Below are 117865 nucleotides of genomic sequence, written 5' to 3' on the forward strand. Positions count from 1 at the left end.
CGATGCACTTACCGGTAGTATTTTTCAAGTTTTATAAAAGAACTTTTTTAAAACTTTTATAGTGTAAGGCCGGGATTACACTACAAAAGTCTCATGAAAGTTCATGTACGAAACGAAAAATGCGTCCAATAAGCGTATCAGTTACATTCTAAAAAATGCAACCAATGTTCTTATTTTGATTGCATTTTTCAAGTTTTATAAAAGATTTTATCAAAATTTTATCAGGTAAGGCTGGGATTACAATACAAAAGTTCTATAAAAATTGTTTTATAAAACTTGACAAATGCAACCTATAAGATCATTGGTTGCATTTGCTCGAATGTAACTGATACGCTTATATGGATGCATTTTCCAAGTTTATAAATGAACTTTTGTAAAACTTTTAGTGTAATCTCGGCCTAACACTGTAAAAGTTTTAAAACTCTTTTTATAAAACTTGTAAAATGCAGCCAATAAGCGTATCGGTTAAATTCCAACCAGAGGCGCCGACTTGAAGAAAACATTGCGGGTGCTGAATGTTGCTAGTCGTCCCGTATATACGGGACTCAAGCGCGTACGCAGGAGAGATAAAATGCATTGCATTGTTTTTCAGAAATTATTTAGGGGGGCGCAGCCCCTATACAAAATTTATTGGGAGAGGGTGCTCAAATGGCCTCAACCCCTAGGTTTCGGCGCCTATGATTCCAACGAATGTAACCAATTGGTTGTTTTTCCGAGTTTAAAACATCTCTTTTACGGACACCGGTGGGACAAAAAAATTCATCTGTAAAAGAGAGGTATGACCTCCCCTTGTATTATACTAGGGGAAATTATTATTTGGCCTTAAAAGAGGGGTGACTGCATCTGAGGAGTGTCCGGATTTTTTTGAAACTAGCCAGTCATCGTGTATAAAAAGAATTGCGTGATTTGGTCACGAATTGCAAGAGTGGTCAAAAATGGGAGGGAGGAAGTATAACGAGGCGACGTTTATTAAGAACTTGACCGTTCTTGGGTGTGGACAGAGCCGCCCTTAGGGGTGCGGTCGAACCGGGTCCCGCACTCACGCTTAATTATTGGAAGCTTTAACCAATTCTGAAATCATTTCTTGTATTGATTCTGCATCTCCACCGATTCTGAAACATTTTCTTGCATTAATTCTACATCGTCACCGATTCTGAAATCATTTCTTGCATTGATTCTGCATCTCCGCCGACTCTGAAATCATTTCTTGCGTTGATTCTGCATCTCCACCGATTCTGAAACCACGTCTTGCATTAATTTTGCATCGCCACCGATTCTGAAACCATTTCTTGCATCAGTTTCGAATCTCCACCGATTCTGAAATAATTTCTTACATCAATTCTAAATTTTCATTGGTGTCATAAATTTTTGTGTTAGTTTACATTTTATATTGTGTGTTTAAATATTCTTTTGTGTGTATATATCTCGGCATTCCTGTACATTCTGAAAAAATAGATGCCGATTTGCCCCCACCCCAAATATACATAAAATCGGGGTAAAGGGGGGTGCTAAACATTTCAGGGGCCCGGCATTAATGAGACGCTGCTCTGGCTCCGCTATTACATACGCGCCGAGCCCCGCGTCTGGTAAGGGCGTAGGCTACAAAATGGGCATTTGTCCCTTGTGAAATACCTTTCAAAGGGTCATTCTTGCATGTTATTATGGTCCCTCACCTTCAGAGACACATTTATGGTTTTGCTGCTTCTAGGCTAATCACAATTTCGCCACCCTTTATGGGGAAACCCCATAATAATCTTAATCTTCTTGACTACTCTTTCCTCGAATTCGCACCCAGTGCTATAATTCGCTTGCCTCCCCCCCCCCCCGAAAGCACAACTGCGTCTCTAAGTCACTCTTTTAGTCATTCACATGCTCGCACACTGTTTTGGTCACTCACATGCCGGGCCGCAACTAGACGCTTGGTGAACCAGGGTAAGCACGCATTTTACCCCCCTCGTAATGTTGTTACCCCCCTCGATTTGCGATGCTCTGCTCCGGCGCTTGGGGCATCAGACTCACCTGCACCCCCCCCCTCCAGTTGTGGCCCTGCTCACAAGCTTGCAAACTGTTTTGGTCACTCACATACTTAAACATTCTCTAGGTCCTTCTTTTGGTCACTCACTGACATGGTTCCGTGATTTATAGGTTCCTCGTTTGATCACTTACATAATATACATGCTCTGTCATTTCTTTGTTCATTCAGGTGCTTGCACAAGCTTTAGGTCACTCACTAACCTTATGCCTCTCACTGTAGGTCACTCTTTTGTTCATTCACATGCTTGTTCACGCTCTCACTTTTTCGCTCACTCACGTGCTTGTTAACTCTCTGGGTCACTCTTTTGGTCGCTCGCTGACCCAGTCCCTTGCTGTCTCGGCAGAGGCGGATTTATTTAAAGTTATACAAATTTTGCTGCCCTTCTCCCGTTCCACTGATTTTTTTGGCCACTCATTAACTAAATCCATCGCCCTGGGCTATAGCCTGCCAAGCCCCCCTGTAAATATTCCACTGCTCGCCCTGTCCATTCCCTGAAGTTTTCTCATCTTCGTTGTCAAAATATGGCTCAAAAGCGTGATGCCATTTGAATTTTTACTATTGAAAAGTTTTGAAAATTTTGGTGCTAAACTGCTGTTTCTAACAAATTGCTGCCCGGGCGAACCACAACCCTTGCACCTTTGCCCCAGTTGGTAGGAGGCCTCGGAACATAACTTGACCCGAGGACCCATGATGCTGTTAAAAGACCCTGCAACTAGGGAAAGGAAAATGCAGGGAGGTTTCGTGAAAAAGGGGGCAAAACACAGAGATGGAGAGGGCTCCGAATTTTTGTAATTTTGCTTATAGTACAGGGCTTCCATAATTAAAAGACCCTACTTTAAAGTAGCCTACAGGCGAAACCAGCTGCCAGAAAATTGTGCAACTTTGTGGAGGACTTCATGAAGTGATGGGAATTTGTTTCGGGGGGGGGGGGGAGAAGGGGGGTTAGTTGCACATGTCGCCACCAGAGGGCGTTTTATTAAGAAATGACACATTTAGGCAAACGTTTACAATTTTAACAGTGATTAAACACTTTTACAATTGTTACTGCAACAAAACATGTTCCACATGATGGCCATCATTTTCAGATACCATGTGAAATCGCAAGATGGAATGTTCCTCAGCTAATCGAAGTGTGTGCGGGGAAATGTTCAGCACGTGGCGTGAAATGCTGCCTTTAAGGTCAGGTAAAGTTCTTGGATTTTCACGACTTACCAGACGTTTCAAATGCCCCCAAAGCCAAAAATCACATGGATTAAGGTCCGGGGATCGGGGAGGCCATAGATTAGGGAAGTGCCGGTTGATGACACGTTCTTCTGTAAAATGTGTTTTAAGAACATTCATTCTTAACGTTCACTGCAGTGTGTGGAGGAACTCCGTCTTGCATAAAGATTATGTCTGCAAGGCAGTGACGTGCTTGCAGAGCCGGAACAATTTCGTTTTGTAACAGCAATGCATATCGCTTCCCGATGATTGAACATGTCACTGGACCTGTAGAACGTAACTCCTCGCAGAAGTAGGGGCCGAGAATAAATGATGCAGTAAATCCACGCCATACCGACACTTATGGTGAATGCAACGGAACCTCTAATATAGCGAACGGATTTTCTGGTTCCCAAATTCGGCAGTTGTGAGTATTGACTGCACCATCCAAGTGATAATGCGCTTCGTCTGTCCAGAGGATATTCAAGTCCATTCTGAATCGACCTCGACGCGAGCTAGAAGCTGCAGTGAGAACCGGAGTTCAGCATCATAATCACGTGGAAGCAACCGCTGCACAAGTGAGAGTTTGTACGGATAATATCGCAGGATATTCCGCACGATCTTATGGAGAATTGAACGTGGCCTATCTAACGCCTGTGCTACACGCCTGACAGTAGTGCTGCTACCACGAGAATTTGAAGCTCTGTCCTCTTCCACCTGATGCGAAACCTCCTGTACTGCCTCTGTAGAAATAGGTCTTCTAGGACGATTTCGTTATCATACTCCGAAGGTTTTTAACATTCATTGGACCTTTTCGAATCCTCTTCCAAGTCCGATATTTCCGTAGAACAGTTACTGCGGAATTGCTGTTTTGGTAAAACAATTTGACCAAGAAAGTGCGATCTCGTAAACTTATCGTCATTATAAGCAGCAAACACATTGAGAAACAAGATCTCCGCGAATGTTTCTAGGTTTTATAGCAGCTGCTGCGTGACATCACATAAATTTACATGTTTACTACAGGTATTCAAAGTGAAACGCCCACTGGCGGTGACGTGTGCAACTAATTTTTTCCCCTGAAACACAAATTCCCATCACTTTATGAAGTCCTCCACAAAATTTCACAATTTTCTGGTAGCTGGTTTAGCCTGTAGGCTACTTTAAAACAGGGTCTTTTAATTATGGATGCCCTGTATTTGATTTGTCGTTCAACTTAACAATGGTGCCAAATTGCATGCTTGCCATCACTGACCAAGTATCCAGTTGGGGTCCACACGCATGTATGGGCACAAACTCCCCCCCCCCCCCCCATCCATCCTTGAATGAGAGCTTTGATTTCTGACAGGTAGATTAATATTTACAGGCGCAGATTCAGGACGATGTGTCGGGAGGGGCGAATTATGCAAGTTCTTTGAATCATCCCGTATTTTACGGGACAGAAAACTTTCCCCGTATTATTCGGCTCTTGGAGGGAAGGACGATCTTTCCTATCCCCCTTACTGGATCCGTGAGGGAGATAGGAAAGATCGCCTAATGCCCTGCCTAGGCCCCATTCAGCTGTGGAAGGGCCTAGGCAGATATCTTCAGCTGCGAACGAAGCGGATCCAGACATCTTCCGCTTCGAAAGCAGCAAAAGCAGGCATCTTTAGCTTCGACTGGAGCAAAGGCAGACATCTTCAGCTGCGGATACAGACATCTTTGTTTTCGAATGGAGAAGTGGTAGACGGAACCAGGGCATAGGCGGAAGTCTGGGGGGGGGCGCGGTCATTATCTCTTGGGGGCACGATGATGATGATGATGTCAATTCATATACGCACATATACATTAGATCAGTCAACTTCATCTTTGACGCTGGAGGGGAGGGGGCACTAACTCCCCCCCCCCCCCCAAGGGTGCCTACCTTTTTGATGGACCCCTTGCCCACCGGAGTTGTTTGAAAGCTTTTCGTGGGCTACAAAATGATTAAATATTGCTCCGAGTTGAAATTTTAAACAACAATTAAAATCATAATCTTCCGTGAAGCCACCCCAAATAAGACTTTCACTTTTAGAGATAACCTAATAAATGTAATTTAATACAGTTTTACGGCCCGTAATATTTTGCTGCCGAATTTTTCACATCGGCGCTGGAGTCAAAGATAAAGGAGGCCTTCAAAAATGTTGGACATCGGGTCCTGAACTCGTTGAGACGGCGCTAAATCTGTCGATCTGTTACTCTTCACCAGATGAATTATTCATAATTTTCATTGATAGATATTCATCATCGCTCTCAGAGGCGCATTTATGGTTTTTGCCGCCCGTTGGCTACACGAATTTCGCCGCCCTTCTCTCAATCTATATAGTCTAATTTTATACTTGACTACTCTTTCCTTGAATTCGCCCCCTGTGATATAACCCTCTAGACTTCCCCCTCCCCACCACTTCTGCAAGTACAACTATGTGTCTAAGTCACTCTTTTGGTCTCTCCCATATTCACACACTATTTTGGTCACTCTCACCCTCACACACTCTCTAAGACACTCTTTTAGTCATTCACATGCTTGCAAATTGTTTTGGTTACTCATATGCTTACACACTGTTTTGGTCACTCCCATGCTCACACACTCTCTAAGTCATCTTACATGCTTGCACACTATTTTGGTTGCTCACATGCTGGCACGCTGTTTTGGTTACCCACATACTTGCACACTATTTTAGTAAAATGGGAGAAAAGTAGAAAAATTGGCGTTCAAACAAAAGCACATAGATTCGCGTCTGCCTAGAGAGTGAGTGACTAAACTAGTGACCTAGAGAGTAAGTGACTAAACTAGTGACCTAGAGAGTTTGCAAGTATGTGAATGACCTAATGCTAACAATGATAAAAAATAATTTGAGAATCAATGACAATAATAATTTCAGAACTAGCAACATGAATGAATGAAACGCCAGAGTCTCTGCCACCGGACTTATCCCGTTGCCGAGATCTCTTCCAGCCCAGCTTCGTGGTAGAGTCTGGAACAAAGTGAGTGTGTACACCTAACAGTCTGAGTGTGTAGCTAGTATTGTGTATGATATTTCAGTGCTGCCATCTATACTTCGAATTGTGAGTGAAGTGTAATGATTGAATATTTGTAACGTTGTAGGCCTGCTGCTCGCTGTGGCGAGACTTTTTAACTGGGAGATCGGCTCGCATTCGCACCTTGAAGTTGGGAACCACAGAAAACCAACTTCAGCCGACCACCACTGTGGGGTTCGAACCCGGATCCTCGCATCGCGAGTCCGTCACTATAACCACTCGACCACCACAGCGGCCAGAACTAGTAACAGAAATAATTCAGAATCAATAAAAGAAATAATTTCAGAAAAATTGAAAAAAATTGAGAAATATATATATATATATATATGGAACGAAACAATTAATCAAAAAAGGATTTCAGAAGTGGTTGAAAGAAATTATTTCAGAATAAATAAAAATCTTCCATTATTTCGGGCCCTTGTGATGATGAGGGCAATACACGGCCCCCAACTCGGGGCTGGGTTTACCAATAAATTAATAATCAAATTAAATCCTTGTTAAAAAATCTGGATCGCTATATTAGAATTCTAAATACCGCGGTATGTGGCCCGCGAGCTTCATTGGAAGTTTGAATTTGTCCCGCAATGTCAGAAAGGTTGAAGACCCCTGCCCCTAGAACGCCACTCTACCCGGGGCCTCATCGTCTCGCGCTGCAGTTTGCCAAAGATCGCTAATATTCAGAAACACGATTAAATTACATTTAAATCAACCGAGATAGGACTTCCAAACCGTCCCGATAAAATTGGTCACCAATTTGGAGGCGTCTGGTTATCATAAATAATTACTTAACTATTATATCTATGTTCTGTATAAAAAAAATTGAGAAATTAACTTCAAATAGATAAGATTAATAATAATTATTTGTGTGATTTTTCTCCTTTAGGGGTCACTTGAGGAGAAGATGGACGTGACGTGATGGTGATGATGGATCAAAGAGGACGTGACTAGGCACCACACATGCCACCTGTGAAGGTCATCCCAAGGTTCCTACGGCCGTGCCCCCTAAGAAAAAAAGGGAAACTAGGTAAAAAAAAATTAGGGATTTCTAGGGGAAATGATACCTAGGCGCACGTCGACTCACCTTTATGTAGTGAAAACACAATAAATACATTCGGAGGCACCGACATGAAGAAAACTTTTAGGGGCTGAAGTTTGCCAGTTGTCCCGTATGCAGAGCCGCATTTATGGTTTTACCACCCGTGGCCAGGGACGGGCTCAAGTATGGTCTGGTCTAGACCATAGGTGGGATGTCTGATTTTTTTTTTCAAGTTTTGGACAATATTTTAAGTTATGGCTTTGTTAAGTCAAAATATAAATGAAGCCATTTTTTAAAGTTAAAATGTAATCTAATCACATTTTCACGCCGTTTCGTGGCCCTTAAAATTTAGCGGTCCGGTGCGGTGGCACCCATCGCACCTGCCAAAGTCCGGCCCTGCCCGTAGGTTACGCGAATTTTTAGCCGCCCTTCTCCCATTGTAGTCTAATTTTCTTGAATACTCTTTCCTTCCAATTCGACGCCCTGTGCCATGGCCCCCACAAGGGGTGGGCTGACAAGCCCCGGGGCCCGGGACAATTTTCACAATTTTTTTGCTTTTTCACGCTATAAATTCATCATAAAGGAGCTCCCGTGAAAGTTGTCGGGGGGCCCGCAAAAGATCCCAGCCTAGGGGCCCTGCTCCAGGATGTGGGGGCCATGCCCTGTGCTATAACCCGTTAGCCTCCCGCCCCCAACTCTTGCAAGTAAACCTGTGTTAAAGTCACTTTTTTAGTCATTCACTTGTTTGCAGACTATTCTGGTCATATTCATATGCTTGCACACTGTTTTGATCACTCACATACTTCACACACTCTAGGTCACTCGCTGCCCTGGTTCCTCGTAGTGTAGGTCACTCGTTTGGTCATTCGCATGCTTGCTCACGCTCTAAGCAAGTGCTTGCAAACTCTGTAGGTCAGGGGTGGCCAATTTCTTTCTGTTCGCGGGCCAACATAATGGTCAGCTATAGCGTAGCGGGCCGCATCAGTGGTGCAACTTCGGTGTATAAGCCGCTCCATTATTAATTCGAATTAATTAGTTAGCTATTAAATTAATTTCGTCACTTTGTTAATCAAGAAATCTGCTGTTGGAACCCCGATAGTTCAAATGATAACAAATTTAATTTTTTCACGGTACTTTTACCTTGTCGCGGGCCGCACAAAATCACTTCGCGGGCCAGCTGTTGGCCGCCCCTGCTCTAGGTCAGACAATGCTCAATCCATGGCCTTCTGACCAATTGTGGCTCTTGGAGTCATCTGATGTAGCCCGTGACCGCAAACCTAATTTTATAAAAATAGCTGCACATTACCAGATCACTTAAGTGACCCGTGGCTCATTTACACATCACTCAAGTGACTTGGGTCACATTTACACATTACTTAAGGGACCTAGGTCATTGTAACAGATCACTCAAGTAGCCCGCAGCACCTCACTTCAATTAAGTGATCCGCGGTGCATTTCACATCACTTTAAGTTGACCGCGGCACAATTTAAAATCCCTTAAGCAGCCCGTGACACATTTACAGGTCACTCAAGTGACAAGCCGCATTGTCGTTTGCTGTCTGGAAATTTGTGGATTTATTAAGGGTTACACAAATTTCGCCGCCCTTCGCTCATTCTATGAATTTTCTCGGCCGCTCATTCCTCAAATTTGCCACCCCTCTTAACTTGCCGCCCTGGGCTCTATAGCCCTAAGCTCCCTTGTAAATACGCCGCTGCCCTGATACAGGACTTGAGCTTATGCAGGAGAGGGAGTGATGCATTGCGTTGTATGCTCATTAATTATTTGTGGGTGGGCTCAGGCAGGGCCCGTCTTAAGAGCATTATGGGCCCCCGGGCCAAATGTTTTTTTTTACGCCCTACCAGGCAAATTGTGGAAAATTTCAACCAGATCTCATTTTTGTGAGCCCCCCCCCCCTCCTGTTGAGGCCTTCGGGTCATGCCCGGGTGTGGCCATTCCTTAAGACGGCACTGTGTTCGGGCCCGTAAATCTGATGTAGTAGAAAGTATATTAATTAATTGAGGATAATTGGTTGACACAAATTGAGAAAAATCATTATGTTGGTGTCCAAATTTACGGCATACACTTTGTGACCAGTGGTCATCTTCCAGTTTAAATGATTGCGCGTGGATTCCGTACAATATAGAATTAACAATTTAATTCGTTTACGATCAACCCCTTGTCCACGGGCCAAATGTGGCCTTCCAGCGACTCACGGTGCACCTCCAGTTCGTTTTAGTGACCCATTTCATTTGCAGATCACTTAAGCGGCCCGCAGCATTTTTTATAGATCACATTTTGTGGCACATTTCCAGATAACTTACTACCTACTGACCACGGAAGATTCCCAAATCAGTTAAATTGCCCGCGGCTCATTTCCAGATAACTCAAGTGGCCCGCAACACATTTATAGTTCACTTAAGTGGCCCCCGCGGCATATTTATAGATTACTTAATTGGCACTTGGCTGATTTTGTTTTTTAAAATTTGTGTCACACACTTGGTGGTCAGTGGTCATCTTCCACTGGAAATAATTGCACGGTATTTGCGGCATCATATAGAATTTAATTTAGCCTATTTTTAATTGTCGATGATGAATTTAAAATTTCAAAGTATAACTTTAATTACTCTTTAGTAATGATATTTGTTGCGAAAAAATTTTTTATCCAAAAATCACATCATTCTTATGTTAGAAAATAAAATTTAAAATGAGTTAAATAAATTACATAGAATTTTTTTCGAAAATAAATTGGTATTTTAGTAGTAGAAAATATATTAATTAATTGAGAATAATTGGTTGATGAATGGAGAAAAATTATTTTGTGCCGAAATTTTCGCCACACACTTGATCACTGGTCATCTTCCACTATGAAAAAATTGCGCAGGGATTTTGTTGAATTTAATGTTAATAATTTAATTTTCGCTGCTTAAATTAAAAATTCAAAACATAATTTAAATTACTTTTCATAATGATATTTCTTGTGAATAATTTTTACCTTACAATCACGCGGTATTATTACAAGGTTCAAAATTATATGACACAATATATAATTTATAATTAAATTAAATTTTACATAGAGATGCCATTGGAAAAAATTGTTTTCGAAAATAATTTGGGTATTTTGATTTATCCTACTCGTTAATCTGATGTAATAAAAGACGTATTAATTAATTAATTAATTAATTCATTCATTCAGGATAATTGGTTGACAAATTGAGAAAAATCATTATGTTGGTGTCCAAATTTACGGCACACACTTTGTGGTCAGTGGTCATCTTCATGTGGAAATAATTGTGCATGGATTGCGTATAACATAGAATTAATTTAATTCATTCATGTGCTCACCCCATGGTCTACGGACCAGATGTTGCCCTGGGAGTTGTCTCGTGTGGCCCGCGACAACTAACCAAATCACTCAAGTGGCCAACGAAAGATTATCAAATCAGTCAAGTAGTCCGTGGTACATTTCAAGCGTACTTGAGTGGCTTGCGGCACATTTCCAGTTAAGCTGGCAACGGCACGTACCCATATCACTTAAGCACCCCCCAAGTACTTTTCCAAATCACTCGAGCGACACACACGGTGGACCTCCAGTTCGTTTAAGTGACTCGGTTCATTTGCAGATCACTTAAGCGGCCCGCAGCAATTTTTATAGATCACGCAAAGTGGCTCTTGGCACGTTTCCAGATAACTTAAATTGTCCGCAGCTCATTTCCAAATAACTCTAGTAGCCCGCGGCACATTTACAGTTCACTTAAGCGGCCCACGGCATATTTATAGATCACTCAATTGACTCTTGGCACATTTTCAGATCATTGACACGATCAAGTGACACGAAGCGCATTTCCAAATCACTTAAATTGCCAGCTGCACATTTCCAGATAACTCCAATGGCCCGTGACAAACTTTCAGATCATCTGAGTGGCTCGAGAACCTTTGCCAGATAATTCAAGTGGCGCGCGACATGTTTCCAAACCAATGAAGTGGCCCGCACTCTCCATAAGGTTGAGCACCCTTGATTTAATTGGTGCTGCTTCATTAAAAATTTCTAAATATAATTTTTTAATTATTCTTTAGAGTGATGGCCCTTGCAAATGATTTTTATCTCAAAATCATATGGTACGCTACTTTACCTCAATGATTATAAAGTTAAAAATTATAAGAAAATTTAAGTGAAAAATTATAAATTACATAGGAATCATTTTCGAAAATAAATTGGGTATTCCAATTTTTCCGCAAATTTGACATGGTAGAAGGCATGTTAATTCATAAACTAAGCAAGGCAATATAATTAAAAAAAAAATTACAAATTATTGTTACTACAATTTTTTTTCAAACAAATTACGTATTTCAGTATCGTAATTAAAAAATATATTTATTAATTAATTAACTCAACGTAATTGAATAATTGATTGACCCAAATGACTATATTTGAGTCGAAACTTACGGTACGGCACTTTGTGGTCAGCGGCAGGGCCGGAACTAGAGGGGGTGAGAAGGAGGGGGCAATTGCCCTCGTCGGCAAAATTTAGGGGCGGCAATTTTAGGTGGGAGCAAAGAATATAAAATATCCGAACATAATTAACTCGTCTTTATAAAATTATCGAATTTTAAAGTAGTGGGGGTGGCAAAATAATGTTAACCCCGGGCGGCAAAAAATCCTAGTTACGGCCCTAGTCAGTGGTCATTATCCTGTTGGAAAAGGTAATTTAAGGATTTTGTTTTGTATTTCTCATTATTAACTTAATTAATGCTTCATTATAAATATCGAAATACTGTAACTTTAATTTTTTTTTTATTGATTTAAGGCATACATGCTCAACCTATGGCCCCCGGCAGTGGCGTTGGAGCCGGGTGTGCTGTGGGTGCTCAAGCACCCATATTAATTTGTGGCATGGATCCGAGCACCCCCAGAATTGATTCAGAAATTAAAATTTCCGATGTAAAACTAATGACGAGCACCCACAGTTCAGAAACACTTCCGACGCCCCTGGCCCCCGGAGTCATCTGATGTGGCCCGCGACAAATAAGTAAACCACTGAAAAGAACCATGAAAGTTTATCCAAATGACAAAGTTGCCCGCGGCACATTTTTCCATATTGTTTCAGTGACTAGCGACACATTTCCATATTTCATTGGGTAGAGGCACATTTCCAGAATATTTCAGTGGCTAGCGGCACATTTCCAGATTATTTCAGTGGTAGAGGCACATTTCCAAATCACCTGAGTGACCCGCAACACACGATACCTCCAGTTCACTTGAGTAATCTGCAAATATACGAGCCACTGCTCGTATTCGCAGATCACTTAAGTGACAGACGGCACATTTCCAGATCTCTCGAGTAGCCTGCATCATGATTCCAGATCACAGAGATAATTTTAGCGGCCCACGGCACATTTTAGCTGCCCGCGGTATTTTTATAGATTGTTTTAGCGGCCTGTGGTATTTTTATATATTATTTTAATGGATCTTGGTACATTTTTCCAGATAATTTAAGTGACTAGAAACACATTTACGGATCCCTTAAATTGTCCGTTGCACATTTCAAAATCATTCGAGACGGCCAACGGCATTCATTCAGATCACCTGTGTGACTCACGGCATATTTCCAAATAACTCAAGCGACCCGCGACACGTTTCCAAACAAAATGAAGTGGCCCCAGTGCCGTCTTAACGCATGGGCCCACCCGGACACGGTCCGGGGGCTTCAAATGCAGAGGGTGCCTCATATAAAAATGAGATCCGATTGAAAATTTCGAGAGTAAGCAAGCAAATTGGTAGGCAATTGGTCGGATAGTGGGGGGGGAGTCCTTATAAAAATTAGTCTCCCGCGGGGGGCCCACGATGTTCTTAAGACGACCCCGACTGGTCCGCACTCCCCAAAAGTTTGAGCACCCTTGATTTAAGGTTCAAAATTGTAAAAAAAAAATCAATTAGAGGTGCTCCTAAAGTTTTTATTTCGAAAAAACAGCGTAAAAATAGATTTTAAATCAGTAGCGAATACCGTATATACATTGTTAATAATGCAGAAGAAATGAAGCCTTTGTGAGAAATGGGGAGTGGTGAGGTTGGGAAGGTTCTGACTTGGCCATTGATTGTCACAATAGCTTGGATTTACCTTAAATCCGCGTTTTTTTTGGCACATACACCAGAACCTGTCACTTGTTGTGTGTCCATTCTCCAAAGTCCCCATCTTCCCCACTTGAAAAGATGTTGAGAGAAAAAAAATCCCTATTTTTTTTCATGCAGTCAATTTTCCCCCCATTTTCTGCCCCGGAATTTTATTGGCCACTAAAATACTGACCCACTTGAGGTCAGGATTTTTTGACCATTCAAGAAGCTTCGAATCTTAAGATTGACAAGTGGCATACGTCTATAAATAACATAGACAATATAGTCCGCTCAATTGCAAGAAATTTATCGCTCGCGTCTCAAGATGTTGCCTTCGACAGCTTTGCTCCGTTTGTTCATCCGATTAACTCTTCTTGTCGAAAAAAGTTCCGAAAAATTTTATCCGTCTCCATCCCGGACATTTAAGCCGCATTATGACTATATTGTCGGTGAGTTTGCATTGCTTTCTCTGATATATATTTTTGGAAATATATTATGTATACTGCTTTGCTCGCAATTTTAATATTATACCCGTTATTACATTCGCTGTATTGGTGAGAATTCATAGAGATTAATTAATTAGTTGAATATAATTAGTTTACTGGGAAGAATTATAATTTTGGCATCGAAATTTACGGCCACGTTCGGTGGACCGTGGTCATTTTCCAGCGTGAAAAGTTACACGTGATACCGAATTAAATATGAATACGAATTTTATTATTGTCATTTTAACTTCAATGATTATATAATTTTCTTAATTATAAGGCAATATAATTTTTTAAAAATTTTAAATCGCGTAGAGATGCTACGGGAATTTATTTCCCGGTGGGAAAAGTTGCTCGAGATTTGATATGATATAGTTGAAATTTTTAACCAATTTAGTTGTCGATGACGAATTTAAAAATTTCAAAATATAATAGAGCTTTTAGAGCGATATTTCTTGTGAATGATTTATACCTTAAAATTACATGGTTCTTATTTTCGAAATTATAAGAAAATAAAATTAAAATAAATTAGAAATTACATATTTATATCAAAACAAGAGATATATATTTCTAGCAAAATAATTTCAATATTTTTAAAACATATCGACTTGCAATGTAAGGTAGTTTAATTGACTGTATTATATTTAAATCGATTTAATTTATGGCAATCAAAACCCTTTCGGTTTTTATGTATACGAAGTCTTATTGCGGAACTACTTCAGGTGTTTTAAACCTCTCGGTAGCATTAAATATTAATTTTTCTCAATTATTCTTAATGTCGGTGATTCTAAAATTAATTTGAACTAATATTTTAAAGCAGCGTTTCTCAACCTATGGTCTGCAGACCAACTCTGGTCCCCGACGGGGACACAGGTGGTCCGCAGGCAAACTTGATAAACTAATTCTTATCTCTATATACGGAACATTTAAACCGTATTATGACTATATTGTCGGTAAAGGTTGCATTATTTTCTGAAATATATGTTTTTGAAAATATATTACAAATACTTACGAATATATTTATAGCAAAATAATTTTTCAATATTTTTAAAACTTATCGACTTGGTGTGTGAGGTAGTTTAATTGGCTGCATAATTTTTAATACCATTTAATTTATCGTAATTACCCTTGATCATTATCGTTTCGCTTTTCATGGGCATGAAGTCTTATGATAGCTGAACTACTGCCGGTGTTTTAACTACTCAGTACAATAAATAATAATTTTTCTTAATTATTCTTAATGCCGGTGATTCTAAAATTAATTTGAATTAATATTTGAAAGGAATATAAAGGTTTATAAAAACTTTTCAGTAAAAAGATTTCAATATCAATTGAAAAACTTTCTTTTCTAAATGATGGACAAATCCAAAATTGGCAGTTTTTCGTGAATGTAGTACAGCATATCGCGATTTACACTATTTTCTTTAAAAAATGCTTTGTTCTAGAATTCAGCGCATTTTGTAATCGTTATGGGATCATAGCTGATATCGAAACACAATACCTTCATTATGATGTTATAATTAAGTAAAAATATAAGGATCTTTTGTCCTTGTCTTGTCCCTTCAATCCGAACACATGTAGCCAATCTGAACATATATTCAATGTGCTAAGAGCAGGACCGTAACTAGGCTGGGGCAAACCGGTGCACTGCCCCAAGTCGAACTGTAGGGCCCCGATAAAAAATAAGTTTATATATATATATACACACACATTGGCGTACGCAAGGGGGGGGGGGGGTTGGGGTTCTAATCCCCAAGCCGAGATTATAGTGTTATTTTGCAGGAAAAACGGAAACCCCCCTTGAGAAGAAAAAAAAATCGAAACCCCCCTTGAGAAAATTCTGCATACTCCTAAGTATATATACATATATATATATTGCATGATAATAACCCTCTCAAGGAGCCCCAAGAAAAGTCTGCCCCTCGGCCCTAAGCAGGCACGTCACGGCCCTGGTTAAAAGTAAAAACCGGGGAAAACTTGAGATGTAAACTTTGCCAAAGATTTTGAAAATAGATTTTGACTTTAAAACCATTATTTGGAAACATTTTCCATTTTTGAAAAGAATGATTTGGTTACCATTACATTGAGTTCAAAATGCTATTTAAAATTTATTGACAATAATACATCCAGTCACCCACCAGCAACTTTTATTAATTTCGACTACACACGACTTTCGTTCGTACATATTCTGGAGCTATTTAAAAATATTGACGAGAATATTTTAATTTCCCGTAGAAAAAATAGCATTTTGATTGAATTTTTTTTTTTCTAAAAGAGTTTTTCAGATAACCTAATTTTTCAGAGTTTTTCAGAAATATTGATTTCAATTAATCACTGTTTAACGTATTGTATGCGAAATTGTACTCACCGACTTCGCTTAATGTCAGTTCCACCTATAGCGTAACTTCGGGGTATTACTGTACCGATAACTATTTGTCTCTTCTCAAAAATCTGTAGCAAGTAATAAGAAATGGTGACTCTGAAAAGTTTTATTCCGGCCGGAATGAATGCGTCCGATTCAATTTTTAGAAAGAGTATAACGCAGGGCCGTAACTAAGATTTCTGCCGCCCGGGGCAAACATTTTGCCACCCCCCTCACCTTTAAAATTACATAATTTTGTAATGGAGTTCTTTTTTCCCCACCTAAAACTTCCGCCCCCCCCCCCTAAATCTTGCCACCCGGGGAAGTTGCGCCCCCACCCCCCCCTCTAATTACGGCCCTGCTTAACGGACATTCCTCAGATGCGGTCACCCCTCTTTTACGACAAAATAATAATTACCCCTTTTAAAATAAAAGCATGCATTTCAAACCCCTCATTAACGGTCACCCCTCTTTTATACGGACGAATTTTTTTGTCCCGCCGGTGTCCGCATAAGAGATTTCACCGTATTTTCATTGCCTCGTGGGTCGTTAAATATCTTGATGGAATTAGTGAAGTCGATGTCTTTTTTAACCCTTTCACAGTACTTTAAAATACCACTAATTTTTTAATTCCCATAACATCCCTTACATTCATTGTTGGGTGTCAGTACTTTAAAATGTAAAGCAGTGTTTCTCAAAGTGGGGGCGATGTAATGGTCTAGAGGGGCGATAGAAGCTTCAAGTATAACACAGGATCTTATGGGTTCGCTTGAGTCTGGGGGCGATGAGAGAAAACAGTTTCTGAAGAAGGGGGCGATGGAACAAAAAGTTTCGAAAACTAGTGTAATGTAAAGACTGTATATGCATAACCACTGTCTACGATTACCAGATGACAGAAAAAATTTGGGACTAGTTATTTAAATATGTTAATTAATAAAATTCAGTTAGGGGTGTTCCGCCCCTGTAAAAATGTTTACTGCATTGTTCACAAAATGTTCCCCAACTAATATAATATTATGGCTTTCTTTGCGGTAAAATAAAGGAATATATTTATTATTAAATTCAACATATTTTGAATTAGTATTTCTTATTTTTATTGCAAACGTACCGTGTTGACGAAACTTTCAAGTACCAAATTGTGTACAGAATATATTTTTTTGTTTTTATTCTAAAATGGCCTTCCAAAAATTTGCGTGATAATTATTTCATTTTTTCCATGTGTGGTAGTGAAAGTATTAAAGGTCTGTAGAGAGCGCTGTCGTAATTCTTCTCTCTTTTCGAAGGTCTATAGCAGTCTAAATGCTTTGCGGTCGTTCAAAGTATTACGTCAGCATCGAGGGGGTTTCGGATTTGCTGACTTTTTGGAGGAGGACAAGGGGGGTGGGGAGGAGGGTTTGAAGGTTGCTTATACGTCATCGACCAAACTTTTTAGAAGATATGTAATATTTTAAGTTGCTGACGGGGGAGTGTTGTGCTGACGTCTGCTGACGAGGGAGGGGAAGAGGGGGGGGGGTCAGTGTTTTGCTGATAAAGGGGAGGGGGTTAAAAATAGCTAAAAATCTGCTGACGTAATACATGAATGGCCCCTTTTACGCAAGATATAAAATTCACCATTCCGTTGTTTTCCCCGCACTAACGATTTTCGTTATGTTTGTAATGTTTATAATTCAAGGTAGTGCTCAACCTTTTTCGGAGAGAGCGGGCCACTTCATTGGTTTGAAAACGTTTCGCGGGCCACTCGAGTTATCTGGAAATGTGTTTGCGAGTCACTCAGGGGATCTGAAAGTGTACCGCAGACCCGTTTCCAGCGACCTGCGAATGTGCTGCGGGAAAGCCCGTTTCCACGCCACCCGAATTGTTAAGTAATCTGGAAATACGCTTCGAGTCACTTATATGATCTAGAAATGTGCTCAGAGCCACTAAATTGATCTATAAAAATGCCGCTTGCCTCTTAAGTGATCTGTAAGTGCGCTGTGAGCCTTTAAGCGTAACGCGGGCCACTCGAATGAAATGGTCCTGAAATGCACCGTGAGCCACTTGAGTGAACTGGAGGCGTGCCGCGAGTCGCCCAAGCACATTTGGGTCACTTAGGTGATCTGGATATGTACCGTTGGCAGTTTAAATGGTCAGGAAATTTACCACGAGCGGAGGCTACGAGGGGGAGGAGGATCGTGCTCCCCAAGCCAACCAAAAATTTGAATTTTTAATATTTCTTTGAAAATATTGAAATATCGAGAGGAAATACCTTATACATAGTATTTTAACCAATTTCTGTTATTGAAATACTGTTTGAAGTGTGGTATCTCTAAATTTCTCAGGAAGAAAATTTTCATACCTCCCCCCCCCCCCAAGCATTTTGTGCCCCCTCCAACGTTGATCCTGCGTACGGCCCCTGGCCGCGAGCCCCTTAAATTATTTGGTAATCTTTTGTGAACCACTTGAGTGGTTTGGTACATCAGATTTCCACATCAGATGACTCTGAGGGCCATGGGTTGAGCATATATGATTTAATTCATGATCTATTTTCGATAGATTGATTTGTTCAATCATATCATGATCATTTCTTCAGGGCCGTCTTAAAAACATCATCGTCCCCCCCGGGCCAAGTGATTTCTCTGAGGCCTCTCTGAAAATTACAAAAAATTCAACTACTTCTCGTTTTTCTGAGACCCCTTCTTCTCTTGAGGTGGGCCCATGCGTTAAGACGGCACTGCATTTCTTGCGTATGATGATATCGACCCGATTGCTAATTATTGATAATTCTATCGTGCCAGTGCCATCTTAAGGTATGGGCCCACCCGGGCACGGCCCGGGGGCCTCACAAAAATGAGATCTGGTTGAAATTTCCAAAAATTTGCCTGGTAGGGACTCAGAAAAATCACTTGGCCTGGGGCCCATGATGCTCATAAGACGGCCCTGTATCGTGCTCGTATTCCGAAACCTCCACCGCGACCAAACCAAAATAACCGAAACCAAAATAATAAATTATTATTTGGTACATGGATCAAAAGCGGTTTAGGACAACCAAACCGGCTCTCCAGGCACTTAAGGGCTCTCATATCTTTTAACATGGTAAAAGAAACTATGCTCTCTGGTTGTAATATCATTAAAAACACTATTTATATATAATCATTGGATTTATTTGAAATTTTTTGCACATATTTTTGATTGATTAATGCTATCCTAGGGCGGTATAAAGTTTTACATACTTAATTTTTTGCAAATTTTCAAAAAAATGCACTAAAACAGTTAAGTTTGCATGCATGATAAAATACTAGGACATCAATGTGTAATTTTGAATAAAAATTGATTCAAAATATATATATATATAAATGATACTGTTCGGTTCATGAAATAAATGAAGCAAAAGATTGAGATTTCATTGACTCGATTTTATTTAAAATTTAATTTTAGTTTTTAAATTTTAATATTTAAAATTTGAAATTTAATTTTACATAAGATTGAGTCGATATGAAATCTCAATTTTTTCTTTCATTTCATGCGAACTGAACAGTTTTCTTTATTTTGAATGAATGTTTATTCAATTACATTGATTTCATGCATGTTTTATCAAGCATGCAAGCTGTTTTTGATGCATTTTTTGAAAATTTGCAAAAAATTAAGTATTGGAGATATGTTAAATTTTGTACCAGCACAGGATATCATATACAATCAAAAATATGTGTAAAAAATTTGAAACAAATCAATGGTTAAATAGTATTTTATAATGATCTTATTACTAGGGCGTAGTTTTTCACCATGTTAAAAGGTATGAGACCCCTTAAGCTGCCTCTGATGCAGTAAAGGGGACGTTTATAAAGACTATTGCGTGGCGAAGTACTGTATTCTGATGTTAGAGAGCGATCCCGAAAATGCAAAGCAAAAAAACTACCTGGTTGTAATTAGAAAAATTGCTCACTTAAATCAAATTAATCGTGAATATCTAAAGTAAACCATTTCGTAAAATTGTTTCGTTGTGAGTGTACGATATTTTATTTTTTCGTTTTATATATAATCAATGAATTATTTAATTAATATTTTATAATTTTGTTCTCCCTCACTAGTCTTCGGATTAAAGGATTTCTTTTTACCATCTGGTTATGGAAATTGAATGCTTAATCAGTAGTTCAATTCTTTTCTAATTAATCATTGATTGTTTATGTATTTATACCGTCTGTTACTAACACTCACATCGATCTATTGAGTTGAGAAGAATTGGTTCATAATTTAAAGATTATTTACTCTGTTAATTTTTGAGCAGTCCAGCAGATTCAGGGGTCCATCCAGACATTTTTTGTAGGCAGGGACGGTCATGGTCCCCACATGGGCGGGGCCGACAGGGATCTAGCCCTGGGGCCCGGGACAATTCTGATCATTTTTTGCCTTTTTCACGCTATAAATTAACTATAGAAGGGCCCGTGGGAAGTCTGACCGGGGGAGACCCGTAAAGGATCCCAGCCTTGGAATCCCATTCATTCAGCCTGGGGACCTGCTTTAGGATGTGGGGGGGCCATAGGGACGGTCTCCGGTTTTTTATGGGCCCGGGGCAGAAACAGCTTTTCGGCCTTCTAAAAGCACGGTTTCTAACCCCTCCCCCATATTGTTTAATGTACGCAAACGGTGGGAGGGGGTTCGGGGCTACCCTCTCCCGATATCATGGTGAGTTTTTGTAGTAAAAAGTAACCCCGCTCCTGAATGGAAAAAATGTGAAACACTGCCCCCCCCCCAAAAAAAATCCTGCATACGATACTTACCCCCCCCCCCCCATTATCCATGAACATCCTGGTGTGCACCGAGCTCACATTGGCACCTGAGAATGACTATCAAATCACTATTACATGGTTGTAAAAAAGACTTAATAAATTTGGACACACAAAAAATTTTCAAGTGTGCCCCCCTGGCACTTAAATATTGGAGGCCTTTTACCCAGGGCCACAACTAGATATTCTTTCTGCCGGACAAGCATGCATTGTGCCTCTTCCGTGTAATTTTGAATAATTTTGAAAGAGTTCCCTCTGGTCCAGCGCCCGGGGCACCAGATTCACTTGCACCCTTCTCTTTACATGAAGGGGAGGGGTTGGTTTCATGAAAACCTTGGCCAGTGGGTTCGATGTCTGAATTTAAGGTGACAAATTTAATGACAAAATTTTAAGCTATTGCTTTGTGAAAAAGTCAGTCAAATGTAATCAAAGTATTATCCCGTTTTTGCGGCCCCTAAAATTTAGCGGCCCGGCCGTGGTTGTACCTTTCGCACCTGTCCCAGCTCTATAGGGACCTGTTTTTGTGAAAATTTCCCTTGGTGAAATGGTCATTAGTTTTGTGAAAAGTGAACAGTCTATTTAGTTTATTATAAAAGAAATGCCAGATTTATGGTTTCATGAATTTGTATTTTGTGAAGGGTCCGTTTCTGAGATCCGAAATTTTGTGAAGGCTCCGGAAAACGGACCCAAATTTCTGCTGGACAAATCTCTGAGATCAGCCTGTTTCATTCAATCACGGAAAGATAAAAATGGAAATGATTGTGACCAAAAGGGATGGAAGATATATTTATTAGTGAGGGACCATTTTGCAAATTCTGCTGTAGTTTCATCCCATTTTCTAATACTGTATTTCTATCTTCTATGTGTACAAATACAAATACAACGCCACAACAGGCAAAATGCCCAACGAGGTGGCTAATAAAAAGATGCCCATAAAAATATGGATGTCATATATTTAAAAAAAAACAGCAACCCAATTAAAAATGCAATTAACACAAATTATAAACAATATATACACATGATAAAATATTATACAACGCCCATAAAGAATACTTATGGTTGTCTTATTCTAAGAATGGATAGCTTCTCGATTTACCCCAACATGTTTATCGTATTTCTTTTTAAACGTGTCAATTGTGTTACAATTTACTACCTCCGGGGGTAAGCTATTCCATTTATTAACAACCCTATTAGAGAAAAATTCCCTGCGACACCATAACCTTGCATTGTCCCTCACCAATCGATACTGGTGTCCCCTTGTAAAAGCAGTCGATTGGCGGTGTACTAAAAGTTCATGGTCCATCCTATCCATCCCATTGAAAATTTTGAACACTTCGATCATATCTCCTCGACACCTGCGTTCATCCTGTGTAAGCATATTCAAAAAATGAAGTCTCTCTTCATAACTCAAGACTTGTGTGCCAATAAGGACACGCGTACATTCATAGCCAAGTACAAAATGCCCATTGATGCTCTCTATCTACTTTCATTCCAACATAATTTCCTGTGCTGTGTGAGATATAATTTCTACACTGCTCTGATAAAATTAACAAGTGTCCATGTTTATTATTAGATTGTGAATTGTTTTTACTATGTAGTACCAAAGCCTCCTAGAGTATACTACATGATAGGCATTGGTAGTACCTTGTGATATTATATAAAAAGCTTTACCTTAAAGTTATTAGTATTAGTGTATTTTCCTATCACTACAGTCCTTCAAAAGATAGGCTTATTTGTGACTAGTTTCACTATAAGAATGCAAAATGTATCCACTGACATTAATTAAATATTTCATTCCAATTAATTAAATATTTCATTCCAATTAATTAAATATTTCATTCCAATTAATTAAATATTTCATTCCAATTAATTAAATATTTCATTCCAATTAATTAAATATTTCATTCCAATTAATTAAATATTTCATTCCAATTAATTAAATATTTCATTCCAATTAATATATACATTTCAATATTAAAATTTATGTCAAAAATAATGACACAACCATACTTTTCCTCATAAGTTGGTGCTGGCTCTGCAGGAGCAGTGGTTGCTGCTCGATTGTCTGAAGACCCTTGTGTTTCTGTGCTTTTACTGGAAGCTGGTGGATCACCAAATCGTCTGACTGAAGTTCCATCACTAGCTTTCTTTTTGCAACATACAGAACTGGATTGGGATTTCAAGACTGTTCCACAAAAAAGAGCAGGAATTGGAATGATAAATAGGGTAAGTAGATATTGGTAGCATCTTGTGCTTTAAAAAATATTACATGATCAATAATAAGTCGCTAAAATTTCAAAATTTAATGGATGGTTTGTAGATGATGATTTTTTTTTTCAATTAAAGCAACTTCCATGGCCACGAGGAAAAGGGGTAGGTGGTACAAGTCTTCTTAATTTCTTCATGTATGTTAGAGGAAATAAGCGAGATTATGATGAATGGGCAAAAAGTGGAGCAACTGGATGGAGCTGGAAGGAAGTCTTTCCTTATTTCTTGAAATCAGAGGATAATACTGATCCTGAGATAGCTGGAAATGGTAGGAATCAAAATTCATTTTGGAAAACATTAGTACCTTTACTCTCAGAAGACATAAAGGCCAGTTATTAAATCAAATTGTAATTAGTCTTGTCTATTGCAGTTTCCAATATGAATTGGATGATATTGATGTTTGGGTTTTTTTTTAATTTCAGGATATCATGGAACTGGTGGTCCTTTAACAGTATCAAGCTGCAGCTACAATAATTCTCTGATGACAGCATTTGCAAATGCCGGAAAGGAAAGAGGTTATAGTTACGGTGATATCAATTCTGGAAGTCAGACAGGTTAGGAAAATTCTATCACTTTTTGGCCCGTAACTAGGTTGGGACAACCAAATGAGGGGCCCCACATAAAACGTACAGTTATTTTGCATAATAAAAATCATTTCAAGGGGCCCCGAGAAGGCACACTACGTTCCTGATCGCCTTATTTAAATGTTCAAAAAATTATAGTATGAAGTTTTGTTTTTCTTATTTGTGTGTGTGTGTGTGAATGTAAAAACTAATGGCAATTTTTTTCTAGGTTTTTTCAAGCTGCAAGGTACATTGAGGAATGGACGACGGTGTAGCACAGCAAAGGCATATTTAGTACCTGCTGAAGACAGACCTAATTTTGATATTGTGATCAATGCACATGTGACAAAAGTATGTTTGTTTTCTAGAACATATTCTTATTTGCTTCTGTTATGATGTTTCTTTCAATTACCTTATCCTAAATTTTTGGGGATTTAACTAATTCCAGTACTACTAAGGGTTGCTAACATGAATTCTTTTACATAATTGCCACATGCAAAATACAGTCGAATCCCGTTTTAACGAATACCGTTATAACGAAAATCTCGTTTTAACGAACACTTTTCTAATCCCCCAGATAAGTTTACATAAGAATAATGCAAATACCTGGAATTCCTTTATAACGAAATTTTGCTATAACGAAGCGATTTCTCCGGTCTCCTGGAGTTTGTCATAACGGCATCCTACTGTATGTATAAATTGGGAGATCTGATGAAATTAAGTTAACTGTTCAACTTAATTATATTTGAAAATGTAAAATATTTGGTAGATTCATTCATTTCTTTCTAACATCATCTTCATCTCCCATGATTGGATGTCTATGTATTCTTTCAAAATGCATTAGTACTTTATTTGGTCTTATATTTCGAACATTGTAGTATATTCTCTCATCAAGTTCAATACATTTATTTTCAGGTTTTGATAAATTCAAAGAAAGAAGCTTATGGTGTTAAATTCCGTATAGGAAACAAAGAATACACTGTGCAGGCTAGAAAAGAAGTGGTGGTTTCAGGAGGCAGTGTTAATTCAGCTCAATTGCTTATGTTGTCTGGTATAGGACCAAAAGAGCACCTTGAAAGTCTTGGAGTAAGTGTTTGTGTTAAGTTTACACATTCAAATTGTGAGGGATAATTCATCCTATTTATCATCATACCTGTCATCTTTGAAACGACTTTTTTCCTTTTCCTACCATTTACAATGAAAACTTTGTATAAAAATATTTATAGATGAAATTTGTTTTGTTATTTCTAGATACCAGTAATTGCTGATCTGCCAGTCGGTGAAAATCTTCAAGACCATGTTGGAACAGCAGGTGTGAATTTTGAAGCAACTGGAGCCAGTCCTCTTCTACTTGGAGAACTGATGAACCCTGAAAATGCAGTAAAATTCATTCGTGATGGAAAAGGTACCTTTTATACCTCTTAGGAATTTATTTAATCAACAGAAAACAACCTTCAAATATATATGTTAGTTTTTCCTTCCAATTTTTACATACCAGGATATACTGTGATATATGCTGGTTAAAATTCTTTTACCAAGTATTAATTTCTCAAACATGCTTGTTTCTTTTAATATTACATTTCAATCTATTTATTTATACAGTGTGAATACAATAATAATTACTGTATTCAATGTTTGGAACAGAATTGCCACTTTTCCCATTGCAGTCTCATTGAGAAATTCGTCTTGGAAATTACCTAAATATGGACCAAAATAAATGATAGCCTAACTTTAGGGGAAAGAGAACTAAAAAATCCTTTGGCAATCAAATCAAACTAAATTATACCAGAGAATGAAGTTCATTTGAATGTTTAAAATTTGATTTAACACTATGTGCAGTTGAAATTGAACATGGTTTCATGCATATCCCTTTAGCTTTGAATGGAACACATACATGGACAATCGTTTAATGTAGATAATGTAATCAAAAGTTTTTCACACCTAGCAAGTTGTACTTATTACTTTTTCTTACATTCATAGGGCCATTGACAAGCTTCTCAGGAATTGAAGGATTAGCCTATATAAACACTAAATATGCAAATGCCAAAGAAGACTGGCCTGATGCTGAGATTCATTTGGCTTCTGGAAGCCAAGCAGCTGATTATGGACAACTATTGAAATCTGCCACGGGAATGAATGATGAAGTTAGTATTTTTCTCAGAATGTTTTATGCATAAAATCCACTTATGAAAAAGAAAAGCTGCTGTTATGTAACTTCTTTTGCATATTTGTAAGATTAATATTCATTTCCATATCACCAAAGCTGTTATTCTCATCAACTGTTCTCTCTAAAATCAGAGATAATTATTTTGCTAGGCTGCACCCAAGTGAACCAAAATCTACATTATTGCAACCCCTTCAATAAAGTGTTTTCTATTTATTGGAAAAGAGTTTATATTGCAAAACAATTTATATATATATATTGAAAATATAAAACTGAAAAAACTGACAAATTTTCAATTAAAATTCAAAATTTAAAATCACTTTGAAATTTATTGGTTCTTTTATGATTGTTGGCTAAGACTTATGAAAGAAAATGAAATATATTTTAAGTGACATTTGTTTTTTTGAAAGAAATTATATGCCCACACATATAAATAATATTTAAGTTATTTCCAGATTTTGTTTTCATCAGCAAAAGTTAGAGATGTGAGATGAGAATATTCTTGGAGAAAACAAGAATTCTGAGAATATTCTCTTTCTAATATAACTATTCTGAGAATATTCTCTTTCTAATATAACTCTATTCTGAGAATATTCTCTTTCTAATATAACTCTATTCTGAGAATATTCTCTTTCTAATATAACTCTATTCTGAGAATATTCTCTTTCTAATATAACTCTATTCTGAGAATATTCTCCTGGATGTAAAAATTAGAGAATAATCAAGAATATTCATTTTTCTTTTAAATTAAATTTTTTTACTAATTTTGTTTATATTATGAAATATAAATCAGTTTTCATCGCCTGAAGCATTTAGAAAAAAGCAATTTTTGGCATAATCACCCCTAATGACAACTTTTAGTTCAAGAATATTTCAGAATATTCTCTTGGTCATGATGAGAGGTTTTAAAAGTTTGGTTATGAAGATTTTAGACACCTTAAGATTAAAACCTTAAGAAAATTATTTTAAAATTAGATAATTTTTCAGAAATGAGTTAAACAAAAAATTAAACCAAAGGTGTTGATAAAGGAAGCTATTCTTACATAATTATCTTCATTCTCTAAGATGTAGAACTGTTGCTTTTTTCAATGTACATGCACTTAAATTCTGTATCACTTATATTTCTTTAAAAGTTGTGCAATTCAGTCATGTTAGTTTAATTTTCTTGCTTTCAAACCTTAATATTGTGGGCTACAAACTCTACTATTTCTGTCTTGGTGGAAAGAGAGACAGGGACAGAGAATATACTTTTGAAGAATTACTATTATAAATTACTAAAGTTGTACAAAAGTTGAATCTCCAATGGACCTCCCCCACTCTGGTTAAGAATCCCTGCTCTAGGTCATCCATTAATCAGTCTTTATGGTTATGTTACTGTGATCATAGCTTATTTTATTTTGTCAATCATTGCACTTGAAGAAAATGATTTGTGTGTAATAGAGATAATTATTTGTATAGTTATAGAGGTATTATAATGTAATTATTTTCAACAGGTATGGAACAAAGTGTATGCCCCATACTCTGGTAAGAAGACGTTCACATTTTTTCCTTGCACTCTAAGACCAAAAAGCAGAGGTACTATTAGATTGCGTTCAAGAGATCCAAGTGTCCACCCGATTATTGATCCCAATCTATTTGATGATCCTTATGATCTTGATGTCTTAGTTGAAGGTAAGAATGATTTAGTTTTTTTGAATTTCATAGTTGTCATGTTCAGTTTTTTAAAAATTAAAATTATTTTTTATGTATCTGAAACACTTCCTCAAATTTCAGTAATATTAAAAACTTTGATATTATACATTTTAATTTTTAAGTATAGTGGTACTGTCGTGGAAACAATTCAAAACAGGAATAAAAAAATATTTATTAAAAATTGAACTGCTTGCAAGCACATATTCATTTAACAAGCATGAACAAGCACAAACATATGAGAAAAAGCTCATTTTAAATATGAAAGTTTCGGTGCTTTGTTTTGCACAAGTTGAAGCCAATAGATAGTCTGTACTGTTATTTTTACAACATAGACTACATTATACTGTACAGGGCTGCAACTAGGAAAAAGGTGGCAAGTTTGGTACCGTGGACACTATATAGACTGGAGGGAAGGGTGCAGGATTTTCATTACTTGTTGTTCTATTAAAAATTATGGGTTAGGGGTGCCTAATGGGATGCTTGCTCCAAATGATAGAACAAATTTTTGTCTCTAGTTGTGGCACTGGTACTGTATAAAGATAATTTCATTTTGGGGGAAGGGTAGAATGAACTCACAGGATTTCCATGCAAAATTTATTTTGCATTTGACTTGTCATTATCTTTGTGTGCAATTTTATTTGGAAGCAAATAAAATCAGAATTTGAAAAAAGTTTGATTTGAGAAAAAAAAGGTTTTCATGATATGTGTAACTTCAAGAGTAAATTCGTCTAATTTATTATTGTATCAGAGTAAAGTAATTGAAGATATATTAAATAGGTTTTGAAATATTTGTATATGCATGAATGCGTCATTAAAAGGAAAATAAACACATGTTCTCATTTAAGAGGATTGGAATAAACCTATAATTTACATTCATTCTACAGGAAACTCATGATTAATTTAGCATTTGAGAAAGAAAGGTGATAGAATTGAATTTTTTATTTCTTTTCCAGTCATGAAAGAATGTGTTTCACTTGTGAATAATACAAGAGCTTTCAAATCGATTGGTGCAAAGATGTTTGAAACCAAGTTTCCTGGTTGTGAGAACCTCAAACTTTATTCACACGAGTACTTGGAATGTGTGGCCCACACCTATGCTTTCAACTTGTATCATCCAGTTGGCACATGCAAAATGGGTCAACCTAAAGACCCAACAGCAGTTGTGGATCCCCAACTTAGGTTAGACATTTCTTTTTTAAAATTAAGTCATTTATAATTCTGATCATATAGCTAGTATTTATAATGCTGTTTAACATAGCATATTTAATACAAGTTAATTTTTTGTCTTCATTAGAGTAATTGGAATCAAAAACTTGAGGGTTGCAGATGGTAGCATCATGCCAACGCTAGTGTCTGGTAATACCAATGCTCCTATCATCATGATAGGTGAAAAAGCAGCAGATATGATCAAAGCTAGTAATCGAGATCGATCAAGGTGTCAGAAGTACTGAAAGAACATGAATAGTTTGGAAAATAACAATTTTTTTTGTTGATAGCTTGTTTATGTGCATTATGTTTTAGTAACATAATCACTTTATTGTTTTATTTATTTATAGTTTAAATATTTTTATGAATTGTATTATGAATTTTTTGTATTAAAATATTTAATTAATATTCAGTTTGTAATTATTCTTGTCAAAAATTTAAAATATTTAGAAGTTCTCATACATCCAAAAATATGCAGACACCTCATACATTCTCAAGGCAGATGTACTGAGATTTAGTAATTCTACAATAAACACTACCTCTTGTTTCACCATGAATCATGGAGAGAAGGTATTCGGGTTAAAAAATTTTATTGGCCTCTACAATGAAGCATTAATTCTTTAAAACTGTTACAGCTTTTCATTTATTAACTTTATCATTCAACATGTTTTTGTGCATCTTGAATTTAAATATTAGTTGAATTAGGGAAGTGTTTATCTATAATTTCCATCAGATTAATTCAAGCAGTTCTTATATCATGTATAACATGATAAATTTTAAAGAAATGTACTTTAACATTATTTAACATATTTTGACATTATTTAACCTAAAAATAGTATTTTCATGCATCATATGGTTTTTTAGGTGCGTTCGTTGATGGCATAACATTAAAATAGACTTAAAATAAAATTTAAAATGACTGTAGTAATAGAAAGTTAGTTTGATATTAAAAGTTACTGATGATTCTCTAATGAGCATGTTGACCACTAGAAATTTTATCAGCTTTAGAGAAACAATTTATTGAAAGTATTCTTTATTTTATTCACTTTCTAGTGAATTAAGTTTATTAAAATTAAATGGCAATGGTCTATTCAAAACTAATATTTTTTGTAAGATCCTAAAGTCAAAAATCAGAACTGATCTTTTGAACAGTATTGGTGAACCTTCCTTTCATAACTCCAGTCATATCACTACTGAAGTAATTTACTGGTGCCATACCTAAGAGGTGCAGAGCAATATTCGACTATGGGAAATCTAACAAAACCTTTAAATGAAATTTTACTGATATTTTTTTGGTAATAAGAATATTTTCAAATGTGAGAAATTTCATGGTCTTGTATTTGGTATTGCATTTAGCAGACATACAGTGAAACCTCTTTGAAAGAACCATCCTCCGATTCTTGAATGAAAAAAATGCCTGTTTGGAGAGGTAGTCAACATAAAGAGGAATTAATTAACAAAAAGGAAAAATTTCTTAACTGGGAGGTAGTTCTTTAGAGAGGTTTAGAGTGTTTGATACAAGATAATTGGTATTTATTTTTATCTACCTCCCTCCAGAGACGTTTTTAAAGGGGAGTTTACTGGGCGACAAATTTGGAGAGGCGGAAAATCTGAGGGATGGGTGTTCAAAGAAGTTAGATATCCAAGTTAAAAGAGTGAAAAAAAGTTTTGTCAACCAAAAAACCGACGCTAGGTAGAGGCGCGCTAAAAACAGGTCCCACACATGATAGGTCACTTGAGCCGCTTATGCCATGGAGCAAATGACTATATCTGTGAGTGACCTAGAGAGTGAGAGACCAGGTTGGTCAAGGACCTAAAGAGCTTGGGACCGGGTCGATGAGTAACAAAGAGTGTGTGTGCAAAGATGTGAATGACTAGGTCAGTGAGCGACCAAAAGACTGACCTAGAAAGCTTGTTAGCATGGTAGTGACTATAAGATTATGTAACTATGAGAATGACGAAAAGGGCACATTCTAGTGAGTGACTAACAGCAGGGTTCCCAACAACCTGGGAAGTCAGGGAATCGGAAAATGGTCAGGGAAAATGTTAAATATTTGTCAAAAGTCAGGGAAAATTTTTAATATTTGGGAAAAGTCAGGAAAAATCTGAAGGGGAAAAATATTAAAAGGGGATGAATTCCCATTACAGTGGTTGGTCTTCATTTTTCCCCATAGAAGATTATCTTTTTCAGATCCTCTGAGAGAGAATAAGGAAGCCTTATCAACAATCTTTATCTGCATTTTCCTCTGGATCCCCTACTGAGAGAGACTTTGGTGTACATGAGAAAAATGTGTTATCAGTTGAAGGGTGAGATTTTACATAACTGAAAACCAATACTGGTCAAGGTCACTGAACCTGGTTTTTCAGTAAATTGATGGGGGGGGGGGGGTTCTAAGGAGGAGACCCTCTTTTCCATTGTTCACTGTTGTAAACAAAGCCAATACCAGCTCTAATTTCTTCTAATGAGAAAATGGTTTATCCTCTTGCTTTTTTTGCTGCCTCTGTATAGGGGGCAAGTCTAATATGTCAAGATGGGTGGGGGTTCTACCTGTGGGCTGTATGGAAAGCAGTTGGATGGGATGAAACAACTTCTCAGTGGTATATATGAGGCCCCCCGGGCCGTGTCCGGGGGGCCTCAAGAGAAGAGGGGCCTCACAAAAATGAGATCCTGTTGAAATTTTCTAGAATTTACTAGGTAAGGCCTCAGAAAAGCCACTTGGCTCGGGGGGGCCTATGATGCTCTTAAGACCACTTACTGTCCTGTTATAAATGCACTTATTGCGTCACTGTTTTCACTAATTTTGAAAAACGAGCAGTTTCCGTGGGTCGCGAAGCTGATCGTGTTGCTGATTTTGAGTCGCGGCTGAAAAAAGTCAAGAACCCCTGAGTTGAAGGGTGAATTCGGCCCCCCCCCCCGCTGGTCCAGCACCGCTTCAACTTAGTTGTGGCCATCTGTGACCGGACTTTCACTCACAAAAAAAAAAATCAACAGGGCCGCCGCAGTGCCGTCTTAACGCATGGGCCTACCCGGACATGGCCCGGGGGCCTCAAGAGAAGACGGGCCTCACAAAAATGAGATCCTGTTGAAATTTTCTAGAATTTACTAGGTAAGGCCTCAAAAAAGCCACTTGGCCCGGGGGGGCCTATGATGCTCTTAAGACGGCCCTGGGCCGCGGGCTTCTAAAGGTTGAGAACCACTGACCTAGAGAGTGTAATGATGGGAGTGGGTGGGGGAGGGGGGATAAGCGGGCTATGTCTCAGGGCAGCAAATTTGAAGTATGAGGAGTCAAGAAAGTTGAATGGGAGAAAAAGGGCGGAAAGATCGATCCATCTGATTAGAAAGAGAGAAAATCAATTTCATAATGTTTATTTACCTTTATCTACTGTAGATGGCGCGCTAATTTCACCAAAACCGTTATTACTGTTTATCCAATTCGTGATACCGTTCCATCATATCATCTAATTATAGTATTTTATAGCAGGGGCGTAACAACCACAAATATCGCTCGAAAATGTGTCGATCCCTCTCAAAGTTTATATTTTAAATGGACTTAATCGATTTAAATCCGTAAATTAGACGAAGGATACTTGTAGAATCCATTTTGGTAAGTTGGTTGCTATGATCTATAATATGTGATCGTTTTTTTTTTGTATTGACTTATCACGTGGCTTGCGCTTTTGTTTTCGGTGGAAAATTTTTGAAAATAAATTTTATTGAATTAAAAACAATTTAATTAATTATTGAAGATTTATCTAATTGTTGGAATCGTGATAAATAAATTTGTAGAAAATAATTCGGCTAGCATCTGACGCCACTCCCATACTTTCCATAATTACCGCCCGAAGCACGTGCTCTAAAAGTCAACAAAACAATATCAATCTTCTTTGCGGCATCAACAAACTTTCAGCGTCGCCCTGGGCCGAAACACAGGGCCCTAATATGGGTGTCCTCGGAAAAAATTAATTTCAATAAGAAAATAAACTATAATTTCACTTAAAAATAACGTAATAAATAATAATAATAATTAAGAAAAAGAAACTAATTTAAATTGCAAAATCGATCTAGAAAATATGGGAGGACCCTACGCAGGGCCGCAACTGGAAACGAAAATTCATTCTGTCGCCCAGGGCTGGTATTGATTTCGGTGCCCCCGTTCCCGTAATTTTGAACGGAAAAAGTATAAATTTAGCGTGCTTCCTGGTCCAGCGCCCGGTGCACCAAACCCCCAGGCGATCGTCAGTTGCGGCCCTAATCCCTTAACAGACGCGGGTTCCCGGTGAGATGATAATTTTAGTGCCCCAGGGCTGTCTTAACAGGAGGGGGCGGGCTCGTGGTGATGAGATTTGGTAGTTTTTTCGGGGATCCGAAAATTCCGCCACCGACACGTTCGTACCCGGTACATTTCGCCTTCAGGGTGGGCGAGTGACTATAAGTGACCGTGTGAGTAAGTGAGTGACCAAGTGACTGATTGATTGTGTGAGTGACCAAGTGACTGGGTGATTGACTGTGTGAGTGACCAAGTGACTGATTGATTGTGTGAGTGACCAAGTGACTGATTGGTTGTGTGAGTGACTGGGTGATTGACGGTGTGAGGGACCAAGTGACTATAACACCAAACATGGCCCCCGCTCTGTCCCTTGCGGGATGACCAAGTGACTGGGTGATTGACTGTGTGAGTGACCAAGACCAAGTGATTGGGTAAGTGAATGGAAGTCAGGGCCGCAACTGGATACTTTGTCACCCGGGGCAAGACGGAATTTTGGCGCCCCTTGCATCTAGAGGAAGCAGTTCAAGGGTGAATTTGGTGCCCCTTCTGGTTCAGCGTCCGGGGCACCAGACCCACCTGCTCCTCTCCTAGTTGCGGCTCTGCTATAAGTGACCGAGTCAGTGTGCGATTGATTTTATGAGTGACCGTATGGCTGACAAAATGAAATACCATATAAGGGATCAAGTTAATGATGTATGAGTGACCCCACTCACTCTTCATACGGTCATTTATACAGTGAAGCATTTGGTCACACATACGTTCATAAACTTGATCAGTGACACGGCCACTGATATGGTACTCACTTGGTCGCTCAGCCACTCACTTGGTCACTCATACAGTCACTTACTTGTTCACGCTCCCACTCCGTCACTCACGGTCAGGGCAGGTGAAATTTCCGAGGCGAAATGTCGGAGAAAAATTTCCATAAACCGTTTTTTGGAGAGTGTAGGTGGGGCTTCCAGCAAAGTAAGGGCTTCAGAATACTACTTTTCCCGAGGCCCATGCATTGCCGTCTTAAGAGCATCATGTGCCCCCGGGCCAAGTGGTTTTTCCGAGGCCCTACCAGGTAAATTCTAGAAAATTTCAACCAAATCTCATTTTTGTGAGGCCCCTCTTCTCTTGAGGCCGGGGCCCGTGCGTTAAGGCGGCACTAGGCCCATGTTGCTATTAAGACGAGCCCTCCACGTGAGGTATTTTTCGCCGGCTCGTTATATTATTGTCAATATAGAAACATTCAAGTTCCAGAGCGATGTATCGGGGTAAGGGTGCATGGATGGGAGTAAAGATCGTTGACCTAATGCCCCGTATTTTACCGGCCCAGATTCGTTACTGCAAAGTCCGGTCGTTTTCAAGCGCTAGTATGGACAACATATGGTGGTCTCGCCACTCTCTGGGCGCTTATGGGTTATCGAACCCAGAGAGAATCACGTCGAAATACACCCGTTCGGAATCAACTGTTACCATTAGGTCTTTTTCAGCCGGATATTTTTTAAAAATCAGGATGCGGGGCGCAATTGAGAAGTGTGGGATCGTGTGGGCAGGGCCGTAACTAGGAAGGTGCATCCGCACATGACCCACTAGGAAGGGGGGCCCAGAATGGGTCTAAATGGGCCAGAAGGGGCCTAAATTCAAATTCTTGAACAGGGCACAGGAATGGTTAGCAACGGCCCTGCGCGTGGTTATCGCGATGGCATCACGTTACGAAAGTTACGACCATTCAATGTTTCAACTTGGTGGTGATCGGTTGTTGATGGTTTCCCAACTTCGTAACGCGGATCCATCTCTCCATAGCGACTAGAGGTCCTAGGATTTTGGCATTCGTAGTTCTCTTGTACTAGCGATCATTTACTTGCGGCCCCCTTTCACTTAGTGATCATTTACTTGTGGCTCCCTTGGAAGAGTGGTCATGCAAAAGTGGCTACCTTAGCCTGGGGATCATTTACCTGCTCTCTGGGTTAAGTGGTCATTTACCAGTGACTCGTTTAGTCTAAAGATCATTTACCTGTAGTTCTCTTGGCCCACAAAGAAAGGGTCCTAAGAAGGTGTTTAAGGTGTTCCAAAAAGTTTTGAAAAAATTAGCACTCATTTAAATATGCACAAAAATATAAAAAAATCCGGCGGAATTATTACGGGTCACTCCCAAAAATATTAATATTAATGTTTTGAACTCCAGTTGAGGCCAAGAATGAATTTAAAGATCCAGTAATATATATATACTGGATCTAGTATCCAGTATATATCCTATATATATCCCTAATATATATATATATATATATAGAACGGAGAATCTGAGATGGAAAGAAAGTGAAAAGAAGTTTTATGTAGATATCGCCAAGAAGCACAAGAGGCGATGAGTAGCCAACCGTTATCATTTTTTTAATAATTTTTAGTGGCATTAATAATTGCATTCCGTCGCTAATTTTAATGTTTTTATGTGTGTTTCAAGGTGAGATGAATATACTGCACTTAAATTTTTTCAGGATGACACCTTGGGGACCTTCCCTTATCAGTTATCATTCACACGCGGCTCCCTCCCAAAAAGTGAAAGTTTCCAGCAAAAAACTTGCGATCATTTACCACTACTCATTTACGTCGGCGATCATTTACTGCTGCTCTCCCTTTGCCCGGTGTTCTGTTACCCATGGTTCCCCCGCATGCTGGTGTTCATTGACATGCGGCCGCCTTGGAATGGTAATCGTATACCAGCGGCTCCCTTATCTTTGCAAACGATCATTTCCCTGCGGATGACTTGGACTAATGATAATTTACTTGTGGTCACCTTCTTAATTTGGAGATCATTCGCTCTCGTTAGCGGGGAGTACTGGTCATTTATCTGTAGCTCCTTGTCATAGCGATCATTCACCTGCGACTGCCTTGTTTTAATCATCATTTTCCTGCGCCACGCTTTGCTCAGTTGTGAATTACCTACGGCTGCTTCATCCTAGTGATCATTTACCAGCGTTTCCTTACCTTAGCGATTGATAATTTACCTGCCTATCTTTTGGCCTAGCGATCATTTACATGCAGTTCTTTCGGTTAGGGATCATTCACCCACGACTTCCTTGAATTAGCAGTCGTTTTTTTGCGGCGTAGCGATCATTCATCGTTATTTACTTTAAGCCAGGTTTTCCTAGGAGCAGGTTTATACAGCGCGCGCAGCGTGAAAACGCTGATTGGTGAAAAAAACCGGAATTTCAGGTTTTAACCAATCAGCTTTTTCACGCTGCACACGGCGCAAACGTTCTACTCCGAGGAAAACCTGGCTTTAGGCGATCATTTTCCTGCGGTTAATTTAGCTTAGAGATCAATTACCCGTGCGTGACGAGTCCGCATTCCATGAGCCAGGGTTCGATCCTGCATAGTACTTCTACTTGTATACACTGTACATGCACCTCGTAAACTGAGAGTGCTCAACCTTTTGGAGAGCGCCAGCTACTTCATTGGTGTGAAAACATGTCGCGGGCCACTTAAGCGATCCCTGAATGTGCCGCGGGCTGCTTGAGCAGAGCTGTCTTAAGACCATGGGTCCCCGTGCAAAGGAATTTTTCTGACCCCCCCCCCCTTTTACCTACCAATCAACATACTACTCTCGAAATTTCGAACCAGATCTCATTCTTACGAGGCCTCTCTGCAGGGCACCTAGGCCCGTGCTCGGGTGGTCCCATACGTGTTTAGACGACACTGCACTTGAGTTCTCTAGGGATGTGCCGCGGACCATTTAATTGAAATGAGAATGTGCCACACGGGACTTAATGATATTTGAATGTGCCACACGGGACTTAATGATATTTGAATGTGCCGCGGATCACTTAAGTGATCTGAGAATATGCTGCGGGTCATTTAACCCCTTAGCTTACAAGCTATTGGCAAGAAATTCGGATGATCTCTATTTGACGAATTGGCGATAAATATGACAACCTTGTCCTATACTAACCGCACGTTAGAAAAAGGACAAGAAGGAGGAGGAAAAGAAAGTAGAAGAAAAGGAATAAAAAAAAAACGAAAGGAAAACAGTATATATAATAGACAAGTAGATAAGCGATTGCGAGAAGTAGATTTCTCTCTTTTCACCCTCACCCTGCCTGTTCTCTTTCGCTCTTATACGTATACAAGGTGTCCTGTGCGGTCATTTTCTCATCAACCGTTCGTCCTAGACGTATGGTTTCAGTTAAAGAAATGCTCAAAATATGTTCAAGAATTACCCTGTACCAGTTTTGAGAGTGAAAATACAGTGTGCCACAAAATGAAAAATTTAAATGTTTATACAGATCCCCCGTACTCTAACTTCCAACTAGAAACTTATTACTCTGTCTATTCTGAGTCCTATGTTTTTAAATTCAATATTCGCTGAGATATTCGAATTCAAATATCGGAGAAAAGTCGGGAAAGGAGCGTTCTCCGTTAATTTTTGCTGTTCTTTCTCAACTTTTCTCAGATTTTTGAATTAAAACATCTCAGTCAATGTTGCAATTAAAAACATGAATTTTTTTTTGTTGAACTCAGAAAAAAGACAGGGCAATAACTTTCTAATTGGAAGTTAGTGGACAAGGAGACAATATAAAAATTTAGATTTTTTTATTTTATGACGCTCTTAAAACTGATACAAGGTCATTTTTGAACGCCTTTTCAATTTTTAAATTTGAATCGTACCTCTACGCCGGACGGTTAATGAGGCCGAAGAGGTGGCCTTCACTGAAGGCCATCTCACCTATAGCCATTGGATAGATATCTTTACCCTTTTCTGTAGTATATCCAATGACTATAAGTAAGATGGCCTCCTTCAGTGACGTCACAAGCTTCGTGCGGAGAGAGACCTTCTTCTATAGCTGGTGTTGGCACATCTCCGTTCTATCGCCATCGGGGAATTTACCACCGTTTCACCCTTTTTCAGGGGTAAGTGTACAGGAAGTATATGTATACCTAACACACAAGTCTACGGGTGTACGGGGTGGGGGGGGGGGGTCATTCAAATACGGGTGAATTTGCTGACTTTGATGACAAGGGGGGGGGAGGTGTGAATGATGCTTACGTCATCAACCACCCTTTATGAAATATTCTTAATGGCACCTTACTCGGTGTGCCAAAAACGAGAAAAACCTTTCCCTAGTTTGTGGGCACTTGAACTGACATTCAAGTGCCCACATTCAAGTGTACTGACATTCTCTACAGTCCTCTACAGAGCCACTTTAGAGATCTCTAATAAATGTTTCGCGGATCCTTCAAGTGATCCGGAAATGTGTCCGGGCCGCTCAAGTGATCCGGAAGTACGCCGCGGATCACTTGAGTAATTTGGGAATGTGCCGCGGGTAACTTGAGCGATGTAGAACTGTACTGGGGGCCGCTTAAGTGCTCTAAAACTGTGCCACATGTCACTAAAGGGATCTCTAAACGTGCCACGGACCGCTCAAATATTCTGGAAATGTGTCGCGGGTCACTTAAGCTATCTGTAAATGTGCCGCTTAGTTCATTTTTACAAAATTAGGTTTGACTTGGCTGTCCACATCAGACAACCCCGAGGGACACATTTGGTCCAAGGGTCATGAGTTCATCATATATAGCTTAGAGGGTGGGTCGCAATGAATCGTTTAAAAAGAAATTTTGAGTTATTAGCCTTCATTGAAATTAACAGAAATTGATTATAATAACACATATAAAGGTATTTTCTTCTGAAAGCAAAGAAATACATTTTTGATCGTCGGGGGGGGGGGGGGGTGGCATGAGCACCCTTATACCCCATCCCCACGTACGTCTCTGGTCCTAATATACGTTTGAAGGTATGGGCAGATTTGACGAAAATTTGCTGAGAAGGGAAGGGGGGGGGGGGTCAAATATAGCTAAAAATCTGACATAATACTTGAACGCCCCCATGCAAAGTTCTACTGTGAAGTTAGTGCTCCCATCTATATCTTGAATTGTAAGTGAACGGTTATGATCTAATATTTGTACCTCTGTAGGGTCTGTTTTGTTTGACATTCGCATCTCGCTGTTGAAAAACCAGCTTCAGCCGACAACCACTGTGCTACCAGTGGGGTTTCAAAACCTGAATTCTTGCGATACTAGTCCATGATGAACACACAGTGGTGATTGAAAAGTGCTGCCATCTGTCTTCCATGTGGGAAGTGGCAGAGGATTGAATTTTTCGTGTTTATGTAATTATCGTGTCGAAGGTTTATCTGACTATAATCCACAGGTGATTGAGTGGTCAGAGTGACGGACTCGCATCGCGAGGACCCGGGTTCGAACCCCGAAATTGGTTTTCTGTGGTTCTTCCGTGGTTTCTTCGGGGTGCAAATGCTTGCCGATCTTCCCGTTAAAATCTCTCGCCACAGAGAGCAACAGACCTACAACGGTACAATATTCAAATATGAAACCCAAAATTTTTAATATAGATAGCAGTACTAAAAATTCACACACAACACTATATACGCACTCAGAGATTGCTAGGTACACAAAAACTCACACTTCCGGCGCAGCTAAATCCGTATTAAATTGCCCATGGCGATGGGCCAGAGAGTTGTGCTCGGTTTGAAAGAAAAGAGAGAAAAGCCGAATCCACACACACACCCGCAGAATTCCGCTGACCGGTTTTGAAGTGTGGCTATAATAGCGGGGGGGGGGGGAGATTTTAATGATCGATTTTACGTAGCCATTTTCCACCCTTAAACCGGTTTTTGTACCGCAGAGTACTAAGGGTGTGTGCTTTTGGAGACACATTTTCGAATGGGTGACCAGGTCGAAACTGGAAAACCACAAAAAAAAACCAATTTCAGCTCCGCTTAGTGCTAGAGTCCTATAGTTGTCGGGGATGCCAGGCGGGAGCGCTTTCTGGTGATTCACTGGCGAGCGCCCCAGCCCGGCACCCCGCCTTCCCCCAGCACGACCCAACCCACACGAGTAAAAGGCTTACATCCCGGAAGGGACAGCGCCTGGGTCGTGTCTGGTCTGACAGAGTACTATTGTTATTTTCTATAGTTTCCAGAAATGGGAATGCGGTCCGCAGAACAAAAGCAACAGCTTTTCTTTGGAGTAAATTGCTCGATGGGTATCGTAGCCTACTTACCACAAAGCTTAATACTAACATATACCACAATTTCATTCTGCTATTTGATGCTAAAATCATTGCGATTCCGACTTACGATCGATAAACTTACGCTTTGTTTCTTTGGCAGTTCAGACGGAGACGTGAAAATGGCTAGCTCGGAAGACGTGCCATCCATTCCAGAAGCATCGTGTCTCTGTACTTTCCAAGGTACTCTACAAGCACAAATACGTCCCGGAATTTGGATACCGGGTATACGTAGCCTGCACGTGTACGAAGAATCTTGGACTGTGTCCTCGAATCCCGTCGTCTGCGCCCAAGATGTCCTCCAGGCGGTGTCCAAACTGAAGACGAGGAACCTTCGTGGCAACGTCTTCACTGTCAATCGCGTCAACGAAGGTGCAGATAGAAGTCAGATTGAAATTTTGGTCTTCTCGAAGAAACGATACGTCTTCGTGATTGACTTGATTTTTGGTTCCCAACCCGCATCGGGTACCGTCGCCAAAGTGAGGTCGTTCTCGACTGGTCTGATGCCGTCTTGGTTCCCGTTGTCGTATTTGTTCAGTTGTTTGTTCTTCTTCTTGCCTTATCCTGATTTTGGTTGGTGCTCGTCGTTGATAAACGTTTTGAAGAACCAAATGACGGTACCGATTGAAGTCACCAAAAGAGGTCGTAAATGTTGATGACGAGGACACAGAATGAATCGTCTGCTCATTCAGCACCTCCTAGTGAAGAGAAGGTTCTCTAGGAGATGCTGGTTCACATTCCAGAAACTGTCGTCTGTAAAAAGAGCCTGAATCAAATTTTACATTGACTTAATGAATCGTAGTTTGCTGTTAGTTAAATTTGTTTTTTAATGAAATTTAAATGAATTTTATAATGAATTTTAAATTTTCCTTGTTTCCGTCTCTCCTGATTTACCCTAATTTCTGCGTTAATTGTCTCTAATTCGCTCGTGCTGAATCGAACAGAAACTTGTTTGGAGGAGGAGCTAAGCCTGGAGTGGAAGATTCTGGTAGTAAACTGCTCGATATTGTGCAAATTCGCAGTTGGATGAATTCGATCTGCCAGCTGCCATAAGAAATTGCTCCAGCTTGAAAAGAATTTGGTTCCTTCGTGCGCTTTCTCTACCTCTGATGCGTACAGAGGTGAAGTACTTACATGAAATAGAATGCCTGTGTGACCAAAAATATCTTGCTCTGTTCTGCACGTTTTTGATTTGTTTACAGTACAACATTGATGCGTGCCCCAAAACGTGTTTGGAGGGGTTATTAAAAAGAAGGGTGATTTTGGCACAGCAAATATTCCCTCTGAACGCGTGCGTGACCGCGCACGGTGAAAATATATATGCGTCTGCCGAAAGCAAAATCTCAAAATTCACCATTGATGTCTATGACGAATTGCTTTGCCGCACACAGAAAAAGCAGGTCCGCCCATGCAAAACAAGGATGATAGGGAGCATTGTCTGGCAGCAAACAGAGCGACATTCAGCAGGTTCCACGGAAAAATCAGTTTTTGAGGTGGAGCTGTGTGTGTGTATGTGTGTGCGCGCGCACAGCGTACTCCATTAGGATGGTGAATAGCGCAACTTTGCGTATCCCCGTACTCGTTGAAGTGTGGTCCACTGGGAGTCAGTACATCAAATTAGCTCATTCGTGTGTGTTATATTTGGACGACGTTTTTTTCCTCTGACGCGCATCGCTGTCTGGTGCGATGATGTTTATTATGATGATGATTATATGTATATACAGTATACTAATACAAACATACTGTTTCTAGTTTTTGTAATTGCCTTTTTATTAGGGTCGCTGTAATTTTGAAGTATATGACATCCATATTTGTTACGGGCAACTTTTTCTCAGCCACCTCGTTGGACATTTTGCCTGTTGTGGTGTTGTATTTGTATAAGATGTTTGCAGTCGAGTATTTTGTTCGATTAGGACCGCGTACCCATAAATCATTTTGCAGTAAACGGTGATGCTTATCATCACGAGAGGATAATGTATGTGATTTGAAAGTGCCCGAACGAAACAATTTCTTTTGACGTACTGAAAGCTGTTAGATCGTGTTCGTCTGAGCGTGAATCTGCTCAATATCGCACTGATTGCTTTTGCGGACACAGGCCTGTTGTTTCTGTGCACGGTAAAGCAATTTGTCTTATACACCAATGGTAAATTTCAAGATTTTGTGTGCACGTCTGCTCATGCACGTATCTCAGAAGGAACATGCGAAAATCCCCTCTTTCTAATTAACCCCTTCGCTTACAAGCGATTGGCAAGCAATTCGGACGCTGTCTATTTGACAAATCGGCGATAAATATGGTAACCTTGTCCTAAGCCAGCCGCACGTTAGAAAAAGAAAAACGAGAAGGGAAAAAAAGTAGAAAGAGAGGGGGAAAAAAACAAATGAAAGAGTGAGACAGTACAATAGATAAGTTGATAAGAATGTAGGTAGAGATTTCTTTTTTTTCTCACCTTCGCCCTACCTGTTCTCTCACTCTTATTAGAAAGATACATCACACATGTGTGGGAAAAAATCACTCTCAGGGTATACAAAAAACCAAGAGTAAAAAAAAATATAGGGTTGCAAGAAAGCTTCGTTATGATGAGGAGAGAGGAAAGATAGCAGTGAGAACTTGTTTGAATTTATGCCACTGGCGTTTGGACGCAATATTATGTCCTTAATCGTAAAGTGGTTAAACAAATGACTCGACCACAAATAACTTGCTCCAACCCGAATGCTTTTTCCTTCTTTGGAGGGGAAAATTTTAAAGCCCGTTCCGCACCAAGCTCAAAAACCGGTCTTGAGATGGGGGGCTAAAGTTATTTTGAAGTCGAAAACCAGTTTTTGCGTGGCGCGGCATCGCGTAGAGTCTGGACCCGGCTTCATCTGCTTGTGACGCGCATCACTGCGCAATGCAGATTAATCTAAGAACACGCATACACATAAGACAAAGTTCGATCGCGCACACACACACGCGTAAACAGCTTGCTTCATTCTGCGCACTTCATTTTTTTTTCGAACATTACCGCACGCCAAACCGAACATAAACCTTTTTTCATCGGCTTTACTGGTGAACCCATAAAAAAAGTAAACACCGATCAAAGATAAGAGCCCTTTCAGCCTCTAGATCAGTGGTTCTCAACCTATTCAAACCCGCGGCCCGGTTTCACTCATTTTTGTGAGTTGAAGGCCCGGTCAAACACGCGACCAACGGAAAATGAATGAGGAAAAATGAAAAGGGCTAATCATTCGCGGCTCGGTATGAATGATATCAGGGCTCAGTACCGGGCCGCGGACCGGCAGTTGAGAAACACTGCTCTAGATCATAGTTCCCAAAAAACTTTTTGTTCCATCGCCCCCTTCTTCAGAATTTTTTTTTCTCATCGCCCCCCGACTCAAGTGAACCCATAGGATCGTACGTTATCCTCGTTGGATCTATCGCCCCCTCGGACCACTTCATCGCCCACCGGGAGCGATATTGCCCACTTTGGAAAACACTGCTCTAGATCATCATGGGGGCCCCTGACAGACCTCAAATATACCACATTATAAAAATCTTATGCGATGCATCAGAATTTTGACTTAATTTTCTTTTCATTTCTTCTCGTTAACGTGAGGCTTGCTAAGAATCCTGCGGCCCCGATTGTAGAACGGAGTATTGCCCACGCACCCCCCCCCCCCATTAAAGCATAAAATTTAATTCCTATCTCGAAAGCGGCGTTCTGGTGTTAGTGATGACAACAAAGAAGTCTTTATCTAACGCCAAACCACTCTGAAACCTCTTTTGATGTGGGGCCCTCAAAACAATGTATATATATATATATGACGGAAGAAACAATACGTGGTTATCTTTAGGGCAATTTGAGTCTGTGACGTAACGATATAAGGCGTGTGTGCGCTCTCTACATAACCACCCGAAAACCACTACATCCTTTGAGAACAAAAATAAAATGCCGCCAAGCCTATTTGGAAAAGCTCGTTTCTAAAGCGGATATGGCCCGCGTGCGGTCAAGAAAATTTCCGGAATTTTTTGGTGTATTTCATAAGAGGTTCCACCATCAATTTTGGACCCCTGCCGATTTTTGGGAACCCCCTAAAACATGCACAACGCTCTGCTTCTGCGATCGAGGAACCACGCCAATATCATCAACCGCTCTAAGGTATGTACATCCTAATTTTTATTTTTTTTACATGGATGGTACTAATAGTGGGCTTAGGCAATTTGCTGCCCGGTGTGAAGAAAATTTTGGGGCCCTCTGCTGACTGTTGTGAGGGGGCCCCCCCGAAAGTGAGTCTTATGTCTCTGGATCGCTTTTTTTGCAATTATTTGGCTGTATTTATTGGAAAATGTATGCATAGACCCCGCTGGGATCATGGGGGTCCGTCAAAGGTCGGAGTGTCATCATGGGGGTCCGTCAAAGGTCGGAGAGTCATCATTGGGGTCCGTCAAAGGTCAGAGTGTCATCATGGGCTCCCATGTAAAAATATGTTCCAGAGCACCGTACCTAGCTTGAAGTTTTAACTTACCTAGACAGTATTTTTTATACGATTATTCTAAAAAATCGTAGCATATCAGAGATGGGTTTCATTCGAGATCCCGGGTGGGCCCCATGTTAAGAAGGGGGGGGGGTTCAAAAACGAACATACTCTGGGGCCCTACTAGACTTGAAATATCAGTCTCATTAATTTAGAATCTATTATGTTTTATTAAATATTTACCCTCACATTTTGGTCACCAGTAATGTGTAGGGCCTGCTGGAGGTCTTGGAGGCCCATCCAGGGATGGAGTTCCACCAGCAGCTTCTGCTCTCGGGCAGAGTTATGTTCCGGGCCCACTACACCTGACGAAAGCACCAGCCTACCTGGACAGAATTTTCATATAATTATTCTACAAAATCGTAGTACTAGAGTTTATTATCATGGACTTCCTGTGTTCTTGAGACCCTGGGTGAGGCCCCCATGCGTCAAAACGGGGTTTCAAGGGAAAACATGCTTTCGGGCCCCTACTAGACCTGAGATATGTCACAATTACTTAGAATCTTGTATGTTTTGTTAGATATTTTTCTTGCATTTCGATCAGCATGGGGTGCTCATGTATGGAGCCCATGTATGGGGCATTTCGGGGGGGGGGGGGGAGCCCATACATTTTAACGACCAAGACAGTTGACATACTCGCAATAACATCGTGGAGGGCCTCACTGGCGGCTAAGTGATGTTTTGGGCCCCTACTTGGCTTGAGGTACAGTCTACAAATTTCTACATAAGAAACTTGTAGTATTATCATGTGGCCCCCTATGTGTAAGGTCCTGACCATGTGTGGGTGGGTCCATGTGTTAATACCGCCCTGGGCTTGGGGGGGGGGTCCTTGTTTGTATGTGCGTAAAACATTTTCAAATTGCATATTGTGTATTATTCATGTTAAGCAGTTTTAACAGTTTAAATAAAAATCCGTAATCGTGTTTTGATCAAGTTTTATGGTCCAGGGCCCCCAAAAAACAAATATCTATGAGGGCTCTCACAAAAAATTTGTAGTACAATATGTATATATATCAAGTCACATATTTACTGTCAACATTTAATTACAAACAATAGCTTGATCAAACATTCATTGGGACCCTTCATATCGATCTTGGCCATCGTGGGATGATCTGAGGTTGTTGGTATGTAAATTATGGCAGGATTTTTGCCAAGTTTGACTCATCAAACAATAACGAAGCCCTTACGACCCAGGGTTTTTAACTTCATGACTGCCTAGGGCTGTCATCTAGGGCCCCTGGACGAAGTTATACTCCGAGGCCTTCTCACGAGATTAATAGTACAAGTTAGCTCATTTCAAACACCTATTATCAATAACAAAGTACAACTAATGTTTGATCAATCAACCGGAGGCCCCTCAACAATGATGGAACCATGATGAGCCTGGGCACCGTTGGGCCCCCTTAAGACACTACTGAAGACGATGCATCAATATTGAGCCTACCACTGATTTTAGATGATTAAATTAAGACTGCCCTCGGGGCGGGCCAGTACTGGAACTGTCCGGGGCCTCCCCCTCAAGCTTACAGTGGGGGCCCCCAGGATAATGATATTTCAGTGATTTTCTTATGTAAGTAGAGTCAGGCTGATATATTAAATCGCAGTAAAGCGATAAACTTGCTTCCGTAAGATTGCGGTTACGGCTAGGTAAGGGCCTTAATTTTTTAATTGTTACAAATTTTGCGACGCGTAACAGAAGCCGTATTTATGCGTCATCCATGAATCCATGATTACAAGGTCTGTTACGCCTACCCGTCACCAAGGCCTTCCGTTTACAATCGAGCCCGACGGCCACTTTCGATTTCATTGTATTTAAATGACAGGGAAAAAAAAATGAAAGTGAATGAATCATGACAAAGCCGCAAACCGCTTGACACGTAGTCAATCATCCAAATCATCGAGCTTAGGGCCAATGAGCAGGGCTTATAATCACACCGGGCTTTAAACCTGAAACGCGTGTTTAGAGTTTCACTGCTTAACGAATTCGTAGCTTGAAATTATATCGATTTGTAGATGATGTCTTTATTAACGGATACAAGCCCATGGGGCTCGCATCCTGCTGCAGGGTCCCAAGGCTGGGATCTTTCGTGGGCCCCGGCCAGATTTTTCACGGGTCCCTTCATAGTCAGTTTACAGTATGAAAAAACACGTGTATATGAAAGAAAAAGACAGGATACGTCCTGGTCCCCAAGACAGGAGCCCCGTTCACCCACCCTTGGGGGCCCCACTTTTGAATGTGGCCTCAATTTTCAACTGGGTCCCCAGACTAAGAATTTCAGCTGACTAATTACAAAGATTACAAAAAAATGATAGCATCGATAATCATGCCCGTATGTTAGATAATAGAGCCCTGTAAGCCTACCCATGGGCTCACGGTGCTGTTAAGACTATGATCTTAACAGCACCGTGTGAGCCCCTGCGGCCCCTATGAGACTGCAAGTGAGTCATCTGTGATGAATTAGATACTTGGGTATGTCAACGAAACCAAAATTCAAACATAAATACCTCTAATAGAGCAGGGTCAAGGGTGAAGACTACCCTTTATACAAATATCCCCCACCAAAACCTGGGACAGGGTTTTTGATGAACCTATGAACCAAAATGTTTTAAGGGCCCTCCCCTATTTGATTTCCAGTAGTTGTGTCGAGCAAAAGCAGCACATCGCGGTACAGCGAACATACGATGTAGGATATTGGGGGGGGGGGGCATGGGGAGATCTCCCCAACCCAAAAGCTTAGAGGAAATAATGGTATGGGAAATGAGATAGTCCTGTCCCGTAAAATACGGGATGTAAGTCATTTTCCCCTTCAGAGACACTCCCTCCTGACAAATCGCTTGGACTAGATCTCTGTGCCATGAGTGAATGGTACACTACTATTGGGAGCCAATGGACCCTCAAGGACAAGAGTATCGGGGGCAAGGGACGAGCGGGTACATGAGTATCAGGGGCAAGGGACGAGCGGGTACATGAGTATCAAGGGCAAGGGACGAGCGGGTACATGAGTATCAGGGCAAGGGACGAGCGGGTACATGAGTATCAAGGGCAAGGGACGAGCGGGTACATGAGTATCAAGGGCAAGGGACGAGCGGGTACATGAGTATCAGGGCAAGGGACGCAAGGGTGCATGACTATCAGTGCAAGGGAACCGCGGGAAAAGGACTTAGGGCAGGTAAGCATGGGTACATGATTATTAGGACCCGCGAGTACATAGCTGTCAGGACAAGGGACCCGCGCATACGTGATTATTAAGGCAGGTAAGCATGGGTACATGATTAGGGCAAGGGACCCTCAAGTACATGACTATCAGGACAAGAGACCCGCGCGTAAATAACTGGAACTAGAAATTCCTCAGGTAAAGTAAACCTTCACAGATCGTTAGATGAAGAGACCCGCGGGTATATGGCAAGGTATACCTGATCTCGGGGGGGGGAGGGGGGCCCAGGGCTAATGCCACTCCTTTCAAATGTGTATATATTTTTTGTATTAGCCCTTCTCCGCTGTTGCCGTACATTATTGCATAAAATATAGATTTCATTTCAAATTTTAATTGACTTTTTTGATCCTCTCTTACGTGGAAAATCGCCAAATAGCTAAAACGTCGCCAAGGATGGCGACATCCTTATTTGCCTTGAATGATCGCATCCTCTGTCGCTCTTGTGGATCAAGTTCCGCGCTGGATTTTTGTTACCTTCTAGCTCTTCTGGGTAAATTATAAACCCCGAGTATGGTGTCGTATGTCGAAACATTAATTCGTTCAATGCCATTTTCCGAAGCGCACACAAAATAGTAATTAAATTGGAATCATTTACGGAGGGTCCCAGGGTCCCAAAAATTTAAGAGCCAATTTTGTATATTTGAGGCAAACTTATGTTTATTGCATTTACGGAAATGCTCAAAAATTTCCGAATTTTGATCAAAAATTAGAGATAATTTCATCAATCCAAGGCATGTCTTAACCACTTGCCTGATGGGTTTTTAATCTTTTTATGCACAGAAAATGTCAGGTTTTTAATTTTTCTATTCTATTCACATATCTATGACCAGAAATTACAGACAATTAAAGAAAATCGTACTTAATTTTTTAATTTAAAAACCTTAAAGTTTTGATTCACTTATTAACTTTTTAATTAATTTTCTTCAAAATCTCGAGTTTGTTTGCGTGGAATATAAATAATCTAGTTTTTTTGTGTCTATATTATTAGATTACAAGAGATTATGTATCTACATATCATTACATTGCTGTTGCGTGAAGATCAGTGCCATCTTAACCCGGGCACCTCAGAAGAAGAGGGGGGCCTCACAAAAATGAGATCCGGTTGAAATTTTCTAGAATTTGCAATGTAAGGACTCAGAAAAACCACTTGACCCGTGGGGGGGGGGGGCATGATGCCCTTAAGACGGCCCTGATGAAGATATAGCGTTTGTGCAGATTTAGTTGAACGTTTACTTTTCGTTAGCTCCCTCTAGCGGCAAAGATTACGATGCCCGTGTGTGACAGTCAAGTGGTTCATATAGGGCAGTGACGGTAACTCGTGGGAAATTTCCCATATTTGTGGGAAAAATTGGTAAAAATCGGTCCCCATGGGAAATTTCGTGGCGTTTGTTGGAAATTTTGAGAGTTCATCGAACAAAAGAATTTTTATCGAAAAAATATATGAATGCAAAACAATGCTTTTCTAGTGTAAAATAGGCATATTTCCACCGATAGATGGCAGGACACAATTTTCGGAATGTGTGGGAAAAATTTAGTCAAGAGAAATTTTCGAGGGAAATTTTGCTTGACGAGGTTACCATCACTGATATAGGCCTTTGACCCCATCCGAAAAGCCACCTAATTCAACACAGCCGAAGTCACAATCCCGGAACTTAAAATTCCACTCCAGTTACCAAAAAATACTGAAATTCATCATTTTTTTTTTTTTTTTTAGCCGAAAAACGAGAATTAAACACTACTTCATTGTTAAGTGCTCATAATTTGGGAGCTTGCCCTTCTGGCGTACACTGTATCGATCCATCACAGACGGTCGTTCCACGTGGGGGAAGACTTCCTCACATGTTACAACTGGGTGGAGACATTTTGAGCTTTTTTTGAACGTGACCGCCAAACAAAAAATCGAGGAAAGAACACGCGTTACGAAACACAACACACACGAGAAAGCCAACTGCTGGTCAATGATCTTTAGCAACAGCCGCCAAAACTCTACATTTTGGCAGTGTCTGTTGTTGCAAGGTCAACCAACCAATCGGCTTTCACTTTCCGACGTCCGTCCGGTCCTGTTGTCTGTTGTACACCTCACTTCCACTTTTGTTATTCCAAGGGAAATGCGTGTTTTCGGAATGTTAAGTCATTCGGAAAACCGCGATATTCTGTGAAATAGTCGTTTTCTTTTTTCACGGACGGAGACTATTTATGGATTGTTGTGATTATGTGATTGTTGTGTTTTAAATGTGCTTTTATTTATGACGTTGATTGAGCCTGTTAATGATAATCGTTGTCCAATTGGTCTTGTCAAACAGCGTGCTAGTTATATCGAAGATGATTTGACTGATGATGAGAGGGAATTTCTTTGGCTTGTACGTGTGTCGGACAATGAAGGTGTCAGGGAATTGCTTCAGGTAAGTGTCATCAATCATAATCACTGATTATAAGTCACGTGACTTATAGGCAGTAAAACTTCTTTTTTTGCGGACACCGGCTGTACAAAAAATTCGTCCGTAAAAGACTGTTGACCATACATCAGGGGCTTGAAATTTATACTTTTACTGTATAAGGGGAAATTATTATTTGGCCGTAAAAGAGGGGTGACCGCATCTGAGGGGTTGTACATTAAGAGGGGTTTTACTGTAATTTTAGGATTTTCTGTATCGAAGTCGAATAATTTCACGAAAATTAGTGATGTTAAACAGGGCCCCAACTAGATGCTTGGTTAGCAGGAGCAAACACTCATTTTGGCGCGCCCTTATAATGATGGAAAGATTAAAGGATGAAATTTGTGCGTTCCCTCTGGTTCGGCGCCCAGAGCACCAGACGCGCCTGCTCCACCCCCCCCCCTTCCCTTAGTTGCGGCCCAGATGTTAACACTTGTATACGTCAAGAAATATACGACACAGATGAGAATTGATGTGTGTGGTGTCTACGGATAAGTCTTATCTAGATAAATCCAATGATGCTCTATTTATATGCTTTCGTTTTCATGTTTGTGTACCAGACCAGCGGTGTTTTACCGTTATGAGAACTTACTTCAGCACTTTGTCTGAATATATTAGAGCGGGTTACATATTACACTGGTGTGTGTGTCGAAAAATGTATAATGTAGGTAAAAATTACTGTTGTTCAAAGATAGGTCATATTCAGACAAATCTATAGGTACCGCATTTGCTGAAACAAGTCTTGAAATTTGTGTACACTGAAACTTATTTGAGCCTTTTGTAAGTTAAAAAATATTAGCGTGGGTTATATGCAGTGGGGTGCTCAGGGAAGCCCGTGCCTGCCCCCCCCCCCCCCGCATGTCAACCAAAAATTAGAAAATGTAACATTTCGGTGAAAAAACTGAAATATCGAAAGAAAATACCTTTCACAATAAGACCCCTCTTAACGGGCACCCCTCAGATGCGGTCACCCCTCTTTTACAGCCAAATAATAATTTCCCCCTGTGTAATAAAAGTATTCATTCCAAACCCCTGATTATCGGTCGGTCACCCCTCTTTTACGGACAATTTTTTTTTTTGTCCCAACGGTGTCGTTTACTGTATTTCATCAATGACGCATCAGGATCACCCACACATCCGTTCGTCAAACCTTGAATGTGTCAGACTTGCTTCAAATAAGTGCAACCAATTGTATTAATCACTGATTGAGTCACTTTCAAAAATTATTCTTATATAATTTATATACATACTGAATTTTCTACTAAATTTGAGAGGAAAGCCACCGAATATGGATACTTTTTTTTCAAAGTTCATTGTTTCTGGAAGTACAGAATTTATAAGCCGAAAATCACTTAATCAACTATTAATTACTCTCAACGGACACCCCTGTTTTACGGCCAAATGATAACTTTCCCGTGCGCAATAAAAGTATGCATTTCAAATCCCAAATTAACGGTCTCGTCCCTCTTTTACGGACAAATGAAATCTCGTGAAATCTAAGATTGATTCTGTATATGTTTGAAAACAGTCAAAATAAAAATGTGATTTAGTCTTTATTAACTCAAAAGAAAAAGGTCTTAACCAATTATCTAGTGATGGTACTTCAGAGCAGTGGTTCTCAACCTTTCGGAAGCCCGCGGCCCGGTTGATTTCTTTTATGTGAATAGAAGGTCCGGTCATACGCACGCCTAATGGGACATAAATGGGTAAAAATGAATCGGTTAACTATTTTCACGGCCCGGTTTGACTGGTGTCAGGGCCCTGACATCATCCAATGCTTGGACTCATTGAAAATGGTACGGGTGCAACCTCTCACCATTCAGCACCCGCCATGTCGTGGATTGTGGCACACCAAGGCTACGGCCCACAGCTCGTGCGCTTGTAGTTGGCTGATCTGCCACCATCTCAAAAATCTCGTCTTCCACACCTACTGTTCTGGCAGTCTTTGTACGACCTGTATCAGACCGGGAAGCAAGAAAGGATCTCGTTTCGCACAGCTGCCGATGCAAGCGCGCAAATGTTTTCAGATTGGGAACCGCCTGTGGGGAAAACGCTTGCCGTACATTTGTGCTGACTCTGTGGTACTTCCGTTTGCAGCTCAAATGAAATGCATGTATACTTTTTCAGTATTACTAAAGTGCTCCATTATCCCGTACGTTACAACTGTTAGAACGGTTGCACGCTGGAATAACTTCACAGGGCTGGCGTTCGCGCCATTTAGTCACTGTGACGCAGATTTGCATACGGTTTCTTTTTCCCCAGGTTACATTTGCTCCCGATAAATTTCAACCGGAATGTCATTTTAACGTTTGCAGAGCGGCCGTTTCGAAACGCGCTAGCGCGTTTGCGTTTCATGTTAGACCATGGGCGGAGATACGGGGGGGGGGCGTGGGGGCATTGCCCCCCCCCCCCCAGCGTCACAGGTGGAGTCGACTGATCTAATGTATATATGTATATATGAGCTGACATCATCGTGCCCCCCCCCCCAGACTTCCAAGTCAATCTGCGCCTATGTGTTAGACCATGCATTCTTTGATGACAATTGTTTGTATTCCCATCTTTTCTTAATCACCCTGTATGTTGAAGGGCTCCGACATTTGTACTAACAAGTGGAGAGGACATTTTCTACATATAAGTGCATATTTTTGAAGGTTTATTGAAGCTCAATCACTTTTTTTCATAATTTTCCAAATTAATATTGCTCATAAAATTTTCGTATCAGTTTGTTTTCCGCAGGTGGTATTTAATGAGTTAATAGAGATTTCCCCCCCAAATATTAACTGTTTCGTTGTAACGCTATTTCTAGAGATAGCGTCAAAATTATCTTGTTACTGAGCACACGGCCACGACTAACTAGGAATTGAAATGCATGAATAAAAATGATGTAGAAGTTGTACATGCACATATGTAAGGATATATATGCATGTGTGGGGATATTTTGTTTTTGTAAATTAATATGCACTAAGAAATAAAATATATGCATTTCAAAAACTTACCTGTTTTTATTTTTTGCATGGTGATATTTTTAAATGCATATTTTCTCGTTTTTGGTGCATATTTTGGAATTTTTAAATTTTCAGGATGTTTTAGTGCTATATTTTGGAATTTTTCGAGTGCATATTTTAGCATTTTCGAGTGCATATTTTAGCATTTTTAAGAGCATATTTGCATATTTCGTCCCACTTTAAATGCATATATTCCGGGTTCTAGCGATGAATGATGCATCATATGGCCGAATGAAATTTTGCCGAGTTTTAGTGGGTACCATACACAAACATGGACACGATCCCATGGACTGGACTCCCCGCCCCCATATCCTTGAATGAGGACATTGGTTTTTGACGGAACCCCAGGTTGTCTTTTACCTGGCTCAAAAATATGTAAGATTGCCCTACCCCAGAAAGAGACCTGTCAGCCTCCTCATTGCAGAGGGGCATGCAGTCAGGGCTGTCTTAACCCTTACAGCAGCAGTCCCGAGATATCTCGTCTTCTTAAAACAGTCTCATTTCGGCAATCACGAGCCCAGCTAGCTCTGTACTGATAGCTTTGTCTGATAATGTTTTCCCTTTCCCCACCACCCGTCCTATTGAATCAACTGCTAGTTGGCGGAGTTAGCTTTTGTTCGAAGTCTAATAATGGAAGAGAAAGGATGTTTTTCCCTTTACCCTTCGAGGTAGTATGCGATAATGCCTATATCACAAATAACAGAAAACGATAGTTTTTTCTCTTGTTTTTATTATTAAATTGTTATTTTGTGCTGGATAGAGAAGCATTTATCAGCTGACGCAATCGGGAAAAAAAAATATTAGTCTTGAAAAAAAATAGGTGGCAATATCTAGAAAGTTTAGTGATTAAGCGTTAAAAGCGATATTATCCCTAAGAAATAAAATTCCCTGTTTCCCCTAAGTATACTGAATACCCAGCCACCCTGATTCCGAATCTTGATGTATTCGGAATCAGGTATAAAAAATTCATTTTTTTATATGCGGTCTGTATGCACGGCAGGCCCGCGCTTTAAGCCGGTACTGCATGCAGGAGCACCACCGGGAACGTTTTTTACGGAACTCGAGCCAAGACTTTTAGCGGGCCCTACATTTTCAGATTTATACAGCAAAAAATGTAGTTCACGACCATGGGGGGCCCCCCCATTAGCGCGGGACTTATAGGACACGGGACAAATTTCATCGTTTTGCTTTTTCACGCTATAAATTAACTGTAGAAGGGCCTGTGAAAAGTCTGACCAGGGAGCCCGCGAAAGATCCCAGTCTAGGATTTGGGGGCCAGTTCACGGCTCTTTGCTGGATCGTTTTCACATTATTCATGGTATGCAAATATGTATTTTAAATGTCACCATTGATGAAGACGTCTGTACCCCAGCTAGAATTTGATCCATGGTTCTCGTTTAACCGAACTGGTTTTCAAAGGAAATACGAATGTCAATCATGTGAGCACATGATTCGTGACTAAACTCAATCATATATCATCCGTAAAAACTGGTTCTGGGATGATCATGGAACTTGAAGGGCGTTCAAACACCAACTTGACCTTAAGAATAGGATGATGTCATGTTGAAATAATGCGTTGGTGTGAAGAAGATTCATGATAACGTTCTGAATGTTTTTAATTAACATGATAATATCTCTGGATTTTCGTGTTTTTAGCCGTATCTAATTTAAATTCCGGTGTGTCGGTAATATCGTGGGTTTCGGGAATTTATGTGACAGTTCAAATTCTTTTGCAAGAATATCGTTATTATTTCGATTTCTCGCTACTTTATATGGTCATGTTTTGAATTTATTAACTTGTGATTTGATATTCAAAGCTTGTTTTGTTATGAAATAGCCATTTCTGATATCCATATGAGAAAATGTTATGCTTCATTTCAGGCCAATCGAGATCTCAATGTGAATTGCACCGATTATCGCGGTCAGCGGGCTCTAGACATCGCAGTGAGCAACCATGACGTTACCATGCTTGAGTTCCTTCTGGACGAGATCCATGTCGATGCTATTCATTACTATTGTGCCGTCTTGACGTCCGTGTTTGAGAATGACGTGCATATTTTGGAGATTCTTCTGGACAGGTTGGTTGAAGGACCATACTTAATTGAGACAAAAACGGGACGTATGTTTATTGACAATGATCAAAGCTCAATCAGTATCGAAGCTGCCGATCCATGTCCAAAAAAAATCAATTGTGTGGTCAGTCTAGGTATAAAATCGCAGCCTTTTATAATTTTTGTCACACCTATGCTGACCATATGACCCTATTTTACAGGCATATTACAACGGAGTTCTTTTGCTGTCCCGTTTTTTCTATAAAGCTTAAGCCAGGATTACACTATGAAAGTTTTATAAAAGAACTCTTTTAAAACTTTTATAGTGTGATCCCGACCTTACTTATTAATTATCTCGTAATCGTAAATGTGATAATTTGCATAGCTTTGCCAACCATAAATCTAAATATTAATTTTTTTATATAAAATTTTGTCAAACTCGATATAGCACGCCTTATTTACCGCCAGCCCTGCTTAAGCCGGGATTACACGATAAAAGTTTCAGAAAAGTTCTTTTATAAAACTTGAAAAATGCAATCAATAGGCGTATTGGTTACATTTGAGCGAATAAAACCAATACGCTTGTTTTTTTCGCAAGTTTTGTAAAAGTTCTTTTACTAATCTCGGCCGTAGTTCCAGAAATTTTAAATGAACAAAACTTCTATATCGCCAGAGTTTTGCAGTTAAATTAGGGTTTGACCATATTTGATTCACAGCATTTATTCCTTTATTTCTTACCCAATTTCTTTACGGTTAACATTTTGACAGTTAAGGGATATGGCGGTTACTTTTGGTAACAATCAGCGATTTCTAGTATTTTTCTCAGTAAAATATAGTCATCCTTAGTTACACCATGTTCCAATTAAAATTAAATTTTTCTTATTTGAAATCGATTATATATTGTAATTTAAAAACAATACGGAAATGGGGTGTTTATTATATATAACAGTATGATACGGAGAAGATTCTGAAAATATGGACGACTGGTAACCCTAGTTTCAAATAATTTTGACGGTAATTGATGGTCATTAACCCTCGCGTATGAAAATTCCACGGAATTATGGGAAAATTTTTCAACAATGGGGCATTAAAACAAGATTTTTTCATAATTTTTACGTTTTGAAGATCACAAATGTCAAGGAATGTCAACTACTGTTAAAAAATGTCCTCGATGTACATGTTTTTAGAAAAATATGAATAGGGTTGCATTTTTTTTATTGCGTTTTATATGGTATATCATGTTGAAGCGGCTACGGTTTTCCACGAATGTATTCCAATGTATAATCGGATTGCGTGAATACTTGGTGGTTGCTGCGTTTTTTTTTTGTTTTTTTTTGACGTAATTTACGATCGTGTATGCGCATGTCAATTATCTCATGTTGAAATGGAAACAAGCACGAAATGTCCCGAATCATGGAATTGTGTTTTCAATTTTCGTGATCTAGAACTTTATTATTCGACTTTTACTTCGAAATAGCCCATTTCTGATGTAATTGACTTGGAAATTTTTCAATCGGAATTGCGTATTCAACTACTGACGCTGATTTTTGTCTTTTCTAGGGCAGAAGAAGACCTCAAGATCCAGAATCAACTGGATGACTTGATGAGTGGAGGACCAGAATGCTCAAAATGCCTGCCAGAAGTTGCCGCGACAAATCTGACACCGACAATGGCCGCGGCTATAAGCGGAAACATTGAAATCACCAGAATTTTGTTGGAGAAAGGTTATTGCATACAGAAACCACATACACCAAAATGTTAGTATTATGTACTTACTATTCAATCTTTTTGTCATAAAATACGTCGTCTTTACGACAGTTCAGTTTGGTTCTCATTTCGCAAAAAATCTGACGCTCTTGTGTTTCGGTCTAAATTTCATTTAAAACCAACTATTGTCATTGAGTAAGCCATACAATTACAGTAATTCAAATACAACGCAATTCCTCTAATGAGAATAACATAATGCAGTATTGTCGCCATAATCACGTATTTAATCGCAAGATCTAGGGTGGATTCACTTCTACAGACACTCACCGTGTCGTGTCAGACACGGCAAACATTCTTTAACATAAAACCAATGAACGTATTCATATTTATCGTATCATGGCTGCGCAGACGCTGACAGACATTTTTATGATGAATGTTTGCCGTGTCTGTAGATGTGAATCCACCCTTACAGTTAAACCTCGACAGAAGGTCGATCTAATAGTTTCGCAAAATAATGGAATTACATCATATTTGATCCCCAACAACATCAGATCATAAATTACACTTTCTATAAGGTCACTATGAGTAGGTGGAAATTACCAGGCGGTATAGCGATGGTGGCCAGTGTTTTGCGAGTTCAAAATTGAGCTCGGATAGTCTGGGAAGGGGTTTTCAGGATGTCAAGATGCAAAGTTTCCTCGGGGACAGGACATGGCACCTTTTGAATTGAGACAATGAAGGTATTTTATGCATACGGGTATATTGCGCCACGGACGCATGCTTGTAGCGGGTTTTTTTTCGTGAATTTCATAGGAATTTGGTCATTCAGTAAAATCGCTATAAATCGAAAACTACGTTTTTTTTAACGGAACGATGAAACCTAATCTATTGTTCCGGAAATGTTTATGCCTGCGTAGTACTATCTATGTAGAAGCGATACAAACAACGTACGCACTTGAAATGACCCGTATTTATACGACACCCGCTCTCAACTGCAAGTGTACTGAATACGTACTTTTACGTGACCCTCACTCAAGTGACAGATTGCAAAAAAAAACGTAAAAGTACGTAACCCGACAACAATGTGTTAATATCGGCTCAACTCGTCTTTTTTAAGAGAAAGATTGATTGCTACTTTCAAACAACGAAAAAAATGTTTTTGTGCAACAATTTCTTGAATGATAAATGGTAGAATATATCGTCCAAATTGTGAGTTATATTTTGGCTCTTTGTTTTTGCCAAGTTTTTATTTGCATTTCCATCTGATTCCATATTAATGAATTCTCCCGATGATGGATAGTTTCCCCAAGTCCCTTTGGCTGACCTTTATTACGAGGTTTGACTATTTTTGATAGTCTAGTAAGATCTTCAGAATCACCGAAATGGACTCTCTTCAGTGGAATGATACTTGAGCTCTTATTACGGATGCAAGATATTTCTTATGGGTCGTGCCGTGGTCAACAGGTCAGGACAACTTTGTGCAACTGCAACAAATGCCAAGAAGGATATAGCGATCAATAAGGATATACCAAGAAGGATATAGCGATCAATAAGGATATACCAAGAAGGATATAGCGATCATCTCAATCTGGAACGAGTGATAGAAAATCTTCATTCCTTTACTCCGATTAATAATCCACTGATGATACTACTGGGTGGTCATAAAATGACTTTGCCGATGTACCAACTCCCTAGCAGCCGCAAAAATCCTGCGCCGACGTTTATGGTGATAAAGATGCCGTTCCAACGCTATTCGTGATTTTTTTTACTGCGCCAATCATTTTGCAATGCGTGAAATTTAGTGTTGCCGTTTTAATTTTTCGAAATTTTGTTGCTGTAACCTTAACCGCGAGAGCTAGGTTTCTGTTTCTTAGCTAATTCTTGAGCGCATACTCTAAAAAAACCTGTATTTCAAATTTCATTAGCATTAGTTGAACTTTGCAGCCGCTAGGGGCTCGTATATCGGCAGAGTTATTTTATGACCACCCTGTATATCCACCGCACTTGCAGATGAAACGCCCTAGTTATGTTCCAATTTTCCAGCCTACAGTATGGAAAACCCAAAGAGAACATCGTGTCAAATTTTCCAGTCTAATTTGTTTTTGTTGTTTAAGGCAGCGATTACACTGTAGAAGATTTATAAAAGTACATTTTATAAAACTTGAAAAATACAACTAACAAGCCGATTGATCTTACATTCGAGCAAATGCAACCGATCAGTTTATTGGTTGTATTTTTAAAGTTTTTATAAAAACACTTTTACAAAACTTTTATAGTGTAATCCCGATCTTACGCCGGTACTACACTATGAAAGTTTGATAAAAGTCCTATTATAAAACTTGAAAAATGCAGCCAATAAGGTCAACGGTTGCATTTTCTAGAATGTAACCTATAACCTCATTGGTTAGATTTTTCAAGTTTTATTTCCTTTATAAAACATGAAAAATGCAACTAATAAGCGTATTCGAATGTAACCAATAGGCTTATTGGATATTTTCAAGTTTTTTAAAATATATTTTATCAAACTTTCATAAGGCCGGGATTACACTATAAAGGTTTGTAAGAAATGAAGAAAAAGCTGTAAGAGAAATAAAGGAATTAAATGCTATGAATCGATAGTCAAATCCTAATTTAACGCCAAAATTGCAAAACTGGAGATATAACGAGTTTGGCGTTTTATTGAATCGCGTTTCAACGCCAACCCCATAGAAATTTATTTCACTGAAAATTTCTGGAACAAAGATCGGGATTAGAAAAAGAAAATTTAGTAACAGATCTTTTACAAAACTTGAAAAAACAGCCAATAAGCCTATTGGTTTAACGCCGGTATTACACTATAAAAGTTTGATAAAATTCCTTTTATAAAAGTTGAAAAATGTAACCAATAAGGTTATTGGTTACATTCTAGAAAATGCAACCGTTGACCTTATTGGCTGTATTTTTCAAGTTTTGCAATAGGATTTTTATCAAACTTTTATAGTGTAATACCGGCCTTATTCGCTCAAATACAAATACATGGCCACAACAGGCAAGATGCCCGTGTAATCGATACTCTTATTGGTTATATTTTTCAAGTTTTATAAAAGAACTTTTATAAATGTTTATAGTATAATGCCGGTTATATATATATATAGGCCGGGATTATATACTATAAAAGTTTTCTAAAAGTTCTTTTTATGAAATTTGGAAAATCCGACCAGTAAGATTATCGTTTGCATTTGCTCGAATGTAACCTGAGCTTTATTGGATGGATTTTTGAAGTTTTATAAAAGGGATTATTATCAAACTTTGATAGTGTAATCCCGGCCTTAAACAAGAATATTGTTATTTGATCTCAGGTAGCTGCCAAGATCACTGTACTAAAAGAGGTGTGAACGGTGAAACGTTAACGGAATCGATATCCAGAATGAACGCATTCAGAGCTTTGGCAAGTCCTTGCTATCTGATCTTGACTTCAGAAGATCCGATTCTGTCAGCGTTTCAGCTCAGTCGAGAACTCAATCACTTGTCGAACGAACTTCCAGAAAATCAAGTAAGTATTTTTGGACACGGAATGGTGTCTTTTGGTTGCCGATTTTTACATTTCCAGATATTATTTTAAATAAATGTTTATTGTGTGTACGACGATCTTCTTCAGAAAGAATACGTTGAGCTGGCGAAGCAATGTTCGACGTTCGCAGCAGATCTCTTGAATGAATGTCGTAACACGGAAGAAGTGCAAGCTGTTCTGGTTCAAAGGAAAGGTTTTCCTGATCCAAGACCTCACAGGTTTAGCAGGTTGCACCTTGCTGTTCAGTGGGGTCAAAAAGAGGTTTGCAGTTATATACATATTATATTTTATTAAAAGATGATGATAATCGAGTAATAATAATCATATCAATTATTATTTTCCGAAATGTCTTCTATTTCACCAGAGAAAGAATTACTTTAAGACAGTGTTTCCCAAAGTGTGGGCAATATCGTCCCCGGGGTCAATGGAATAATGGTCCGGGGCAGTAGAAGCTTTGGGTTTAGTATAGGATCCTATAGGTTGGTGTGGGTTGAGGGAGCGGTAATAAAAATTTTTTGAAGAAGGGGGCGATGGACCCCAAAAAAAGTTTTGGAAACTGCTTTAAGCCAAAGGTTCTCAACATTTTGGATAGTGCGGGGAACTTCATTGGTTTTGAAACTTGTCGCGGGCCACTTCGATGATCTGGAAATGTGCCGTGGGCAATTCAAGTAATATGGAAATGTGCCCAAATATAATAAGTAAATCTGGAAATGCCCCACGAGCCATTAAATTGATCTATAAAAAACGCGGCGGCCATTTAAGTGAACTGTAAATGTGCCGCGGGCCGTTTATAGGGTTCTCAAAACTTTTGGAAGCCCGCGGCCCGGTTTCACTTATTTTTGTAAGTAGAAGGCCCGGTAACTCGACTAACGGCAAATGAACGAGGGGAAAAATTAAACGACCAGTCACTCGCGGCCAGGTATGAATGATGCCAGGGCCCGGCGGTTGAGAAACACTGGCTTAAATGATCCGTAAGTGTACTGAGAGCCACTCAAGTTATCTGGGAGCATGCTGCCAGCCACTTAAATAATCTGCAAATGTACCACGAGCCATTTGAGTGAGCCACTCAAGTGGCTCAAGTGATTTAGAAATGTGCTTCGGATCGTGTAACCACTTCACTTACAAGCTTTTGGCGACGAATTTGGATTATCTCTGACGAATCGGCGATAAATTTGGTAACCTCGTCCTGACCCAACCGCACATAAAAGAAACGTGAAAAGGGAAAAAATATAAAACGAGAAAGCATAATTAGATAAGGTACGTGAGTTTTTACGAAGGATTTAACAACTGGATGTTGCGAAGATATAATTTGGAAAGAGAGAAAATTCAACTGCCCCTGCGGGGAATCGAACCGACGTCCTTTCACTTTCCGGGTGAACGCACTAGACTACAGAGGCACAGAATCTCTCAATCTTTCCTTGGAGCTCGTGTACACTGAAAGGGACCGTACATGGACGGCTGGACCAGACTCAGGCCAAGCTCACAACTGCTGACGCTGCCACCAGATGGCGACTTATGCAAGGATGACGTCACTCTCCGCTACCATACGAAGGATTTAACAACTGGATGTTGCGAAGATATATTTTGGAAAGAGAGAAAGAGAGAGTGTACACGAGCTCCAAGGAAAGATTGAGAGATACTGTGCCTCTGTAGTCTAGTGGTCTAGGGCGTTCACCCGGAAAGTGAAAGGACGTGGGTTCGATTCCCCGCAGGGGCAGTTGAATTTTCTCTCTTTCCAAAATATATCTTCGCAACATCCAGTTGTTAAATCCTTCGTATGGTAGCGGAGAGTGACGTCATCCTTGCACGTGAGTTTTTCTCTTTTTCACCCTCGCCCTATGTTCTCTTTCACTCTTAGGCCGGGATTACACTATAAAAGTTTTGTAAAAGTGATTTTATAAAACTTGCAGAATACAACCAATAAACTGATCGGTTGCATTTGCTCGAATGTAACAAATCAGCTTATTGGTTGTATTTTCAAGTTTTATAAAAGCACTTTTACAAAACTTTTATAGTGTAATCCAGGCCTTACATGCATATAGTAGAAAGATACATTATATGTAACTGACGGGAACCATTAACAGGGGTGTAGAAAGAAAGGGGATAAAAAAGCCATTTCAGTTGATAGGGTTACTATAGAGCTCCGCGATGCTGAAGAGAGGAAAGAAAACAGTACTACTTTGCATTTATTCCACTGACGTTTGGTCGCAATATTACGTCCGTGATCGTAAAGGGGTTAAGTGATCTAGATATGTGCCGTTGGCAGGTCAAATGATCTCGAAACATGTCGCGATTCTTCTAAATATGATAATCTTTTATGGGTCACTTGATTGGTTTGGCAATTTGTCGCGTGCTACATCAGTTGACTCCGAGGGCCACATTTTGTCCACGGGTCATGGGTTGAGCATGTATGCTTTAAGCTTTTAACATTATTGCCGAGACTTTTCTGGAATTTTGATTTTATAAATAGTCATTTTTCATGTTTGAATGTCCGTTTTTTTTCCTTCCAGTTCGTTTGTCATGCCAGCTGTCAGCAGGTTTTACGGTCTATGTGGGTGGAAGGACTTGGTTCGTGGTACAGTTGGTCTTTCAACAAAAGAGCTTGCCATATTGTGAAACACGCGATTTTGACTCCGATCGTATCACTTGCTTTCATCTTCATTCCCAGAGCCGATGTTCTTGGCCCCTTGAGAGTTCCACTCAACAGGTTTATCTACTCGGCAACATCATACGTGTTCTTTCTCTCATTGCTCATGGTCACTCTTCTGAATGACAGGAGGCGAGTGTGGATTATTGATTCCTGATCAATTCTGTGATTGAATAAAAAAAACTTTTTCGGACTGCTTGGCTGTTGTAGATTGGAGCTCATACTGAACGTTGCCCAACTTCAGTGGCTGGCATCACTAGGAGAGTTTTCCGGAATACCGGCCCATATTTATGCATTGGCTTGGATGGAACCGTCCAGCTATATATGATTGGCCCAAGATCAACATTGGCTGAAACTCAATTTTTCACTACAAGATCCGGAAACATCTCCTGATCATGCCACCCTCTGGAGTCCGGAAAATGTCGAGTGTAAACTCCGATCTACGTCGAACGCGTGGCCCAAGAAACTTTTATTCATCAAACAACTGCCGCGAAAACCTGATCAGATACTCAATTTTCTGATTGTTTCTATTGTCTTATATTTGAATCGCATTTTTCTCTTCTACAGGTACGATATACAGTCACCTGTTACATGGACAGAAATGGCAGTATGTTGCTTTGTGATCGGTCATTCATGGCACATAATCATCAATCTTTTTTCAATGGGCTTCAACAGCTATTTCAGAGCTTGGTGGGCGGTGTTTGATCTCATCATGTTTTCACTGTTTCTCGCCACCGAAATACTGTGGTTCAGCGTATTCGTGCTTAACCTTTTGAGTGACGTGCATGATCCGTCCAACAGGATGACCTGGCCCTGGTATCATCCAATTCTGCTCGGTGAAGGAATGTACGCCACAGCTTCTGTTATGGCTTTCAGTAGATTGCTTCTTTGGTGCCACATTAATTCGAAATTGGGACCATTAGGTACATCAGTCAAATATATGTTGGGTAAGTTTGAAGAATTTACAATATCAGTCCATTACTCGATATTTGTTTGCCAGAAATATCAAACGCAACGAACCTATATCGGGATGAATATTTTGTTTATAGTAAAAAATGCTTACTTCGTCTGTTGCAGGTGACGTCACGCGTTTTTTTGTCTTGTTTTTCATCATCATGTTTGCTTTTGCAACTGGCATCAACTCCATTTACAAAAATTATAAGGATTCTTCTCGGCCTGACAGTGAAAATGAACTTTTGGAGCAACCAGAAGCGTTTCTGACGTGAGTGTTGTTCCGAGTTGACACGCAATTGTTTGTGTAGTACAATTGTTAACTTTATTCCAAATACAGTCAAACCTCTCTTTCTCGAAAATACATGTTGGTGTGTTAAATAATCTGTCTCGAAAAATAAAAAAAATCCTTGCATTTACTGCACTAAATCAATGCTTTTCACGTCTGTATCTAGAAGTGATTTTCGAAAACTATCTCGAAGGCCAAGACCAATGATAGTAGAAAAAGAAAACATTGAAATTTTCCTTTTCTTCTCGAAAATTCTTCTCCGGAGGTGAAAGAAACTGATAAGAAAGAATTATTCCTATATTACAGCCCATTGTGTTGATGGATCGTTTCAATCGTAAGCGGATGCTATTATTGACGGGGGGGGGGGGGGGCATGGGGAGGGCTTGTTCAGCATGCCAAAAAGTCAGGCAATTAAAAATTCCTTCAAGAATGCTGCGGGTTTGAAATCGCTCATCGGAGTGATGAAGGATCAGATCTTCATCAGTTCACTTGAATTTCAACGATTCTCAGAACAATACAGTCGCCCCCCCCCCCGTTTTCACGGAGGTTACGTTCCGGAGGTGACCGCGAATACGGAAATCCGTGAAAAACCGAAACCATAGGGGTTTTTTTTTTTTGTATATCTCGTTTATCAATCGTGAGAAAGAGTAGGGTGACGCAGAGGTAGAAGGTAATGTCAAAGACATTCTAAGTCTCGAAGAGATAGAAATCACAATGCTTTTTCAGAAAACACTGTTTGCCGTTTCTTCACATCAAGTATGTTGATAAGGCTTCCTCTACTAATTTTTCTACATGTGAAGAACGCAAAATAGAGGGATCTTTGTTATGAAAATAATCTATTGCTGATTTGAGCTTGCGAAGCCCTTCCACTATATTACTCATGGTGAACTTGTCTTCTACTTCTTTATCTTGATCTTCATCTGGTACCGCTTCAGTTTTAGTACCAGTCAGCTTCATTAATTCCTCCTCAATCGCATGTATTCACTCTCAAGGTACCTCCTGACTTCCGGAACGAAACACCGTTTAAACCAATGCAGGAAAAGTGTTTTCATAGTCCAAGCCTTTTTATTGTTTATCCAAAATACTGGGAGCTTTGTTTTATATTTCCCTTCAATGATCACGGATTCGCAGATTGGAAAATGATGGTGGGCTTTATCATGTATCCATACGCATTTGCGCAAAACAACAACACAGTAAGTCTATCTCTACTTGCCTTAAAACCAGGAGCTCGCTTTTTTCTCTTGTTTAACTCCTTTGCGGTGTTTTCTTCCAAAATAGTGCAGTTTCATCAGCGCTGAACACCTGCTGATGTGTATAACCTTCTTTTCAATAATTTTCTATGAAGTGTGAAAATTTTCGAGCTGCCTTCTGCTCGGCAGAGGCTTGATCGCCAGTGATTTTTACATTGCGTGATCCGACTCGTTTCTTAAACGTGTGAAACAACCTTTACTTGCATTAAATTCTGATGAAATAGACGTTTCACCAGTCATTTCACATATGGAAGAGTAAAAAATTTTCGCCTTTTCTTTTATATTACAATCAATTGGAATACCTTTTTGTATCAGTCTTGTACCCACAAAAAAACGCATTTTCTGTACGAGAAACACGTGGATCCCGTAGGCGCTGCGAAGTTTTTACTGACACGGGTGCAGCTACAGCCACGGCTGAACGAATTTCAGATTCCTTTTTCTTGATGTATCTCACCGTAGATTCGTTGATTCCGTAATGGCGGACCACACTAGGTATTGACTAACTTTCACCAAGCAGTTTTCGTCAATATATCCAATTTTTCTTGTCAAGTTTTCACTTTAATTAGTCTTTTCAAAGCATTATCAGTAGCATTAGAAGAATGAGTTGTGCTGAACAAGCACAACTCAAATTTTGTAAACAACTCGTGAATGACGATTGCTGAGTGTTGTCAAAAAAAAAAAAATTTCCAATAAAGGGGAGAAACCGCGAATACGGGGCGCCGACTGTACTGAAGATGCAATTGCATAAATTAGGGCATTTTTAAAAAAGCATTTGAGGCTAGAAATTTCATTTCCTGATTTTGTGGAAATGAACAGTTGATTATAAACCATCAGCATCTTGATTGATACCGAAATCATTGCTGAATGTATGGCCGATTCAGTCGAGACGAAAATACAGCAGAAGATGCTCCAGAGGAATTGGGGGAAAAAAAGTAGCAGTGAAAAAATGCACGCATGCTGTAAAAACGCTGCAACATTTTCTGGAGCAAACTGAGAAAATTGGGCCCAAAATATTTGCAGCTCTTGCTAATATACATGAAATTGTAGAGGCTCTCAAAGAGCAAAAAATATTCATCAATCTAAACTTATGGATTATTTTAAGTTATGTAAATAAGATTGAACTGAACCATTGGTACCCACCGTACGCAAAGAGGGGGGGGGGGTTGGGGTTCTAACCCCCCGAGCCGAGATTATAGTGTTATTTTGCAGGAAAAAACGTAAACTCCTCAGAAGGGGAAAAAAAAAAATCTGAACACCCCCCCCCCTCGAGAAAATTCTGCTTACGCCTATGAATTGAACAAAAAAATTCGAACGTATTTTAATGTATTTACATACACTGAGATTGAACATTGTGTACGCGGTACCTAATAATTTCAGTAGTATGTAGTAAAATATAGTACGGTTTTTTTTAGTTTTAATCAATGGAATTTTTCCCCATTTTTTATGTGTTTTTCTTTCTTACTAAAAAAACTATTTCTCGAAAACTCTATCTCGAAATTTTCTTCCGTCTTGTCAGTTTCGAGATAGATAGGTTTGACTGTAAATGCTTTATTATGTGTTTGTATACATGTTTTAATTACAAAATAGGCAACAGTGATTCTACAAAGTAACCAAAAATGTTCTTGCCGTTTTTGACATATAACCGGAATAAATGATCACTGATATTAAGATAGAAGGTGCATCACTAGATATGAGAAAAGTGATCGAGGATACTTGTTTACTCGCAGTGGTCATAGCTCTGACGGGGGATGTCGAACCAGTTTCGAAGTTGTCTGCTCTAACGTGGGCTTGTTCGCAGTCGAATCAAGTCACAAGGTTTTAGGGTAATCATGTGAATAAATGATGCATCAACACGCAATAGCTCCCAGAAGATCAAATCGGGAATTCTATCCATCTAGATGAGCCTTGGAGTGGACGATACTGGACAACGAATCGTTAAAGGTATTCGTAGAAGAGGACAGCAGTCAAACTTGCTGTCAGCTTGCTGAACACATTCAGATTTCCGATGGAACAGACCTCATCTACATTGCAGAGAAAAAGCATTGAAGTAAACCAAACGGGTACCTCGCACACTGTCGGAAGCCAAAAAGCAATGAATGACCACTTTTTGTTTTCTTGGCATTACGACTATATTCGATTGAATGCTTAGCAGTGACGACGTGGAGGGGGGGGGGGCCTGTATGGCACTTCCAAGCGTGCCAGACATAGGTACAGGGTCGTGTGGTGACAACCTCACGCAGCAAGATAATCTTTACACCTTCGCAAGATGCCCTCTTTCTCACAGACTAGATGCCAAGTGGTACAGTCTAAGCTGCTATCATCGAGCCAAGCCAACACTGTTTTCCTGTACTTGAATTAGTTGCAATGTACACAACAGACATTGAAGCAGAAGGCACAAGCTTTGGTTAACCACAAGATACACTGCTCCTTCACTACAATGCCATTCACTTGTGTGACTGCGTCAATTGCTCTGAAGAAGTTCCGGACGTTAATGGGTATAAGGAAATTCTCTGGTCCGATGTCTGTCAGCGGTCTGCAGAAGATGATTCATAAATTCGACGAGGCCGGTTCATTCGGCAAATGAAATCTGGCAGAGGGGAGGAAAGCAATTTCTTCGACGTCAGTGAAAGATGGCTGTAGCATTGCAGGAGGAGACGAGCAATGACGTGGGAACATGCGGTGCCCGATCTTTAGACATTCTTGTCAGCACGGTTCGTAAAATTTTGCGAAACATCCTGTAGTGCTATCCATTTAAAATTACGCACAAGGAGTTGCTTCCTGATTACCTACCTGCCAAGACGGCAAACTTTCGCCCTACAATTTCTTGCTCGGATGGAAGTGGGCAATGCATGGCCATGGAATATTTTGTGGACAAACGAAGTCAATTTCCATCTAGAAGGTTCTATCATTACTGAAAATTGCAATATATTTGCAATGGGTAATCCATATTCGCAAAGCAACCCTTACCTCTTCATTCTGCAAAGGTCACTGAGTGGTACGGGTTTACGTCAGTGTTTATCGTTGGGCTATTCTTTTTCGAGGAGATTAGTCCTGCGGTTCCTGTTACCTGTACCGTCAATGGCGAACGGTATGAATCTCTTTTGAGCTACCAGATCATTCCAGCACTTCAACAGCGTGCATTTTGTGTGTAGCACAATCTTTATGCGCGCTCCTCCGCACATTGCAAGACGAATGAAGCAGCAGCTGAAAATCCATTTCGGAAATATGACAATTATCAAACGTCATTTTTCAACAGCCTGGCCACCACTATCACCTGACCTTAATCCTTGTGACTTCTGGCCTTTGGGATTACCGGAAAAATGTTGTGTACAGTGGTCCGATTGCGAACTTAGCGGAAGAAGACACGCATTACGCTTTGCATTCGAAACATCACCACTGATACACTCCCAGCTATTGTGAAACATGCCATTTTGCGTTTTCAACTCGTGGGAGAAAACAGGGGACAGCATATTAAACATTTCTTGAACAAGTCTAGGGACAATTTAAAAACCGAATCACTGTTTGCTTTTTATACGGTTTTTTGGCCAAGGGACAATTAAAAACATTCTTTTTCCTATCTGATGTGCAAAAACAAAATAATATGCAAAAACATTTTTAAAATTTTAAAAATTAATGCTCGGGTCTGAAAGGGTTAAAGAGACTGTCTTGTTTTCTGGTCCAGAGTAATTTCACCCCATTCTTAATTATACCAAATAACCTTTTCCCCTATTGCAGCTCTTTTTGATGCGCCATTATATTTCCCTTCCTTTTTGGGGCTGAATATTTTAATCCCATCTCCAATATAGAGCTGAACCTTTTTAATGGCAGAATACCTACTCCAAGGTTCCTAGGCCAGAAGCAAGGGTAGTAAGAGGGGGCTGTGCTCCAGGCTCTATATGAGTGAGAACTCTAATTCGTTCTTTGCTTTTAATCGACTGCTCCTGAAAAATTACGGTGTGAAGGCATCGAAGTGCACACTTTTACCCCATGTGATAATTCCATTCTTGTTTCTGGTATCGTGACTTTAAGCCTTGTATGTTTCGCCCAAGTTTACTCAACATATTCGTTGTCAACCCTTTGCGGTCCAGAGGTTTTTCCTTCTCTTCGTTGCCACAGTTCGTACTTTATGATGCCTCCCCGCAATGAGGAAGGCCCCTGGATGTTTGTCCCATTTTCCCGTTTTTTTACAGCTTATTTGTTTTGCTAAGAAGCCGAATTCAAAGGGCCTTCCTATTATCGTAAGTTGTTTCTTGATTCTGTATGGCTCAGTGATAGCGCTGGTGTCTTGTGAATTTTTATTTTTTCACCGAGAAGCAAATATCTCCACTTTTTGAATTCTGATTGTATGAAAAACACACGTAGCTTAATTCTTTCACTCTTACAGATTGAAGAATACATTCAAGAGCTTATTCTGGGCAATATTCGGAATGGGAGAACCGGATTTTGCTCAGATAGTCGTTGCAGCGAACCACACTTTTCCTAACGCTACTGGTGATGTTCCAGACGGGAAAGAGCATGTCTTCACTGAAGGAATAGGATACGGACTTTGGGGACTTTATCACATGGTGACTGTAATCGTCTTACTTAATATGCTTATTGCAATGATGGCAGAGACTTATCAACGAGTGCAGGTCAGTATGGTATTTACAAAATTAGATGATCGATCGAAATATTCCACAATAAATATACACAGGAAATGTCTGATAAGTGATTTATATATAGTCATTCTTTTTCAGCTAAATGCGGATTTAGAATGGAAGTTTGCTTGTTCTACGTTGTGGTTGAGTGTTTTGGACACGAATACTGTCGTTCCAGTTCCTTTCAATCTCATACCGTCCATGCATAGGCTGGTACTAGTTTGCCGTTGGATTTCTGCGAGTGTTCGCGGGAAATATGACGATACTGTTGGCAAGCTTTCCTGGTCTAGAAATGTAAATGCTCAAATTTATTGATACAAGATAATTTCAAACGTCTAAAAATAACTCAATAATAGCTTCCGGACTAATTATCACCTACATTGATATTTCAGAGATGCTGCTATTGGGAATCTGAACCGAATCATTTCGCCAAGAAAGTCGAAGAAGATAAATATGAGGTAATTTCCGTTTTACATCTGTTTCCTACTGATCACACTAATTTCAATCGATGCCAGAATCTAGTACGTATTTCACTGAAACATTTTTGCCCTTCACATTACTTATATCGAAAGGCTTTCTAAGTCTCCGTGGAACAGCATTTAGGTCCACATTGTTCATTCTTTAGCATATCGCGAACGTAAGAAGAATGATCGATTAATTCAATCGAATACAACGCCCTGTCTCTATTAAACGCCAAAATATTAAAGGAGCGTACCAGATAATCGCATTCAGCCTTTTGTCAGGATTAAAGCAGATCTGACAGCAAACGGAGTGTGTGGTAGGAGGACAGGTGGTACGCAATCACGCGGGTGCTTTGTGGTCAAGTTGGCGATTCAACTTCTTAATTGTGACTGCTTTACCTCACACCAACTCCGATCATATCGCCGTACAGCAATTTACTACCGATCGTGTTGGGTCGGAAATGCTATCAATTGGTGGTCACCTCGGGTTCGGTAGGAAAATAACGTGGTACCCGAGTGGTATGATTCTCGTCTGTCACCATGAAGGTTAACCTCAGGTCCGCAGGAAGAACGCATAGATAACGTCTTTTTCTATCGAACCTGAGGTGACCTTCATTTCCGACTCAACTCGATCGATAGTAAATTGCTGTATCGCGAATATGATTGGTTGTGCGCAGTAACATAGTACGGAAAGAACTTTCTCTATGTACTTTGTCTGATCAAATCCGCGGACCTAACGGCAGTGTTCATGGAGGTAGATGAGCATCTTATGTGTGCGCAAATTCTTTATGGTGACTAATAAATTGTCGCATACTTACTTCATTCCATAACCAACCACCTGGAATCTTTTTTTGGTAGAACTTCGATTCTATAGTTCTATCAATGTATATTTATCTATTTAGTTATGTGTATAATTATGAAGAAACCCCGTTTCTCATCATTGTTCTTGAATCAGAAAATGTATTTCCAAGTTACCGCATTGCATGATATATTGATGAAATTCTCTCTCGTTATTAACTCTTCCAGCGGCTCTTAGTCCAACTAATCAGAAGATATCTCCACTGTAAAGAGATTAAAGAAGCCAATTCTACGCAGTGTTTCGTCATAGCCGAGTTGAAGGAGAAAGTCAAAACTGAGGTGCTTCAAGAATTGGGTCTCTCCTCCAAAGTTCCCCATCGGACATTCACTAGGCGAAAGACAAAGAAGAGCACAACGAAAAGAAGTGGAAATCCTTTAAAGAGGAAAGAAAACTCAAGCGTTTGATTCAATTAAAAACTTGTTGTAACAATTCTTTTGGTTTTTATTTGTTGGAATTTTTAATGTCAAAGATCTATGGACGATTGGAAAAGCAAATAGCATGGAGTGATAATCCCGTTTCCAACTTTTTTACGCGGATGGAGTTAACAGCCAACTTTATTACGATGATCTGGAGGAGTTCGGGAACCCAGTGTCCAATCGTTCTTTTGAGATTAGGGTTTAACGTTTCTCGGGTTTTTCTCAATCCCGGAAAGACGGGAATCCTAGTGCTCAATCCTGGGATTCGATTACCGTAAAAATATGAAAAAGTTTAAATTTAGAGGCATTTAAAAAATAACGCGGATTAAATATTAATACTTTAAAGTTTGTCAACTAATATCATTTAATAATTATTTTTTTAGTTAATTTGTTACTAAAAAATTGAATAATTAATACATTGATTTTTATAGAAATAATTTGTTCTCTCATTGAAGGTTCTCCTCCAATACAGATTGGAGGATTGCCTCCAATCTCGCCGATTGCCAATAGTGTTTCAAGCCTAAAATACTATTTAGCAATAGGTGCGGTTAATAAATTATAATTAAACTATTATACACTATAACATTCTCATTAATTAGCAGAATTATCACAGCGTAAACTATTCCACAATATAATGAATTGAAATGATGCAATTTAATAAAAAAATTTCTTTAGAATAATTTACTAAACTACAATAAAATCCTTTTTGTTTTCAGAGTAAATTCAATATTTGTAGAATAATACTTCAAACAATTTGAGCTAGCTACTTTTTGTTTTTCAAAAAACATTTCATTGAATAAGTTTTGAAACAAGATTCGCAGAACGGCTTAACGTTCTGCATTTACAGAATCCTTCAGTAGTGGACTATTTAATAAATAAATGAAAAAAAACCGAATTCAAGCGACTTATTAATTCCAAATTCCCACTGTCCGTCAAATTACTGGAAATTTTTTCAATGTTGCAAAATGTCTGAACTTTTCAATGCTAAGATAAAAGGCTAGAGAATGACGAGATATCTCGTCAATGCCGCTTAAAGGGCTAAATTTTCTGTTAGTAAATCAATAATTTATTAATTCGATTAATTTTATTCAAAATTTATCGGTTGCTGCTTCTAAAATGCATGCTTCTAGTGATAAAAAATTTATTAGGCATGTCTGTTACAGAAATGTGTTCTGATTCAGATTCCCGGGAAATTCCCGGTTGCATTTTAGATGCGTTATCCCGGGAGAGAGACCCTATTTGAAGAAGGAATTGTTACATCAATCTTTTAAATCTCCCGTGGCACCTCGAAATTGGCTTGGGGAGTTTTTCTCTTAGCAATAACTTTTGGTACGTGCAGCAAGTGCCGTAACTAGCCATTCCTGTGCAACAATTTGTATTTGGGCCCAGAATTGCCCTTTTAGACCCCCTTTTAAGTTGGCCTTGTGCGGATGCACATGTTTAGCACCCTGCTTAGTTACGGCACTGCTTGCAGCTGTTCTTTAATCGCCTACATACATTTATATTCGCTACAGGGATGTACTCGAGACGATGAAACAAATGCAGATGCGAGAGGTCGTAAAAGAAAGATTGAAATGCATAGCGTATTTCCCTTGGAATTTGGGCACTTGCTTTGCTCAGCAGTCACAAAATTTCGAGATGCCTGTCCGGGAGACGTAATTCCATACCGTACGTAGGATTTTTTAACATGGGATATGCCTCATTGGCTAAGGCTAAGATCACTATTACGGCACTAAATCGTCATACCCGGTCGTAACTTCGGGCCTCGATGTAATGCACATGCGCGACATAGTTATTGGAGCGCGTTTTTCCGGCGACGGTTGGTTTCAATATATTTCCTGGCAACGTTTAATGATAGGTATACCTAATTTTACCTGCGATCGGCATGTGAATGTCGGTGTAATGGTTAGAGCATGATTGAACTCGCATCTTGTCTGGCAGCCGTTATCAAGATCGAGCCGTCCATCTCGTTACTACGTAGGTATCTCTGATTCAATGCGTTTTTTAGCTAGATTGAATCTGCTGTGGTAAGTTTGCGGCTTCTGCCCCATCCCGGAGAATATGTGGCATATATCTGATGATCCGAAGCCGTACAATAGCTCGGCCCAGTCGAGAGAGGGAGGGCAGCAACTCGCACCCCAACTCAAAATGGGTCTGAACAAAGACGCGAACTCCACCCAAGAGGCCCCACACTACCCTGATTGGAACAAGGACGGTGATACGGGGCCCTCAGCGTTAAAGGTAGAATCGACATCATGCCTCCCCCAGACTTCTAAGTCTATCTCTACCCTGTGGACTGGAATTCTTTAATCTGAAATCCTGAGTTTTACATAACTCGGTTGTTATATCGTCCCCCTTATGCCAAAAACAGGAATGTGCAATGTCCTTGGAAAAGAAGAACGTGGGAAATGACGTTTGAATGTTTACTATACCAATGGTTACTACATGGAAGTTATTTTCTTAAAATGTTTTGTAACGTGGTTTTAATAATACATTCGCTTTCCACGCGAAACTTAGATACCATAACAAGGTATCCAACCAGTTGATAAAAAGGGGGGGTGGGTAGGAAATTCGCACATTATATTACGTTTTCACCCCTTTTATGCCAAAACCCTGGCAATCCCTCAATAGTCAGTTATTTGCCTTAACCCTTTGTATTTCCTTAAAGGTCATCCTGCACTTCCCATAAGTGCACATGTGGTCGGTAAAAGTTAGTTTCCATACCAGATTGGTACGGTAGTAAACAAGGAGAAACAAATTGCATCATTATTGGAAAACGTAACATCTGGCCGTTGCTTTTCAAAAAGTAATGATCAATATGCATCTAATATTAAAAAAAAGTTTTATTCGAACTTCTCATTCTCTAGAAATTGTATACGTAGTCGTAAGTCAATCGAAAGACAATTTGCGTCCATGGATACATTCAACAATCGCACGGTCAATCTAGCTTGGTTTTGTAATTCCATGGAAAATCTAAGTCATGAACTAATCACAGTGGTCATTTTCTGCTACTCTTCTGTGGTAACAGCTTCCACCGGCTTCTGTTTTTAGCAGCTTATTACATTTTAAAGCTTCAAGATTCTTTCTCGTAAGCCGATTTCCACATGTCGGCTAGACAGACAGACGAATGAAAACGGTAGAATAGCATTACCGGCACAGTCGCATGCCCGATGAACATCCAAATAAAATCGCCATAATATTCTTCTTGGCCATGGTACTTCTCAACGCTCTTGAGCTCGAACGTGTTGACGATCCAGAGAGTCAAATTCAATATGATCAAAAACGTGAGGATCTCTCTTCCTGGTTTCTTGTATCTCATCACTTGAGTGTTGCTGCAACGCCTTAATCCATCAATAATGAAAGTTGTTTGAACTATTACTTCTACAGTAACAAGGATATGTACCACTAATCTTGTATAGCTCTTGTTGGAATATTCAGCGATGATGGACATTAAACCGTGGATGAAATAGAACGGAAGAGGCACGAACATCAAGACGTCATCGAGGAAAGTTATCGGATGACTGTTGATGTCCAGTTTCTTCAGCTGAATGAAGCACACTATCACGCAGAACATTCCGATGAATGTCAGCATACCTTCTTGACCTGTATGGATCCCTACAGCACGTGCTTGATATCCTTTAGTTGTTATGGCTACGAAAAAAACTATGACTGTCACTATGGTTGTAAGTAAGATGAAGAGACCCATAAACAATCCTTTGTTCGATGAGTGGCAATCTGCACTGATGACTAAGTTGCTTTGGTACGCAATTTCTTCTCCTCCATCTTCATCTTGAGAAATGGTGTGTCGTATGTGATGTGGATTCGATGGGTGATGTTCTTGACCAATGTTTTGCCACATTATAAACCAGACACCGGCTAGTAATAAGTTATATTCGATGGCGAAGGGATACAAGTACGGTATGGCTTCCATGGACCTCGTTGATAGTACCGAATCCGCAGTACAGTGATATGGATTTACCCAATCCCCTTTCCTTTCTATTATAATATGATAACTTGCAACATCTGGAATTGAAATTCAAAGAAATAAAATCCAGTGAGTTCAATTGTTCCACAATTACCCGATTACAACGAATAGAGAACAGTATGTAAATAATGCAAGTTAAGCTGGGTTTTCCTACGAGTAGAATTTCTGTGCCGTGTGCAGCGTGAAAATGCTGATTGGTCGAAAAACCTGAATTTCAGGTTTTAAACCAATCAGCGTTTTCACTCTGCACGCGCTGTAGAAAAACCTGCTTCTAGGAAAACCCAGCTTTAGGGTTAACACTTGGATATTTACCAAATTCGGTGGAGGTAGTATTGTGTGTAGAATTACTGCTTTTATGATGATAATCTAGGACGGCTTCTTCAACAATGGTGTTGAACCAAAAACACAAGCAGGTTGCAATCAAGTGCATCAAACCGACTCTTGCTAGAGCCTTGTGACGGTTTATCACAACCTGAAACAAATAATAACAAATTGATATAAAACCTGCTTATATTATTAGTAATAGTCATTAAAAAAAAAAAGATTCATATTTCTATAGAAATCGTTTATGAATTGTGGAAATATTTTCCTGGTCCATAATATAAAAGTTTTCTAAAATTATTCAAAGCCCCGTCTCTAACCAAAGACATCAACGCGTGACCATAAATTGTGACGAAGAAGCGTCCACTTTGGTCGTATACGAGGGTTCATCCAAAAAAGGAGCAGCCACGAATCCCATTCATGAAGAAACGGTTTTCGTCATTGGCATCCAGGGCACCTTGGAACATTTTTAAAACGAAAAAGAACAATTGGGCACCATTGGAACAACTGCATCTGATGCGTAACGCAGTAGAGATAAAAACAAAATGGTGCTATAAAAAAAATTGGTCTCGGGTTGAAATCCGACGATTATATCCGATATTCCCATGGGGGCCCTGCAAAATTGACTTGGTGTGACCACAATTACGTAACTGACTTCACACGTATGGGGATTTATGTCTCTAACCTTTTTAGATCAACCTCATAACCATCCCCCAAGGTCCGCCTGGCTGTACCAGACGCGGGCCAGGTGCGTCTCAACAATTTTGGGGCACCAAAATATTCAGGTCCCCCTTTGCCCCGATTTTATATATTTTATTGGGGAGGGGGGATCGCCATCTATTTGTTCAGCATATACAGGAATGGTGAGAAATATACAGGGTGCATAACAAACAGGGCGCGTGGCATTTTACTGGCGAACCATTGATCCTAGAGGCATACTTCCAATTAGGAAAAGTTTCAAAATAACGTGTAGCACACAGATATGTCACTCATGTTTCGAGAGGTATAGTTATTCAAATAAAAAAAGTAACTTTTCATACAGTCCTCATGTGCCCAAAAACCCAGTTAGAAAGTTGTTGCCCTGTCTCTCCGGTACCAGCAACAGTAACAAAAAATTCACGTTTCAAAGTGCAATATTCACCGAGATATTCGAATTCTGCAAACGAAGAAAAATTGGGAAAAAAACCGCTTTAAATGCGGGTAAAACGGTTTACCCGTATTTAACACTGCTTTTTTATAACTTTTTCCCGTTTCTCGAATTCGAATATCTCAGTGAATATTGCACTTTGAAACGTGGGGTTTTAGTGGGTAGGGGGGGGGCGATCGCTCCTCTCCGTTCAGTAAAATGTTGTATTATTGACAAGGCGGAAGGGCGGTTGGAAATGAATATTTGCCCCCTCCGCTCACTATGCGCACTCTCTGTGATTCGCCCGCGCCTTAAAAAAAACCGATAGGTGGCGCTGACGTACACAAGTCAAAGAAAAGATACGCAAATAACGAACAGAATGCCTCTAAATCGTTTATTACTGCAGTATATGATGTTCCACATGACCACCACCACCACAAGGGATAACACGTTGCAGGCGAGTCACAAATCCCGCAATGGCAGAGTGCAACAGGTCCGGATGTATACATGACACCTCTCGGCGAACCGCATCTTTCAGTTCCGACAGATTGGATGGACCGGATCGATACACCCGGGATTTCAAATATCCCCATAACCAGAAGTCTGTCGGTGTCAAATCTGGAGACCGAGAAGGCCATGGAAGCCTGCAACGCCTACTAATGATCTTGTCTTCCCCGAACGTCTGTATCAGGAATGCCTTGACCGGAGTAGCAGTGTGACTCGTTGCTCCGTGTTGCATAAACGTGACGGTAGAAAGCGTATCTCTTTCACGCAAACATGGTACGACCTTCTCGCACAGAAGCATTAAATAACGCTGCACATTCACCGTAGCCGTTTTCCACACCTTTACTGGGCACTGCGTTTCAAAGAAGAAGGGTGCTATGATGAACGAACATGTGAACCCACGCCACACTGTCCCTTTTGGGGAATGCAATGGTTTCTGCGTGTACTCACGTGGATTAGACGTCGCCCAGATGCGACAGTTATGGGTATTAACGTCACCATGAAGCAAAAAATGAGCTTCATCTGCCCACAAGATGTTAAAGACCCAGGTGGGATTCCCAGGGCGCCATCTGTCGGCTGTTTTTTAGTTTTTTTCCCAGCGATGCTAACCCTGCAAACCCTTTTTATTTCGGTTATTTTCCCGGTTTTTATCAATTTCTAAAGTTTCTACGGACTTTTTGCCCACCCTGTATAAACACGTACTGGTCCCGATTACGAGCATTTACCCGGGGCTATGCGATTTCTGTTTTGGCCAGTGCAATCATATGAAAGTCAGACGCTGGACACGCAGTATAATATGTTTTCTTCCACACACCAAGGGAGCCAGTTTGAAAAACACCGAATTAACTAGAAAAAAAATCAGAATAGCGCTAGGCTAGATTGTAGAGAGTTCAGCGTGGTGTGTGTGTGTGTGCTGTTACACTAGGCTTCTCTCTATTAATTACAGGCAAATATATTCAATAATGACGGAATCGATGAATTTTCATTTAAACTTACGTTAGAGTACTTGAAAGTGATGAACAACTGATAAAAAGCAAACAGAGGCTGGAAAATATGTAACACAACAGATGATGTTTTGGAGCAATCCATTTGCTTTTTCTCGTAGTCTACGAAATTCAGTATATGTTGGCCTAACTGTAATCCTTCGTAGATAAGGTTTCCAAAACAAAAGGCTGTATGAAGGAAAAAAATGTTGTCAGAAAATAAACATTGCATTGCATATACAGGGTGATTACTTACCCCTTACCGCATTTTACTGGCGAACCTTTGATCCTTGAGGAATATTTCCAATTAGAAAAATTATCCGAATAACGTGTAGAACCAGCACCTCCTAGAGATAGAAGGCCTCCGCACGGGTTGTCAAGTTCATCTGTAACGCAGTGCCGTCTTAACGCACGGGCCCACCCGGGCGCGGCCGAGGGCCTCAAGAGAAGAGGGGCCTCAGAAAAATAAGAAGTAATTGCATTTTTTGAGAATTTACCAGGTAGGGCTTCGGAAAAATCACTTGGCCCGGGGGCTCATGATGATCTTAAGACGGCCCTACTGTAACTTCATTAAGACTACCTAGCAAGTTTCTCACATTTTAAACCACAGCATCATATTTCGTTTCTTCTTATTTTAGCGTAGAATCTTCTTGGTTGGCTCACAAATACCGCATAGTGATCGGGTGTGGGGCATAGAAATAGCCAATTCTGATCCCGATCGTTTCTTTTCCACACAACGATGATACAACGGCAAGAGCAGGGAATTTTTTCCCCCCGAATATTCTGAGGAAAAATGGACATCAGGAGCAGCATGCGGAGGCCCTCTAGGAGGTGCTGGTAGAACTCAGACTTGCACTTCCTAGAGATAGGCGTCCGCACGCTGCTTGTGACGTCAGTAAGTAGTCCATTCTCCCTCAGAATATTCAGGGAAAAAATTCCCTGCTCGTGCCAGTACCATCGTTGTGCGGAAAAGAAATGATCGGGCTCAAAATTGACGATTTCTATGCCCCACATCCAATCACCATGTGGTATTTGTGAGCCAATCAGAAAGATTCTACGCCAAAATAAGAAGAAACGAAATATGATGCTGCGCTTCAAAATGTGGCACACTTGCTAGGTAGTCTGAATGACATTTATGGCAACCCGTGCGGAGGCCTATCTCTTGGAGGTGCTGCTCAGAAACGTCATGGAAGAACAGCAAAAGCTAACGGACAACGCTTCTTCCCCTTATTTTCATGCTGTTCTTTCCAAACTTTCCTCCGATTTTTGAGTACATATACGTATAATATCTCTTGGAATATTGCACTTAGAAACGTGTCAGTTTTGTTTTGTTGGCTTTGGTACCGAGAGAGGGAAACAACTTTCTAATTGGGTTTTGAGGACGGTATCCGTTTGAAAAGCATTCTTTTTTTTTTTTCCTTTAATAACTTTGCAACCTCTTGAAACATGAATGACGTATCTAAGATCTACACGTTATTTGGATATTTTTTCTAATTGGAAATATGGCTCTAGGAGTAACAGTCCTCAGTAAAATGTGGCAAGGGGAATAAAGCAATTACCCTGTATACAAAAGATTAATAACTATCTATCATTGTTTGCAATTTTTTTTGCTACGAAATTTTTTACTCATTAGCTACCAAAATAAAGGTGCAAAAATGCAGAATAATATAATGACAATTGACCTGGCAATAATCATACTACACGGTAATTATAATTAAAGCTCCCGTGTACTCTGAGTAGTTTTTCTCAAAAACTGCTAAACCGAATACTGCCAAATTTTCAGAATATCTTAATGAGACCATGGGGGGAGAGATTTATGAAATAAAAAAATAGTTCAATTTTTGACCTCCAAGCGACTAGAGATGGCACTTTTTTATTCAGTTTTCCTTTTTTTCCATGGTCCATGTAGCGTATATACCAAGTTTCAATGGGATACCTGCATCAGAACGAGCGCTTCATAGGTCTGAGCAGTGTTAATATACTGAAACTATTCAGACCTATGTCGCATCCGTTCTGGTGGACGTATTCCATTGAAACGTGGTACATACGCTATATGGACCATGGAAAAAAAGGAAAATTCAATAAAAAAAGCTCCACTTATTCACCTGGTGGTCAAACATTGAAGTATTTTTATTGCATAATAAAAATATTTTATTATGCAATATTTTATTATCCCTCCCATGGTCTCATCCTAAAAAATCCTTGGCTGCATTCGGATAATACTCAGAGTACTCGCGGGAACTGTAATTATATAATCACCCTGTACATTATTTAATAGAGAAATTCGTAATCTTGGTAATTCAAAAGGTACCAAAAACGTTATCAATCCTAGGGCTCACGAGATGAACACCAAGAATAATTTATAGCATTTACAACATCAATATAAGATAATGTGTCCCGTATGTGTTTTCTTAACGGTGTTTCATTTCTTACCTGCCATACCGATTTTCAAATAGAAACTACCGCTATGTCTCCCAATCAAGAATCTGTATGGTGGCACTTTCGGCTTTTCATCATCCGCAACTGAGCAGCCCGTTGCTATCATATAACCCGAATTAATGACGAATTCCGTTGCAGTACTGATTCGGTCTCCTGCTTCCTGCATGGCATCTTCTCTCTCTTTCAACTGTTTCAAAACTTCTCTCTTGTACCTCCACAGATCGACATGCAGAAACACCAACCAGGTAATTCCGATTATTGATATAATAGTGCTAAAAGCCTAAAACGTAATGACAAAATACGTGTTAGAAACATATCTCGTCAAAAATCAGTCAAATAAATAAATCAAATGGCTTCTTAATACTGTAACTTCAGCGATGTACAGAGTGGTTGCAAATAAACTGACACTATTCAGACATATGTAGCGCCCCTTCTGATGGAGGTATTGTGATGAAACTTGGCATGTGGGACAAAGATGCAAGTTTCAGTGTTTAATGCTGAACTGAATGTGACAGCAACAACGTGAGCGTCGTAAAAAAAGTGAGCTCACTTTGACCTTTTGGAATTATGGCAACAATCAACAGTAGAACCCCTCCCATAAATTCATGTTTCACAAAATAGTACTGTACCATAACATGTCCAAGTGGTCCTCTGTGCCAAAAGTGTACTCATCTAGTATGATATTAAGCTTTTAATCGCAATTCAGTGAGTTCCCGGTGGCTATTAATTGAGTTTGATTATAAACAAATTTTAGAATAAAATAAACCAATTCATTTTTACCTCTGTAAGTGCCCGTCTGCTTTCACGTAATTCGCTTACATATAGAATCCCGCCAAATATAATGAGAAATATTGCGTAAACTCCACTCAGAAGCCGAGACAAGTTACGCCTACAATGGAAATATACATTATTAATTACAATCTAATACACTGTATTATTGAAAGTTATAAGCTTGTCATCGCAATTAGTTTAAGACAACAATTATTGTTGTCTTAAACTAATTGCGTCTATTGTATATTCTCTAATTGTTGTCTATCGTTGAACAATAGACACGATGCATTCTAGCGTGGTGGCGTACAATATTGTGTTAAGACAATGCATTATTTTTATTTAGACAGTGGATTCTGTTATGGTATATTCTTTATTCAATATTAGATTATTAATTGTATATGTTATGAATAAAAATTTTAAAAACGGCACTCTCTCTGAATCTTAGCTTTGCGAGAGTATTAGGTTATCTTATATACACTCATTGCCATAAAAATTTGCGCACCAAGAAATAATTGTGGGATCGAAACGAAAGTTGCCCTGAAGGTACATGTCGGGCAGATATGCAAATGATTAGAAATGCAGCGTGATTGCGCATTGCGTAATGCCACTAGAGGGCGTTGAACTTCGTTCTCCTTGGAGTATAAAACAGGTAAGCAGAGCTTGCTGGAGTGTATTTAATCGTTTGCAAAGGAAATGCTGAGGTAGACATGCCGTTACGCCGCCGTCGAAGACCATATGAGCAGTTGTCAGAGTTCGATAGGGGAAGAATTATCGGGATGATGGAAGCTGGGTGGTCAGCTCGGCGAGTGGCTCGTCAACTAGGCCGTTCTGATTTTACTGTGAGGAGATGTTGGGACCAGTGGGCAGAAGAGACGTCATTTACACGGCGACCAGGTTCAGGACGCCCTCGACAGACCAGTCGTCGAGAAGACCGCCGTCACATCATCCAAAACGCACGCGTAGAGCCAACTGCCTCATTGGCCGCTATCCAGACACAGGCAGCAGCTTCACTACGGCCCCTGTGTCTTCCCGAACCATCGCAAGGCGCCTGGCTGAAGGACATCTGGTATCGCGGCGCCCATTACGTGTGCTGCCAATGACACCCACCCACCAACGTGGTGTCGAGAACGACGGGATTGGACTGCAACGGAATGGAACCAGGTCATCTTCAGCGACGAATCGAGATTCAACTTGAGCAGTGATGACAATCGTGTTCGTGTGTGGAGGCCCCGTGGTGAACGCTTCAATCCTGCCTTTGCTTTACAACGACACACCGCTCCCGCCGCTGGTGTCATGGTATGGGGTGCTATTGCTTACGATACACGGTCACCCCTAATATTGATCCATGGCACAATGACAGCCCAGCGGTACGTCCATAACATCCTTCAGCCACATGTGTTGCCACTCATGGCAGGGCTCCCAGGAGCCATTTTTCAACAAGACAATGCTAGGCCACACACAGCAAGGATGTCACAAGACTGCCTCCGCCACATTACCACCCTTCCCTGGCCTGCTCTATCCCCAGATTTGTCACCAGTCGAGCATATCTGGGATCATTTGGGACGGCAAGTTGGACACCCTACGAGGTTGGTCGAACTAGAGGCGCATTTACAGCAATTGTGGAACGAGATGTCTCAGGACATCATACGGAACATGTATGCCTCAATGCCCGCTCGTATCGCATCGTGCATTCGCGCTAGAGGGAGTCCAACAGAGTACTAAAACTTCTGTTCATCTGTACTTTTTTCTGCAATAAATTATCCTTTTTCTTGGATTTTCTAATCACTTACTTATATCAACGTAGTACTTACATGTGTAAAATTTCGTTTCATTTTGACGACTTCTTCTGGGTGCGCAAATTTTTATGGCAATGAGTGTAATAGAATTTTTCCGGTTTGTTTATTGTTATCTTGTTAACCTCCTTCTATAACTGAGAACATGAAATCAGTAGTAATATTATCTATTGCCCACTTTTTAATCAATAATACGCGAAAAAAAAGTTACTGATAAAGGTTTGGTTTACAAGAAAACTAACAACCCCTGCACGTGTTTTTGATTTACTGCTACATTTTCTGTACATCCTCCATTTTCTCGGTGAAAAATAGAGACATTGTTACGCTTGATCAGAGATAACCCATTCCGATCACCTTTGTCGCAACATGGTTACGTACTACATTACTGGTCAAAAGTTAATCAACAAACTAAAATACGGTCACTGTGGCGGACAGTAAAAATGGAAAGCTACCATTATTTGCATAAGTTGCAAGCAAACATGAGCTGAAACTATTACGCTGAAAAAAAAAATTGCGTAGCAGGATTTTCTGGGTGGCAATACAATAAATTCGGTATATAGATGGCGGCATTTGAACAGATGCTGTATTTTCTCGTTGCGTTGTTGAAATCAAAAATCGAATAGCCAAATCTTAAAAGACGAATACACGACATCATTTAAGCGATGATATGCGATGGACAGTAACAGGACTTCTCTTCTCGGATCGAGCACAAACGCTAAAGTCACCCGCTACATCATTAGTCGTCAATGAATCCCTATCGAAATGAAAGGACAGATTGGACAAAATGAAAGAAAACACTCGTAAGAGGATGTCCAGCTATTCACAATGATCATTGCTTGTGTTTTAAGCACGACGTCACAGATCACACACAGCTTGTCAATTTGCTTGGGGACTTGAAGCGTCGACCGAAAGAGTGGCGTCACGCTAAACAGTTTTTCGAAAGGTCACTTGTATGCGAGACAACCAGTGGTCGTCATCGCAATGACGTCCTTACACCATGGGGTAAGGTTGAACTGAACTTGAGATCACCTTCTTTGGACTCCACAACAATAGGGAATGTGATCATTTGATCATTTTTGTCGCACCACGGTCATTTTCTGCACACGAGGGCTAATTAGACCGGGACCTACAATTTATTGCCGATTCCGAACGGCAGGCTTGTTTTTTATACTCATCGAGAGGTTGGTACGCTAACCCCTTGATGGGGGACTCCCTGCGGTAGCAATTTTTTGCTGCGGTCAAGTCGCCGTTTTTTGTCGTACCCCTGTCAGGAAAGTTTTCTGACAAGGACGAACCGGGTATCGAACTCGCGACGCCTCTAAACATCCTTTGGTACTTTAGGCGAGCATCTTATTGACCTGGGCTACCGCGCCCCAATATGGAATGTGCTTCACACGAATCATTCTTGATTTGCTCTACACAGCTACTCCCGGCGAATACGAATTAGGAAAACGCCAAGAAATCGATATCAGAGCCCGTGGCATCCACAAAAGACACGCCTACGGTGATGGTGGTTTGATGGTCTGGACAGAAATTGCTATTGGCGCTCGTATCGAACTTCATGCCTTCACTAGAGGTTCAGAGACGCAAAACTCTGAGACACAAACCACGTGAGTGCTGCGCAGCAACCTTACTGCTGCCAGTTTATACAAATACAAATACAAATACAAATACAACGCCACAACAGGCAAAATGCCCAACGAGGTGGCTGATAAAAAGATGCCCATAAAAATATGGATGTCATATGTTTCAAAAATACAGCAACCCCATTAAAAATGCAATTAACACAAATTATAAACAATATATACACATGATAAAATATTATACAATGCCCATAAAGAATACTTATGGTTGTCTTATTCTAAGAATGGATAGCTTCTCGATTTACCCCAACATGTTTATCGTATTTCTTTTTAAACGTGTCAATTGTGTTACAATTTACTACCTCCGAGGGTAAGCTATTCCATTTATTAACAACCCTATTAGAGAAAAATTCCCTGCGACACCATAACCTTGCATTGTCCCTCACCAATCGATACTGGTGTCCCCTTGTAAAAGCAGTTGATTGGCGGTGTACTAAAAGTTCATGGTCCATCCTATCCATCCCATTGAAAATTTTGAACACTTCGATCATATCTCCTCGACACCTGCGTTCATCCAATGTAAACATATTCAAAAAATGAAGTCTCTCTTCATAACTCAAGCCCTGTGTGCCAATAAGGACACGCGTAGCTCTTCTCTGCACCCCTTCAATCAAGTCTATGTCCCTCTGTAGGTATGGTCTCCAAAACCTTACAGCATACTCCAGTCCAGGACGAACTAAGCCTCGAAAAAGCGGAAGAATGACTTTAGGAGAACGCGAAGAGACTTTTTTGAAAATGAGACCAAGCATTCTATTCGCTTTTTTGACAACCGCTGAACAATGTTCAGAAAACTTAAGTCGCTCGTCAATGAGAATTCCCAAATCGGTGACTCTAGTTGCATCCGGGATAGTGACACCATTCAACTCGTAAGATAACCATGGGTTGTTCGAACCAAAATGAGCGACCATGCACTTATCTACGCTAAACGTCATGCCCCATTCATTTGCCCATGCTGCAATCTTGTTTAAGTTGGTCTGGAGCAACTCCCTATCGCTTTCATTCCCGATTTCCCCCATTAGCTTCACATCATCTGCGAATTTGCTAGTAATTCCATCGATACCCTGATCGAGTTTGTCGATAAAAAGTGAAAAAAGTATGGGGCCAAGGACACTTCCCTGAGGAACCCCACTTGTGACGTCTGTCCAACCAGAGAATTCCCCGTTCACCATAACTCGTTGCGACCTATCTCTTAACCACGATTCTATCCAATTCAGCAAGTTGCCCCCTATTCCAATCTCGTGTAAACGCTTCAAGAGTTTGCCATGTTGGACCCGATCGAATGCCTTCTGGAAATCAAGGTAAACAACGTCGACATTTTTGCTCTTACCCAAAGCCTTAGTCACGTAATCATAGAAGCAAAGGAGGTTAGTTACACATGACTTCCCCTTCCTGAACCCATGCTGATTATCCGACAATACATTATTCTCGTCTATCCACTTCACAAACTGCCTTTTGATGATAATTTCCAAAATTTTCGAGAGGGAGCTCGTCAAACTCACTGGACGATAATTAGACACCACTTCTCTACTACCCTTCTTAAATATCGGAACAACGTTAGCCAGTTTCCAATCTCTCGGGACGATACCCTCAGCAACACTACTCCTGAATATCTGTGCGACTGACCCCAACAATTCATTAGCACCTTCCCTGAGAACCCTGGGATAGATATCATCTGGTCCAGGTGCTTTGCTTGCACATACATTTCTTAGAAGATTTAGGACCTCCACGTCTTCTACTTGAATATCGTTGAGGGTTTTATTACCCCATGCAACACCCGTACATCGAATATCATTATCTCCATTAAAAACAGACGCGAAAAAGTCATTGAAAGCACTACACATGCCTACATTGCTCTCTACCTTAGAGCCTCCTATCGAGAGGGGGCCAACTGTCCCCTTACATCCATTATTGACGTATCGAAAAAATGATTTTGGGTCAGAGCCAATGTTATCTGCCAACCTAGATTCAACTTCCTTTTTACTATCCCTTATCGCTTTCTTCAACAGTCTTCTTTTATCAGTAAACAATGATAGGTCACCACGTCCACTTTTATACTCTCTGAATGCTCTTTTCTTTTCAAGATAAAGGTTCCGCACGCTATCCGTGAACCATAGAGGGTGTGATGTACAAACACGCTTTTTTCGAACAAAGGGTATGACGTCGTGCAAAACAGAGGACAGCTTCGTACTAAATTCTTCCCATTGACTTACCACCCCTACTGATTCCAACCGGTCTTTGAAAACTTCCGCTAACCTTCTTCTCAAAACATCAAAGTTAGTTCTCCGAAAACAAGGAACCAGTCTTTTGTTATCAACCTTACCCGAGGAAAAGTTACAGTGAAATCTGACGATACGATGATCACTGGAAGAAAACTCTTCCCCCACCGAAACATGTTCAACTAGATCCTCAGAACTAGTAAGAACTAAATCCAAAGTAGCAGTACCCCTAGTGGCTTCTGATACATGCTGATACAAAAAATTTTCGAGCACCAACTTAAGAAAGTCTCTTTCATACTGATTTCCAGATGAAAGGTTCTCCCAATCAATACCCGGGTAATTGAAATCCCCTAGTATGAGAACCCTCTTTCGCTTACACATGTAGGAAATTTCATCATGCATTTTGGCAATGTAGTTTTGATCCCTATTCGGTGGAATGTAACAAACCCCAACAATAAGCTTATGACGTCTTTTGCTCTCAAGTTCAACCCATATGGTTTCAATATCACTTCTCTGCACGTTACACTCTCTAGCCTTCAAACAGGATTTCACGTATATCAACACTCCACCCCCTTTCCTATCAGATCTATTTCTCAAAAAAGTATCGTATCCTGAGATGTGTAAGAAAGATTCATCCCCATCCTTTGCCCAAGATTCTGTAATGGCTATAAGATCCAAGCCCTCCACAACTATCATAGTTTCTAAAAAATCTTTCTTATTACCCAAGCTCCTTGCATTTATTAACACACATTTTAACTTGCCGGGTGGTTTGTTGTCAATCGAGAAGCCATCCAAGTCAGAGGTGGGTAATTTCAAGTCAGTACTGTTGTGATTATCATTAACTAACCCGCATTCCCGACTACGTGGTCTGGGAGTAAAAAACCTGACCTAAGACTATCGTAAACCTCCCAGACCCCTCTCTTATTTAGATGGATCCCATCCGAACGAAGCCACCTATCGGTAAATGCGGGAAGCTCCAAGAACGTGACCCCAAGTGAGGAGCAAATGTCCTTCAGGCCTATATTGAATTGGTGGATCCTACTCCTATATCCCCTACTACCCCTTGGCAGCACTGGAATCACTGCCACATCTGAACCCCCCTCCCTAGCGGATAATAGTAAATCCCGGTATTCTGACAGAGACTCACTAATATTCGCTCCTACCTGATTTGTTCCCACCCACAGAATCACCCGCAAGGGCAACTTTCGGCGATGAAAAACGTTTCGAATGTTGCCAATCTTCCCCCCAGGAAGACAACAGCGCTCGAAACCCCGAAAATCCCTACACACTCGGTTCCCAAGTTCCCTAACCATAGAATCGCCGATGATTAAACCCCTATCACTATCCCCCTCTACCTCATCCACGACCACCCATTCGCCCTCTAAAATGTCGTTGTTCGTGGAGATTGCTTCTTCATCAACAGGTGGCTCGACGACCAGAGGCTCCGTTATAACCGGGCCCTCTAGCACCCTAACTTTTTCCCGTAAAGCTTCGACCTCGAGTTCCAGCCTTTTCCTAACCAAGCACCCTTTACAATTGAAACTATCAGCTACTATACCCCTAGACCAGGGAAACCTCCCGTCGCAAGCTCTACACAACACTAGTCGAGGTCGAGGCATACTAACACTATTGCTAAAGCTAGATAATAATAATAATACTTAAAAATAGGAAAATGAGAAACGTTAACTGGAATTTAAAATAATGTAAAATACATTACTATGCAAAATATACGTAAGAGATTATACGAAAAAATTACGTAAAGTAGAATGCTCAGCACTAAATCAAGAAGAATAAAATAAATATGTATATAAAGAATACAACACCCCCTAAAAAAAAGTATTAAGCTACGAAGTACAATTTATACTTATTAGAATTAGCTAACTATCTCATCACACTTACACTACAACAATAGGCCCAAATAAAAGGAAAACAAAGTTATTGAGAGTACCCGGGAAAAAGTATACACTGTTTGCTAACACTAACGTCCAAAAACCTACGAACTTATATCAAAGAAGCGAGCGCACCTGGCGAAAAAACAACGAAAATGAAATGCGAACGAGAAAAATAAATTAAAGTCGATCGAAAATACACAACGAAAATTAAAAAAAAATGAGAGCAATATAATAAAAAAAAAACCACTTATCTCACAATCCAACGTGCGCTGAAAAAAAGAAAATCACCGCAGAATATGAACCAAAAATAAACAACACGCTAAGTAAAACTCACGAGAACGAAGAAAAACACAAAGAAAGACACAAAATGGCGCCTGGTTTGTTAAGAATGAAACGTATTGAAATGACGGAGAAGTTTTCCCTACTAAGGTTCTATTTCCATAGAACAGAATGATAATCAGGGTCCTGATGCTGATGGCATTTGCATTTTCTTGCATCTTTTTTTTTATTTTTCTGCTCTTTTTCACTGTTAGGACATTTTTTTTTTTTTTTTTTGGCATTTTAAGGATATTTTTCCACTTTTTAGATTTTTTTACAATGGAAAAAATTGCATGAATACTTATTGAGTACTTATGAAAAATATGCGCGAACTTTCCGAAAACTTAAATAAAAGATATTTGGATTTTTGGATTCCTAACCATAGGCATACACAGGATTTTCTCCAGGGGTGGGGGTTCATTTTTCGTTTTTTACTGTAAAAACTCTACCCCCTTCCAGTACATCAGTCATGCCACCCCCCCCCCACATCTAGCAACAGCAACCCCTGGTCAGATTCTTCACGGGCCTCTCAATAGTGAATTACTTGCGAAAAACAAAAACATAATAAGAATCGTTTCAGGCCTCCGGGCCGGGGCCCTGTCAGCCCCAACCTTGGGAGTGGGTGGAGGGGGCATAACGCCAGCGTTCCTAACAGATTCAGGAATTTCGTTTATTAGAAAAATTGTCATTTTTGATGAAATTTAAACGTCGAGAAAAAAATTTACATATGATTTTGATGCTGTCAAACTTTTTTCTTCCGACTTACGAACATAACCGGTTTTTCAAGAGAATTTTGTTTTATTATTTTGGTGACATTTTTTTCCAATTTTTAGAGCATTTTTAAAGTCATTTTTTCAAGTTTTTAGGGCATTTTGAAAGTCATTTTTCAAATTTTTTTTTCAGTCAACAACAACCTTGCCTTGATGATAACAGTATGGATAATTATCATTACAATAACCATCGCAGAACCTCAATTAAAAAAAAAAATCATGAAAAAGTCATTGACGAAAATTCACTATTTCGAAATTCTTACTTGAAGTATCTAGTCTTTGTTTGCTCGGATGCCTCATTGTGCGTATATCCAGTCGGGAAATTGATGGCAGAAATACTGTCCCCGTACTCTGATGCCGAGACGTGTCTTTTGATAGCCATTGGTGATGGAGGTGCCAGCTCGCTGAGGCAACGTGCCGATACTGCCTTCCGAAGTGGTTTTGGTGTCAGGTTTACGAAAGGTCCACTTGGTGGGATCATCAGTAAACGATTGTAGTCAAAACGAGCGCCTATATCCGACAGCTATGAAAACGAGTAGGAAAAATATTCGAATTTCTTCACGTGAAAATGGTGCAGTTGCAGAAATAATAGAAGTATGTGGATATATTAATCGATAATTATGTTACGGTAACTGTGGTATAAATCCGTTATTACAAGTAAATAACCGGTTATTATGCATACTTACCGATCGTCTTGGTAAGTTGATGAATTTATCACTTTTACCGGCGAATGCGCGTAATACCCAAGCGTCGTTGGTAAATTTGATAAATACTGCAAACATTATCGCTTTTACTGACGATTATGAATAATAACCAAGTGTCGTTGGTAAATTTGACATATAGTTGAAATTTATCACCTTTATCTGTGATTATGCATAGTACCCTAGTGTAATTAGTTAATTTGATAAATATGAAAAAAATTTCCAAATGAGGCTAGCACGTGTAGTTATATAGTCAGGCCCCGATATAATGAAACAAATTTTACGATCGTACCCCGATATAATTATACAATACATGTGGGAATTATCATATATCAGTATATCATATAGTACTATTTATCATGTTTACCAATGACGTGACGCTTGGGTATTATATGCATAATCGCCGGTAGAAGTGATAATTTTTTTAATACATACTTATAAAATTTACCAACGACGCTTGGGTACTATGAATAATTGCCGGTAAAAGTGATTAATTTGAAGGAATTCATCAAACTTACCAAAATTATCGACGATTATGCATTATAACGGGATTATCACATTTACCGCGTAACATACAGGGTAATTATAATTAAAATTCCCGTACTCTAAGTAGTTTTTCCTCGAAAACTACTCATCCGAATACAGCTAAATAAAAAAATAGTTAAATTTTTGACCACCAGGTGAATAAGTGGCGCTTTTTACTGAATTTCCCTTTTTTTCCATTTACAACAGACCTATGTAGCACCCGTTCTGGTAAACGTATGCCATTGAAACTTGGTATATAAAGAAAATTCAATAAAAAGCGTCGCTTATTCACCCGGTGGTCAAAAATTGAAGTATTTTCATCGCATAAATCTCTCTCTTGTGGTCTCATTAAGATATCCTGAAAATTTGGCTGTATTCGGATGAGTAGTACTCTGAGTAGTTTTTCTCGAAAACTACTCAGAGTACGGGAACTTTAATTATAATCACCCTGTATATAAATAAGATGGAATTTGACTTTCACATACATCCATTTCCAATATCCATTACAATCTGAATAAATTTGCAGCTGATATAGCAGAATAAAGACTTTACTTGAGGTATCTTGGGTGATGTTGCATTCGTAAGTGGTGAAGATGGAGCACTCGTATTACTATAGTGTGAGACTGTCTCCGCGAGCTCTTCTCTGCTCTCCCCTACACCACTGTCTTTGCTGTCTATCATGCTGGTCGTTGGTAGGTCCATCTCACGCATCTGGATCCCTCTACATTCGATACCAGGACTACGTGATTCCACGGAAGATTCCAGAGATTCAGCCAATCTACTCTGTCGACAGTCAGAAAAAATAAAGGAACATATATACAGTTATTATATTATTAGTTACAGTTATTATATTATAATATTAATACATATTATAATTTATAAAATCGTCACCAAAGTGCTGACATATAGGCTTGTATCCAAATTAGATGAAGCTCAACAAAAAGAACAAGCAGGATTTCGAAGTTGATTCAGTACAATGGATCACATCCAAATAATCAGGGAACTTATAGAGAGACACAAGGAATAGGAATTACCATTGTGTATGGCCTTCATTGATTTTGAGAAAGCGTTTGACTCTGTCTTCACATCTGCCGTTGTAAAAGCTCTAGATGTAATTGGGGTAGAGAAGACTTATATCACACACAATATCATCAAGAAAATATATGACAAAGCAACTGCAACGATTCGTTTGGACAAAGGAAAAGCAAAGATTAAACTTGGAAAAGGAGTCAGACAGGGTGATACCATCTCACCAAAACTCTTTACCGCTGTTTTAGAAGAAGTATTCAGAAAACTGGATTGGGATGAGAGAAAGGAATTAAAATAAATGGAGAATTTCTCAACCATTTGCGTTTTGCAGACGACATTGTTGTTATCAGTAGTAATCTAGACGAACTAGAAGAAATGATACAAGAACTGTCGAAGGCAAATATTCAGGTGGGCTTGAAAATGAATCTGCAAAAGACTAAAGTTATGTTCAACCCCTTTGCGTTGAAGAGGACAATCTTGCTCAACGACACAGAGATAGAAGAAGTAGAAAGCTATGTATACCGGGGACAAGAAATTACTATGGACAACGGAATCATTAATGAAATAAACCGAAGGATCAGGATTGGATAGAGCACTTTTGGCAAAAACTGTGCAATTCTGAAGAGTCACATGCCGCAACATAAATGACAAAAGTTGTCGACGCCTCTAGAAGCCACGACACACACTTTGAGAAACATTGGGTTAACTGCTGAAACATGTAGTCCAAAGAGGCTACTACTACTTTGCTGCACACCAACTTTGGTCATATCGTCATGCAGCAATTTACTACCGATCGAGATGGGTCAGAAACCTTTCTCTCTCTGGAGAAAGTCATGATACATTTCCGTACAAGTCTTGAGCATGGAATACATTCGCCTTGAAAACGATTTACTGCCTAACTGTCCCCTGTAGAGATTGGTGGTCAATAATTTAACCTACCGAGGATCAACCAGTAGTAACATAGGCAAGGGAACCCCACGTGACGTGGGCTATGCCGGAAGAGATTAGCCACCAGACTATTGTTGTTATCTTTCCAATATACAGGGTGAGTGCAAGAGAAATTGGCACTTTCATCATTTCATAGGAAAATAATTGTTACAGATATTTGGAAATATTATTTGCATGATGATGAATTATGCGCTAACCTTTAGTTACATGGCAGATATTAATGTGCTAATCCAATCCTCTAACATATATTGAAGCGTATTATTAAAATTTATCACAGCTGTGGTGTGATTAGTTTTAGTATAGGTATTGTATTAATTGTATTACTAATACAGTCGTCCCGCATGAATGTCTCATGCTCATCATGAAGAGATTTATAAACTCTTTCGAGGGTATCAACCATTCTTCTCCGTGAGGCAATGAGTGTATTTACAGTTTACGTGATCGAGCCTCTTATACAAGGACACCCATATTTTGTGAGTCTCTAGGTCTTTGGGAAATGTATGGTAAGTAACTTGAATCCCAAGTATTTTTGTCGTCCGAGTATAGTTCTTGCACGTTGCACTCGCAAAACAATTCATATTTGTTTCTCACTCATTTTCACAAGAATCACAAAAAAAAAATTATGAAATCACCACAAAAGTACCACTTGAAACAGTAAAAAATCAGCAACTAAAATTTAAAATAATCCTCTCCAATACAGTACGTCTCTCTACTCTGATGTCGGCTGCTACAAAGTGCTTGAGCAGTGACGTCACGCAGTAGCTCCGAAACCACGCCCATCTGAGCCAAAGCGGCGAGTCAGCTGGGCGAGCGCGTTTACAAAGAGATGAAAAAGCCCTTACTATATAGCCCTGATTTTGGCAAAAATAAAGTCAGAAATGGCTTAAGGTTCATACACGCTACTCTGACGTGACGTGGGACTCCACCTCGAAACCATAATTAGGAAAAGGTATTTGATGCCCAGGGTGCGTGCCCAGGGCCGTCTCAAGAGTATGATGGGCCCCTGGGCCGAGTGGTTTTTCGGATGCCCTACATGGTAAATCCTAGAAAATTTTTGTGAGGCTCCTCTTCCCTTGAGGCCCCCCGGGTCGTGCTTGTGTGGACCCATGTGTTAAGACGGCACTGTGCGCGCCAAATTCACCCTTTGTTAACCCAAAATCATAGAGGGCTATGAAAATATTTTTGGCTCTTGTTACTAAATGCATTTTTGTTTCTAGTTGTGGACTTAAGGGACCCAGACAGTGCCGTCTTAACTCATGGGCCCACCCGGGCACGGCCCAGAGCCTCAAGTGCAGAGGGGTCTCATGAAAATGAGATATGGATGAAATTTTCGAGTATAAGCATGTAAATTGAAAGGTACAAACTTATAACCTAGTAGGGGCCTCATAAAAATCACTTCACCCGGGGGGCCCATGATATTCTTAAGACGGTCCTGGGCCCAGAGACTCTAATCAAACGAGAAGGTGCCCTCAAGTTATTGAAAACTTTCACCAATATTCTGTTAAATTCAGAATTTAATTACATTTCTTTCATACATTCTGAATTTTCATCAATTCTGAAATTATTTCTTTGAATTATATTTCTTATTTATAATTCTAAATTTTCATTAGTTCGCAGATTATTTCTTTCAATTAGGTTCTAATTTTTATTAGCTTTCGAATTGCTTATTTCATTAATTTAAAATTTTGTTCAGTTCTGAATATTCACCAATTCAAAATTTTCATTAACTTTAGTGTTATTTTACATGTAATTGTGTGCTTATATTTTTCATGGATATTTTCAGCATTCTTGTTCAATCTGAACCGTAATAATTTATCAATTTTAAGGATTCCGAGAGATTTCCCTCCTCTAAAAATGTATAAACTCGGGGCTTTCAGGACCCTGAAATTGTTAAGGTGCCCATGGCCTCAATATTATTTTTGACCCGAACCCCGCGTCTGGTAAGGGCGGCTCTGATCTAGCTTAAAACTGCCTGTTGGCTAAGCGTTTTTAACGCATTTTTAATTCACTTCAAGAAATATTAAATAGAAGATATATACGAACAAGGACGTCTCATATCAGGGAGCCCCGTTTATATGACGGTCTACAGCAGGGGCTCTTAAACCCCTAAGTAAGGGTTCGACCCAAACTTTGGGGTTCCGCATGATCAAACGCTAAGTGACCCTTAAAAATTCTGGAACCCCCGGAGAACTTTCAAAGAAGAAAACTTTCTTGTTACACTGATACACTCGGAAAGCTGTTCTTTATTTTGAATTTTAACGAGATTGCGTCGTTTAAAAAAATCACACCACTTGGACGATTCAACAACTTAGAAACAGTGGCATTGCATTTTTTCACAATGAATTTTCAAACCATGAGTTCAGAAGTTAATGAATGTCATTTTTCGTTTCATCAGGAAATTATATAAGTTTTTAAAACGATGTTTTTCTGGAAAGTTTTCATCCACTAGAAGTGAGGATTCTTGAATTGCAGAATTTAAGCTTACTTTACGGGGCACCCAGGGCCATCTTGACACACGAGTCCCACTCGGGCACGGCACGGGGAGCTTATTTGTATAGGGTCTTCCACGATAAGATCTGGCACAATGGTTTATGACAATGAACATGTAAATTAAGAGATTGTGCCCTGGAGCTATGATGTGTGTGAGTAGGGACACACTTTTGTTGAATAAATACTCAAAAATTGATTTGAGCTCCGTATAACAGCCTCATTATCATCAAGGGTTCCGCAGAACAGTTTTATATTATCAAGGGTTCTGCAGAGCAGCCTTCTATATGTATCAAAAGATTAAAATTATTTTTTCTTTTATCAGGTCTCTCAACGCATTTTCATATTTTTCAAAAATAGGCAATAATCAAATATCATTTTAGTAAATCATTTTAAAGTAGTTGCCACACAGCCTGCTGAAAGCTTATGTGTTTTCTGATCTGTTGACAATCACAGCAAAATTTATGGCTTTTGGGGAGAAAATATCTTTTAAATAAAATATCATTTTGAAGATGTACTTGTTTCTTCTGCATCTATTTTCCTATTTTATATTTTTTATATATTTTTATTGACTGCCACTTGGCTGTTTCACAAATTTGACAAAAAAACATTTGTTTTTGGCTTTGATTTTTGAATTCAAATGTACTTTAGCAGAACGTCGTCGGGGAATCGAGCATCTATTTAGGCTATAAATGCCAGAATATGCTCTCAGAAACGTTCTGTGTTAAGCCAATGTCAGAGCGTTCCCCCCCCCCCCCCCTGATGAGAGCCCTAGACATTGGTTATAACTTTTTTCATTTTTGAATTCTTCTATATTTTCATTGTTCATTTTTGGCTTTCCAGTTCACATAATTTTCTTTTTCATATATAAAAAATGATATTTTTCAATGTTTTTTCATTACACTGCATATTACAGCTGCCTATGGCACTGGTATTGGTGAGTTTCGACAAATTTTAAATTGTCATAATGTTCACACACACACACATGTTGTACATTTTTCTATATGTAAAGTGAAGTTTCACCTAAATATAGAATTATACATACTATAACCTATAAAAACTCTCCTTTTTAATTTAAATTTTTAGAAACTATTGGATCTTTCAAGAATTCGCAAATCTTTTACTGTAATTTTACCATCTTCATGCACAAATTACTATGAAAATTCCATATTACAGTAAGAAGAAGGGATTCATACGTCTATAAAATATTTCTTTTACTTAAATGTGTCGAACAATCTAAATAGAACGTTGTGTATGAAAGCAAAATAAAAACTAATCATTGAAATTTGAACTAACCTATCAATGTATTTGTGTTTCGGCTCAACAAATCGATTCACGGGATGTTTTTTATATGCATTTATAATAATCCCTGTTGTATCTAATAAAATATTGACACATCGCGGCACAACAAATTTCTCTGGAAAAGTTTCTCAATCGTCACATGCATTTATTTATTCACCACGTTCTGGCAACACCGAATTCGTTTCAGTAATGCTCACTATAACAGCGTTAAGAGCTAACAAACCAAAGAAACTTAAACGTTTGTTTTTAGGGGGATTACACAATAAAAGTTTTATAAAATATATTTTACAATACTTAAAGAAACAACCAATGAGCCTGTTGGTTTCATTCGTTTTCAAAAGTTTTAAAATAAAACTTTTCTAAAACTATCATAGTGTAATGCCAGCCTTATTGATGGGGCCGTAGTTATACTACAATTGCAGCATCAACTCCAATTTATACTATTGGATAATTTTCGTCGCAACACACTAAGAAACAGCAGATGGTGTTGAACGAATGACACCAAACATTTATTTAAAAACAAAGGAGCCGCCAGTGGAAAGGATACACACTGACGGGTTCCGCGATTTAATTCTTTTGTGGAAGCGAAAAAATTCTTATGTTGGTAATTTTTGTACCTCCTGCATAAAAATTCCTTCGAGGAATTCTTATGCAGGAGCGACAATACTGTCTGCAGTAAATAAGTTTGGGATTTTCTTACGTATTCAGCGGCGAAGGAGCTGCCAGTAGAAAGGGTGCTAAGAGGTTCCACGAAGAAATTCTAATGTGGAGGAGTCAATGCAGTATGCAGTAAATAAGTTTAGGACTTTCGGAATTTGCTACGTATTTTTCAACAAAGTAAAAGGTAAAAAGGTAACCAGTAAAAAGGATGCTGATGTGTTGAATTCTTATGTGCAAGCGGCAATACTGTCAGCAGTCAGCAATAAGCTGGGCCTTTCTTACGTATTCATCAACAAAAGAGCCATCAATATTAAGGGTGCTGATGGATTCCGCGAGGGAATCCTTATGTAGAAGCGGCAATAATATCTGCAGTAAATTAGCTGGGCCTTTCCTAAACGGATTCATCAACAAAGGAACCACCAGTAGAAAGATACTGACAAGTTGCGAGAACTAATTCTTTTATAGATGTGACAACATGTACCGTCTGCGGTAAATAAGATGGGTATTTCGTAAACCACGAGGATGCAGGAAGAGACTGAGTATACAAAAGATCCACGTTATAATACTGTAGACAGTATTGTCAATTTTGTAGATTAATTCCATGTCAGCACCCTTTCTACTGGTGCCTCCTTCGTTGGTGGATACGTGTTGGGTGTCACTACTTCAGCACCGTCTGTGGTATCACAACATATCATATGGATGTCTTAGCTCTGCTACCACATTCCAACTTTTAAGAGGTAAAAAGTATCTAGAAGAATATTCAATCGGAAACATCTGAAACTTGAAAAGATTTCGGATAACCACACTTCCAGAAGAGAAGACACAATACAATACACGGTATATACAGCACCAAATCACTTACTTCTTGAGCATCTTCCATTGGACGCCTTTCCTCGTACTCACTGACAGTAATGATTACATCTTGAGGGGATTTGCGAGTCATCTAACTAGTGACAATCACGATAATCACACAATACCACAAACGATAGTTCTATCCCAAAAAATGAAAGCGTTAAATGATCCGATCCTCGCTGATAAAAGTTAGTAAGAAGAATAATCGTGTTCATACTATCACAAATCGTAGTGTTAGTTAGAAAAGAAAAAAAAAAAACTATAATGACATTTTTCTCGGTCACGTGGTTATTGCATACGCAATGTGTTGGTTTTATTTCTTTATTTATTTTTCATTGCCATTCGTCACGTAACTGAAATGTTGAACACAGTCAGGGAGTTTCGGATTCCCACCGGTGGCCATCTTTTTGTTGTTTTTTCGTGTTCTCTCAAGAGTATTTAACTCTTCTTTATAATGTGCGTTTCCCACAGGTCTTTCTTTCATTATCAAAGGAAAAGTTGATGATGCAAGTGCTTTCTTGGAAATTCATGGGTGATTCCCTCAGGCAATCGAATCATTCATTTTCTTAATGAAAAAAAAAATCAAGACGAATAAAATTTCTATTTTCTTTCATGGTATAGGAAGGAAAAAAACGACCATTTTGTACGGAAAAATAAATTTTTAATTCAAATTTTCTTTAAAGATTAATTTTACACCTAAACCCACAGCTTTTTAATACCGATTCCGGGTATATGTTTCGGTTACTTCAACGTGCTCAAACTTAGCAAAGGTTAATGTGCTAACTATTTTTCTGAGTCATCTTGAAAGTTCTGAACATTTTTTCGTGAAATGGAAAACGTCTAAGACTTTATCTTCATTCTTCAAAAAGTGTCATCTTTTTTTCTTCCACACTTTGGGGCTGTTTTTGGGGTATTTTTAAAATTTTGTCTTCGTAAAATTTAGCTATTTTGTAAGCAAAAAGTCATCCGTATATGGTTTCTGAGAATGTTACATTAGAGAACGGTTTCTCAACTCGCAGAATTTTGATGGGAACGAAAAGGTGAAAGTTACAGACGGTGCAATGTTCAATCAATAACCTAGAAGCCATTAAAAATCCCAACCTATTTCACGGAATTCGTTTTGGGTGGTCTCATTGTCTTTGGTCACTCAAAACGAATTTCAGGAAAAAAAAGCATGTGACATATACTAAACTCAGTTTTTTTCTCAATAACTTCAACTAGTTCATGAAATATACTAGAATTTCTGCTAATTTTTGAATTTTATAATTACGATTCTTTTTTCTATTTCCATCTTTTTAGCATCGTCATTTACTGAAGATCATCTAATTCGATCCTCATCTTCTAGATTGAAATTCCAATATTCAAAAATTTAAGAGATTTAAATATTTACGAAACCGTCGATCTGTTGACTGACGCAAAGCATCTACTATAAAGACTTCATAAATATCTCTACAAAGTTTGAACAGCATTATCTCTATCTTTTATATAAAATAAGAACATCAAAATCCTAAAATTCAATTTTTCATCAGCCAATGTTGAACAATAGATATGTAAAATACTCCAATCCCAATGAAAGCCATGGTGGACATCCAGAGGCGTCGGAGTCAGAGGTACAGTGAGTGTTCAAGCACCCACAGTATTTTGTAGCACCGGTCAAAGCCCCCCCCCCCCCAGAATAAATTCAGAAATCAAAATTTCCTATATAAAATATAGTCCAGCACTTATAAAAGTCTAAAACACTTCTGTGGACATCTCAGAGCAGTGTACTTCCATCTTCCCCGTGTCACCGTAAAAACTTTATTTTATTAAGATAAAAATATCATCAACTGAAACATGGCACACCAAAAACACTCAGAGAATCTTCGGGAAAAGCTAATACTGAGAAAGAATTAAGCTGTAAAACATTGGGAACGTTCACCTTACTTGGAGCAAACGAGTACGTAGGCCTACTTTCATCTGGTTGCGTCGTGTTTTCAATCTTCCAGACATTATACAGGGCTGTAAATGATGTATGGTTATGATTCCTTCAAGTATCGTCACGAATCTCGTATAAAATGAACAGATTTACAAATAGCGAACGACATTTCCAGCATTTTTTTCTGATTCGATCTGAAATTTCGACTGATTTACGACAGGATACCTCAACACTAGCAAATTGTGAGTGTGTGTCACTCTTTTTAGATAATTCTAATGTTGGCGACAAAAAATAACAAACAAACAAAAAATCATTTTCACTGATAAAATTTCTCTTTTTTTGTTATTGATAAGTTTTAGAATAATGTTATCAGATATTACGTGGTCCTTCATTAAATTATCTGATGGAGTATTTTTCAATGTTTTGCATGAGAAAGGAATTCAGATGCGAACAACCGGAGTTAAAGGTCAATGTTAAGTCGTAAAAGTGAATTGGACATAAATTGGGGACTAAAATTACGTATTACAATCTGTTGACATCAAAACATCCTAATAATCATAACTTGTCAAAGTCAGAATCGGGAAAACATGCTGTGTGCTTCTCGTGTGACAGCTGAAATCTAAAGCATAGGATAGAATAGGAAACATAGAATAGATTTGGTGCCCACACCAAATGTTGGTGGTGGTTTTGGCGACTTTCTCTTTTTTTTTTTTTGGTTACTCGCCAACAAGTGATAATGTCTTTTCTCTGGTTACCCGACTATAATTTCTTCACCGGATATAGGTGTTGGGCAGAAGTTGGATTTTGTTCACACGCAAAATTCGTGATTTGGTTATTGTACCGTCGTACCTTTATGTTGTAGACGTATGTATTGAATAACTTTGGATCGGACGACATGTCAGGCTTCTGATTTGAACGAAGGGATGTAAACCTGTTGGATTAATAACTCCTATGAGGGATGCTGTCGATGATGGTGCGACTCGAATTTTTGGTTTAGTCCACCGTGTGAGGTACTAGAGGCTATATTTTCCTCCTGCCTCAAGTCCTCAAGAACAGGGTTTGAAATCAACAAAGAAAGTAGGGAAAAAAATGGTTCACATGTATTTTCAGGTTTCCAGTATAGATTAATACTAGCATCAAAATTCTATGAATGAACTTTCTTTGTTCTTACAAATGAAAATCGTGGCATGCCTTCTGCCAAATATGGAACTAAATGTATTTTCGAGGACTAAACGGCGATAATAACAAAACTGAATAGCTTCTCTTTCAGTGTATTGATGTCGCTCATTTGATTTTTGGAAAGTTGTATGAAGCATTACTTCTTTTCTCATCCCATACACATTCGATAGGATTAAAAAGCGCGTTGAGCAATTGATGGATTAATATTTTATACGTCCAAACCGTTTTCACTGTTTCTATAGGATCAAGTGATGCATCGTCTTTCAGGAAAGTAACGTCTATTTCGGTGGAACTATTGACTGGGCATGATTTTGCAGCATTTTGCTGCTGTAAGGCACCTTGTAAACATTTCTCTGAGGAATTCAACATGCTGTACAGACCGTAAAGTATTGTGTTTTTGTGTTTGTACTTGCTAAACTGACAACATATCCCTTAATTACTTATATCCTAAAAGGGACTCCTAACCAACGTGTGTGCCCTATAAGGTTTTTTTTTACCTTCACGGATCTGTTGTTATTCTACTTACAACATTTTGACATCTGCGTGGAATGACAAAAAAAACCAGTCTTCTGCATACAATTTAGTGATTTCTTCAGCGCGGCAGAAACTCTAAGTGCGGCCGTGTGTAGAAAAAAAAGCAGCTAGTACACATGTTCTCAGGTAAACCATCGCAAATTTCCAATTAATCTCAGGAAACCATACTGCCTCAGCCCATCTCACCGGTGCCATCTTAACACATGGACCCCCCGGGCACGACCCGGGGGCCTCAAGAGAAGAGGGGCCTCACAAAAATGAGAACTGGTTGAAATTTTCGAGAATTTTCCAGGTAGGGCTTCAGAAAAATCACTTGGCCCAGAAGCCCATGATGCTCTTAAGACGGCCCTGCATCTCACCCATCCACGGTAAGAAGTAAGCCGATTTCACCAACTCTCAGATTTCAAACAATCACTCCACTAAATCGAGCAATGCCCCAAGACACCCTGGGTAGTTTATACTTACTAGCGAAAGAACAATTTTCATGTCAGATCAACTGACGTCTCTCTAAAATTTGATCACAAGCTAAATCGACATTAATTTGTAAGTACAAACATGCCAGTTGCTGATTAGTCTTATTCCGTGCACACATACGATGATGTACACCTTAAACTAGTGATTCCTCAAGTGGTGCAACCAGAGCTGAAACTAGATACCTTGTCAGCCGGAGCAAGCACTCATTTTGGCAACCCTCCCCCGTGTAATGTAGAAAGAGCAGTTAAAGAATGAAGTCGGTGCCCCCTTTAGTCCAGCACCCGAGGCACCAGACCCACCTGCTGCCCCTTAGTTGTGGCCCTGGGTGTAACATGGTAAATTAATATTTGTTATTTTCATCTTTTTCTCAACCACCTCGTTGGGCATTTTGCCTGCTGTGGCCTTGTAATTTGTACGTATTAAGGATGACGAGATATATGGGAATATGAAATTATATAATTAAAACAGCGATTCCTAACGTGTGTGCCACAACAAAAGTGTGTGCCAAACATTCCTTAGGGTACCATTAACTCTTTGAGGGTACCATTAACTCTCTCGGTGGTTTAGGAATGGTCGATTCGGAAAAATATGTTTTCTAACATTCAAATGAAGGTATTAGATGGCAGAATAAAAGTTGTTTTTTGTTAATTCACTTACGGTGAACAAATTTTAGCTATAAAATTTTAGATGAAAATTTTTGATTTTTCACATTTCATCTAAAAAGATTGTGATCAACATGGACAAAACTTATAAAGATTTTTCAGCTACATAGTCTCTTATTTGCTAAAATCATAAAACCAAGAAAAATTATTGATAGTTTCTGTATATTTTTTTCCAACGTTTTTAGTTGGTTTCATGGGTAAACCCTCGCCCAAACACTTAGGGCTAAGAAGTATGCCATTTTCTTTTGCTAAGGTGCAGAGGCACCGACATGAAGAAAAAAATTAGCGGGGCGAAAAAGTGCTGGTCGTCCCGTTCATACGGGACTCAAGCACGTACGTAGGATGGGTAAGGTGCATTGCATTGTTTTTTTTTCAGAAATCATTGTGGAGTGGGGGAGCAGGGCCGGATTAACCATTAAGCAAAATAAGCACGTGCTTAGGGCACCAGAAAGAAAGGGGCACCACAAAAAGTTATGAACTTGTTATGGCATCTTTTTCTCAGCCACCTCTCTGGGCATTTTGCCTGTTGTGGTGTTGCATTTGTATTTGTATTTGTAAATGTTGGTTTTTTTTATGCACAATTTTTTCTAGCATCAAGCATCCGGCAAAAAATCTTGCAATTTTCAATTGATGGTACAGTTGAAGACCATCCAAAGGATAGCATAAAGGCAGATAAACTAATAATATTGCAAATTAGAGTTCGCGTTAATGGTAAGTTTTTGGAATGACATTTTGCGTAATTTCCATAAAATAAGTTTGGGCCTTCTCAACAGCATCATAGGGCCCTTGGGCAAACTGATTTTTCTGAGACCCCCTACCTAGCTAAAAATACCTGCCTACCAATTTGATACTAACTGTCGCAAATTGTTAACAGATCAAACTGTCATGAGCTCCTCGGGCTGTGTCCATGGCCCCCACATTCTAGAGCGGGACCACTGGGCTGGAGCGGGCCCCCAGACTAGACGTTTCACGGGCCCCTTTATACTTTATTTAGAGCGTGAAAAAACAAAAAAATTGTAAGAACCGTCCAGGGCCCCAGGGCTAAAGTCCTGCTATCCCCACCCTTGAGGTGGGCCATGGCTGCATCCGGGTGAGACCCACACATTAAGAGTAAGTAAAGTTCTATAGAATAAGGACGTGAACTTAAAAATATTCAAATCTTTATGAGTCATTAGCAGATCAACTGCATGGTTTCAGGGGTAATAAATGGGGCGCGAATGGGTGATGACGAATCCAGGAGAATTATTTTATCGTTACCCGTTCGACACAGTTTCGGGCCCCCTTTGCGTATAAACCGCATTAGTAAAATAATCCTGAAAACTCGCTGCTGTGTTCCCAGCTTGATGAAATGCGTCAAAAATCACGGTTTTCTCTGCGAATTCCTTCAGTCCAGTACGCTCATAGTTTGAATAATTTTTATTTTCTTTGCAATTTTTGTAATTATTTTTCTCCATTATACACCTGATCTGTTGCTCCGTGCGTCCACATAGGTTACAAAATCGACAGCCAACCTTTTGTGGTTTGATTTAGAGCCCCCTAGAATATGGGTATAAAGACACCCCAGTTTGATCTACCATAGAAGTAAAAGAAAGATATAGATTACAACTCGCGAAAATGCATCAGAAAGAAAAGGTACCCAATGACTGTGGGTTCACTAAAAAATAATGAAATAACTGAAGGTACCTGGGAATAATTTTGACCATGCTAAGATTCAGTGGTTGCTTTTTGTAGCCGGTTTATGAAATCCTAACAAGCAGTCGATGGGAGAAAATACCTTATAATGCTTTCAATATCATAATGCTTTCAATATCATAATGCTTTCAATATCATAATGCTTTCAATATCATAATGCTTTTAATATCATAATGCTTTCAATATCATAATTCTTTCAATATCTCATCACAAAGATTTGCCTTTTGTATTACCAAAGAAAAGCCCCACTGAACAATTACTATGTGCAGTAGGCCTACATCTAAAGTGCCACTGTGTTCTTATCAGAAGGGTGTCACATGTTTTCAGAAGCTTTATGATTTGTAAAAGTAAGTTAGAAGAAATAAGTAACATTAATGAATTTTGTAATATACATTTTTACTGAACAATTCGAGATAACTTTCCGTACATTGTCATTTTAGTTCGCACATTTTTTTATGTTCAGTATTGGTTGATAACGAAATCGTACGAAATTGAATCAGAATAAGTACCAGATTCGTCATCAAATTTTTAAATAACCTAAAAGATTTTGGAATTTTTTTTTATTAATATTTATCAATTAAATGACAGGGTAACACTAACATCTCGAAAATTCATCGATATCATGTTATACATGTTATACAGGGACAGTGGTTACGTCGCTAAACCATCACCCACCTCCCTTCTGAGGGATGCAAAAACATTTCTCACCTTATTTCATGAGGCTCAGACATTACATTTATCAAGTAATTTCATTAAATATCGTATAAAATAAAAAAGAGCCCCCCCCCCCCTCAAAGAGTTAAAGCACCCAAAAATTAGGCAAGAGTATGTGTTCCTGAAATACAAATTTCATTTCCAAGAGCAACATGAACTTCAAAAGTTTATGAATCTATGCTATCTAATCTGTGTGTGTGCGCGCGTGCGTTTTAGAGAGAGGGCTCAGAGTAAAACGAATTCGAACAAACAGCACTCTGTCACAGATTTCTTGCCGCAGTATGTCGTAATATAATAGAAACGTCTCAGAAGCTGAATTGCCGAGGTACGTCAGTAAAGTTCCGCCGTTAAAAATAAAAATCTGTTTTTCTTTTCGCGAACGTAACCTCTTAGCACGTGTCAAAAACACATGCTACGTCGGTTTGAAACACTGCCAAGATCTTGAATGCCATAATATAATGTATGATTGCATCCTAACTCCTGGACATCATGAGCTTTCTTGCAAGGTTCCTCAAAATTTAGAGATATTGGTTATCTGAGTAAAAAATCAGTTAAATAACATCTTTAAGATACGTGGGAAAAATCAGATATACGTAGCTTCAGTCCTCCAGGACTAGAACTAGTGAATGGTTCTGTTTTATTTTTTTTTTCATTTTAAAAACTATTTAGTGACCTCATATATTATATACGATCAACCCAACAACCCTAGTGGGATGAACACATAAACCAACTTAGGAGAGCGATGAGCCAGAAAATCTCGGAATGATTACAAAAATCTTTTCTTCTCTTCCCTTGAAAATAAAGCTACTCCTCTATAATATTATGATTCCTCCGTCTCGAGTAATAAGTATCAATAAGTATCTCACACTTATTGTCATCAGTTTGGGATTATACTACCGATAACAACATTAACAAACTTTCCGTTTTACAGAGGAGATTTATATATATGTTATTGCCAAAGCCCAAAGTTGGCCACTTCGCGAAGTGTCCAGCCCAGTTGAACCGGCCAATGTCTGAAATTCGGGCTTTGGCTGGCCCTTATATGTCGATCCCTATATATGTATCACTAAGATACCGATATTCAGATTCCTTTGATCGTTAGGGTTACCATAGCTAACCATATATAAACTAATAATATGTTCATTAGTTTATTTTAGTTATATTAGTTATTTTTATATTAGTTATTTTTATATTAGTTATTTTTATATTAGTTATTTTTTATTAGTTTTACATAAACTAATAATTATGTTTAGCTGTGGCTAATTATAAATGGCCATAATTATCACAAAAAAATACGCCAACGCGGTGATGACCCCAATCATAGATATCGATATATAGGTGCCGGCTAAAGCCCGGCGAAATCCCAAATTTCAGACATTGGCAGGGTCAACTGGGCTGGCCATTTTGCGAAGTGGTCAACTTCGGACTTTAGCAGCAACATATCCACATATTAACTGTATTGTTCAAGCTCACATCCTTTATGAGATATTACCTATATACACCACTTTTATATAACTATTTCATATCAATTCTTATTGTTTAAGACAATTAAATTTCCCGACCACACAAGCAAACCTCCTATACCTTAAGGTACCCATCACACGATTATAATACAAGATCCATACTGATCTTATTCCACTATACGCCAAAACAAACGTTTTTTACAATACAAATTCCTTTTGGGAACCTAGATTCTGGAGAGAATAATCTACCACAAACAGTCTAACACATATATAAATAGTCTACCCATGTTCAAGAGGAAGTTGGAAAAAAATCACTTATTGCTAACCTTATATTATCAACCGTAAATATCAATATGTATAAATCGATCGTACTCAAAAAAATATATCAAAGAAATTGTTTCGTTTTCAATCAGTTTTAATTGTTTTGTTGTATTATGTGTCGCTTGGCTATATATACTGTGTGTGTACATGTGTATCACTAGTATATATTGTTCCGAGTTCTATGTCGTTAATACTGTTTTCTTTTTTCTTAGGGATAGGGAGCTCGTTTTCCATGGCCTTTTTTCCATTTTCATTCTCCGCTGGCATTCCTGACTGATTATTTACATTTTTACAATATGTTTAAATGTAAGATTTAGCATTTTACACACATATGAATATGCATCCTTATTTGTACATAGATGAATAAATTTGGATTGACATCAAAAGATTTTGGATTTCTTTCAATTTCACAAATTTTTCTGTCAAGAAATATTCTAATCAGACTTTACGTTTACAATCCACCATCACTCAGCACAAGCCAAAAATAAAAAATTCCGGATTTCCAAATGGTAACCGATTACCACAACACGCATTGTTCTTACCAAACCATTTCGTAATAGCTAGCTACAAAACAATTTCCAATGACAATTGAACGGAAAAGGTGACTCTTCCCATTGACGAAAATGAAAAGTTCTCATCACCGAATGATTCTCCACAAAAAAAATTATAACTGATCTACGATTGTGTGTTCCAATCGATCATCAATCACTACGAAATCAACGCACGAATTTCTTTCTAAAATAACCGAATAGAGATAAATAAAGATATTTTTGACGCGGTATTCTCTACAGTAGAGTGTTGTTGAACTCACGTAAAACAACGTCAACTTACCCTGTCATTGCATTTAGATATTTGTTCACCCATGAGGTCATTGAAATAATTGATCTCATTTTCGTCGTCAGCTGATGCCACTACAATCCAGGGAATGTTCATCATAGTTCATGAACGATTTCGAAATCCCGAGTCCTCCATCTAATATAATATAACTAAACTGCGTCCTTCTAAACTCAATGCTGAACTGATTTTAAAGAAACAAGAGAGAGAGAGAGAGAGAGAGAGAGAGAAACCTTTTTTCCCATGAGTCTAGTGACTGTTCATTATGTTGACTCAGCGTCACAGGTGCATGCATACCGTAAATGGCAAAAAAAAAACCAGAATTTGTATACTATAACATTGATATTGTAGGGGGGCAGATACTTACAGTATTTAACAAAGATCATGACCCATATCTTTCACGAATATTCTATAGACGTGTCTAATGCCATCAGAATTTGAAGTTCTTCACTCAGATCGTGAGGTTTAGCGAGAAAAAGTGCTTGCAAAGGCAATAAAAATGATTTCTTTTTCTTTTTCATCAGGTTTTTATCTGAATTTCTCGCTTCTGAATTCTGGTTTTTGTATCATTTCCTTCTTAAAGTGATACATACATGTATGAGAAAATACGTTACCAAGACAAATCATGATGCTTTACTACCGGAAATCGAGAAAAGAACACTCACAGAAGCAATTGACGGGGAAAAAAAAATTCAAATTGAAATATGAAAATAGAGGAAAAGTAACCGAAAACGGCAAGTTAGAAGCTAATTAGGTTACGTCTCTATGGCATAGAATGCAAATAAATTCCAGTATTCAAGGAATCGAAAGTAAAAAAATGGAGATCTAATGTGTTCGAGTGTTGGATAGTAATTACTAGAGCCCGGATTATATGTACTAAAAAAGTGGCAAAATATGCTCTAAAAATATGCAAATATGCACTTAAAAATGCTAAAATATGCACTAAAAATATGCAAATATGCACTTAAAAATGCTAAAATATGCACTAAAAATATGCAAATATGCACTAAAAATATGCAAATATGCACTAAAAATATGCAAATATGCACTAAAAATATGCAAATATGCACTAAAAATATGCAAATATGCACTAAAAATATGCAAATATGCACTAAAAATATGCAAATATGCACGTGAAAATGCTAAATATACGCTTAAAAATGCAAGAATATGCACTTATAAATGCAAAAATATGCACTTAAAATGCCAAAATATGCACTTAAAATGCCAAAATATGCAATTAAATGCCAAAACATGCACTGGGAATCCAAAAATATGCATTAAACACCCCAGAATATGCACATAGAAATCTTTAAAGTAAAAAATTCCGAAATATATACAAAAAAATGAGAAAATATACGTTAAAAAAAATCACCATCAAAAAAATAAATAAAACACAGATGTGTTTTTAAAATGCATCTTTTCTAGTTCTTGGTGCATATGTATTCATTTACAAAAAAAATATCCCCTCATATATGTATAGTGAAATAGAACCTATGCAGTGGGTCTTCATCAGGCATGGTTCAAAAAATGTAGGCGTTTCTGAAGGGCGGCTATGCCTAAATGCATTAAAAATGCCAACCCTTGTTCCCTTAAAATATATACCCGCATATGGAAATAACTTCGACATAATTTTATATATATTCAGGCATTTTTTAATTTTCAGTTTGTTGTAGCTGCTCAATAACGAAAATACCAGTAACAAAAGAATTTCGACAATATTTCTAAAAACATTTAACACTTTGACATATCTCTAGAAATAGCCTTTACAATAAAACGGTTAATATTCGTAAAATAAACCGATGTTATGAAAATATTGTGGAAAATATTTATTTGAAAAATTGTAAAAAATATTGTGTGAGCTTAAATAAACCATCAAAAATATGCACTTATCTTGAAAATTCTTTGATTTTATGCATTTAAACTGAAGAGCCAAAAAAACTGGTACAGGCATGCGTATGCAAATAAAAAGATATGGAACCAATCAGAGTACGGCGCTGCGGTCGGCAACGCCTATATAACACAATCAGTGTCTGGCTTAGTTGTTAGATCGGTTACTGCTGCTACAATGGCAGGTTATCGAGATTTAAGTGAGTTTGAACGTGGTGTTACAGTCGGTGCACGAGAGATGGGACGTAGCGAATTTTTGCTGTTTTCTAAAAACTAATTTTCATTAATAAATGGTTTTTTTTTTTTGTATGAAGCTATTCAGTTGGTATTTCCATTGAACCTCCATCTAATTTAAAAGTGAGATATCTGCAGTGGGGCGTCGATGATATGGTTGACGTCGAACATTAGAAGAACATACTCACCTCCAAGATACGTATTTGGCAGCTAGAGTGACATACTAGTGGCAGGGCATCTGAAGCAAATGGATTGACTACAGTGACGCAAAACTAATCTTCTGTCACATCAATTGCCTCGAAAGGAACGCTGGACGGGCTTCAAGCATTCGTCTCACACTCACAAGCCTGTATTCCTCACATTTCTATTCACCATCGGAAACATTTGCAGTGGTATTATAGATGGGAGAGATGTTTGGTAACTTATGCTTAGAGGACAAGGTGAATGACTGCTTCCATCATACATGTGTTTCAAAGACACACATGGCCCACAGCAAGTGACATGATGTAGAGGAGTGGTAAATCAACATTCCTTCACACAATTGGTGCTTCTACAGAAGCTTAAGTGTCTGCAACGTTTCTACAGAAGCTTAAGTGTCTGCAACATCATACAGCCAGTTCTTCTGCCGTTTCTACATGTAATCCCAAATTTTTCAACATTATGACTTACACTCATACACAACTCGTCCAACTCACCATGCTCTTCAGGCAGTGCAGCTTTTTTGGCCCGCACAACCCTCGGAATTATCCCCTAATCGAACATGTTTATGGATTTGAAAAAGGATTTCTCATGTACCTATGACAAGTGACACCCATCTCAGAATTGTAGGCCCGAGTTTAAAGTGCATGAAATGGCCTATCACAACGTGTTATTCAGTACTGGTACACAGGATCGTCTTAATGATCATTCGCGCACCCGGACGAAGTGATTTTTCTGAGGCCCTCTACCCGGCTAGAAATGTCTGCCTACCAATTTGCATGCTTACTCTTGAAAAGTTTTACTCAGATCTCATTTTCATGAAGCCTCCCCCCCCCCCGCTCTTGAGGCCCCCGGGCCATGCCTGGGTAGGCGCATGCGTTAAGACTGTTAGTACGATAGACTACGTGGCAGATTGAAACGCCGTATTGCTGCACACGGGATGTCTACCTCTTATTACATTAAGAATTTTCTCATTCTTGATGTTCATTTTCAAGCAAACAAACATTTTTATGCTTCAAGGCATTGATTACTATCGTGTTTGTATATGAAGTTTTTTCTAAGTTACTGGAGTTGATCAAGCACGTTTTTCACCGGAATTCTTCTCTTTTTTTCCGGCAATGTACAAAGTTCTTCAAAATTTATGGAAATATGTAGAGAATTTTTAAAAGGTGTGCTTTTACTTTGAGAAACGTGTTATATGAAAAATATCGTTTGTAAATATTTTGTTCAGACATTTTCATGTTTATCTTTTGTATTTTGGTTTGCTTAGTTTTTTGCGGATGATTCAATGTTTTTCTTAGGCCTCCGTGTTTGTCCATATTATTTGATCCCTTTTGCTGCACCACGGCATTTTTATGCATATGAGGGTAGATCGCTCTGAGACTTATAGTTCATGCTAAAGTACAGGCTTTCAAAAAGCTTTCTAAAGCAGCATGAATGAACTCTTTTACAAAACGTAAGGCCCTCAGTCTCCAACAGTCGAATAGTTTCTGGTTTCGCCAACGACCAACAGACATAAAGACAGAGGGTGATAAACTCACTCACTTAGCTGGACTTGACCAATATTGGTTGGATCAGGCTGTCAAAATATGATGTCATCGGTAAAACATTTAAAGGAGTTAAAAAAAAGAACTAGAAAGAACATATATAATTTGGGCATCCGTGGGAGTTAAAAAGAAAATAAGAGAAGAGGAAGTCCAACTTAACAGTGGAGATGTATTTTAGCACACAGAAATAGATGGTCAATCCAGCGTTAAAGGATATTTCATCCATAAAAAAGTATAAAAATCACACATTTTCGAATCTGATAAGAGTTTCAAAATTTGTTAGTGGCTGGAATTACACTATAAAAGTTTGATAAAAGCTTTTTTATAAAACTTGAAAAATGCAACCAATAAGCGCATCGGATACACTCGAGAGAATGCGACCAATAGCTTATTGGTTGTTTTTTTTAGATTACAAAACCTGAAAAAAGATCTTTTGTCAAACTTTTATAGTTTATATAAAGTAGTAGAAGACTTTTATAAAGAAGAAAAGCAAGCTGTATCAAAGTATAAACCACCATGCTAAAATGTAAACAATGATTTGAAGCTAGGATTGACGAGAGAAGGAACATTGAAAGCTCAGTAGGAAGTCACGGAAATGGATTACAATATTACGAACTCACAGAGTGTGAGCAGCTATTCATCTCATCCCAATATTATATTGTTTATAATTTTTGTGATTGCATTTTTAATTGGGTTGCTGCGTTTTAGTAATATATGACATCCATACTTGTTATGGGCATCTTATTTGTCAGCCACCTCGTTGAGCATTTCGAATGTTGTAGCCTTGTATTTGTATTTCTATAATATCTTTTTGAAGACGAAAAACCACAAAAACGGACTATATGTATTACAGTGAATCTTACTTATAACGTTTCTCAAAAACCCGTCATGAAAAAACTTTATTAACGAGAAAACGCTTTGAACGGGAAATCTTAATGAGAATTAGATTTGGGACCAAATTATTAAAATTGAAAAATTAGAGTTTGATAATAAATCTCGTACTGACCAGGAAAACGTTCTAAATGGGAACGTTATAAGCGGGACCAACAATTTAAACAAATTTAATATACTGGGTGATCACCGAATGGTAAGACGTAGATTAATGCTGAACGCCAAAATGCAAAAAGCAAAATTAATAAAAAATGCAAAAAAAAAAAATCGAAAAATGAGAAACTTTGAAGAGCAGCGATATAAATACCATTGAAATACCATTTTTTTCTTCACAGTCAACTCGGTATTGAATATGTTTGGCTATTTCAGTACATTTCAGTGATACTCATTCAAAATTGGATGAATTATTCTTTATTGAATTGGCTTAGGCCGGAATTACCACCAAATACAAATACAAATACAACGCCACAACAGGCAAATTGGCCAACGAGGTGGCTGAACATCATGGATCCCCGAGCCCCTACCTACTACTGCTATACCACACATATGCACCCCCCCCGGAACCCCCCAACGAATCGGTACATGCGGGAATGTGCGTGTACGTGTAGTGCAACCTGACGTAAAGTTTGTTTCTGTGTAATGCTTGTTATGTGTAGTGCTGTCATCTGCCCCCAGTTTTACAAACTATGAGTGAAGTGTTATGGTTGAATGATTTACCGTTGTAGGACTGTTGCTCTCTGTGGCGAGACTTTTTAACGGGGAGATCGGCTCGCATTTGCGCCTTGAAGTTGGGAACCACAGAAAACCAACTTCAGCCGACCACCACTGTGGGGTTCGAACCCGGATCCTCGCATCACGAGTCCGGCACTATAACCACTCGACCACCACAGCGGCCAATGTAACCAATAAGATTATTGGTTACATTCTAGAAAATGTGTAACCGATGATCTTATTGGTAGCATTTTTTAAGTTTTATAAAAGAACTTTTATCAAGCCTTTATAGTGTAATCCCGGCCTTACACTACTTTTGCAGAAAAAATTTCCTGTGAAAAATGACTTACACGATTTGTGCTTGGCTTACACCGCTTTTGCATGTAATGAAATTTCATTTTTGTCATTCTCGTTAAAAAAAAATCACAAATCATTTATATACCCATTACAGTGCAATGAGGAATATTTAGTCTAGTAATTAAACTTGAAGTTGCTTTTTGCTTGCATAAGGTATTGGATACTTTTTTCTCAACAAAATTTATGTTCATCTTATACATCCCAAGAAAGGGTAAACAAACTTTGTTACTAATAAGGGCAGTGGGTCCGGTGCCCGGGCGGGAAGAGGTATCGGATTGGTATTTGCAATACCCATTTGACGATACCATTGATTTTGATTTGCATTGCGAACTTCCTGAGATATAAGTGTTTAAAGCATTTCGTTACGCAACTTTTTGGTGATGCGTATCGTCAGATACGTAATATAAAAAACGTATTCACGTCAAAAAAAGGCAATGAAGTTGCTATAATTGTTAAGAAATTTCACAATAAGCTGTACAAACGCAAGGGAAGAAAAATGAAGTAGAAAGGAAAGAAAATGAAACAAAATTTGTACAAAGAACTCCTGTATTGAAAGAAGAAGTTTATCTAAGGCTATTAAAACGCAAATAAAAAGGGGAAATGTTGAAGGTAAAAATGTAGCTTCAATCGCTCGTGTTGGAAATGTCGTATGAGAAATTGCTAGATTACTAACTGTCTTCTGCGTGATATTAGGAAAATTAAGAAATAGGAAGAATCTCAAACAAAATACTGACGCCTAGATTTGGTGGAATCTTTCGAACGAGATTTATTGCAATAGATCACATACAAACAATCGATAAATAGTACAACGACACTTACGAATACGAATTACTCCTGCTTGACCTTCATAGACTTCGAAAAAGACTTCGACTCCATCTTTGCATCTGCTGTAATCAAAGCTTTAGAACAGTGCTTCCCAAACTTTTTTGACCATGCACCACCAAAAAACCTTGTAAAATCCTGACGCTCCCTTCAACTGGCATGCGGGGAGGGAGGGGTTATTGGTGCCCATGCAGCCTCCCCTCCAAATCTTTAAAATTAAAAAAAAAATTGAAATATTAAAAAAATTCTTCAATATGTCATGCTTCAATCAATTTCAGTGAATTTTAAATGCCCTTTGAAGGTTAAAATCTCCAAATTTCCTTGGAAAGATTCCCCACCCCCAAAAGTCTGTACCGCGTAGGCCCTCTCCCCCTTTCCGTGACATGTACTTTTTATTATTCAAAAAAGAACTCCCATCCACGTGAAGGAAGCCCAAAAGACTATTAACTTGGTCTAAAAGTTTTCAACCTTTGTGCGGTGGGCCGAAAAGAAAATCCATGAAGCAAAATGACCATATGGTCATACTGTGGTATCTCGATTCACACAGCGCGTCCAAACGGGTAAGCCCAACGGGGTTTAGCGCTGAGTGAGACAGGGAGTCCTACATTAATGGAGAATTATATATAAATATATATATTCTAAGAATTTTTTCACTGAATATAAATTTTTATTAATTCTTAAATTATTTTCTTATCAAGCTAGTATTTTCATTAATTCGAAGAAATTATTTTTTTCATTAAATATGAATTTTCACAAATCCTGTTTACTCCTATTAAAATTCCCCCCCCCCTTTAAAAATCACATTGCCCCTCTATGGGAGTCACGGCTTAGAAGTAAATAGCATTGAGAATATCTATAGAAAAATATCAAAGACAAAATAATCGCAATCATTCTTTTGGATAAGAGAAAAAAGCAAAAACGAAACCAAGCCTTTTGTTAACTTATCAATAGTTGGGGATTTTGACCTTTTCAATTGGCCCACCAGTAAAGGAAAAATATGCTAACTCGTGGGCTATGGCCGTTTCTCTGTCAGTGACAATGATTCCTAGTATACACTGTTGTGTGCCCTTTCTTCAAAGTGGCCCCACCCGAGTTTGAATTTCTTATAAAATAGCCTGAAAACACAAGTCAAATAGAGCCGATCTCCCCGTTAAAAAGTCTCGCCACAGAGAGCAACAGTCCTACAACGATAAATCATTCAATCATAACACTTCACTCATAGTTAGAAAAACTGGTAGCAGATGGCAGCACTACACATAACAAGCATTACAGAGAAACAAAAAACTTCACGTCAGGTTTCACTACACGTGCACGCACATTCCCGCATGTACCGATTCGTTGGGGGTTCCGCGGGGGGGGGGGGGTGGGCGGAAGTGCATGTGTGGTGTAGCAGTAGTAGGTAGGGCCTCCAAAAAATGGCTCGGGAATCCATGATGTTCTTAAGTCAGCCACCTCGTTGGGCAATTTGCCTGTTGTGGCGTTGTATTTGTATATATTGGTTTGTAGAGTGATGCTATCTGATCTAAACTATCGATTGCTGTCTTGGAATAAGTATTTAAAAAGTTGGATATCGGGATTTTAAAAAAAAGGATTAATTTTAAATTTTCCAAATTTTAATTGAAATGGATAATTTTTATAAACTACATTTCACACCAATGGCATTGTTATCAGCAACAACCCAAATGAATTAGAAGAAATGATAAAAGAAACAGCAAAGGGGTTAGCTTGTAAGAGGATTTGAATATAACTCTAAAAAAAGATGAAAATCATGTTCAACGATTTCATTGTAAAGAATACAGGGCGTCCATAATTAAAAGACCCGTCATCAGAAAATTGTGAAATTTTGTGGAGGACTTCATGAAGTGATGGGAATTTGTTTCGGGGGGATTAGTTTCACATGTCCCACCA

General features: G+C 39.2%; 4 protein-coding genes and 1 non-coding gene across 10 annotated transcripts; 4 read left to right on the top strand and 1 right to left on the bottom strand.

Annotated features, from left to right (window-relative positions):
- The first annotated feature begins 13484 nt into the window (after window positions 1-13484).
- On the top strand, window positions 13485-29339 carry LOC149072921 (uncharacterized). The gene is made up of 11 exons (XM_089246665.1): window positions 13485-13884; window positions 23066-23268; window positions 23389-23578; window positions 23733-23864; window positions 24103-24224; window positions 24789-24959; window positions 25125-25278; window positions 25854-26017; window positions 27531-27708; window positions 28683-28908; window positions 29024-29339. Exons 1-11 carry the CDS (start codon window positions 13761-13763, stop codon window positions 29178-29180), a joined length of 1821 nt encoding a protein of 606 aa, XP_089102791.1. The 5' UTR covers window positions 13485-13760; the 3' UTR covers window positions 29181-29339.
- Window positions 29340-32375: 3036 nt separating this feature from the next.
- On the top strand, window positions 32376-42018 carry LOC149072922 (uncharacterized). 2 transcript variants are annotated; one of them, XM_089246918.1, is made up of 2 exons: window positions 32376-32540; window positions 40373-42018. In XM_089246918.1, exon 2 carries the CDS (start codon window positions 40392-40394, stop codon window positions 40923-40925), a length of 534 nt encoding a protein of 177 aa, XP_089103044.1. In that variant the 5' UTR covers window positions 32376-32540; window positions 40373-40391; the 3' UTR covers window positions 40926-42018. The 2 variants fall into 2 exon arrangements, with proteins under 2 accessions (XP_089103044.1, XP_089103045.1); XM_089246919.1 differs by having other exon boundaries at window positions 40378-42000.
- Window positions 42019-43929: 1911 nt separating this feature from the next.
- On the top strand, window positions 43930-72261 carry LOC149072923 (short transient receptor potential channel 5-like). The gene is made up of 13 exons (XM_089246366.1): window positions 43930-44405; window positions 50300-50398; window positions 55318-55514; window positions 57048-57244; window positions 60533-60726; window positions 60832-61005; window positions 63255-63523; window positions 63959-64338; window positions 64469-64613; window positions 70266-70512; window positions 70618-70812; window positions 70911-70976; window positions 72006-72261. Exons 1-13 carry the CDS (start codon window positions 44346-44348, stop codon window positions 72240-72242), a joined length of 2460 nt encoding a protein of 819 aa, XP_089102492.1. The 5' UTR covers window positions 43930-44345; the 3' UTR covers window positions 72243-72261.
- TRNAS-GGA (transfer RNA serine (anticodon GGA)) lies at window positions 62388-62461 on the top strand. The gene has a single exon. It is a non-coding gene; the product is annotated as a tRNA-Ser (tRNA).
- Window positions 72262-75078: 2817 nt separating the features above from the next.
- Window positions 75079-115972, bottom strand: LOC149072925 (proton channel OtopLc-like). 5 transcript variants are annotated; one of them, XM_089246355.1, is made up of 8 exons: window positions 99530-99722; window positions 92794-93024; window positions 91279-91538; window positions 82393-82501; window positions 81607-81892; window positions 79187-79362; window positions 76552-76711; window positions 75079-76277 (listed from the first exon to the last, which is right to left on the bottom strand). In XM_089246355.1, exons 1-8 carry the CDS (start codon window positions 99608-99610, stop codon window positions 75328-75330), a joined length of 2253 nt encoding a protein of 750 aa, XP_089102481.1. In that variant the 5' UTR covers window positions 99611-99722; the 3' UTR covers window positions 75079-75327. The 5 variants fall into 5 exon arrangements, with proteins under 5 accessions (XP_089102481.1, XP_089102480.1, XP_089102482.1 ...); XM_089246354.1 differs by lacking the exon at window positions 99530-99722 and adding an exon at window positions 109305-109503 and having other exon boundaries at window positions 75081-76277; XM_089246356.1 differs by lacking the exon at window positions 99530-99722 and adding an exon at window positions 101443-101686 and having other exon boundaries at window positions 75081-76277.
- Between the last annotated feature and the right edge of the window lie 1893 nt (window positions 115973-117865).

Source organism: Pholcus phalangioides, unplaced genomic scaffold, assembly GCF_987345545.1.
Source record: "Pholcus phalangioides strain wild (caught in Gottingen) unplaced genomic scaffold, Ppha-v1.0 ptg000017l_1, whole genome shotgun sequence".
Classification (NCBI taxonomy): Eukaryota; Metazoa; Arthropoda; class Arachnida; order Araneae; family Pholcidae; genus Pholcus; species Pholcus phalangioides.

Bases quoted from the DNA above. Each gene is read 5' to 3' on its own strand.
- LOC149072921 (XM_089246665.1), top strand. From the start codon at position 13,761: ATGTTGCCTTCGACAGCTTTGCTCCGTTTGTTCATCCGATTAACTCTT. The intron at 26,018-27,530 runs GTTAGTATTTTT...TATTTTCAACAG, and splicing joins CCACGGGAATGAATGATGAA to GTATGGAACAAAGTGTATGC. The intron at 28,909-29,023 runs GTTAGACATTTC...TGTCTTCATTAG, and splicing joins GTTGTGGATCCCCAACTTAG to AGTAATTGGAATCAAAAACT.
- LOC149072922 (XM_089246918.1), top strand. From the start codon at position 40,392: ATGGCTAGCTCGGAAGACGTGCCATCCATTCCAGAAGCATCGTGTCTC.
- LOC149072923 (XM_089246366.1), top strand. From the start codon at position 44,346: ATGCACAACGCTCTGCTTCTGCGATCGAGGAACCACGCCAATATCATC. The intron at 44,406-50,299 runs GTATGTACATCC...CTTGTCAAACAG, and splicing joins ATATCATCAACCGCTCTAAG to CGTGCTAGTTATATCGAAGA. The intron at 64,614-70,265 runs GTGAGTGTTGTT...TCACTCTTACAG, and splicing joins CAACCAGAAGCGTTTCTGAC to ATTGAAGAATACATTCAAGA.
- LOC149072925 (XM_089246354.1), bottom strand. From the start codon at position 109,409: ATGATGAACATTCCCTGGATTGTAGTGGCATCAGCTGACGACGAAAAT. The intron at 93,025-109,304 runs GTAAGTTGACGT...GACTGTCGACAG, and splicing joins TATCTAAATGCAATGACAGG to AGTAGATTGGCTGAATCTCT. The intron at 91,539-92,793 runs GTAAAGTCTTTA...TCGTTTTCATAG, and splicing joins CATCACCCAAGATACCTCAA to CTGTCGGATATAGGCGCTCG.